General features: G+C 40.7%; 1 protein-coding gene across 1 annotated transcript; it reads right to left on the bottom strand.

The window, feature by feature from the left end:
• Window positions 1–54,230: 54,230 nt before the first annotated feature.
• OTULINL (OTU deubiquitinase with linear linkage specificity like) lies at window positions 54,231–133,664 on the bottom strand. Its single transcript, XM_075212909.1, has 8 exons — window positions 133,363–133,664; window positions 101,903–102,044; window positions 101,786–101,823; window positions 101,608–101,699; window positions 73,185–73,334; window positions 72,142–72,270; window positions 57,515–57,784; window positions 54,231–56,379 (listed from the first exon to the last, which is right to left on the bottom strand). Exons 1-8 carry the CDS (start codon window positions 133,502–133,504, stop codon window positions 56,200–56,202), a joined length of 1,143 nt encoding a protein of 380 aa, XP_075069010.1. The 5' UTR covers window positions 133,505–133,664; the 3' UTR covers window positions 54,231–56,199.
• Between the last annotated feature and the right edge of the window lie 10,515 nt (window positions 133,665–144,179).

The following is a 144,179-nucleotide window of genomic DNA, read 5'->3' as shown; positions in this document are numbered from 1 at the left end:
AATATTACCAAGTTCACACATTCAGCAGTAAAAGTCCAGTGGTACTGCAATATTACAAAGTTCACACATTCTGCAGTATCAGTCCAGTGGTGCTGTGTCCTGTGCTCTGTCCTGCTGAGTTCCGTAGTGCTGCTGGGTCCTGTGCCGTGTCCTGTTCAGTCCAGTGGTGCTGTGTCCTGTGCTCTGTGCTTCTAAGGGCATAGTTATTTCCCCATTATTCCCAAGTTTTTAAAAAATAAAAAAAAAGTAAAAAAAAATAAAAAATTAAAAATTAAAAAAAATATATATAATTATAACCAAATTTGCAAAACCAATCCAGCAGTATAAGTCCATTGGTACTGCAATATTACAAAGTTCACACATGTTCTGCAGTATCAGTCCAGTGGTGCTGTGTGCTGTGCTCTGTCCTGCTGAGTTCCGTAGTGCTGCTGGGTCCTGTGCCGTGTCCTGTTCAGTCCAGTGGTGCTGTGTCCTGTGCTCTGTGCTTCTAAGGGCATAGTTATTTCCCCATTATTCCCAAGTTTTTAAAAAATAAAAAAAAAGTAAAAAAAAATAAAAAATTAAAAATTAAAAAAAATATATATAATTATAACCAAATTTGCAAAACCAATCCAGCAGTATAAGTCCATTGGTACTGCAATATTACAAAGTTCACACATGTTCTGCAGTATCAGTCCAGTGGTGCTGTGTGCTGTGCTCTGTCCTGCTGAGTTCCATAGTGCTGCTGGGTCCTGTGCCGTGTCCTGTTCAGTCCAGTGGTGCTGTGTCCTGTGCTCTGTGCTTCTAAGGGCATAGTTATTTCCCCATTATTCCCAAGTTTTTAAAAAATAAAAAAAAAATTAAAAAAAAAAAAAATTAAAAATTAAAAAAAATATATATAATTATAACCAAATTTGCAAAACCAATCCAGCAATATAAGTCCATTGGTACTGCAATATTACCAAGTTCACACATTCTGCAGTATCTTGTGCTACATATAATGGAGACCAAAAATTTGGAGGATAAAGTAGGGAAAGATCAAGACCCACTTCCTCCTAATGCTGAAGCTGCTGCCACTAGTCATGACATAGACGATGAAATGCCATCAACGTCGTCTGGCAAGCACGATGCCCAATCTCCTAGTACAGGGCATGTAAAATCCAAAAAGCCCAAGTTCTCAAAAAACAGCAAAAAAAGAAACTTAAAATCATCTGAGGAGAAACGTAAAGTTGGCAATATGCCAATTACGACAAGTAGTGGCAAGGAACGGCTTAGGCCCTGTCCCGTGTTCATGACTAGTGGTCCAGCTTCACCCAAGGATCTAAGCCCTCCTCCCCCCCCCTACAAAAAATTTAAGAGAGTTATGCTGTCAGCAACAACAACAAAACAGCAAAGAACTCTGCCTTCTAAACAGATGACATCACAAATCCCCAAGGCGAGTCCAAGGGTGTTGTTGGTTGTGAACCCTGACCTTCCCATCACTGTACGGGAAGAGGTGACTCCATCCAGCATTTGCAGCACGCCCTCTGCATATGCTGGAAGGATCACCCACAGTCCAGTTACAGATTTGGCTAATGAAGGTGTGAATGTTGTACACTGGGAGGAGGATATTGATGTAGCTGGCGCTGAGGAGGATGTTGATGATTATGATGCAGACAGATACCAAATTGCATTTCTCAATTTCTATTTATATTCTAGATTATATAACGGCTGAAAAGTTTTCTGTTTTACTCCTAGTGGAGAGGGGATCTGATGCAGACAGATACCAAACTGCCTTTGTCCATTTCTTTGTATATTTGAATTGCTAGTTCTACAGTCTATGCAGGCAGCTTTATTTATATTCAACTACAAGTGTAGGGCGGGGGGGGGGGGGGGCATAGATAGCCACCAAAGTAACGTGGTCCATTTAATTTCACTTTCTAGCTCCACAGTCTGTGCAGCCTGCTTTTTTTTATCTTCAAAGTATTTATATTTACAAGCCTTGCAATCTAAATTAACTAGAGGTAGTGACGTGGTAGAACTCCAAAAGGCAGTTTGGAAGCCCCTGTACAAACTGGCTCTATTTTTTAACTGAGTTGTCCCCCCTCCAGTGTGTACTCGGAAAGAGTTTTTAGTGCAGCGGGGAACCTGGTCAGTGAGCGGCGAAGGAGGTTGCTTCCTCACAACGTTGAAAAAATGATGTTTATAAAAATGAATAATCAATTCCTCAATGAAGTACAGCACTGCCCTCCAGACAGTACAGAGGGACTGTGGTTGTGGAGTCCAGCGGGGACGAATTGATAATGTGTGAGGAGGAGGAAGTACACACTGTAGGGGGAGAGGAATCAGAGGTTGAGGATAAGGACGACATCTTTCCTCAGTAGAGCCTGTTTAGTTTGTACAGGGAGAGATGAATTGTTTTATTGGTGTGGGGGCCCAAACAAACCAATCATTTCAGCCACAGTTGTTTGGTAGGCCCTGTCGCTGAAATGATTGGTTTGTTAAAGTGTGCATGTCCTATTTCAACAACATAAGGGTGGGTGGGAGGGCCCAAGGACAATTCCATCTTGCAACTTTTTTTTTGGCATTATGTGACCATTCAACAGTCGTTTGCCATGTTCAAAAAGTAAAAGAAAATGCCAACAAATTCAATAAATTAAATCAAAGGTTAAATGCCCTGTCATTATTTAAAACAAGAGGTTTTGACGTGCTAGAATTAGTGTAGTGTTAAGATGTTATAAACACTACACTTGGAAATTGGAGGAGGTAATGTGGCCCCGGTATCAAATTGGGTACCGGGGCCACCCCACTACGCAGTCCAGATACTTGTTTGGTGGAATTCAGACCAGTTGAGGGTGTATTTATTTTTTTGTGGCCCCGGTATCAAATTGGGTACCGGGGCCACCCCACTACGCAGTCCAGATACTTGTTTGGTGGAATTCTGACACGTGGAGGGTGTATTTATTTTATTGTGGCCCCGGTATCAAATTGGGTACCGGGGCCACCCCACTACGCAGTCCAGATACTTGTTTGGTGGAATTCTGACACGTGGAGGGTTTTTTAATTATATTGTGGCCTCGGTACCAAATTGTGTACCGGGGCCACCACACTACGCAGTCAAGATAGATAGATGCGTATCATAGATAAAGTACATTCAGTGGTGTGGGGCAAATTGAAAAATATTCAAAATGCACTGACATTATCAAAAACAAGAGGTTGTCACACGCTAAAACTCCAACATGTATATGATGGAGAGGATGGAGGAGCAGCCGTATGTGTAGTGTAATGCAGACCTGTTGAAGGTTTTTTATATATTTTATTGTGGTGCCCAGTGCCCACTCCTCTACGCAGTCCAGGTACATTTATTGGTGCGAATCATAAAAGTTCAGGGTTTTTAATATATTGTGGTGACCCACTCCTCTACGCAGTCCAGGTACATTTATTGGTGCGATTCATAAAAGTTCAGGGTTTTTAATATATTGTGGTGACCCACTCCTCTACGCAGTCCAGGTACATTTATTGGTGCGATTCATAAAAGTTCAGGGTTTTTAATATATTGTGGTGACCCACTCCTCTACGCAGTCCAGGTACATTTATTGGTGCGATTCATAAAAGTTCAGGGTTTTTAATATATTGTGGTGACCCACTCCTCTACGCAGTCCAGGTACATTTATTGGTGCGATTCATAAAAGTTCAGGGTTTTTAATATATTGTGGTGACCCACTCCTCTACGCAGTCCAGGTACATTTATTGGTGCGAATCATAAAAGTTCAGGGTTTTTAATATATATTGTGGTGACCCACTCCTCTACGCAGTCCAGGTACATTTATTGGTGCGAATCATACAAGTTGATGGTTTTCTTATTATATATATTGTGGTGACCCACTCCTCTAGGCAGTCCAGGTACATTTATTGGTGCGAATCATAAAAGTTCAGGGTTTTTAATATATATTGTGGTGACCCACTCCTCTACGCAGTCCAGGTACATTTATTGGTGCGAATCATACAAGTTGATGGTTTTCTTATTATATATATTGTGGTGACCCACTCCTCTAGGCAGTCCAGGTACATTTATTGGTGCGAATCATAAAAGTTCAGGGGTTTTAATATATATTGTGGTGACCCACTCCTCTACGCAGTCCAGGTACATTTATTGGTGCGAATCATAAAAGTTCAGGGTTTTTAATATATATTGTGGTGACCCACTCCTCTACGCAGTCCAGGTACATTTATTGGTGCGATTCATAAAAGTTCAGGGTTTTTAATATATATTGTGGTGACCCACTCCTCTACGCAGTCCAGGTACATTTATTGGTGCGAATCATAAAAGTTCAGGGTTTTTAATATATATTGTGGTGACCCACTCCTCTACGCAGTCCAGAAAGATACCTTGTTGCAACGTTTTGGACTAATAACTATATTGTGAGGTGTTCAGAATACACTGTAAATTAGTGGAAATGCTTGTTATTGAATGTTATTGAGGTTAATAATAGCGTAGGAGTGAAAATAAGCCCAAAAACTTGATTTTTAAACTTTTTATGTTTTTTTCAAAAAAAATCCGAATCCAAAACCTTAAATCCGAACCGAGACCTTTCGTCAAGTGTTTTGCGAGACAAATCCGAACCCCAAAAATAACGAAAATCCGGATCCAAAACACAAAACACGAGACCTCAAAAGTCGCCGGTGCACATCCCTACATATTATATAATGATATTAATTACATGATGTCAGTGATACTGCAGGGAGCCTCTGCCTTGTTGCTGCTCTCTGTCCAGGAGCTGGGCACCTAGATGGCTGGGAATGGTAGCAGCTGTGGGGCTTTGACATCTTGCCAGTGGAGGCACACATGCTGCCTTCAAGGGGGCCTGCTGCCGCATCCTTAATTACACACAGAGGTCTCTCCCCACACCACTTCTCACATCTCAGGAGCAGATGCTGCCTAGAAATTGCACCCGCTGCCTCTATTAACTCACTGCAGTGACCCCCTCCCCTAATAAATTTGTTTGGGTCAAGGGCTAGTGGGGCCCCACCCTGCTGTTGGGCACCATACTACTGTACTCCCTGTACCCCCGTGACGGCGGCCCTGCCTGTAAGATTACCAATAGTTTTCTGCACTGTGCAAAAAGATTATTTGTCACATAAAAATAGTAATATTGTGATTGGGATATTATTTGTGATGTATTTTAATGGCATCCGGTAACCACAGGCTGAGGATTTAAATGTCAATGTGGCACTTTCAACTTTTCTGTAAGAAACAGATGCACTATACAATGTGCGCTTTGTACTTTTTAAATGTTATATGAACATTACAAATCATTTGACCAAACATTATTTATATAATTTTAAAGTTAACTGTTTAGATGTGTTCACAATAAATAAAGACACTCCAACAAATGTGTATGTAATATGTTCAGTTCAATAGGGTCTGATTTGGGTCCAAGTCAATTTGCACAGTATAAAAATGTATTTTGATGCATTGCACATGTGCAAATAATAACATTCTAATTTAGCGCTGAATGTAATTTACACTTGCGCCAGCTTTTGCCTGGAGAGGCATTGGGGGACTTCCAGTGCAATTTCAATACAGTAAAGGCGTACACAAAGAGGAAAGCATACCCACTAGAGATGCATCCTAGACACTAAAACAGGGAGACGAGTGCGGGGCTTTGCCTGGCCAGGCAAGGCTGGTAACACAATAATAGAGAGATCTGCAGTGTGGGGTCTCAATATACTAATGTTCTCCAGCCTGTTGTGCGTAGGGCTGGAGACCTTGGCGGTGATATGGTACACGCAAAATATGAGTGAACAGGTTCCCACAACTAGTGTTAACCAGCTCCATGCTAACTAGCATTGGGGCTCTTCCTGGCATCCCTGCCATGGGAGCAATGGTAAAAGTAATAACAAAAAATGTAATACAAATTATTCTGTAACTACATGTTCCAGTATACTTATGGAAACCATTGGCATGCTAGTGCTTTTGTAACAGCAAGTACCAGCATGCCTGTGGTAGCTAGTGCCTAATGGAACATGCATTTCCACAATAGCTGTAATAGAAAAATATAAAGACACACACATAGGGTTACATTCTTTAAACAAAGGCACCAGAAATCCCGGTTTATACAGGAAAATCTTCATTTTCAATGAGGTCCAATGGGAAACTTGTTTCTAGATGTAATTCAATTGCAATTGAAATCCCTATTAGACAATCATCCTTACAGAGCTGCAACACTGAATGAGACTGAACTCAATTGACCTTGAAGGTCAATAATCCCTTTGGGATCCACAGGGAGTTTTGTACCATTCAACTGAGTTCAGTTTTGCGGGCAGACAATCTAAGGAGCAGTTGCCATCATTTAACGTAGCTGCAGTGTGCTAATAGTACTTCTGCTTTTCTTTATGCACAGTAGGAGATACCCAGAAAACTGCTGGGCACTAGGTCCCAGTGGAACAGGACTGTCTCACAGCATGGTACAGGAGAGACTCTAGGGTGTAAATGTATCAAGCTGCGATTGTTTAAGCAATTTAAAATCGCTGTAAATCGCAAAAGATAACTGGTGATTTTAAGTGCAAAATCGCCATATGTATTAACATGCGATTTTATCTTTACAAAATCAAATCTCTGACGATTTGTGTTGATTTGAAAATACCAATCTCTCCCATGTTGTAGTCAAACTCGTCCAAGATTAAACACAAACTCACCCGAGTTTCAAAAGAAATTGAAAGTGGCCTGAGATTGAACAGAAATAAAAGCATGTTGTTTGAGCTACCTGGTCAATGTAAATATAACAGGAGGGACAATGAAAGTTTAAAGAAAGCATGTTTTTTGTTGTAGAGGGGCAAAACTGTTTATTACTCTTCCTACGGGGGACAAAATATTTTATGAATAATTTAGTGGGCCATAATTAATTAATAATTATATGTAAGTAAATTTTTTAAAAAAGTTATATTATGTTACAGTGGCTTAATATTTCATCACCAGTGGGGCAATATTTATATTTTTATGATGTGGCAACACTTAATATTTCCTGATAGGGACACCATTAAGAGTACATACTTGTGGCACTACAAATGTCAGCATGCACATGTGCCCTTGTAGTGTCACAAGTATGTAGTTTAAATGGTGTCCCCATCATAAATTATTAACATCATGAGAAAAAAAATATTCTCCTGCAAGATCAGATTAAGGCACAGTGATAATATCCCTGACTACACACTGCATTTTGTTATACCTGTAATGAAGTTACAAGACTGCCATTATAATTGTATGCCCCCTTATAATAAAAGTGCCTCTTGTCCAGTTTTAATTGTGCACAAAACAAGAATTCTCATCAGTCTCTTCTTGGTCTACTTCAATCATTGCCTGTAACTGAAAAAAACACTTAATGGAGAAATCCAATAGTTGTTCCCTTGTCTATATATACCATACATTTTTAGGGGAGGGGTTTATGCCACCCCTGCTTGACGATCAACAGAAATTCTATTTCAAGCTGACTCTTAACTCCCAAATCGCACAAAGAAAACAATTTTTATCTTGTGGATGGGAAGGTCATTGTCCAGAAGAAAGGTCCTGGATCAAATCTGTAATATAAATGTCACTCTTCTCATAAAATAATCCCACCTTATACTTCAAGCCTAACAAAGAATAAGCAGATCTTCCTAAGCATGAACACTGTATCTTTTTTCTTTTATGAACCCACTGGTCTATGTGCCTGTTTTCTTGTGCAATTGAGTGTTGGTCCTGGTAACATTACAAGTTTGCCTTAATTAAACTTTTTGTTCTGATACTCAGTGACTGAGTAACAGAGTGTAGTAATCTTGTACTCAGTTATTGCCTTGCTTTGACTGATTATACTTTATTGACCCAATTTAAGATTTGACCATCATATGGGCATCCTACAGTGAGGTCTATTGTGGGAGTTCCTAGTGAAAATAAGGGTGTTCTTTAGATCCTGTGCGCTAAGTGAGCCTGCACAAAATAGTAATACTACGTTCACACTGCCGCCCCGGCAGCATCCCGGGTTTTTGAACCCGGTATATTGCCGTGTCACAGAGCATCCTGTGTTACCCAGGGATATATGCCAAAATTAAATTCTGTAGTTTGTATTTCTTTAAGTATACCAGCATGGATTTCTACAATGAATTTAATCATAAACCTCAACCTCTACGGAATATATACTTAATCACCAGTACTGTATGCCTGTTGAGATGCCAATAACATTAGCATTTACCTTTGTAGATGCAATTGCTGAGATTGTGCTTCAGACTTTTCATACCTTTAAAGAGCAAGTTAAAGAATTAAACTGCAGTCTCTGCAATAGTGTAGAGATGTGCCCCGCTGCTGTGCCCGTGAAGAGGGTGAAGACAGAAAAGATAAAAGTTTACTCACCGTTCCTGTGTTCCAGCACTGGTGAGTATTCCTCTTCTTCTTCCACAGGTCCGGGCAGCAGTGGGCAAGTGAGCCAATCAGGAATCACTTTCCCCTGCTGGCCAATCGGCGGCCGGATGGGTGAGCCAATCCTGGCTCACCCCTGTCCGTTTGAATTATTGGCACCGCGACGAGCCAATCAGCACTCGCGGTGGCTATTTAAGCCACCGGGCACCGCCATCTTTAGAACAGTTCGTCGGCAGAGCAGTGAGGAGAGGACGTCGTGGGACGTCCACTGTAAAGAAGAAAGAAGATGCCGGCGGAAGTGGCAGGGTGCCCTGGAAGACCCGGAGATGTAGGCGTGGGGGACAAGTTCAGTATCCTGCGTGGACCAGGTAAGTATACTCTGTGCGGTTAGGTTGGGCACAAAGTCCATGGGCACTGTTGGGCACTAGGCCGATGGCTACAGTTAGTGGGCACAAGGCCCTGGCACAGATAAGTATAGGTAGGGAAGTATAAGGACACAAGGCCCTAGTTAGTTGGGCTCAGAGCCCATAGTCAGAAGGGCACAAGGCCCTAGTTAGTTGGGCTTAAAGCCCATAGTTAGAGAGGGCACAAAGCCCTGTAGTTAGAGGGCACAAGGCCCTATAGCTCAAGAGGGCATATGGCCCTGTAGTTAAAGAGGGGCACAAGGCCCCAGTAGAGAGACAGGGCACCAGGCCCTTGGAGTTAGAGTGGGCGTGAGAGCCCTGAGTTAGAATAGGGCGCAAGTCCCAGAGGTATAGCGTGGAATGGGAGAGAGTGAGTCTCAGCAATAGACCTGAGGAAACAGTTGAGCAGAAAGCTCCTGTTGTTGTTGTTGTTCATAACTGGCTGGTTAGGTAGAGGTAAGTGCCTTCCATTGTCAGCCTTTCATAATCAGTAGCGACTTGTTATTGCACATTTGTGGTGAAATACGGTATTGTGTTTAGTTGTGCTGTGTATGTTTCCTTCCAGGTGCAAGGCATCAGGCCCCATTGAAGGTAGGCTCTTGTTTCCTGACTGGAATCCTGTGATTCTCTGTGTCTGTGGGGACAAGGGGTAGTTAGAGCATGCACGCAGTGAGGGTTAGGACACACGGTAGTCTTCCCATACCGTAGGTCCCTGGGGTTACAAGAATTCCTGAGGCAGGGATCGGGCACCTGACTGGCAGTGCAGCACAGCCCTTTTGAGTTACAGGGGTGCATCCTGTATTTCCAATTGGGTGTCCCAATCTGCGTACTGGCAGGTTCCCTGGTGGTTCCAGATTCGGGTGCTGTTCCACTAGGGTGAGAACGACCATCTCGAGTTCCATCAGTGACCACTGACGGTTCCGAGCGAAAGCCGCTACCGTGGTGGCGCGTTGCTTCAGTGAGCCCCGGTCGTGCAGGTGGCAACTGGTCCTTGGGACTTTGTGAGTGACCCCATAGTGAGAAGATAGTCTTCTCAGTATGACCTGCGTGAGGGACAGGGTCAGCCCTGGAGTAGAAGGTGAACACCGGCTGGTGTTCCCCGCAGGTAGAGGGAGGAGGTCTAAGGAGTGCACTACACCCAACACTTAGCGAAGATGCTTTACCCGACCATTAGTTGTTTGCTGTAGGGTCAGGGCGACTGTTGTTAGCTAGTACTAGTTGTGTGGGTGGTACATTTAGCCTCACCTGTAGAGAAGAGGGAGGACGTGTTGTGTTCTGTCTTCCACAGGTGACGGAGAGAAGCAGGGAGCAGAAGTTGGAGTGCCCCGGGTGAGTATCGCTCTCAATTCGTACTTCTGGGTAGGCCCTCACCGAGGGGTGAGTGGAGTATGTGGGGTGGGACTGTTCCTGGTACCAAGTACTCGTAGTCCCGCACCCTTGGCAAGAGCAAAAGGTGTTGGCAGACAGGGTGCTGGCAGACGGTGTTGAGTGAAGGTCTCTTCTCCTTGCCGTAGCCTCGTACAGTCCCTTTCGGGTTGTAATTTCTGTTTCTTCCCCATAGAGAAAGGGAGTTATCTGACGGAGGTTCAGTTGCTGGTCTACCAGAAAGGGAAAGAAGGAGCAGAGGCAAAGAGCGACTGGGGTGAATCCAAAGCGGACGGAAGGGGGTCATCGTTCGGAAGGTAAGATATCTGTGTGCGTCTGTCCTGTTTCCCTGTTTATAATAATAATAACTGCAGTAATAAATAATGACTTCAAAATATTGTTCTTATGTAGCACTGCATCACTCTAGAATTAGATATGCTCAGGCTCGGTTCCCCTGAGAACCGAACACACCCAAACTTAGCAGTTCCGAGTACTGAGCCGATCTCGATTGCCACAGTTATCCAAGGAATGGGTGGAGCGATCAAATGAACCATAACTGATTTCATGATCCAATGACAATTCCATCTTGCACCATTTTTCTTTTTCGCCACTGCTGTGTGGCAATGTTTCCTAGATGTTCTATGAACTGCCCTATGTTTGTGCCATTGCTCTGTTGCATAGCATCCAGCCAGGTCGCTGCAATCTTTGTTTGAAAGTGTATGAAAATAATATTGTGACCTGTGAGGTGGTCAAAATTGACTGCAAATCATTTGAAATTAGTGTTATTTTGGTTAATAATAATGTAGGGGATGAAAAAAGCAAAATTATGTGAATTTAGCAAAAAAAATCTGGATTTTAGAAAAAAATTGGGATCCAAAACCAAAACACGCAGGGGCACTTTTGCCAAAACCCCAACCAAAACCAAAGTACAAAGTTAATCCAGATCCAAAACCAAAACCAGAACATGGAGTTCAGTGAACATCTCTATCTAGAATTGAGGAAGGCAAATGAGTTATTCGAGACCAGAAAAATTAATTGCAATGCTTCTCAAACACTATGTGTGGCATTTGGAATATATATTTATATGTTCTATTGAAAAAGATTATCTCTAGTGAGCGTCAACAGATTAATTTTGCTGAACAGTGTTTATACAGTATTATTTTGTATGCAGCAGTGTAGAATATTATTATGAGAAAATTTCAGTATGACGTAAAGAGTTAACATTTGGTGAGTGGATGCATCCACAGCAAAAGTATTAATAATTTTGCTAAGTAATAGCAATGGGGCAAAATGGTAATGCATGGACAGTGCAATGTGATAAGATCATTTTGCACCAGGTGTCTCTATAACGTTAGTTATATCTGTAGATCACCGAATACAGCTGGCGTCTCACAACGTCTGCCCCTGAAACACACTACCATCAAGTCATAGGGGCTGATGAAGAGTTGGACATTAGTCCAACTTCTAGATGAAAAATGTGTTTTTTATTATTGCTCATGTGCAATAAAAGAGCTTACATGAGCAGACTTCTACGTATCTCTGAGTTTCACCTCTATGCTTAGTGAGGTGGACCGGTTGAGAAAAGTGGCAGGCTAGTATAGGCCAAGTACAGTAAGCACATGCAGTGCACCTTTTGTACTTTGTAGGAGTGGAAGGCAATTCATGGGTAAAAAAAAAAGCTCAAAGAACCTGCTCGCCAGTTATGCTAAAAAAACAGACTAGCAGTTATATTTATACAATTGGGATTACCCACAGCGTATTATAAACTTTTAGTGCATAATATGCTTTAACCCAGGGCCAGACTGGCCATCTGGCCCTTCTGGCAAATACCAGAAGGGCCAATAGCTGCTGCTCGGTGGACGGAGTTTCATGATTTTAATCACATGGGACGGCACCTGTCACGGGTGTGCGTCCCATGTAATTACTGGCATCGGCCGCACATCACTGAAACTCCGTCCACTGAGCAACGAGCAGGGGGTAACCAGGTAAGTGTGTGTCTCTGTCTGTGTGTTAGTCACGCAGTCAGTCTGTGTGTCAGTCAGTCAGTCTGCGTGTCAGTCAGTCTGTGTGTGTGTCAGTCTGTGTGTGTGTGTCAGTCTGTCTGTGTGGGGCCATGTTTTTATAGTGTGCGTGTGGGGCCATGTTTCTATAGTGTGTGTGTGTGGGGCCATGTTTCTATAGTGTGCGTGTGGGGCCATGGTTCTATAGTGTGCATGTGGGGCCAGTTTTCTATAGTGTGCGTGTGGGGCCATGTTTCTATAGTGTGCATGTGGGGCCATGTTTCTACAGTGCGCTTGTGTGCGCACAGTATTTTAATAAAGTGCGCTTGTGTGCACGCAGTATTTTAATATAGTGTGCGTGTGTGCATGCAGTATTTTAATATAGTGTGCGTGTGTGCACACAGTATTTTAATATAGTGTGTGTACGCGCAGTATTTTAATATAATATGTGAGGGAATGGGGGATGTTAATATAGTGTGGGAGGGAGGCTATTTAATGGTGGAGTGGTTTAGGGCTATCAATTGAATATGGGGCTAATTTTGGGGAGGAGGTCTATTTATTAAATGTGAATATGAATTAAAAGTGACCAAGACAGGTAGGAGAGAGCAGGACAGTCTGCCAACTGTCCTGAATTTGGTGGGGCAGTCTTGAATTTGGGTGACTGTCTCACTTAGTCATGATTTGGTCCGACTGCAAGGACAATTGGGAGGTATGTCCCGCTTCACAACCTAGTGAAGGCAGAGCTGTGTGCTTCTAACAGTAGTGCACACAGTATTTATTGCCTGTGTATTTGTCTAAAATGATAACCATGTTACATAATAGGGGCCCTGCTGTCTTAAATACCCTGGGCCCCCTGAGCTTTAATCCACCTCTGGTTAGGGGATGGGAACTGATAGCTGCTCCCAGTTCCCGGAAAGGACACAGACTGCAGAGCAAGCCGAGGAGCTCTAAGTATGACAAGATTTGGTAATCTCGTGAGACAAAGAGATTCCCTGCTCACTCTACAGCAGCACCAGAAGCATAGATAAGTACAGTGGGCTGGGGGTGTCATAATGTGCCTGGGGGTATGGCGTGATGTGGCTGGGAGGGCATGATAAATTTAATGTTTTATTATAATGTATCTATCAATGCCCCATGTTGGCCACACCCACAACACAATGTAGTCATGCCATTTTTGGCACACAGTTTCTTTCCTGCTGAAACTGAGATGGGCCTGTGAACTTTAAATGCCAGGGCTGATTTTTAGTCCCAGTCCGACCTTGCTTTAAGCGTATCATATGCTACCATGCACATTTTGTATAGCAGTGGCGCACACAGGGGGGGGTTTCTGAGTCTCCAGAACCCCCCCTGCGCTAACTTAGTGGCCACCATAGCGGCACTGTCCTATACAGCAGCCGCGGCGCTGTCAAAGAAGCATCCGCGGCGGATGCTTCTTTGACAGCGCCGTGGCTGCTGTATAGGACAGCGCTACCGAAACGGGAACGCATGCGCAGCAGCACTCTCTCGTGTTTTTTTTTTTGTGTTTATTTTTGTGTCAGGGGGGGGACCTGACAATCCTGCGTGCGCCCCTGTGTAGTATGCAGTTTTGCAGGTTTCTTAAGATACCTGTAACTCTACATAATATGTAAATAGCATATATTTTTCAGACCCAATTTACGCCTATGTTTTTGAAGTAAATTGACTCAAACTCTGCATCAGCCCTATAATGTACAAATGGTGCATTTTAGAACAGTTTTAAAAAGGAAAATATATATATTGTTCAGATTTTTGGTAGATTGTACCTCCATATTTAAATTGAACAGCTGAAAGTCATTAGAAAAAGTCACTACTCTGCTTGATGAGGCAGTTTAATAAACAAAATAGTTTCAGCAGTACTAAATGCAAATGCCACTGCTTGATTATCAACAGCAGAAAGTAAACATGGTTTCAGATTTTGTGCCTTATAAAGAGAATTTGTCTATGTCTCAATAATATTACTAATCAAAGCTCATAATCTATTCAAAATGCAAGGGGAAATGTCAATATTCCAGCAGATAGTTGGAATGTTGTTAAAGGTTCATTCAGAGTAGAGATGGGCGGGTCAGGTTCCCTGAAAACCAAACCCACCCGAACTTTGGGTATCCGAGTACTGAGCTCTCCCGTCCGCTCCGAATCCAAATCGAGGCCGAACGTCATTGTGACGTCGTCGGATCTCGGGGCTCGGTTCTCACGATACTTCAAGATTATAAATACCCGCCTCCACAGCAATCTATCGCCATTTGACAGAGGGAGAGAGCAGGGTGTAGTCACAGGCTGATTAGAGCAGGAAAAGAGAAGCCAATATTCTGATTCCAATTGTTGTAACAAAAATCGCTAGAGAAGAGAGGAGGATAGAGGTTTTCTTTTTTCAATATTTGGCACTCCCCAGTGCTTTTGGGGTGTCCCCCCATAATTGTGCATAAATATTTCTGGCTGTCAAAATTACTATCTGTCAGCAGTATCTACCAACTAATTTCTAGCACTCCCCAGTGCTTTTTGGGTGTCCCCCATAATTGTGCATAAATATTTCTGGCTGTCAAAATTACTATCTGTCAGCAGTATTTACCAAATAATTTTTAGCACTCCCCAGTGCTTTTTGGGTGTCCCCCATAATTGTGCATAAATATTTCTGGCTGTCAAAATTACTATCTGTCAGCAGTATCTACCAACTAATTTTTAGCACTCCCCAGTGCTTTTGGGGTGTCCCCCATAATTGTGCATACATATTTCTGGCTGTCAAAATTACTATCTGTCAGCAGTATCTACCAACTAATTTTTAGCACTCCCCAGTGCTTTTGGGGTGTTCCCCATAATTGTGCATAAATATTTCTGGCTGTCAAAATTACTATCTGTCAGCAGTATCCTACCAAATAATTTTTAGCACTACAAGTGCTTTGGGCTCAGAATGGATTCAAAGCAGTCCACATATGATCAGAATGAGCAACTAGGTTCTGTCACCAGTCCTGATGTTAGTGTTCCTAGTACGTCATCTGGGCAAGGCGATGTCAAACTACACAGTGTTTTGATATCAGTCCAAAAAACAAAAACAAAAAAAAAAATTACTGTGTTGAAGCGAAAAAGAAGTGTTACTGAGAAAAAGTTAAGTGCCAATAAAAATTTTTTTGCCAACATGCCATTCTACGCACGCAGTGGCAAAGAGAGAATGAGGCCTTCACCTTTGGCTATTAGTGGCAGATCCCAAAAAGTTACCGAGCCTACAATTGGTGCACAACTACTGTTACGCATCAAAGCCGAGCTGCAAGATAACAGTAAGGCATTAGAGGATAATGTTTGCTCTGATTCAGAAATGACACCAATCCCTGTGGAGAGTCCATCCAACAGTGGGATGTCTAATCATGAGCATTCTGCTGATGTGTGCCTTAATAGCCCGAGTGTAGCCGGTGATAAACAAATTGAGGATGCCACTTTGGAATTAGAAGAGGATGAGGGGAAGATTTGTGTAGGCGACGAGGGCGCTAATGAGGATGTTGATGAGGATGAGGTTGTTTGTGTAAGTCCTGCACCAGTGGCAGCAGTTCTGGCACGTGACAAGAAAAAGGCCATTGTCATGCCTGGGCATAAAACAAAAAAATCCACTTCTTATGTGTGGAATTATTTCTACCCAAATCCAGACAACAATTGTATAGCCATTTATAGTGTATGTCAAGCCACAGTCAGTTGAGGGAGGGACCTTAACCATCTTGCAACCTCGTCTATGTTACGCCATTTAACGAGAGTTCATGGCAAAGTGTTGGGAAAAGCTGAAAGTTCTTCCCAAAAAATTACAAGCACTCCATCATCAGCTAAGACCCTCCGCTCACCGACATCCTGACGGCTACAAAATACACCCACCACACCATCCTCATCACTATCCTGAGTAGCGCTCGGAGTTAGCCCGGCATCCCACTTATTAAGGTTGGATGACTCCTGCACTATTATTGATTCCTCTGAAGAAAGCGTTAGTCCCACTGCTGCTGCTGCTGTTGCTGCTGCTGGGGGTGAATCATCAGCCCAGAGGCAGGTCAAGAAAATGAGCAGTCCTACATTTCACTAATAAACTGTGAAACAATCATTTGCTAGGGGAAGCAAATATGACAGCAGTCACCCAGTCGCTAAGCGAATCACAGACGCCATGGCTGCAATGTTAGTGTTAGATCTGCATCCAATCTCCACAATAAAAGCAGCTGGTTTTTCACAGTTAACTGAGGTTTTGTGTCCGCGTTACAGAATTCCAACGCGACACCATTTCTCCCGTGAAGCAATTCCACAACTATACCAAAAAGTGTGTAAAAATGTAGAGATTGCACTGAAAAATGCCATTCTGCCCACTGTCCACTTAACCACACATATGTAGACAAGTGGAAGTGGGCAAACCAAAGACTATATGATTGTGACAGCCCACTGGGTCGGTCATTCACCTTCACCAGCAGGAACAGCAGCAGCATGTACACCACTACGTAACATTTGTCACAGGCAGGCCACTCTTTCTATCACTGGCTTCACTAACAGGCATACAGCTGACAATTTGTTACGCAAACTGAGAGATGTGATTGATGCATGGCTTATACCACTTGGACTTTCCCCAGGGTATGTCATTTCTGATAACGGCAACAATATAGTGCGAGCATTACAGCTGGGTGATTTCCAACACATTCCCTGTTTTGCTCACAGCATCAACTTGGTGGTGCAGAGCTTCCTACGAAATAACCGTGAGGTGCAGGAGATGCTTTCGAAGGCCCGTAAAATTTCAGGCCATTTCAGGCATTCAGCCACAGCATGTAGGAGATTACAGCAGCTCCAAGAGCAGATTAACTTGCCCTGCCACCAACTTAAGCAAGAGGTGGTAACTAGGTGGAATTCAACCCTGTACATGCTTCAGAGGATGGAGGAACAGCGCAAAGCCATCCAAGCATATTGCACAAGCCATGACATTGGGAAAGGAGGGGGGATGTATTTCACTCTTGCACAGTGGGGATTTCTTTCAGTGCTGTGCAAGGTGCTGAAACCATTTGAAGTTGTGTCATGTGAGGTGAGTGCAGAAATCTACTAGTTTGAGCCAAGTCATTCCTTTAATTAGAATATTGGAAAAGCAGCTTGAGAAAATGAAGGAGGAGCTGAAAGCAAGCAATTCAGCAAAGTATGTTGGCCTTGTCGATCAAGTACTTCATTCGCTTCACAATGATCCTCGAGTTATTAAGATCTTGAACTTGGATCAGTACGTTTTGGCCACTGTGCTTGATCTAAGGTTTAAGACCTACATTGAGTCTTTACTTGTAAATGAGCGAGATGTGAACTTTTGCAAGGAGCTATTGCTCAGCAAGTTGGCCGCTGAACTGGGCCTCGGTTTGACGACGTGTCCTCCTTCAATTTCTCAAGCTGCTGCTGCTCGTAAAAAATTAAATTTCCCAAAAAGAAGCAGGGAAGACGCAGAGGGCACACCAGAACAATTTAACATCTGTGCTGGTTTGAAGGATTTTTCGAAAAAATGTGTCACTTTGCCCATAACTCCATCCAATACGAGTATAAACATGCAAAGGATGGTGGAGGATTACTTTCAAGAGGTAGTTGATATGGAAATGTCAGACAGTCCCTTTCCTTACTGGGAAGAAAAGCAGGCCATTTGGAAACGCATGTACAAACTTGCTTTGCAATACTTAAGCTGCCCACCCTCCAGTGTGTACTCTGAACGAGTGTTCAGCACAGCAGGAAACTTAGTCAGTGATCGCCGTAGGTAACTTCCCAAAAATGTGGAGAAAATGATGTTTATAAAAATGAACTACATCTTCCACGAGGAAGGCCTTCACCATCCAAGACATCCAAGCACTGACTGTTCTCTAATGGCGGATTCAACTGACGATGAATTGATAGTCTGTGATAATGACGTACACACTGATGAGGGTGAGGATGAAGCTGAAGATGATGACGATAACATCTTTTTAAAACTTTCTATGTAAGTGTAGGGTGCAATCTACCCACAAAGAGGAAAGGGACTTGTGGCATTTCCATATCACATACCGTCTTGAAAGGCTGCTGTTTGGGCAATTTATCCTTAGGGGTAGGGTGTCATAGACAGAGTGACCCCAAACTGGCTTTGTCCATTTCTCTTAATATTGTACAGTCTATAACGGCTGAATTTTTTAGTATTTTCGACAAGTGGAGGGGGGCCTAGAGAACCAGAAACCAAACTGGCTTTGTCTATTTCAATTAATATTGTACAGTCTATAACGGCTGAATTTTTTTGTATTTTCGACAAGTGGAGGGGGGCCTAGAGAGCCAGAATCCAAACTGGCTTTGTCCATTTCAATTAATATTGTACAGTCTATAATGGTTGAATTTTTTTGTATTTTCGACAATTGGAGGGGGGCCTAGAGAGCCAGAAACCAAACTGGCTTTGTCCATTTCAATTAATATTGTACAGTCTATAACGGCTGAAGTGTTTTGTATTTTCGACAAGTGGAGGGGGGCCTGGAGAGCCAGAAACCAAACTGGCTTTGTCCATTTCAATTAATATTGTACAATCTATAACGGGTGAATTTTTTGGTTTTTTAAACAAGTGGAGGGAGGTCTATAGAGACAGAAAGCAAACTGCCTTTTTCCATTTCTTTACATATTTAACTATAAGTGTAGGGTGTAATATACATCCAAAGACGATGGCTGCATTGCCAATATGCATAGATGGAGAGGAAGACAATCTGTTTTGTGTGTAGAACAAATGAAGGCCTACCTACCAGGAATTAAACTGTTTTTTGGATGATTTATTACCTCTACAATTAGATTACAGTTGGAGCACTAAATTGAGTTATTTTAGGCCCAAAAATATTGATTTTACAACAAAATAGCAAAACAAAACCAAACAAAACCAAAACCAAAACACACAATGGCAGTTTTGCAAAACCAAAACCAAAACACGACTGTAATCCAGATCCAAAACTGAATCCAAAACCAAAACACGGGGGTCAGTGACCATCTCTAATTCAGAATATGTTATATATTCACTCTGATAGAAATGGTATGCTGATTGTATATGCTTGTGATTGGCTCAGCAATGAAGTCTTGTTTGGATCAATTCAGTTCGTAATCAATCAGTGCTGCGTGCATCTAGCAAGCAGTTTGCATAATTATTTTTTTTGGTCTTTCCCTCTGGATTACCCTATAAGAAGATTCCCATTGGACTATGTTGTGGGAGATTTCTTTTAATAAAATGGTAAAAGAGGGGTTTCAGAGAGTACTTAAATAAAAACAATATTTTAACCCTTGTGTGTGGTTTATTTACCAATTTATTACATATCAGTATAATAAGGGAGGTGTCACTTCCCATCACACTGGGAAAACTGGAATGGAAAAGTTGTCCCTCTAGGGTTCCAAAACTTTTTTTTACATTACCGCGGCACCCACAGCCCAGGGGTGATAGGAAGAGTATCAGAACTTTACAGCATTAGGGTGATAGCCTTTGTTTATTGCAGGTGGAGCACGCACTGCTGGTTTCCCTGCAACTGGCCCAGCTTGTTTAGCCTGGTGCTGGTATCCATTTTGTAAGAGGACCCCATGCTCATTGTCCAGCCCTGTTTTATTGGCGACCAGCCTAGGCTGACTAGTAGTGTTGATTTTTATGGATTTCAGTAAGGGCCATAATGTCCGTTTTATTTACTGAATTAATGCAAAGTTTTCCCATTCATTAAAATGAGTGCAAGATTTATTGCTTCAATATGATTGGTTGCAATCTGGGGGTAGTAAAAATATTGTAGGCGAGAATGCTTTATGAAACATAATATATTTGATGCAAAAGGTTTACTTTAAGTACTACAGAGCTTTATATAAATGACAGTGTGACGCGCTAAGTATCCCTTAACGCTAGCTACACCTGTATGGTTATAACTGCTTACATAGAAGTTAGCTTAGTCCTTTTTAATTATCCAGCATTAAAGAGTACAATATTTAAAGTGACCTAAATTAAAATCAGTGCAATATTTTTAGTTTAAAGTGAACCTATCTTTAGATTATAAATAATGTCTTTGAAATCCTTAAAGTGCAATCAGTAAGCAGGGGTGCCGGAAGGGTGGGTCAGCAAGGGCCTGCGCTGGAGGTTTTGATTTTATTTTTTATCCGTTTTTTTATTATAGGCATTTGGTTTTTTTCACCCAGCGGCCGTAGGGGGCAGGAGGCCTGCCTTTGTGTGACTGGCCAGTCTCTGCATTCTGTGATAGACAGTCTGATAGCAAATCAGATTTGCAGAAAAAATGTGGGATACGGAGCTCTTAGTCTCACAAGATGATGTAACCCATATATCTTGCAAGGCTAAGAATTTTCCTGCTTAATCTGCAAGAAGCTTACACGGTTCCACCATGTTGGTGATGCATGTCAGCAACACTGTACGTCTGCAGAGGTAAGTACAGTGGGCTGCCAGTATGATATGGCTGAGCATGACAATCCTGATTCATTACGGAACATAAGTCAAGTTGCATGCCGTATTTTGCATACAAAATATTGCTCTGCGCATGCTCCGAATTAGATATAGGCCTGTGAATGCAAGTACATGCTATTAATCTTCTGATGCAAATGACACTTTCGACAGGCTACAAATTGAAGGGAGGAATGGGGAGGGTAGGGGATTTTTAGCCATAACAGATGCACCAGGGCAGGTGTAATTGCTAAGTGATGGTGGCAACTTATGCGTATACATGCCAGAACATTGGTTTACAATTAACAGCAATTGTATAAATGCATTTTATGTACAGTAGGCATTCATAACATCCTGATAAATGTATTTCATGTAAAAAAATAAACATTTTTTCCAATTGTATTTTTATTAATCATTATTTTATTAAAATTTTTCTGTGCATTCTGAAATGACTTCATATTACCCATGTGCATTGTGTGTATCCTGTAGTGTGTTTTGTCTGTCTGCACTAATGATATCTCTGTATATGCTAAGCTATAGGTGACATGCTTATGGTGCAGCACTATACATAATCAATTCTTTTTTTTTTTAATTGTTTATACAAATTTTCCCAAATTAGTGACAGCATAAGGAACGTTGTTTGCTTTTTGGACCTGGCTGTTAATAACTGATTCGAAGACATTACAAAATTCTTTTTGTGACTTCTGGCTGGACAGTTGGGTGATGAAAAGTCTAATATTAGTAGAATATTTATTTAGTTATTGGAAGACTAAAATGACAAATGAGGCTGCATAGGACGAATGCACTTAAAGGGCGACAGGGTTTGTAGTAAGCTGAACTCTTACCTGAAGGGGTTAACATAGGTTTTGGCCCGACCAATGTGTGCTCCAGTGGGAGGGACCTTGATTGGTAAAGAAGGCTGTACTTCCTGTTCTACCTCATTCCACAGCACGAGATCCCACCCACCCACTCCTAGTTGCGAGTATTTCTGGGTTAATGTTGCGGTAGGAAGGCACTGCGTTCAGCGGCTGGTTTGTGGGCGCACAGGTAGTTGTCGTAGGTCACTGCCCCCCTTTGAGGCACCAGTAACTCCCTTTTTGGCCCTTCGGTGAGGAGGGTCCCTGTCCTTCTCGGTGAGGGAGGGCAGCGTGAGTTTTAAAGGGGCAGTCACTCTGACGCCAACTCAGCGCAAGTTATGATGGGATTTGTTCCCCGTGGTTGTGGACGTACGGAGGTGTGCGCCAGTCCACTTGTGATTTTGTGTTATCAGCTTGAGAGTTGTTTCGCAGTGCCCTTTCTCCGCCACCATTGGTTTAGTTAAAGTTAAAATTATAATAAAAGCTCAGGCAATTTTTTAATAACTTATACATGTCTCCGTGTGTTTATTTGCATGCAAATGTTTAGAATTCTAAGGTTGATGTAAAGTTTACGGGAACATACACAGTGAGCCCTCTATGCATATTCGGGTTCTCTTACCTCTCTGTCTGTATGTATTACCCAGTATTGTTTTATTAATGTTTGTTCCCAATTGTAAAGCACTACGGAATTTGCTGGCGCTATATAAATAAATGATGATGATGATGAATGATATTCAGATTTATCAAGAATTAGCCCTATGTACCAGACAAGCCAGAATAACAATGTTGGCCACAACTACAATACCATTGCTTCTATCAAAAATACAATTGTCTGGCCAAAATAAAACTTTGCAGCAACAATACACCTACATATTGCATAAGACTGATTATAATTATGTACACATTGTTGTGTAACCCATACATAGGGGTATATTTAGTAAACTGCAGGTTTCTACAAAATGACAGCTAGAATCTGATTGGTTGCTATAGGCAACATCTCCACTTTCATAAACCAGTTTAGTAAATATACCTGATAGTATTTATTTGTACATGCTTTTACAGTAAGTAACATGAACAAGTAGCTGTATATACATGATCAGTTTCGAACATTGTATTTTCCCTATGGCAGCAGGATTTTAGCAGTAAACAAGGGCAGTGCCTATCAGCATCTCCATGGTCTACAAATTTTAGTTTAAAGGGTTTATCCTTTTTTAAGACAAGTCGTTCGTTTTTATAGGTATCCCAACAGCTAATTTGTTTTTTGCAAAATGCCCTCTCTAAAACCTCTGCAGTTACCTAATCACAGTTGACATTGTCAGGTGTAGAAGCAAAGGGCTTTCCTTGCAGCAGACATGTCTGAAAGGGTAATGTCAACTGGGCCTGCACGGATTTACTGGAACTATGTAATAAATGCCACACCTGTTTTAGAAAGTAGCCAATTTAGTAATTGACTACATAACTATAGTCCATAGCATTACCTCTAGAGATGCTCACCCAGTGAAGTGGCTTTGCTTTTGGTTTGGATCTGGATTAGCTTTGTGTTCTTGTTTTGGGTTTGGTTTTGGCAAAACCGTCCTTTTGTGTTTTGGTTTTGGATCTGAATTATTTTTAGAAAAATTGCTAAAATATCCTAAAATCACATAATTTTGCTCTTATTTTTCATCCTACATTATTATTAAACTCAATAACACTAATTTCAAGTCATTTGCAGTCAATTTTAACCACCTCACAGGTCACATTATTATTTTCATACACTTTCGGACAAATACTGCAGCGACCAGGCTGGATGCTAAGCGACAGAGCAATGACTCAAAAACACGGCAGTTCCTAACACATATAGGACACATTGGCACACAGCAGTGGCAGAAAAGAAAAGTTGTGCAAGATGGAATTGTCCTTGGGCCCTCCCACCCTCCCTTATGTTGGATCTTAAAAAGGACATGCACACTTTAACAAGCCAAGCATTTCAGCCACTAAAGTGCCACTCCTCGTGGCTGAAGTGCTTGATTTGTTTGGACCCTCATAAAACAAGGTAACATTGGCCTTAAGGTAACAGTGCTGTTAATTAACTCTACTGTGGCAAGATGTTGTTGTCATCATCCTCAGCCTCATCCTCACCCTCATCCGTGTGTACATTATCCTCCCACATTATTAATTCATCACCGCTGGAATCCACCATTACAGAAGTCTCAGTATTTTGATGTAATTGGCGGGAAAGGCCTTCCTTGTGCAACTTGAAGTTCATTTTTATGAACATCGTCTTTTCCGCATTTTGAGGAAGTAGCGTCCTACGCCAATCGCTGACAAGGTTCCCGGCTGTGCTAAAAACTCTTTCTGAGTACACACTGAAGGGTGGGCAGCTTAGACAGTGCAAAGCGAGTTAGTACATGGGTCTCCAAATTCCCTTTTTTTCCTCCCAGTATGTAAAGGGACTTTCTGATGTGTTTATTTCTATGCTGTCATTAAAATAATCCTCCACCATCCTTTGGATCTTGATAGTAGGATCAGGTGAAGTTATGGCAGAGGTTTCACGTTTTTTGGTTAATTCTTTTAGACCAGACGTCAAAATTTGGTGTTGAATCATCTGCATCATCCCAGGGTCTCTTGGGAAAGCTAAGTTTTTTCCTAGCAACAGTTGAGAGAGATACTGAAGGAGGAGATGCCGTCCTACATGCTGTTGCCGAATTCCGGAAATGTCCAGATATTTTATGGGCAACAGAGATCATCTCCTGTACTTCCCTGTCATTTTTTAAAAAGCTTTGCACTACCAAGTTTATTGTGTGAGGCAAACAGGGAATGTAATGGAATTCACCCAGCTGTAATACTCTCACAATATTGGTGGTGTTATCAGAAATGACATATCCTGAGGAGAATTCAAGCGGGATAAGTCATGTTGCAATTACATTCGTTATTTTTGTAACAGATTATCAGCTGTATGCCTCTTAGTGAAGCCGGTTATACACAAAGTAGCCTGCCTCTGACAAATGTGACGTACTTGGGTACATGGTGCTGCTGTTCCTGCTGGTGAAGGTAAATCACCAACCCAGTGGGCTGTCACAGCCATATAATCTTTAGCCCAGTTCCGCTTGTCCACATATCTATGGTTAAGTGTACAGTGGGCTGAATGGCATTTTGCAGCCCAATAATAAAATATTTAAAAACCTTCTGGTAGAGATGAGGAATAGCTTTTCTACTGAAATGGAGTTGTGATGGAATTTGGTAACAGGGACACAAGCCCTCATGTAACTGTCTAAAAACAGCTGCATTAATAGTGGATATTGGACGCAGATCTAATACTAGCATAGTCGCCATGGTGTCTGTAATCCACTTTGCGACTAGGTGACAGCTTTCATACTTGCTTCCTCTTGCAAAGGATTGTTTAACAGTCAATTGTTGTAAACTAATAGTAGTCTTCTTCTTGGTCTGCTTCTGGGATGAAGATTCACCCCCAGCAGCAGCAGCAGCAGCTGCAGTGGGACTAACGCTCAAGAATTCTTCTGAGGAATCCAGGATAGTGGAGGAGTCATCCAGCCTTAGCAACTTGGATGTAGGACTAACTCCGATCGCTACTGAGAATATTGACCAGGATGGTGCTGTGGGTGTAGATTGCAGGGACCGGATGTAGTTGAGAGAAGGGTCCTTGCTGATGATGGACTGCTTGTTGTTGTTTTTTTTAGAATACGTTTCTGATATTCCCAACAGCTTGCCATGAACTCGCATAACATGGATGAGGTTCCTAAATGGTTAAGGTCCCTCTCTCGACTGACTGTGGCTTTACATATACTACAAATGGCTAGACTACTGTTGCCACGATTTGGGTAAAAATAATTCCACACGTACGAGGTGGATTTTTTGGGCTTCCACCGGTGCAGGATTTACACAAACAACATCATCCTCATTAGCGCCCTTGTCGGCTACACAAATATCCCCAACATCCTGTTGCAATTCCAAAGTGGCATCCTCAATTTGTGCATCACCGGCTACACTCGGGCTGTTCAAGCACACATCTGCAGAAATGCTGAAAGGGCCCTTCTTTATGGGTACACTATCAGACAGGTCAGGATTACACATAGCACTCGTGGATGGACTCTCCTCAAGGATTTGTGCCATTTCTGAATCTGAACATACATTTTCCTCCTTTGCCTTACTGTTTTCTTCCAGCTCGGCTTTTACACGTAAAAGTATTTGGGCATCACTTTTGGAGTCCGAGTGACAAGGTTTTGCTTGGTGTAAAAGGACCTGTGGTTGCGCCTCACATGCGCACGCTATCCTCTTATTCTGTTCTCAGATACAGTCGTTATAAGACTCACACTTTTATGCACTTTTCCTTACACAATGTTGCCTTTCTCAGTCTTTTGACCACACTATATAACACTTAAGCTTTACAGAATTATTTATCCAATAACCACTGTATCTCAGTAGTACTTCTCAGTATATATTCGTTATAAATAACAAATACTCACAACATATGTATGTATTTAAATCAAAGTATTTTACTGTTAACATAGAAAAGCTTGTATTCACAGTTCACACATATATCATACGGTTGTTCACCATAACATAGTATATCAATATAAAATTAACCCTAGGTTCACCACCATTTTCCTTACACTATCCTTGCTTTACATATGTATCCTTGATAAGAATTAGTATTTATAATATTGATTTAACTATCACAGATATCAGACAATAGCGACACAGTCATATGTATAAATATAGTTAAATCCACATTGCAAACACATATATAGCTTTATATGTATATATGATCAATGATACTTATCAACTCCTTGTATCCTGGATCCAATTCTTAATCTGCAGTGTAGGGAACGTTCCTGTAGTATATAATCCTTTCCTGTAGCTTAGTGTAGGTTTTCTGTAGAATAATGTATTTTCTGTAGCACAGTGTATCCCTATATATCTTTCCTGTAGCACAGTATAATATGTGTATTTTCTGTAGTGTAGTGTATCTATATAATATACCTTTTCTGTATTGTAGCATGTCCCATATCTTTTCTGTAGTGTAGTGTATCCCTATATATCTTTCCTGTAGTGCAGTATAATATGTATATATTCTGTAGTGTAGTGTATCTATTTTATATACCTTTTCTGTAGTTGTAGTGTGTCCCTAGTGTAGTGTGTCCCTAGTGTAGTATAATGCTCATTGTCCAGGGGGCAGGCAGGCAGCAAGAGACCGAGGGGGAGTCCTGGGTCTAGCTTTTATAGTCCAGACCAGGAAACTCCCAGCCTGCCCAGCAGTAACGTGCGTGTGGTGATTCACCACACACACTTGGATGTTTGTGTCCAGGTGTGATGATGTCATCACCCCTGGCGGTTCCCCCCACTGTGTACATGCCGACTCGGCACTGTCACTACTATATGTTGCGTATCTGCTTGTGTTGGCACAACTTGGAGGTAGGTGCAGAATCTAATGTGCCCCTGATATTCACCAGGGATCCCTGCAAGGAGATATGAACTCCGCCGCAGGAGGCACACAGGTCGCTGTCTTTCCCCAAGTCGGATAGTGAGGCACAAGCAGGGCCGGATTAACCATAGGGCTAACTGGGCTACAGCCCAGGGGCCTATGGCATCCAGGGGGCCCTGGAAAGTGCTCAGCAGCAGGATTGATCGGTTGGGGGCGGGGGCGCACCCGGCGCAATCGGTGCTGCTGAGCACTTTCACTGCGGTCCTTCCCCGGCGAGCTGTAGTCTCCTTACTGAGGAGATCTCGTGAGTCTCACTCTCACGAGATCTCCTCAGTAAAGAGCGTACATCGCGCCGGAGAAGGAGGTAAGTGCCGGGGGGCGGGCAGCTCGGATCACGGGGGGGGGCCCTCACGGGGGAATGGAGGCCCCCTTAGCCCAGGGGCCTCATTCCCTTAATCCGGCACTGGGCACAAGAGAAGAATGGTCAGACAAGCTGGGTCGGTAACAATGTTGGCAAACAAGGTGCACATGAAATATCCAGAGGGGTGGTCAGACAAGCCAGGTTGGTAATAGTCGAGACGGTCCGGGTAGAAAGGGCACTGGAAGGCAGAGTTGTCAAAGTCAAAGGCAATGCAAAAGGTACAGGAATGCTGGAGCAGGCAATGAGACCTGATACTCTGGCACTGGAGGCCTGACTGGTGTTGCCTTATAAGGTCTGGGCAGCCAATGGGCAGAGAGGGGTGGCGGCGCTGTCATCAGACGCCGCCGGAGGTTCCAAGTAGCATCCCATTGCCTAGCACCAGAACGCGCATGCGCAGAAGGCCGGGCCGGCAACCAGACGCGGAAGACGGGGAGATGATACAGTTGGCCGTTCCGGAGAGACAGCAAGATAGCGCCTGACAGTATACCATCCTCTTCATCCTCCCTGTTGTTGAAGGAATTTCTTAAGTACAAGGGAAACATGTAGAGCCTGTTTGTCCACCCAGGACCTCTCTTCTGGATCAAATCCTTTCCAAGACGGCCATGAAAAACACGAGAGTCCAGGACCCGACTCATCTCAAATTCAATTCCTGTAGAAGACTGGACCGGAGAAAGTCGGGAGGGAGTTTCAAAGAATTCGTTGAGCACTAAGCCGTAGTAAGGATACGTGGAAGGTATTGTGGCATCTGAGCGAAGGAGGTAGTTTTAGTTTGTAGAAATCAGGGTAGATGACTTGCAGAATTGTATAGGGACTGATAAATTGTGGGACCATCTTCATGGAGGGGATTTGAAGTTTTAAGTCTCTGGTGGACAGCCATACTTGGTCCCCTACCGTTAGGAGAGGTGTGGGTCTCCGTCGATGATCTGCAAAGGTTTTATGATGCTGGGTGGCTTTCCGTAGGGCTGCCTTTGTTCTAGACCAAATGAGAGAAAATTCATCAACGGCCAGAACCAAGAAGGTAGAAGAAGGAAAGGGATCTAGAAAGGTGGGGTGTGCGCCAAACACAATAAAGAAAGGGGAGAACCCTGTGGATTCATGGATGTGCTGATTGTGAGAGAACTCCACCCAGGGAAGGAGTTGAGACCATTTACTCTGGTTGTCGGAAGTAAAACAACGTAGGAAGATCTCCAGGTCCTCATTGATTGGTTCGGTCTGGCCGTTGGTGTGGGGGTGATACCCCGAGTAGAATTTTAGATTCGTACCCAGGTACTTACAGAAAGTGTTCCAGAATCTGAAAGTAAACTGAACCCCTCGGTCAGAAATGATCTCCTTGAGACAGCCATGTGTCTTAAAAATATTCTTGATAAAGATGTCGGCTAACCTACTGGCAGTAGGTAAACCAGTGAGAGGGACAAAGTGGGCCATCTTGGAAAACCGGTCGACGACAACCCAGATGGTGTTGAATCTGGCACTGGAGGGAAGATCGGTGATAAAGGTAGTGGACGGAGCAGTCCAGCGGGAGCTCTCATGATAGTCTTGTGTTGGGCACAGATAGTGCAAGACACAATAAACTTACATATGTCAGTACGAACAGTGGGCCAGGAGAACCGACGACAAAGTAATGCTGTGGTTTTCTTCAACCCAGCATGTCCGGCAACGAGGGAGGAATGAGCCCAATGTAAGGTTTTGAGCCGTAAGTGGGGCTCCATGAAGGATCGTCCGGGTGGAGGAGTGCAGATCTCAGTTCTGGTGAGAGCTACAATATTAGAAGGGTCGATGATACATTGAGGCACCAACGGGGTTAGGCGATCTGAGTCATCAAAGGAGCGAGATAGGAAGTTCGCTTACCCGTTCTTGGTGCCAGGACAGAATGTAAGGGTCGTGTTAAACCAAGCAAAAAAGGATGCCCAGCAGTCTTGCCGGGGGTTAAGGTAATGAGCCTCTCGGAAAAACACCAGATTCCGATGATCCATGAATACAGTAACAAGATATCGGGCACCCTCCAGTAGGTGACTACATTCCTCGAGTGCAGCTTTAATGGCAAGGAGCTCCAATTCCATAGTTACTTTCACTTGGATGGAAATGTCTAGAGAAAAACCCACACGCAGTGTGAGTGCCACAGAGGAAGCATTAACTTCTAAGAAGAAGAGTTGTTCTTGATCTGTCTGAGCAAGGACTGAAGCCGAGGAAAATTTCTTTTTTAGGGTAACAAAGGCAGTAATGGCCTCTAGAGACCAGATCTTGGAGACAGCGGATTTCCTGGTTAATGCCGTGACAGAAGCAATGATGGAAAGTCTTGAAAGAATTGTCGGTAGTAGTTTGCAAATCCAATGAACCTCTGAATACCTTTGAGACCCTGATGTTGGGGCCAATCCACGATAGCGGATACTTTAGTGGGATCCATTCCCTGGCCAGACACAATAAATCCAAGAAAAGGTATTTGGGTCACTTCGAAGACACATTTCTCCAATTTGCAGTAGAGATGGTATTTGCGTAATCTGAGTGAAACTTCTTTGACCTGTTCACAATGGAAAACAAGATCTTTCGAAAACACCAATATGTCATCCAAGTAGACTACCACTGAGGTATACAACAAGTGCTGAATGATATCATTGACAAATGATTGGAAGATGGCGGAAGCATTACAGAGGCCGAAGGGCATCACCAGATACTCGAAATGCCCATCCCTGGTATTAAAGGCCATCTTCCATTCATCACCCTTCTTAATACGAATTAGGCTGCAGGCCCCTCGAAGGTCGAGTTTGGTGAAAATTAGGGACCCGCTGATTCTGTTGAAAAGATCGGAGATAAGTGGTAGCAGATAGCGATTCTTGATGGTGATGCGGTTGAGGGGACGGTAATCAATAAATGGGCGTAGTGAACCATCTTTTTTTTTAACAAAGAAGAACCCCGCCCCAGCAGGAGAAGCAGACTTGCGGATGAACACATGTTTCAGGATTTCAGTAATATATTGGGACATAGCCAATGTCTCAGGATAGGACATCGGAAAAGTCTGTCCCTTGGAAATGGGTTGACCAGGAGTTAGTACAAAAGAACAATCCCAGGGACGATGAGGAAGCAAGATCTCAGCTTCAATCTCAGCAAATGCAGCAGGGAGGGTAGAGTCCGTTAATGTGGAATGGGCTACAACCCGAGGTCTGGGGGAAGGAACCCCGGACATGCATCTATGAAGACATTCCAAACTCCATACTGTAACTTGAGCACGGTCCCAATCCATTTGCGGTGAATGCATCTGGAGCCAGGGTAGCCCCAAGATGAGGGGGTTAATGGACTTAGGCAAGACCAGGAATTGAATCATCTCACTATGAACAGCTCCTACCATCAACCGGACGGGAGAAGTGACGGAGGAGATGTAACCGTTGACGCCATCTACTGCCATTAATGACAACGGTTGAGGCAAAGGAATTTGGAGCCGTGAAGCGAGAGTTGCAGAAATTAAGTTCCCGCAGGAGCGTGGTGGAAAAAGGTCCTTTAAAGGTACTCAGAGTGACAGCCATGAGGAGTTCTAAAGTGGTTTTAGAGTAGGGACAGGGCCATCTTTTCCATTGGGCATGATGGGCAGCTGCCCGGGGGCCCCACGGGCAAGTACATCTATCTATCTGGTCACTGAGCAAGTACATCTATCTATCTCTATATATCTATATCTGTATCTGTATACATCTATATATCTACATCTATATCTATATCTATATCTAGGGGCCCTGGTGCATTGCTTTGCCCGGGGGCCCATAATGTTGTTAAGATGGCCATGAGTAGGGAGCACATGTGGATTCTCCTAAAGCTGCCTCCCTGCCACCGTTTAGGACGAGGGGTTTCCCGGTCTCTTGGGGAAGGCCCTGAGGAGGTGCCCGGAATCTCCACAGTAGAGGCAGAGCCATTGCTTGAAACATCTCTTCCGTTCCTCCGGAGACAATCGGGAGCTTCCAACTTGTATAGCTCCATCCTGAGGCAGGATCGGATTTTGAAACTGAGGTGCAAGACGTGGCACGATCCACCTAACAGTACAGTGTTCCTGCCTGTGGTCTTGATAATGCAGGTCCACCTTGATGCAGAGGGAGACGAGGGTATCGAGATCTGAAGGGAGGTCCCTGGAAATCAGCTAGTCTTTGTTTCGGTTGACCAGACCTTGCCAAAACGTTGCCACAAGCGCTTTGTTTTTTCACTTAAATTCAGACGCCAAGATCCAGAACTGAACCGTGTATTGACCCACGGAAAACTTACCTTGGTGAAGATTCAGCAGACTCGCAGCAGCAGAAGCAACTCTCTCCGGAATGTCAAAGACCCTCCTGAAGGCTTCAATGAAGAATACTGTATTACTTAGAAGAGAATCATTTTGTTCCCATAGGGGGGAGGCCCAGGCAAGGGCTTGACCACTAAAGAGGGAAATTATGAAGGCTACTTTGGTCTGTTCAGTGGGGAATGCCCCGGGGTTACAGTCGAATTGAATGGCACATTGGTTCAAGAAGCCCCTACATCGTTTGGGATCTCCATCAAACTTCTCTGGAGCCGAAATGCGCAGACTGGAAGCGGCAGTGGAGAGAGTGACCACGCTGGAAGATGCTGCCGTGGAGGAGGTTATAGCTGGGACAGCAGGCAGGGAACCCCATAAGACATCAAAGCAGGTAGCGTCCTGGACACACTGAAGCAGGTGTGCCTGGGCCGCCTCCTGTTGTTCAACCTGCTGGGCAAGATGGATAAGGAGGTCTCGGCAGACGGTTCACCAGACCCCTCGGTAGTCATGGCCAGAGTATACTGTTAAAACTATATTTTGCATACCTGCTAGTGTTGGCACAACTTGCTCAAGGTGTGGAATCTAATGTACCCCTGGTATTCACCAGGGGCCCCCCAAAAGGAGGAATGCACACAGGTCGCGGTACTTCCCCAAGTCGGATAGCGAGGCACGAGAGAAGAATGGTCAGACAAGCTGGGTTGGTAACAATGCTGGCAAACAAGGTGCACAGGGAATATCCAGAAGGGTGGTCAGACAAGCCGGGTCGGTAACAGTCTAGTAATGCGGTACACAGGGAAATCCAAAAGAGTAGTCAAGACGGTCCGGGTAGAAAGGGCACTGCAAGGCAGGGTAGTCAAAAGCAATGCAAAAGGTACAGGAACGCTGGAGCAGGCAATGAGACCTGGTACTCTGGCACTGGAGGTGCTGTCATCAGCCGCCGCCAGAGGCTCCAAGTAGGAAGTTCCGCGTCTGGTTGCCTGACAAGCAGATGCGCAAGGAGATGATACAGTCGGCCGTCCCTGAAAGACAGCGGGACAGAGCCTGACAGGCACACACAGTGGGATCCTGTTATGTAACTGCATGGCCATGCACTGTACTGCGCATGCGAGAGTCGCGCATGCGTAGTTGCACTATGTTCGCATGCGCGAGCACATCGGCTCCCCCTTCACACTTAGTCAAGACTTACCTTGAAAGAAGATGCCTCAGTAACAGTTGCAGAACTTACACCGATTAAGAAAGACGGAGGCCTCATTCTTTCTTAGCCACTGCGTATGTAGAATGGCATGTTGGCAATTTTATTTTTTTCTGCAGATAACTTTGCCTGGATTACAGGTCTTTTTTTTGACCAAGGTAAAAGGTGTTTTATTTAACATTTTTGTTTCCCTGACCTTTACTACCACCATAACTGGTGACAGCAGCTGTTTGGTGCTCCTGCTCTTCTGTGTACTGCTGTGAATCTATTTTGATAACACCGTAAACTTTGACTGCAAATTCAGAAGAAAAGCCTGCCAAGGCTAGTATTTGTATTTCAGCAGTGACAATTAGCAATGGCGCAATGGAGCTCTCCTCTTTGTGTGTAAGCTATATAACACAGTAGAATGTGACTGGAGAATTACACCAAGCCTGCCAGCACTAGTATTTGTATTTTTCAGCAATGAGAATTAGCAATGGAGCAGTGGAACTCTCCTGAATGTCACTGTAGACTTTGTTGAACACTGCTACCCCCTCCTCTTCCAATTCTATCTATTTTGCTGCCCAACTGCTCTACACACTCTGCTACCCCTTCTGTGTTCCTTTTTCAAATGGCGCTAGATCGCCGTGGAGCGCGGTATTTATAGATCTCAAAACTTGCAAGATCCGAGATCCGATGATGTAACAATGATGTTTTGCCTAGTTTTCGATTCCGAAAAAGCGCGAAAGTACCAAGCCGTCTTGGCTCGGTACGGATATGCTAAGTTCGGGTGTGATCAATTCTCGAGGAACCGAGCCTGAGCATCTCTAATTATCTCTCTCCATGGTGCAAAATGCTATAGACAGCTATGATGTTACAAGGTGAGCAGCTCTTGCTATGCCTCCTGTGATTGCAGATGAAAGCAAGCTAAGGTAGGAGTTTCGGGCAGTCCAGAAGTGGAAACCCCTTTAATAGTTTTTAACTATATACGTAATGCTAACAGACAGTATGGGCCTGGTTCATTAAGGAGGGCAAAGCAGAAAAAAGTGTAACTTTGCTCATGGACAAACCATGTTACAATGAAAGGGGTGAAAATGACTTTTATTATTTTGCATTTAAGGAAAATACTGGCTGCTTTTTCATGTAGCACACAAATACTTGATAGCTTTATTTTTAGACTGAAATTTCAAGTTGTTCTAGGATAGGCCGTACCCCAACTATAATCTGTCCCCACATTTTAAATTTACCTCCCCCTCCTATCCAACATGGTTTTGCCAAGGTGCAAATGTATTCATTTTTTTTCTTTGCTCTCCTTAATGAATCAGGCAATATAGCAGTGGTTCCCAAACTTTTGCAGTTCGCGGCACCCTTAGAGTCTCCATAATTTTTTCAAGGCACCCCTCCAAAATAATTACTGAGCAGTCCTGTTTTAGAAGTAGTTGGGTCCAAAAATTGTAATAAGTATTTAGGTCAGGTCAGGCTCTCCCGCAGCTTGTCACTGAATGTCGACATTCAGTGACAAGCTGCGTGAGAGAGGAGGATGCTGGGTCCCGGCCCGGCCCGTGTGAATTGGTAAGTTTGTGTTCTTTGTTTTTTCTATGGCTGGCCCGCGGCACCCCAGTGACAGCGACGCGGCACCCCTGGGAGCCGCGGCGCACACTTTGGGAACCGCCGCCCTATAGTTTTTGAGTTTTGCAACAACCTTAATAAAAACACAGCACCTATAACAGATTTTAATACTAATGTATTCACAATATGCAGCCTATGTTATGTGCCAGGAATGTTCCAGCAATGAATTATGTAGGACTGCATTCAAAGTGTATCATGCATATTGCTTGTGATTGTATTTATAATGCTAGTGAATGGGCTATTTAAATCTAGCTATCACACTGGTGATCATCTTAGAGACCACCTCCATCTGAGAAAGACTATCCATTTGCCTCAGCTTCCCAGTCATGGACTGGAAGAGAATGTTTTGCTATCCTATAGATATATGTATGTGCAGTTATTATAAAATGTGTGGTCAGTTGTTATATTGACCATAATACTATTGTTGTTGATCAAGGCTTATAAATTTCATGTATTAAAAAAAACTAAATGTAAAATACTGAGCAAGTAGTCTGATATAGAGAGCAGAGCGACTAATGACATTCCTAAATATATGTAAAAGTTTCAAGAGCTTAACAGAAAGGAAGATATTTACAATTACACAATTGTGATTGTGAGGGGAATTTATTTCCTATACACTGCAGTTTATAAGTAATCCATACTTGCCAACCTTATGCTGGCCAGGTCCAGGAGATCCTATAGGGCACGAGGGGTGTATGCATGGAGTGGGCGGGGCTTTGCAAATGGCGTCATTTTGCCCCGCCCTTGGTGACGTAATGACTGTTTTGAGTCTTTTTACAGTGGTAAAAAGAACCCAAACAAGCATTTCATCACTGGGGACGGGGCCAAAATTATGTAAATCGCAAAGCCCCGCCTCCTCCGCTCGTGCATGCCCGCTCTAATTTTATTGAAGTGGGCAGATGGGCCAGATGCGGGAGAATGGCCAGCTCTCCCGGGATTCCGGGAGACCTACCCGAAATTCGGGAGTTTTCCGGACATTCTGGGAGAGTTGGCATGTAAGAAGCAATCCCAAAGAAGGACAATGAAAACAGCCCGTTAGCCTTATTTTGCATAAAACAGTATATACTCAGCTTTCTTACAAATAGCTTGGGTACATTGACGAATGTACACTTTGCATAATTTTGAAACAGAAGCACCCCTTTGACACAAAGTTTACTCAACCTACTGCTCTCACCCCTTGCTTCCCTTTAGATGCCAATGCAGTAAACCAGCTATTAAATAATATTCCCAATGTGAATGTAAATTGGAGGTGATGGAAATATTGAGCATACTGAGTTTCACAGTAGACAAGACCATATGCAGTCCACATCTCGGTGGCGGAGCTACGGTGGGTACAAGAGTTGCGGCCGCTATGGGGTCCAGAGACCACTTCTGAGAAGCACATGCTCAGGGGGTGCATGGGCCGGACCATGCATCCTCAGAAAAGGTTACAGTATAATTGGCAGACCCCTACCCAAGTTTTGCTACAGTGCCGGACGATGAACTGATCTGACCATGCCTCAGCTTCTGTGTTTGCTTCACCATTCTACCCTGTATTTGTAAACTTGCGTTTAGGATGACGGTCAATTCATTTTGTTTTGTGGTGTGGTGTGGTGTGGTTGCAATAGGTCTGGGACCAGTGGCAGGCTGGGCTGTGGGGCAGGGGGGCATCTGCCCTCTGGGTCATTGCTATAGTGGATTACCTTTGGCTGGGTCACTGGGCCAACTGCATTTTTTTTTCCATTAAAATAGGCTGCTGAGTCAGGTCATGTCCCCCAGGCTAAAATTTGCCAGCCCTCCCCTGTCTGGGATTAAGGAAAGCTAAACCCTGCTGGCCAAAATGTGGAAAATCCCATGGCCAAATATGGAATGAGACAAATATTACATGGAAGTTTTAAAAATATTGCTAATCTCTAATTTAAATGTATCAGTTACCTGAACTAAATATGTTCTGTAAGACAATTGAAGAAACATGGAAACTCTAATCTTACTGCAACATGAATACAGTATCACAAATATTTTTCTGTGATAATAAAATAAATAAATAAAGAGGGCCAGCAGGAGCTCATAATAAACATCTATCAGCAGGTGCAGCTTACTCCATGCAAGATAATGGAGGAAATGTAAAAGCAGTAAACACACGTACAATGTTTCAACATTAACCGCTGAATTTTTCTGTGTACTGAGTATTCTACACATGTAATCACTCATATTAGGTAGCATAGATGCATTAGAGTAAATCATGCCACGTCTTACCGAATATGGTCTGATACTACTGTCTGATGTAAAACACTTCTGTACCTATTGAATTCCTACAGCATCACTTCCTTAGCAACACTGGTTGTTTCCATAGCAACACCAAAGAAAAAGGGATTTTAAAAAAATCTGCCTTTTTCACCCTGAAACTGCTGAATTACTTTTCAGAATGCAAAGAAATGCATTGATGTGATGATTACTAAATGGATAAGAGATTTAAAATCATTCATGCATTAAACATTGGGGACCCTGAAAAACAACACTAGTCCAAGCATAGACAAATTAACATTTCTGAATACTGCAGGCAACATCGAGAACAATGCAAAGCGAAGGGAAACAAATGATTGTCAAAAAGTGTGTTTATAGTATCATTCACGTACATTGTTTTTTTGTCTCAGCAGCAAAACATGTTTAATGGGCTTTGAGAACACATTAGATGAGTATGAGGTTTAATTTACTGGAAGGTCCTGCAGGGTTGACAACCTGACATTTTACTTTATTGCACAAATAATCCTCAGTTCATTATTATTCATCATTATTATATTAATAGTTCTAGAGAATTGAGGAGCTGCAAAACGTACTGTATATAATCGATTTACACAACTCATTTGTTCTAAAAAATAAATATGTCCATGAAAATGAAAACAGAAAGTCCCTGCTTTTTTGTCTCAGATAAGGCTGAGGGTACTCCCTGAATTTTGACTGGAATACACAGTGTAGCTTATTACCATTGTAATAAGATGGCTATTTATGAACCTGCTGTGATGGCTGTCATGTTAGTACACACAGATTTGTAGCAAGACGGTGTGTTCTTTGAGAAAAACGATGTGCATAAGGTGAAGAATCTATGTGTTCCTATGGCTAACAATCTAATATCAATTATAGGCTTGGCTGCTCCAAAATGGTTAATAGAAGATTTCATTACATAGGCAGAATATTAAAATGAGTGACAGGGCTGAAAAGAGCAGACATGAGATGGTTCCCTAATTTGAAAGGCATTTCACTGTGCTAAATGACCTGAATGTGACGCCACCTTGGAAGTGGTGCAATCATGAAAATTCTAAATGCAAATGGGCTAGATAATACATGTGCTGTCTGGTTGGAAATGATCCCCAATTATTGCTAAAACTGCTGAAATATTAAGATCATTTAGATAAAATAGTGCCATCTTGTGGCTTTTTCAGTAAGCCATATTCTCAGAGGTTGCAAAATGTTTTGCTGCTATTTAGGGTGACACTAAAGTTAGAGTAAATCCATTTAGAATGTGTACTTTTGGACCTTTGCAAAATCATGTTGTACTGTAGTGGGGTTGCTGCAGCAGATGACTGTCTTAAGATTTCTACAAGACTAGTTCATGTTTTGTGTCTTCCACTGTCTCTCCTCATTCCAAATGTACAACACCACCCTTAGCTGCACACAAAGGCACATTGACAATAGCTGCCTTGAAATTGGTGCAAGAGCCTTACAGTAGTCTTCCCCTATACTGCATTGAGCATAATGCTCAATATGCAAATGTGGTCCATCTGTATATATCATAGTACGTCCTAAAGATCAGAGAAGTAGATATAGTGGTATTTGAATTCAGCAATATACAATTTAGAAAGGAAGTCAATTTGTGTGCGGTATGTAGCGTGAAATAGCTCTGCGCATGCGCCAGAATGGGACAACTAACGAAATTGGATGTAATTCCAGTCCGAACACAAATGACACTTATGACTTCAAAGACGGAACGAGGGTGGGAAGGAGTGGACTAATTTTGTACAGGTACAGTAAGGGCGTTCCAAGTAGATGCGATCGATTCAAGTCCTGCATTAGTCAGAAGTACACTTCTTTTCAGACATAAGGTTTGCACATGCTACAGGTCAGGTGTAACTGACGGATGATAGTGATGACAAAACATTACATTGACAGTCACAATCTAATTTGATTGCTTAAAAATTCACCTGCACACCTGACAATACTCACTAACCAACCATAATTCTTTTTCCTCAGGCAATAAGGCATGTGGCGCAGATTAGTCTAGAGACAAGGAGGTGCAAAGCTATATAGAGACATGTGACTATCAGGTACTTTTTTCATTTACATAATTGTTTATTGTTAGGCTTTTTCCCCCTAAATAGATTCGTATACATTGTACTAATAAATTGCTTGTTTGGCACCATTGCCAAAATGGTACATTTTTTGCATTATGGTATACTTATATAAAAAGTGTGGAATACTGTTAGATTATAATAGCACAACATAATTTAAAATATCTCCCTAATTGGTTATAATCTTTTTTTAAACAATACTCATATGTAATTACTTTTATTATTTCTTTTAGAAGTAGACAATGCTTACCCTTTCTGCCCTTGGCTCCTCACTCCCATTTTATATCCACACACAAAGCAAGAGGTAGCATACAATTCCACGCATACCTCAATCAGATTGGTTATAGAACGGACTTCAGGGTTTTTGAAAGCCTGAGTCTGTTGCCTTGACCAGTATGGTGGAGACCTGTCACATGCCGGTCTCCCGCAGCCGCCCCTCGGGGACCGGCGCCCTGATCCTCCGTTCCCCACTCCGGCTCTCACGCCAGCAACGGTCCTGCACCTGCGCAGACCTTTTCACCTGTTCTACCTGTCCGCTGCTTCCAATGGCTTCTCTCCTCTGGCGCTCTTTTATAAGGCTCCACCCCTCATTTCTTAATGCTGGTTCTTCGCTTCAATCTCCTGGCCTGGAAGCAGCTCCATTCTCCTCGATGTGTTCACCCTCTACCCAGGGCCGGATTAAGGGAATGGAGGCCCCTGGGCTAAGGGGGCCTCCATTCCCCCGTGAGGTCCCCAATGTGAGCTGCCCGCCGCCCCCCGTGAGGCCTCCCTCCAAGCGCGCCCCCAAGGCCCCCCCATGGCACGGTGTAAGCTCCTTACTGAGGAGATCTCGCAAGATCTCCTCAGTAAGCAGATTACTGAGCGGCGCCGGGGACGGATGACTGCACTGACAGTGCTCAGCAGCATTGATCGGGCTGGGGGCGTCCCCGCCCCAGGACCGATCAATAATGCTGCTGAGGACTTTGAAGGCCCCCCTGGATACCCGAGGCCCCTGGGCTATAGCCCAGTTAGACCTCAGGTTAATCCGGCCCTGCCTCTACCTCTCTGTATACTGCCGCTGATCTCCGCTTACCTGCTCCACTTGATAGTGGTAACTGCTGTGGATCATCGCTCTCTACCTCTCCGTGTACTGCCACTGATCTCCGCTTACCTGTTCCACTCGTTAGTGGCAACTGCCGTGGATCATCGCTCTCTACCTCTCTATGTACTGACGCTGATCTCCGCTTGCCTGCTCCACTCGTTAGTGGTAACTGCCGTAGATCATCACTCTCTACCTATCTGTGTACTGCTGCTGATCTCCGCTTACCTGCTCCGCTCAATAGTAGTAACTGCCGCAGACCATCGCTCTCCATATCTCCAAGTTGTGCTGCCGCAGATCATCGCTTACCTACTCCACTCAGTAGTGGTAACTGCCGCAGACCATCGCTCTCCTTATCTCTAAGTGTGCTGCCGCAGATCATTACTTACCTGCTCCACTCAGTAGTGGTAACTGCTGCAGATCAACCCCCCCCCCCCCCCCATATCTCCAAGAGTGCAGCCACAGATCATCGCTTACCTGCTCCACTCAGTAGTGGTAACTACCGCAGTCCATCGCTATCCATGTCTCCAAGTGTGTGATCGTAATTATTTACCTACCCCATCGAATGACGTTAACTGATGTAGTCCTCAAACCCAAATTTCCTTGTGGGATTTCCTGGTGAAAACCTTCCGCTCTGTTAAACTCCACGCCTCTGGGAGGAGTGCTGCCAATCCCAGTCAAAACCAACAGGATTCGTGACAAGACCTTATGCATGCGCTGGATGTTGTGTCACATCATAGCTCTGTGTGTGATATTTCACAACATTGCCATTAGAAGTGGGGTTCCATGGGTGGAAGAGGCCGAGGCTGCTGCCCAAGAGGAAGATGACGTTGATCCTAGACCTTTAGATTTGCAAAATTATTCAGCCTTCAAGGCATATGTGATTACATCTTACTTAACATGTAAGTGCCTTTTGTGTTTACTTAAAATGTAATTATTACCAAAAATGTACAAAATAATTCAGGAAACCATTTTAATTCCAAACAGTTTATTTAGTGGGAAAAAAACAGGCAAATTAGTGGTACACACAAACACAAGTGAAATACGTAAATATAATTTGTACTCGCGCTGTCGCTATTCCCAGAGCTGCTTGACCGAAGCTGACTCCGGATCACACCGAACAGGGGATGGAACAGGCACAGAAGCACATGGTACAGCCTCTGGCTCTGTCTGTTCAGTCTCCCCGGAAGCAGCAGATGCCACAAGGGCTGGTGTTACACCACTTTGTTATCCATACAATTTATAATTGCATCTGTTAATCTCTCCAATGTGCCATGTATAAGTGTGTTGCCTATGCAAGCCAGTTTACCTTGCACATAAGTGCTGTTAACATTCACAGATGCAATATGCAAGGAACATAGTCAGTAACCGTTTCCTCTTCCCAGTTTGTATTGTATGACCCTTTTGTCTTTTGTGCCAGGCTAGAGTTAGCCAAAGAGGAACTGTCGTAAAGTGCTGGCATGAAAGATATTTGTATGTTTAAAGGCTTGTTAAAGAGCATGATGCCAGAAGTATAAATGTGCTGAAAGCTATAGGAACCATCTAGAAATGTATTTTTTTCTTTTAACCTTATGGTGGAATTCTTTGGGATTGAAAAGTATTCATTATCTAGACCACCATCTCATTATGTTATCTGATTGTGGTCGATATTATTGATAGATCACTGCACTGATCATTGGTCCACAGCTGTGTTTTTTATTTGCATATATGTTTTATTTTTCACTCTTTTAAGTACATATACATTTTGTGTTTTAATAAATTGTTTTTTTATACATGTAATTTCACAAATCACAAACAGGTGGTCCGGCTCTCAGCGCTGCTTATTTTGGTTTTGGCTATTTTCTTTGTAACAAATCACTTATATAGATTATGTACAGGCTTCAAATTCTGGTTTGTATCGATAAAAGTCAAATTTTGAGAAAGTTCAAGGGACATATCCACTCTGTCAGTCATAAAGTGGAGGGGTTTGAAAGTTCATGTTGGCTTTCATAACATGTTGCTAGATAGAATATGAGATGCAAATGCTCATTTCAAAAGTGTGAGTAGTTCTTACTGTCCTCCACAGTCTTCTGTCCGGTGGACACAGATTCCTTCCACTACGCCTTTCTTCCACGTGCACGGGATTACTGTAAATATAAATTATTGGGTCACGCAAATTTTAGGTCACACAATAATTACAGACTGCTAAACGGCCATAAACAATTTTTAAAATGTAAAACAAGTCATAGTGTAATTATAAAAATTGTAATATTTTGTAGAGGTTTTGGGTTTGTTATCCCCATGCCTTGCACAACATTTGTGTGTTTGACAATACTCAAAGAAGGTGGTCCTTTTGGTAATTCTGAGTAGAGATGCTCACTGACCCCTGTGAAGTGGTTTTGGTTTTGGATTGCATTTAGCTTCGTGTTTTGGTTTTGGTTTTGGCAAAACCACCCTAGTGGGTTTTGGTTTTGGTTTTGGATCTGTATTTTTTTAGACAAATTGCTAAAATATGCTACAATCACATAATTTTGCTTTTTTTTGATCCTACATTATTATTATTAACCTCACTAACACTATTTTAAAGTCATTTGGAGTGAATTTTGACCACCTCACAGGTCACAATATTTTCATACACTTTCAAACAAAGATTGCAGCAGTTCTTGCCAGTGATAAGAGAAAGGCCATTGTCATGCATGGGCCAAAATTCCACCTCTTATGTGTGCAATTATTTTTACACAAATCCGGACAACAGTTGTCTAGCCATTTGTAGTGTTTGTAAAGCCACACTTAGTAGAGGTAGAGACCTTAACCATCTAGGATCCTCATCCATGTTACGGCATTTGAAACAAGTTCATGGAAAGCTCTTGGGAAAATCAGAAACTTATGTTAAAAAAATAACAACAAGCAGTCCAGCATCATCTACCTCCCTTCTCCCATCTAGATCCCAGCACCTGCAATCTACACCCCCACCACCTTCATCATCAATATCCTCACAAGTGATGGAAGTTAGTCCTGCATCCAAGTTGCTAAGGCTAGATGACTCCTCCACTAGCCATGATTCCTCTGAAGTATTATTGAGCGTTAGTCCCGCTGCTGCTGGGGTTCGATCTTCAATCAAGAAGAATACTACTAGTAGTTTACAATAATTGACTGTTAACAATTCTTTGCTAGACGAAGAAAGTAAGATAGCTGTCACCCAGTCACAAAGCGGATGTAACAACTACTGGAATTACCTTAGTCAGTATTAGCGCCGGCCTTCCCAGGGTGCGGCGTCTAACAGCTCTCCCGATCTTCTCCAAGAACCGCCGCAAGGCAGAATGGTTTTGGCTGCCAGAGAACCGCAGGTCGCAAGATATGGCAGAGCAAGCAGGGTAAATTAGCAGAAAGTAACTCCACTAACCGTAATATCCTGGAGAATATAGCGATATTCCAAGTCCGCAGTGCTGGAGGAGTAAGGAGGAGAGTCCGAAGGTATAGCTGGGTCGGTACACAGGAGTCAGCCTAGTCAGCAGTGCCAGGGATGAGACAGACAGTAGCCAGAGGACAAAAGCCGGGTCAGTACACAGAAGTCAGCCGGGTCAGTAGTGCCAGGGATGAGACAGAGAGTAGCCAGAGGATAATAGCCGCTTCGGTACACAGGAGTCAGCAACAGAACACAAGGGAGTACACAGAGGAAGCAGGAACGAGGAGAGGAAGCCAGGCGCGGAGGAAACATGTTGCTTTGACACAACTCAGAGCAGCCTGAAATAGAGATTTGAATTCCCCGCCCCTAGGTCATGTGACCGCTGTCGAGACTACCCGGGAGTGCCGCGCATCGGAGGATCTGCAAGCTAAGACTCCTAACAGTGGATCACAGACGCCATGGGGACTATGCTAGTATTAGATCTGCATCCAATATCCACTATTAATGCAGCTGGTTTTAGACAGTAACTTGAGATTTTCTGTCCCTATTATCAAATTCCATCGTGACACCATTTTACTAGAAAAGCTAATGCTCACCTCTACCAAAAAGTTTGTAAAAATGTAATTATTGGGCTACAAAATGCCATTCTACCCATTGTACACTTAACCACAGATATGGGGACAAGCGAAACTGGGCAAACTAAAGATTATATGACGATGACAGCCCACTGGGTTGGTGATACGCCTTCACCAGCAGGCACAGCAGCAGAATGTACCCAAGTACGCCACATTTTTCAGAAGTAGGCTACTCTGTGTATCAGAAGCTTCACTAAGAGGCATACAGCTGACAATCTGTTACAAAACGTAAGGGATGTCATTGCAACATGGCTAATCCTGCTTGGACTCTCTTGAGAATATGTGATTTCTGATAACGCCACCAATATTGTGAGAGCATTACACCTGGGTAAACTCCATTACATCTCCTGTTTTGCTCACACAATCAACTTGGTGTTACAGAACTTTTTTAAAAATGACAATGGCATGCAGGAGATGCTGTCTGTGTCCCGAAATATTTAGGGCCATTTTCGGGATTCTGCAACAACATGTAGGAGAATGCAACAGCTTCAAGCAGACTAGAATTTGAGGGGGAATGTACTTTAGTCCAGCGAAGTAGTCACCTGTGAATACAGTGCAGACATGGTTAGCTTGAGTCAAGTGATTGCCTTAATTATACTTTTTGAGAAGCAGCTAGAGAATTTGAAGGATGAAATTAAACTATGCAAATCCGGTAACTATATTGTAATTTAAGATCTAGGACTTAATTCGCTTCGCCAGGATCTAAGAGCTATCAACATCTTGTAATGACGTCTCCTCCTTCAGTTTCTCTGGAAACTGCTTGTCGGAAAAAATGTAGCTTTCCAAGAAACCCAGTGGTGATGCAGATGAGTCAGCACAACATTTTGACATTTGCTCTGCTCTAAAAGAATTGTCCAAAAATCGTGACAGCTCTGCCATAAAATGAACTACAAATTCCATGAGGAAGGCCATTATCGGCAATTACACAGACTTCTGTGATGGTGGATTCCAGCGGGGATGAATTAGTATTGTTTGAGGAAGATGTACACAATGATGAGCTTGAATATGATGACAGTGTAGATTGCAGGTGCTGAAATCTAGCTAAGAGAGGGGAGGTACCTGATGCTGGTATGCCTGGTAATATTTTGGGTAGAATGGCATCTTGACAATTTTATGTTTTTGTACAGTAAACTTTCACCTTCTTAAGAGAGGTTTGTTTTTTTCTTTAAAAAGGTACAAGCTTTTTATTTACATTTTTGTTTCCCTGACTTAAAACCACTATGCACTTGAAGATAGGCTTTAGCACTTGAGGTAGAAGGATTAGTATCGTCATGACTGAGACTGGAGAGTGACAACAACAATGTCACCCCTCTGGTTTCTGTATGAGCTATGGCACAATACAATGTCACTGGAGACTTTGAAGAACACTGACAACCCTATTATTACAATTTCTGTTTCAGCACTTTTCCCCGCCACCTGTTTCTGAGTGAGCTATTATACAGTAAAATGTAATTGCAGATTTAGACGAAGCCAGCCAGCTTTTGGAATCCGACTCGGCTCGGTACTTGGATCCCCTAAGTTCGGGTGCGTTCGGTTTCCAAGGAACCGAGCCTGAGCATCTCTAATTCTGAGCATAACTGAAAAACATTTGCATTCACCTACCTCTTTTTGACCTCAGTGGCAGATCTCTGAAAAGGAGCCACAGCATAGCTCAGTTATATCTCCCCGAATGCTGTGCTTCGCCGGGGTGGATAGTGAGTGATTTGTATGGTGCAGTCTCCCTATAATGAACACCAACATCAAACTCTTTGACTGGGGCTAGGCATCTCTTCCGCCACATGTGACATTTTTCTAAATGAATATATAGTGTAGATTTTAAATATGCAGCCTGAATTAGAAAATGGTAAGGCACAATCCTTGCCTTTCCAGCTTTATATAGTGTCTACAGAGGTGTATTCTACTGCCATTTGTTGTGAGTGTGAATGCCCAAATTGTGTTGGTATTGCCCACTATTGTGATTGAAGGGGTTATGACAGGTGCTCCATTAGGGACAAGAGAAAGAAAAGTATATCTGCCATTTTAGATATAGATCTGTGACTTACATACCTAGGGCTAGCTTTACTAAGCTGTGGGTTTTAAAAAGTGGGGATGTTGCCTATAGCAACCAATCAGATTCTAGCTTTTATTTATTTAGTACCTTCTACAAAATGATAGCTAGAATCTGATTGGTTGCTATAGGCAACATCCCCACTTTTTCAAACCCGCAGCTTAGTAAATCTAGCCCTTAGAGTCAAATATGTCTTACGAGCTACTCAGCGAGCAGAATTTTGAAAAGCCTCATTCACTTGCAAACATGAGAGCGGCTAGTTTTTCACGGGCAGAGCTCTGGGCCCTGATGCGTGTGATGAACCATTTTCTGGGGCCAGCAACCCTGTGTGTCAGCACACACGTGTGGCAGTATGTTGCATAGCTCCAATGCCCTTGGAGTAACCTGCCTATTTACATCCATAGAACGAAGATATGTTTCTAAAATGTAGTAATGTTGTGATGTTTAAATGTTGTCTTTTAATTGTAAAACAAAATCAATCAATAAATATTTATAAATGATTTAAAAAATATTTCTGTTTCAATTGTTACATTTCTTTACTTTGTTATATAATTGTTTTTAGTATGAAAAACCTTTGTGTATGCTTTTTTTTTAAGCAAATGTGTACTGAGATAGCAAAGTATGTTGTAACAGGCTTATTGTTATCATGGAATAGTGCAGGATGATGAGGTAATGCACTGAAAATGGTTAATATGATACAATTGACAGAAAACATGAGTGTTTAGGATAAGGATAAGATAGATTAGGGCAGGAATTCCCAAAGTGTGTGCCGTGGCTCACAGGGGTGCCGTGGCCAGGAGGAGAAAACAAAAAACAACAAAAAAAAACGTACCAATACGCGTGGCGCCTGGGACCCAACATCCTCCTCCTCGCTTCTCACTGAATTTCGGGCGTGACGTCATTACGCCCGACATTCAGTGACAAGCGGCAGGAGGGAAGATGATACTGGGTCCTGGGCGCCGCCGGATTGGTAAGTTGTTTTTTGGGGTTTTTTTTCTCTTCCTGGCGCCCGGGATGCAGAGGGGTCAGAGTGAGGGAATGCAGAGGGGGCAGAGTGAAGGGATGCAGAGGGGGCAGAGTGAGTGGATGCAGGGGCACAGAGTGTGTGGATGCAGGGGCACAGAGTGAGTGGATGCAGGGGCACATAGTGTGTGGATGCAGGGGCACATAATGTGTGGAGGCAGGGGGACACAGTGTGTGGATGCAGGAGCACAGAGTGTGTGGAGATGAAGGAGGACACAGAGTGTGTGGAGATGAAGGAGGGCACAGTGTGAGTTAGCTGTAAATTATTCTTTGACAGAAATATAATTGAAAAAAATCTATAAAAATATTATTTTCCCTTGGATTCATGTGTATTATTTTTGCATACAACTAAATAAGTATTTCTGTTCTGACCTAAATACTCATTATGTTTTTTTGACCAAACTACTTATAAAACGGGACTGCTCGGTAATTATTTTGGAGGGGTGCCTTGAAAAAATGATGGAGACTCTTAGGGTGCAGCGAACTGCAAAAGTTTGGGAACCACTGGATTAGGGTAATTAAAAAAATGCACGCATGTGCGTTCAGATGTGAATCAGGTGTAAATACATATGTAGCGAAAAAAAAGGTGCACTTGCTCCAAAATCACTTAGAAGAGCAAATTACGCTTATGTGTATATTTATATCAGTTACTACCATATTCACATTAGAATGTATTCCTCAGATACGCTTGCATTTGAATACGGACATATGTTCGCACAGGATACATGCTCTTTTTAAAAGTGCAGGTTGCATTTGAAGATAAATCAGGCCCATTATCAGAGAAAACAACTCTACTACATGTTACCGGTTTGTATGTTTTGGAGATTAACTCTGGAATTGCCTGGAAGAAGACCTATCTGTAGGTCAATTTTTATACAGCAGGATTATATTCTAAAATATAACATACATTCAAAGTGAAAGGTATTGTATTTTTGCATTTTAATTATGGAAAACACTGGTATCTGTAAGTAATTGCGACAAAAATGAGGACAACATTTTGGTAATGTTATAAAAAATTTTCATGAGCTATTGGGAGAGAGTTCTATTCTCTGCATCTTGCCATTGACATGAAACCTCCACAAATGCTAAAACTGCAGTCTTATGACTATATAGAAAGCAATCTTAGTACTTACTTTATATGGCACCTAATCAGAACTCTTGTAGTATACTATTTGACAGCAAAATTGTGTTTGTAGACTAGACAGTAAGAAAATCAGATACATCTATATTGAACCCTGGTGTAGCTGAATATATCACTAAATAATAGGAGGTATGTTATAGGAAGGAATATGCACACACTAAACAGAGTATACTTAAAGTACGTAGCAACACTAGGATCCAAAATGCTACCTCAAGCTGCCAGTTTGAAGTCTCAAAAAAATGTGAAACAAAATAGTAGTTCATACGGAGTTAAAAAAGGAAATATGTGGTAAGATTTGAAGACTAACATCCGCTGAAGCACCCCAAAAAACTTGAGAACATTAGTTATACAACTAAGAATTTGGTGAAAAGAGATGAGAATAACATATACCATGCATATGATTATTATCTTCAGGACAGATCTTTGCTTCAGGAATCAAGCACCTGAAAGAGACACTTCGTAACTGCAGATGCATACACCTGTAATTATAACTAGAGATGAGCGGGTCCGGAATTAGCAAATCAGAACCCCCCCGAACAGTGCCGATCTGAGCCCAGATCCGAGCACTGTTCGGGGGTTCCCATCGATCACGAACCTCAGAACGAGGCAAAACCTCATCATCAAGCCGTCGGATCTCGCAGTTCTCAAACTTCCGGTCTAGCGGTCTAACGCCACGGCTTCCAGAATGTAAAAGATCTAAACTACTTACAAGGTATACTATACAATTTGATAATTATTCAGTGACTGGTGTACTTAGAGGAACTACTTGGTGTTCTGTGCTCATCAATCAGTGTATCTTGTATATCATTGAACACAATGAAAATACAGATTTCTGTCTTGAGGGCATTACTACAGAAGACATTGGCAGTTGACAAATTTGTCATTAGTTTCATGCAAGCAGCAAAATATTACACTATATACTCTGGCACCTCAGGATTTGAACTTGGTGAAGTGCCTTACATTGAAAATGGTATTTTTAATAGCGAAAATCTCTGTACTGTGTATGTCTGAGTTGCAATTGCTCTGGGTGATAGAAACTTTTCTCAATATTTTCCAAAATAAGATAGTTCCTCCAGTTTTGTCCCAAAGGCAGTATCAGGGCTTTATATAAATCAGCTGTTTTCATTCTCTATGTCCAAATCCCAACTCCTCCAACACAGAAACATTGGCGACTATTAGAAAAGTTTACATTTTCCTGTCATGTTCTTAAGCAGTGCTCCCAAAAATAGACAATTGGATCCCACAATTTTGTGTTGGGTAATGGATTACTCTGAGCTAGAGAATAAGAAGAACAAAGAGTTTACTTACTGGTTGCAAATTTTACCTTTTTATGGCAAGAGATGGGCTGTGATAACTTAGAGGAGATGGTCTGGTTAATGGAAAATTAGTTTTACTTAATGTTCCCAATTCAATTATAACTGTTCCCACCAAGTAGCCTCACCGGATTATTTGCATTACCTAGGAGACTGCAAGCAAGGCACTGATCCTGCCGTATAAGTCCAGCGGTACTGCTATATAAGTTCACTGATCCTGCCACGTGTTGGGCCACGTGTTTGTGCCGCCCACTTGTGTCGCTTAGCTTAGTCATCCAGTTACCTCGGTGCAACCTTTTGGACTAAAAACAATATTGTGAGGTGTGAGGTGTTCAGAATAGACTGGAAATTAGTGGAAATTAATGTTATTGAGGTTAATAATAGTGTAGGAGTGAAAAAAATAAATAAATAATGGATTTAAGCACTTTTTATGCTTTTTTTAAAAAAAAATCAGAACCCGAAATCAGAACCAAAACCCTTTGTGGGGTGTTTTGGCAAAACAAATCAGAACCCAAAACCTCAAGCTAATCAGAACCCAAAACACCAAAAGTGGCCGGTGCACACCCTTAATTATAACACGCCCTTACTGTACTCGGCCAAAGCCTTGCCTGTCCGATACCTCTCCCATTTTGGATCTTTAAGTGTAAGTAAGTAGTACGTGTGAGATGCAACCAAATCTGCATACGCATCTTTGGTGCACATGTGCAGTACATAAAAGCATATATTTAGCAGAAAAGCAGATGTGCATTTAACTTTATATGAGGCTCAAACAAGCCATCTTATTTCTGTTATAATTAATTATATAGTGCTATATTTGTATTGCTTAGTGTTTCTCTCCTACAATGCAGACGAAACATAGTGGTCCTGAGAAATTAATTAGGATAGCAAATAATCATTGTGACTTGGATATTTTGGTTAAAGCTATATACAGATGCATGCTCCATTGGAAACTCCATAGATACATATTTTTTCAACAATTAATCCTGTATTGCCACCTTGTGGAATAGTTCCATTAGTACAACTATTCCACAAGACATTTCAACAGAACTAATTAGCAATAAAAAGCTGAAAGGAGTAAGCCATGATAATATAAAAAGGATGAAAGCTTCTCTACTATAGTATAATGGGTGAAACAACACCCCTACAATCTCCTGACAGTTCAAAGCACATGGTATTTGGGGAAATTTATGAACAAAAAGATATGTGGGCATTTGATACTTATCTATATGTGTAGATGTGCTTAATTATCTGCCATGCTTATTACAAGAAGCAGGCCCACAGCACATCTTCATTGCAGATTTTGGAATTGTTCCTGTAAAAATGCTCTATACAACTATTATTAACTATAGTTGGCAGGCCCAAGTGGAAATAACTATAGTAGAAATATTAAAAATATTCAACAACCACCCTACTACCAGTTTAACACTGTGTCCTTTATTAATTTTAACCTTCCCTTTTCTCATAAAATCTGCTAGGTTTAAACTCATTTATGTCTTAGAATAATCAGAGTGCGGGGACATCAGGACTGCCTATAAATTGTACACTAATATAATTGTACTATATAACGTGGTGCAATAGGTACCCCATTGACAGCCCAAAGCTTGGTTTCACCCATCTCAGAAGGCATTTGAAATGTTAGTCTATTTGTGGGGAGAGAAATGCTCTGCAGCACAGGACATCCCTGAATATGCCTTCTTCAACCTTTAGAATTTCATTTAAATATTCACATCACAGTAAAATCCTGGTTTTGCATGTGGGTGCACAGATTGTGTAGCAATTACAATAGTACGCAGTGGTTTGTAAACTGTATGACATTATTTGTATCTCTTCTTTTTTTGTGCTTCAAAATATGATTTGAACTTCACCTAAACCCTATTTATAAATAAAGATAATATGACTAAAATAATTAGCACATGGAAATGTCTTCTTAACTAATTCATTGATTCAAGGTTCACTGTCGTTGCTTGAAAAAGTATGTGAACCTGTAGGGTAATTTTCCCCATTGAGTATTCATTTTCAGGGCTAAAGAATTTGCCCCCTTCAATTTACAGTCATGCAGATAAGGTACATATATAATGTACAAATATAAATAAAAAAAAATTCTCTTGCCAGGAGTGGTTGTACAACAAGCGTCACTCCAACAGAAAGGCATGCAATAATGAAGGTGTTCATAAATAAACCAAGTTTAGGTATTCTACAGGATCCATTGGCTAAAACTTAACAGTGTCAGGAATCACACAAAGATTTTCGGATCCAAACAGTCAGACAAATTTGACACTACCTATAGTATAGACGCGAAGTCTAATGAAGAATAGGTATTCACCAAGGACTCCCGCAAGGAAGTATGGGCTGCTATCCCTCCACAGGTCTTTATTCCCACGTAAAGGTATCAGATGTGACTGGCAGAAAGACTTAATCAGGCATTAATGCAGGAAAGCAAATAGTCTGGAACCCTCTGGAGTAGATGGATTTAACCAGGGAGGCACTGATATGGATGAATAACCAGGAACACACAAGCGTGGATGCAGCCTCTTTGAAGCTTAGGAGAGACCAGCATTGTACCTTGATGGGGTTTAATAGTAAACCCCATGGGGTTTTTGATTCTGGCAAAAAAGGTTGTTTTTTGCCAGAATCATTGCAGATGGAACTATACAGCTGCTCTTTCCCCACCATGACTGTATTCAAAAGAGATACAATGTCAGAAGACTGCTTACTGAGATGCGCCAAAGCTTACACAAAAAGTATTTCTTTGGTCATAATAAAAAAAACACACTCATTTTGGTCCAGAATTAGCTTGGAATGAACTTTTAATAAGTATTTCTCTGGTCACAGTAGGCTGTATCAGCTGAAAATGGAGATGAAAAGATTTAGCCTGAGAATGGTTGCTTTTCACAAATACCAAAATACTATAGAGCAAGAGCATCAAAACAAGGCAGTTAGGTGACCAGCTGCCATACAAGCTGCAATCTGATTGTTTGCATGGACAAATTGTGAAAATATGTAAAAAAGTAAAAGTGATTCAACGGATAAATGATCAAATATTTTACTTCTCAACAATGCAAACAACACAAAATACAGGTAAGCGATATACAATGTATATTATATACTTGAAGTGAGGATTACTTGACATGCTGCACTATATCAATCATATGAGTACACATACAAAAATGATTTATCAAAACTGAAAATGACATGTGTATAGTCTCTTTACCTGCATTGAAGTAAACAAAAAAGATATCATAAAATACAATATATACCAAGCTCCATTTATTATTTCTTAATTGCTTATTTAGTATTTCCATTTATCCACATTCAGCAGTTGGACAGAGCGTACCACTTTCTCCTGAGGATGCTCTTTCAGCACATCACCCTTTTAAAACCTCAAGGGTATAGTACCTTTTGTGAGCAGCTTGATGTCAGGAGGAACCACTGTGTGATACATACACCAATCACCTGTGCTTCTTCCTGCACTCACTGTATTAGCAGCATGGAGACTGATAGCACAAGTATAGTAAGTATAGAAGAGGAAGGAAACTTCCTCTCCCTTCCTATACTACTACTTGCACTGTCAGTCATCACACTGTTAATACAGTGACAACTGGAAGACGCACAGGTGTTTGGTATATGTGCCACACTGCACTTCTTCTGGCAATCAGTGTTTGAGGAGTGTGGTCGCTGGTTCCACAATAGGCAGTGGTGTTTCATGGGAGGAAGAACAGCACAGTTGGCAGTGGCTGAAAGGTAAAATGTTGAGGTTAGATTCACCTTTCTGACATCCCTTGAACTGTGCCTGCAGAGACAATGTTCCCTCCTTACTTCATGGTAGATATTGCTCTCATTACTCCATAAAATGAACTTCCCTATTATATTACTACTGACTGAAATATTTACATATAACATTTTACATACAACACACAATGGTAAAATGTCACCCTTTAAAAATTCGTATATCTAACTCTGCTAAATGATCATATTTCACTTACAAAAGCATCTTAATTAACAAAAACACACCAGTGTGTATCAAAAGACATTTCATCATATGAAAATCAATGTTCAATGGACAGTGGTAAAATGAACAGCTAATGCCCCTACTCAGAGTCACTGTGAAGCAGCTATATAACAAGTCATTGAAACACTATTATAACAGACTTTTCAGGGTGACAAGTCACAATTGTTAATTATTTATGTTTGGATGAGTAGGAATGTAATATTGGTACTCTGTTATTGATACAGTTAACAGGTGTATATGCCACACAGCATTTTACAGAACAGGTAATAGTACTCCTCTAGACTACTAGACTAATTTGAATATGCCCATATGCTATTCCCAATGTTCCCCCAATCTCATTTATTTACAATTACTGTCAGCAGAAAAGCCACAACATTACTTTAATATCATCGGTAGAACAGCTGAATTTCTCTGGGCACAAGGAGCAGTAAATCCATGTAGTGAAATGATGTGAAAGAAATGGTATCTATGATGGCGACATTTGTTCAATCATGCAGCACCTTCACTTACATCCCTCATTTTACAAATTTTCATTAGCACTGCATGGGGGAAGTTATCCGTGGTCTCATTGGTGGCAGAAGCTGCTGCCATAACTTTAAATTCCATATCTCCACCTTTTTACTGTCTTTCCTCATTCCAACTGCACTACACCACTGGAAACTGCAGGCAAATGCCAGTCACCAACAGCAGCTTTATTACTGATGGCTGACAACACATCAGTCTACAATGGTCACACTCACTTTCTCCACCAGCAGCTACAGTATGTTGCTTCCTTATGTATCAAGTATTCTTCAAACATCTGAGATTATAAGCTCATTTGGACATAGCTATCTTTACCTTCTGTATCATGGCATTTGTTTGCTTCATGGCCTTCTCATTGTACAGCACTAATATGTCAGTGCACTAAAAATAAATATAACAATAAAAATAATAATAGGTGTAGAAAAATGTTCAAAATGAACTAATAAATTGCCCAAATCACCTAACCAAAGTGGAACAGTCATCAGTTTATTGTTTGGGTTTTATTGCCAGTAATGCAAAGAAAATAAAAATGCAAAGTGAAATAATATACAACATTTTGAGAAAATGTAAAAAGAAAAAGTCAGCAAAGTTTACATTATCTCATGAATTAACTGATCTGTGGAAAACTTAGCTGTAGATGTCACTATCCACAATTTGCAAGTTTTTTTTAGTTCTGTTTCACTGTGCTTTGGAACAAAAGGTATAATTCTGTTCATAATTTCATTTGTTTTATTTAATGTTTGCAATTTGTTATTCTCTGCTTGGGAAAGATCAGTGTGTGCAAAAATCATGTCTGGCAGTTTTACTTAATAATGTCCTGGCAACACTAACTACACACTTAGATAAGATCTCTCAACCTCAAGGTCAATTCTTGAGTAGGACAAGCATGACATTTGCCCAAGGACCTCCAGGAATAGGATTTAGTATAACAATTTAATATGCTTTTAGACACTTAGGGCTAGATTTACTAAGCTGCGGGTTTGAAAAAGTGGGGATGTTGCCTATAGCAACCAATCAGATTCTAGTTTTCATTTATTTAGTGCACTCTACAAAATGACAGCTAGAATCTGATTGGTTGCTATAGGCAACATCCCTACTTTTTCAAACCCGCAGCTTAGTAAATCTAGCCCTTAGAATGCTTAGTTTTTTGTTTTATGTAACTTGTAATAAATTACAGGTTTTTATTTTTAACAAAACTGAATGCTGAGGTACATAATTTTTTTCTGACTGGGTCCCTAACTCCACTCATGCATATCCCCCTTTTTATATAATGCTTTAGTTAATATGGTTCCACCAAACCAATACTCTAGGTTTGCACTATGAGTATTTTCAAAGTTCATTATTTACACGCATTAGTCTTTCACACAAGCCTACTCTACTAAAAACTTAATTACATATTTACATTATTTGCACTATCTACACACACTGGGCCTGATTCAGTAATTAACGTAAAAAACAATACTTTCTCTATTTTTTATCTGCTCATAGCTAGAACCGAACCATACACCAGTGAACGCAGCAACATCCAATTCATCTTCAAGCGCAAAGGATCCTTACGACAGCCTACAATTTCAGGGGCTGACCGGGGGCTTGGCGTATGCGCGTAGTCAATGTGCAGTAAGGGTATGCCAAGGTTGAGCACACGCTGCAGCATCTGATTCAAGCTTTTTGCATCTCAAACGTATGTGTTTTTCTGTTGTATCACTTGCATCAGCTACAGAGCAGGTATAAGTGCCAATTGATAGTGATGAGGGGTCTCGTATGCAGGCTAGAACATGTGTTTGCAAGTATCAGCAACTGTAAAAATAACATCCTAATATATGTATTTTATGGATAAAAAATATGAAAAAAAACCCTAATTTTTAAATGTTTTATCATAAATGACTATATTTTTAACAGGTGACATTAATTGAATATTTTTTTTTCCTGCTGTGACTTTATTTTCCACATATGTATCAGACGTATCCTGCTTGTCTTTCAGAGTAGAGAGTACCTAGATTCGTATTCAACAAGAGATGATTGTTCAGATCTGCTCCTTGTAAAATACGAATGTGCTTATGCCCGATTTGCATGTGTTTTAAAATAAAAAGCAATTTATTTTTGTTTTGCGTGCCTTAATGAATCAGGACCATTAACTTTATGTATTGGCAAGAATGCCTATCCAGACAAACACAGTATGTTGATTTGCAAGTTTTTACAGTATGTCTTTGATTTGCCATTTCAACCAATTACAATGCACATTTTGGGACATTATGAATAACTTTCAGCAAGTTACTATACTATCCGTCCACCTGAGTAAACGCAGCATTATGGATATTGTACAGGACAATTAACTAATACAATAAGTTTACCTTTGCTCAATGGTCTATAAAACATCCATAATGGCTATATTTGTGGTAGAAATAAATATCTTCTTTGGAAGCTGACAAATCAATTATTTGGCAATAACTGGTATGTTATAATGTCGGTCATCTTCCGTCATTAAGGTAATCTCATGCCACTCTCGTTTGTAATCCTCAGGATAAATAATTTCAAAGTCCTTAGAGTCCATTTTAGACAACCGGAACACTTTTATTTTAACTTCAAGTGCATAACCCAGCAAAGACAATTCAGCCTAAAAAAAGAGAAGATGTTAAAATCATAGTTTATGTTTACATATACCTTTACTATATAAACTTTACATGTAATGTTTATATAAATACAACATACCTACATACATTATTCTGTATAAACTAGCTTAATTATATACATATTTGCATAAACAGTGGGAATGAGCGCTTGCTTGGATGATGTAAAATTAAAAATCTGTCATAAGTTTCAATAGAATACTGCATCATGTGGGCAAATTATTGTACAGATAACAATAGCCTCTGATTGTTTGAAAGTACGGTTCAGACATAGGAAGACCCTGGTTTTATTCAGCAAGAAGAAATATGTATACCCCATGTCTTCAGAATTTGTTTCCGTTAGTTTAGGTTTATGTTCTTTATCTCCTGCTCAGCCATTGACATTTATGAACAGAGGTTGAGATGAAAAGGGTACTGTAATCCATATCCACCTAATCAGGTATTTGTTTTGGTTTTTTTTAAACTGCACTAGAAGACTGTTAGAACCTTATTGGTTGTTATGGATTAGAATACCTTTTTCCTGTGTACCAGGTGATTTTTGCGTGGGACATACAGTAGAATACATATATTCTGCAATATGAATGACTATTCTGGATGCTTGCAATCTGGTGCACTATTCAATCATGACTCATTCCAGTACCATAGTCCTCATAAGACTGTCTGCTATGCAGCTCAATAGCGCAATGTGACATCATGTAATAGGCAGAGAAACTCTGCTTTTCTCTCACCTGATAAAACGAACATGCTGGCCAGCAAGGTCAGTGAAAACTGTGGATGCCTATGTAGGTTCATAGCGTTAACTGAGAGGCAGGGATCAGTAGGCTAGAATTTTTTTTTCTAGTAAACTAGATACATACATTATGCATTGCTAAAATAAATAGATGATATTGGAGGATATGTCTGAATATCTTTGAGAAAGTCAAATAAAAGATTAAATAAAATTGAGGAATAGAAAATATATATATATATATATATATATATATATATATATATATATATATAAATTATTAAAACCCAAAGGGATGGGGGAACACAATTTTGGTCTTCCAATGGAGAGCATACTTTCTTGCTACTTCTCTGAATCTACCTAAAGATACTGAAAATACTGTCTTGCAAGTATACCTGCTCCAGACCCATGGTATCACCCACTGAGTTCAAGTGGTTCATCATGTAGCTCAGAGGGTCAGCTGATGTGTCCCGTGAAAACAGAAAGTGAAAGAAGCGTGGTAGATGTTGCTTAGTCTTCATCGTCTCATGAGCTTCTAACACCAAGTACAACATGATGAATTTTAAAGCTTCATATAGTTTATTCTCCTTAGTTTCATCAGTAAAAACCAGCTTGCACATTCTGTTTCTTTCAACCTGGTCTTTAGAATTGTAAAAATCTGTCCACTAGAACACAGACAAGAAATATAAAAACGTATAATCAAAATAGAGCAAAAAAAGTATTGTGAATTGAAACATTAAAATATAAATTAAACTGAATGAAAACATTTTTTTAAAATACATTATACACAACATTTAAAGGACAAAAGAAAAGTTCCTTAAAAATGAAAAATCATTTCCATCAATTAACTTTTAATACATGTGATCTATGTATCAGCATACCCAGAATCGCTAGGACAGTGTTTAGGGCTCCCAAATGTAATGAGGTCTCACCCAATTTACCTGAAGGGTGCTCTTGCCAAAAACTCACCCATGCTTCTTAATCATTTTAATTTTACACAACAAAAAATAAAATTTATATAGGTGTTAAGACTCACTAATTAGCACAACAAAACCCTTAATGAGGTATTGCGGCTAGTTATTTGCCTAACTTCAAAAAATAATAAAATACACAAAATATAAAATACCACAATCAGAATATAACCACGTCGACCTTAAAACAATATATCTAAATGGATATACACACTATGGGCCTGAGTCATTAAGGAGAGCAGAGCATTTTAAAAGGAGTACCTTTGCACTTGGGCAAAACCATGTTGCATTGGAGGGGGAAGTAAATTTAAAATATGATGGCAGATTTTTAGTTAGGATAGGCATGTCCTAGATCAACTTTAAATTTCAGTATAAAAATAAAGCTATCAAGTATTTGTGTGTTACATGAAAAAAATGCAAGTATTTTTTTATGTGCAAAATAATAACCTAATTTGCATCCCTTGGATTGTAACATGGTTTGTCCCGGAAAACATTTACTCCTTTTTTTGCCTTACTTTCCTTAATGACTCAGGCCCTATATGTCAGAGAGCAAACACAACATGTAAAATCTGAGCATTGTGCATCCACTGTGTTGAAACCAGTGGTAAACTCATATTTGGGAGCAATATGGCTTCCAAATAAACCAACTTATTGCTTTAGATGTAATATAAATGTTTATTTAACATGTGGAGACATAAAAAGTGGAGTTCAGAATATGGAATCAAGAGCAAACAGTTCAGTTTATCCGATAATCCAATTCTTGAATTGCAAAATTACGTATGTTGTTTATGTTTTAGAGCGCCCATGTAAGCTTCAGTGCGTGGGCCGTACTACCCATTCCCTGAAAACCAGGTTCAGGGAACATAGACTAAATATACAGAAACGAGTACAGACACATAGTGTCTCAAGACATTTTTAATGATAAACACAACTGGAACCGACAAGTTCTCTCAGTTGTGGGGGTGGAGAAATTGGCCACCACCATTAGAGGAGGCGATAAGGTTAAGAATTTATGTCGGGGGGAAATGTCTAGTATTCTAATAAATGACCCAATTCAAATTTAGTTAGCATTCACAATGGCACAAGACAAGGTTAATTGAACTACTAGTGGCTGCAATTAGAGCATTGAAAGATGTTCAAGGAGTACAGGTGGGAGCCTCCAATTATAAAATATTCCTCTTTTCAGATGACATAGTCCATACCCTTATCCAACCACCTACGACATTTTATAACATTATTGAAGCTAACGGCAGAGTTTCAACTTTTCTAAGTCAGAAGATTTGATGCTCCATATTCCATTGCGGACAAATCCCACTTAGCTTCATCCTTTAAACTGAAAAGGTAGCCTAAAAGTATAAAACATCTAGCAATTTTCATAACCTCATCTAACAAATCGGCTCTCCACACCCAGGGCCGGTGCTAGGGTCCGTGGCGCCCTAGGAACATTTTCAAAATTGGCGCCCCCACCCTGAACACATACAAAATAGTGTGTAAGTGTGCAGGGTGGGGGTGCCGATTTTGAAAATGTGCGTCTTTTCTTACCTGCTTCTAACTTGCCTCCTCTGTGCTCCGTCTGCTCCCCTCCACTTACTGACACTGTTGGGCCGTGATGATGATGATGTCACGCCCGACAGTCAGTCAGTGAGTGGAGGGGAGGAGACGGAGCAGAGAGGCGGCAGTGGTTGTGAGCAATAGTCCCTCCCCCCCTCCCTGTGCATGTATGTGAAGCTGTGCGGTGGCCGTGAAAGGTATGGTCAGCCGCACAGTTTTAAAGAAATTTTTAATCTGAGGAGCCCTCCAGAGCCCGGCGCCCTAGGCAAGTGCCTAACCTTGCCTAATGGGAGCGCCGGGCCTGTCCCCACTACTTCTACACAGAATTGCAAAAGATATCTACTTCTGGAAACCATTAATAATATCATGGCTGGGTAGAATTAGACCACAGAATGAACATCATTCCTAAATTATTAGGTAATTTCTAAACTCTCCTAATAGCAATTCTACACGGAAGTACAAAAATCATTGTCTAAATTTGTTTTGAATGGGAAACCCTCAAGAGTCAAAATTGATCCATATCCAAATCGAGATAGAGGGTTCCCTGATACTAAACTTTACCACAGGGCTACCCATTTAGCGTAAATTGCTATGCTAGTTCTATAAAAATAAATGTTGATGATGTTGATGATGATGAGTGGATATAAATTCCGTAATCTTAACCCTAGACTCTTGAGTATTTCCAGGTCACACATTCGCCTACTCACTACACCCCCAAAAAGCCACACAAAGCTCCTCTCACTCCTTCTTAACCAATTTGCTTATGTACCTTTTCAGATGGAGCATAAGATCTTCAAATTACAATATGTTACTAAATTCAACATCAGAGCTTCACCACAGACATGAGTACGAATGGAAGACTGACCTTGTCCACCCCTCCAGAAGAGGACTACTGGGAGAAAATCAGAGAAATATTTCGACACTGATGAAAGAAATAGCTTACAAAGTATACTATTAAGCTTAACAATATGTTTTCCTGCTTTTACTCCCTCCTACTGGAGGAAATCAAACTTGAATGTTCAATTCATAAAGACCAGTGTATTTTTCTACTATCTTATCCTCCAAACAGCCTATAAACTTGACTTTGCATATACTAGCAGCAACCAAACCAACTATTGCGTCCCATTGGAAACAAGTAGACCCTCCTTCCCTCTAAGCGGTTAAAAACCGCATCTGGCACATCCCATGCATCTAAAAAATCACATACCATCTCCAGGACAAACCAGGGGCTAGATTTACTAAACTGCAGGTTTGAAAAAGTGTAGATGTTGCCTATAGCAACTAATCAGATTCTAGTTATCATTTATTTAGTATTCTACAAAATGACAACTAGAATCTGATTGGCTGCTATTGGTAACATCTCCACTTTTTCAAACCCGCAGTTTAGTAAATATACCCACAATCTCTTTACTCAAGAGAGGAAAGGAACTGTCTTTCCCATGACTAGCAATAGTCCCCATTACACTGAGTCTTCCTCACTCTTTATCACTCAAACTCACTGGCCCCTACCTTATTGTACAAGATAGAAGAAGGTGTTGGCACTGTTTTAACAGTGCGTAGCGTGCAATAAACAAATTACCCTGCAGTGACTCTGTGTTACAGACTTACATGCTCCAGCGCCGGTCTCTGTGCTGTTGGAGCTGTGCTTCCGGGTATCGGTGGTCACATGATCGCCACTCTAGACGAGGAATTCAAACTTGCTAAGCTATTTAAACTTCACTCTGATACTAGTGTCAGAGTAACGTGTATGCTTCCTGGCTCCATCGTCTTCGTGGATTCCTTTGTGCTACTTGGTTCTTTGACTGACTCCTGTGTACCAGTGCTGCATGTCTGACTATACTTGTTTTCCTGTGTTCATGTACTGATCCGGCTTGTTGACTATCCGCTGCTGACTCCTTGTGTACCAGACCCAGCTGTCCTGACCTCGTTCGCTGCTTTCTGTTTTTGCCTCTGCTGTCCGATCGTGTACCAAACCCGGATTACACCCACTCTAAGACCACCTGCTGACACTGTACCGTGCCTACCGATTATGTACCAGATCCAGCTTGTCTGACTATGAGTCTTCTATTCCACTACCTACTACTACTTTTGCATTCTCTATGCTAGTGCTACATCTTGGGCAAGGCAAGTGGACATCGACCTGTGAGCTCTCGGCAGCTAAGTACATCCTGCTTTGCGGTGAATCTTGGTAAATACCGATGAGCTCATTAGACTCTGCACCTCTGGTTGGCCAGCGCCAACCTAGATTAGCACCAGATCCTATTATCAGCGTTACAATCTGTAGAACAAAGATAGACAGACAGCAAGTGTAGTGGAGTACACACACACAGATGAAATTAAGTAGCAGGTGGGATTGGCACAACCAAATACACTGGTGCAGAGAATAACACCCCCACTGGACTTCACCAGGGATCCATTAAAGAGGATATGGTCTTCGCTCAGTGAGGACCCAGTTTACGGCCCAGTGAGGTTGGATCCCTCTGCGAAAATAGCAGTAGGTATGAGGACTCCATTGAAAACACAGCAGAAGTAAATTCAGGTATTGGTGTGCTGCTGTCAGGAGACTGTACACAGGAGTTGAAGAAACACGAACAGTTGCCATACAAGTATAGTCCTGGACATCTAGTGTTGGACATAATTGATACTCAGGCACTGAGGACTGCACTTAGCAGGTTCTTATAGTGGCTGGTTGATTGGTGATTTCCCACATGTGTCATCAGTATGGTAGGTTAGTGGTAACACCTGAGAAAGGTGTTATGTCATCTCTAGCCTGAGGCCGCACCCAGCTGGGTTATATTAAGAATTCTAATTAGAAAGGCCAGCAATCAGTGGACTGTTGGAGGCAGGCCAGTGATGTCTAAGACTGCTGGTACTGACACCTGTGTCTCTCCACCTCTCTCTCATGTCTCCTTTGAGTGTTTGCATTTTACCTCATATATATGATCATATAATTCCCTTCAACTTTCCATAATGTCTTCCCTATGTTTCTTCACCTCTCCATTACATATTCCATTTGTTTATCTCCTTTCCCTTATCCATTTCCTTTATCATTTCACTCTCCTTATTTGTCACTATCTTCTTCCTAGCTGTCCTTCTCCACTTGCTTTTCCCTCTGTAGCACCCCCGGTATCTCACAACAGTTTTTCCTTCAACACCTTCTCCTTTCTCTCCTCCACTTACCCCTGCTCCTATTGAAGATGAAGATTGTCACTGTCTCACTGAACCTTTTCAAAATATCTGAATATCTCTCCTCCTTGGACCGCTAGGAACGTGATCATGTACTAATGCTGATCTGAACAGAAAAAGAAACCTTAAGACACTAATGATTAAATAAAGGTCATTAGATCCAGATGTTAAGAAATTAAGATCTAACAGCTACAATGAGAGATTCCTTGCAAATTTCTCCCAAAGAATTACCATAGTATTAAATCCACAGTATAGCAGCACTTGATTCTATATTCAGAACCCACTGGCTAAATATCACTGTTAAATTACATAAAAATCCCATTAGCCTCATAAATAAGTTAGCATATATTACTATAGCACAAGGTGTGTATATTCAAAATGTATTAGATTTGCTTTATTAATCAATCTAGAATCAGTATAATCTCCAAATACATTTAAATCAATTGATCACAATATGTCACTATTTAAAATAAAATATAATGTACTTGGCCAAATTTCTCAAAATTTAATACCAGACATTAATTGTACTAACATTAAGTCAAATTATACAAATATAAAGATCTAATAGTTAAAATCCATTAAGCAGAATAGTAAAATAGAAGACATTAAAAAATAGTATAATTATTATCATTATTATAACTAAACATATACATTTTGGCTTTTTTGGGGGGACATGGATTTATTTTTTTAGGAACTTATGTTGATAAAATCTCCACAATATATAAATGTTCCGGTTCAAAAAGGAACTTTGTAACGTGCCCACTGGCATGGATAATCCAATAAATTATATATTTTTTTCTATATAAAACACTATTTCAACCTCTTAAAACCTTTGCTGAAATGAAATAATAAAAACATTTATAATATATGGGCAAAATTCTAATTTAGTTGTGTTTCTATTATTCATACACTTTCGATTCTTCTAATTCTCAGAGATATATTTAAGTTTTAGCATACTACAAAAACTCTCTTTTGATACATATAGCAGTATTTGTTTGTTTACTTCGTTTAAAATATGGATACTAGTTGCAAGTTCTTTCTCTTTCTTTATATTCTTCCCTTCTTTAATGTCACTGAGTACATCATTAATAACAAGTTTTTTAATACATAGGAAAAGCTGCCTGGGATCTTCAGAATCTTAATTATCTCAAATTAAATTGAAGTAGCACAGATTCACCATTTCTCTCAATCCAACCCCACTTACAGAGAGGCACAACCTCTCCATTCCATCTGGAACTCGCCCACGAAATCCAAGAAGCTCCAGCACCCTGTCCACCGATGTCCAGGCTGTACCACGCAGCCTGGACTTTGCCTCTCCCTGCAACATCATTCTCCACAGTAACTTCTGTGTTCCCTGGGGTGTTCAGTGGATTGACTGTGGTGCTATCCTCTCTCAATCAGCTCTAGCAATCCCATCAATGGCTGTGCCTAGTTTCTCTCTGTCCAAACTCCCGTGCTTCCCCTTCTATAGCCTGAATCTCTTTGCAACTGGCGGACTCTGAAATCTGACATATCCACCTTGAGATGCTGGGACATATAGTATTCAGTGCCCGAGGAGATCCACCAGCCCTGTTTCTAAACCCCTAAGACCCAGCCTCACTGTATCGGTGAGTGCTGTGTCCAGGAGGTATAGATGCATTTATCTTTAATGGTGCTTAGGACTGCCATGATGGGGGTACAGGGAGTACAGTAGTACAACCTAGAGCATGGGCCCAACACTCTATTGCTCCAGAGCAGCGTCCACCAGCTGCATGGAAAACCTACATTTAGCAGTGCCCGGATTCCTAACTGTCTGAGGAGGGGTGAGCGAGACCTCCCAAGTATGCCACTGGGCCAGTGCCTTTATACATTACTAAGCAGACTCAGCAGCATGTTGGATTTCCATGCTATTTTGACACAACCAGGCCTCCGTAAGCAGGAGCAACAAGTACACTCCACAGTGGAACGCATTTCTTTAACACTCCGTACAGCGAACAGTGTGACTTGCCATGAAAAGGAAAATAACTGCACCACTAATTTTCATTATTTAATCAATTATATTGCTATTAATAATATTCTGGGGGTGCTACCATTCCTAGCCAATTAATAAACATATTAACGATAAAGAGAGAGAAAACGTTGTGGTCATTATATTATGTAGAAGGGGATAATGTTACAATTTAGTTTTTATTGGTATATCATTAAAATAATATTTTGTGAGAACAACCCAATTTAAAATACTCTATAGAAAATGAAAGAAAAAGAAGTGTTTAAGATAGAGAGTGTGAATAAAAATTAGTATTAAATTACAGTGCAACCACTGTAGTCTTCAACTGCTGTCATTTTTAGCTATAACATCTCAGTATATAAAATTAAATTATCAACCCTATTTTTAAGTATTCTATTACAATCATAAAAATAATGTGAATAAGTTTGAGTATCTCTGTTAGAAGTACTTATCATAGTTCAGCCTATATATGATTAAATTAATTACTGGTGGCAGCCTTGATAGTGCTGGTTGATCAGTAAATGGGGATAAAATGTTTTAGTCATTTATTTTTTGCCACTTCTACTTCAAAGCAACCATCGTCATGTTGACCAAAGTTAGTGGTTGGTGTAATAAGGCCTACACAGGGACTGACTAATAATATTAAGCATGCTATGTAATGTCAGTGTTTAGTGACGTAACAATGTTTCTATATGATGTCATCAGTGACATTATTAATTATGTGATTTACTGATTTTATGAATGTCATCAAAACATTTTGAACACAGCCTCATGTGCTCATTCAAACTTTTCATACATTAATAAATGCATGAAAAGTCTGTTAAAAATTCTGCATAATAACTTAATGGTGGGGTTGTACTGAGAGTGCCTGTTTTGACTGTAACTAAGACACTTTGAAATTCATGATCATCTAAAAGCCGCACCTGGGACATAGACTAAATACTAAGCTTTATCCATGGTACAAAATGTATCCCCGTGTTTACTACTCATGTTTACTCAGATATTTGTTTGTATTATGTGTGTGTGTGTTTTTATCATCTACACTGTTTGTACTTTTTATTTGCTGTAATAAAAAAATGTTTATAAAAAAAAGTAGGTGCATTCTAAAATGTCACCACACAGCAAGCACTATTTTGTGATGTGTTATTGAACACTAACAGTACAATAGGTCATTTTAGTAAAAGCACAATAAAAGAAAACCAATTTAAAATCATGTTTAAAATACAGCACTTATGCATTCTTCTGTTTGCATCTGTTTTTGCCTGTTTCCAAGCACATATATGTGAACAAGCCCCAATGGGAAATTTTTTCTAAAAATGTTTAGGTTCTCACAGAAAATTAATTGTGCTTTTAAGTAAGTTTTTAAAATAAATATATATGTAAATGTGGAGCTTTTCACATTACCAACCATTTTCTATTCCATGAACAAAATGCAAAAGCAAGGAAAACCAAAATCACAATAACAATAGACAGTATATAAGTACTAACAGTAACCACATAAATAATGATATATGTCTACTGTGTTTTATGAATTTTAACAAGCATACAGTGTATATTGTAAGTGTAACATCACTCATATGGAAAGTGCCACAACAGATGAATCCTATAAATGACAACAAGCCATTATGTAAACCACACATTAACAGTGGTGGCTGTTTGTATAGTGCGAGGAGTTTACCTTCCTGCTACTGTTTCTGAGGTTTACCTTATTTCCCCCCATTGCTACAAGTTGTGGTATAACTTGTAGTAAGTATAAAGCTAGTAAGACTGGGTACAAACAGTGTTACAAATTGTAGAAATTCCAAAAAGTCTATAAAAACTGAAACATTTAAAAAAATAGTAAAAAGGCAGATTTCAGGGTTCAAACAGTATTTTAATGTACACACAAAATATGTAAAAGAAACAATAATAATTCTTATGCAGCCCTTTTTCCTATTGGGTTTTACAGTTAACAAGCAACTATATAAAATTCATGAAACAGATATGTTTTGAGACCAATTTAGAATAATTCACACACTGTAAAGCGGTGGACCCACTGGACCTGCAATTAAACTGAGCACTATCTATAAAAAAAATCTTGACTCTCGAAAAATGTTACCTAGGTTGGAAAAAGCAAAAAACCTCTTTCATAATCAAATGCAAAGCCCTACCTAATGATGATGACCTCGTGACACTGGGAAAATTTCAGAGCTGCATAATTTGCAGAAGCTGCAGCACTAGGGTTTAAAACCCTCTCCTTGCATGCATGATTTGAAAGTGAAGCTAATGTATTAGTCGATTTACATTTGTGTAAGCTTCAACAAGCATCTAGTTAACAAGAGTAAATATAAAGGCAGGTTGCCCCCAGATACTGAGGGTGTATAGAGACATCCCACATGGAAAACTTATGACTCGTAAATGCTTTCTCCACTATATTGCTTGCATGTCTCTGTATAGCTCTAGTATAAGTACACCGGTTTATTCACTCTCAATGTAGCTTTCACATACTGATATATTTTCCATGTAGAAATATAAAAACTAAGTGAGGGATAGTTTTGAGGATTGTCTAAATGTTTTATGTTAGCAATCAAAATTGAAATCTTTCCATATATAACAAAATAATCAATGGATCAAAAAGAAAATAAAATCAGATGGGGTAGTGATAGTGAAATGTGAACCCCATCTTTGCAAACCAATGTTTGCAGTGAGCACCGTAGCCTCTCTTTTCTTTGTCACTACCATCTAGTATCAAATGATTCCCTTGGCGTCTAGTAAATGCTGACAATACTTGGGGAGTACTTGCCTCGAAAAGATGGGTTTACTTAACACTCAACTTATTTGTAAAGCATAGCAATTTTTATAATGAAATTCAGACCGGTTTGGCTGTAACTGGCCATAGAAACTATTCAGATGAGTAAGATTAGGTAATAACAAAAAGGTTTGTGAAGCATTACATATACCTTTTCACCCCAATGTAAAGTAGAAATAGCATATTGTACATTAAAGAACAAAATTGGTTGCTAAGATATTGCTGAAACTAATTTCAAATGACTCTAATGGCTATGAGATACACATCCTCCAGACATTTAGGACTATATATGAAGAGATCACTGATATAGAAAGCACAGACCTTATGCTTTGTGGAATAGTGATAGCTGCTCCCACTGCAAATAGGTATATACAGCTTCCATTTTATGTATTCTGCTTAATAACAATAAATTATTGTAAAAGATATATTAGTTGGGGTTAACTGCGCTTCCTTAAGGGGTGTAAAAGCAGCTACTGAATGGAACTATAATAAAGTTGAACTGTTCAATTGGGATATTTGTCTCATTAATGATGATGTCCTAATAAATTAACTAAAAAACTGTTTAATTCCTGGTAGGCTCACATCCTGCTTTATGGTCGATTATGGTGTATAATGAGGTGACATCACATGTTATGAGTGTATCCTGCCAATCTACGTTGTCCAATATCTGCAATACATGCCAAGTATCACTGACATAACTCTTTCGCTTTGTGACCATGGGTTGGAGGACAGTATCTATATAACTGGAAAGGTTATATCATGCATTTCACCGGTTTAGATCAATTTTGAGCCTTGCATACATGGGTTTTCCGTGGTTACTCCTATCTGTTGTACAGTCTGGCGTTCCTCTGACCTCGGAAGCCATCTTGCCAAGCATTCTGCACATGTGCAACCCAGGGAACCTGTTAAAACCTCTGCTCCATGGTGATAGGAGGATCACCTGCCAGCTCCCTTTATATGGGTCCTCCTCCTTTCTATGGGTCTCAGTTCATCAGGTCTATCTTATAGGAAGACTCTTCTCTGACTCTGTCCATGCTCATACTTACCTTTGTTCCTGTCTTCGCAAGTTAGGCCGTTTGTTCATCAGCGGCAGCTTTGGTCCTGTTCCAGAGTTATAACACCTGTGTGGATCTCAGTGCTTTTGCTCACCGCAGTTCATCGCTTCACAGCATTACCTGTTCAGCTTATTCCACAGTCAAGACCTGTGGTCTCATTGCAGAGCATTGCTCATCATCGGTCCTGTTCCAGAGTTATAACACCTGTGTGGATCTCATTGCTTTTGCTCTCCGTAGTTCATCGCTTCACAGCATTACCTGTTCAATTTATTCCATAGTCAAGTCCTGTGACCTCACTGCAGGGTATCGCTCATCATCCGTCCTGTTCCAGGGTTATATCACCTGTGTGGAACTCAGTACTTCTGCTCACCGCAGTGCATCGCTTCACAGCTATATCTGTTCAGCTTATTCTACTGTTTAGACTTGTGACTGTACTTCCTGTTCAGCCTATTCTATTACCGTGATTCGGGGCTATACTGCTGATCATCGCACAGCACCCATCCTGTTCCGGATTTCCATACACCTATATTCCATTCTGCCTTACAGTTACTTCATGGTTCTCTGTATTATCTGCTCTGCACCTCCTAGAGGACAGTTAAGACCATATTTCCTTGCGGGAATCCCTGGTGAATACCTCTCCTCTGTTAGACTCCGCACCTCTATCGGGGTAGCTGTCACTCATGCAGAGACCAAGACCATTCCCATTATCTGGCATTTGTGACAGGATACAAGTTAAGGAACTAATGCCTGATATTATCGGTCGGCTGGGTGGATTAATGAGTGTTTTGTGTATTTTTGGTAAGCAATATATATTGTTCTATGGTTGTATATAACTTTTAATATATACAAGATAAATTGTTTTCCAATGAAACTGGCTACTTTAAAAAGACTGAAAGGCCACTTCATTACCAACACTGAATAAAGGAATGCAGGACACATCCCCTCATTATACTAATCATCACTGAATCATTACATGCATAAGAAATCCATTTACATCCTCACTTACAGCCTCCCAGGGTTGCAATACCCACTCCTTAGGGCTGACAAACCACGATAGATCAATTGTACGTTATAGATTCTACTGGGTTCCTGTTAAAACCTTATCAAGGTAGGACCTAAATAGAAGCTGCTACCCACTATTATCCAGCTTTCTCTCACTAGCCTTTTTTCACAGAGCCCGTTTAGATCCATACCTTTTCCACGTCTTTCAGTCAACCCACTTTACTTCAGACCGAAACACGAAACCACTCCCCCACCTTGAAAGCCAATAATCTCCTAGAAATTGCATCCAATCAGGGACCCGCCCTCCCTTCAAAACACTACCGCCACATTCAAACTTTCACTCTTTGAGAAAGTCCATGAGGACAAAACGCGTCGGAGCCTATCACTCCAACCAACTCCTACACCTATTATTTACGTGCTTGTTATCAAGTTTTCTTCATGTAAATGCATCCTTTATTTTTCGCATTAAATTGTTAAGCTGTACTTCACTATGTAGCTTCGTTTTCCTTATCCCGAGTACCACGCACCGGGCATGCGCGGTTCACAGCTGCACACAGACACCTGGCAACAGAGGAAGCCGCAGAACACACAGCGCTCACTCTCCACAGGTATCGAGCGTACACCGCTAACCACACACAGCGCTTCCATCTACTCGCAGCCGCTTCGGGACTTTCCACCTCCCACACCAACGACCCGCCTCAAGCAACCATAGGCACCAATCGGGACACAACGAGACCAGGCACCAGCAGACTTCAACACAGAGCCAGCTGCCAAGCGCACTCACAACTACAACAAGGTAATTGCAACTACCTTGACACATAGAGGATAGCAGAGGCATCAGCCACTACACAGCCATTCCCGGGTAACATCAGCTGTTACAGTTACCAGTGACATCCCATTACAGTTGTCAAGAACATTTGCCACCATTTCCAACTCAGCAGTTAACATATTGTTATTGATACCACCATTGTTATATTGTTTTTTTCTGCATTTATTTCTTTCGTTTCAACATTCTTTCAGAATTTACTTGATACCCACTACAACAGCTATCTCATAACACATTTGATTGTATTCCTTTGTACTTGAGCACCTGTGGACTATTCCTTCTGTACTTTAGCTAGGGAATTGGTTACCCCCGTCCACGGTGCAGCCCGTACAATCCTATCACTGTCTAGTGCATCCTCCACCCCTTTTCTATAAGAAATCCATTAATTCATGTTCTGGTCAGAACCATTGTTTATTTGTGCTTCAGAATTATACTTTTATGTGAGTGTCAATAAATGAAACAAGCTTATACCATTTACATATACATATTGCATATCATTACATAACTTCATTGCGCCCAGGGACTTTGTCTTTTGTTTTCAAAAAATTATTGTAAACTGCTTATAGTCTCCCCAGAGATAAGGTTATTCCAGGGACAGTACTGGTTCTAGGCTTTTCAATTAATATTTAATGAGGACTTTAAATACTACCCAGACCACACCACACGACATGCTGAAACACACTTAATCAAAAACAATCCCTGGAAATTATTTTAAAATATTGGCAACTATGATATAGTATGCTATGTCTTAAGTATTAGCAATATAATTAATAATAACACTAATAATAACATTGCAGATGTGCAGATATTTATAGCAGCTGAGAAATGTTGTGCCTCCTTATGCTTGGAGATGCGGAAGAGGGGGGGTGTGGCACGGTCATATGTTGTCGGAGTACAATTAGGGTGTGTTTGTGTGATTGCAACTGAGGCACACCCGCACAGAGACGCAGATATGCCTGTCAGGAGTTGCATACTTGCAGGTGCCTGAGAGTTGGTGCAAATACACAAATGATGATGATGATGACAGCCGCACTAGCTAGTAGCTTCTAATTGCCTAACAGCACATTCCCCTCTGAAGTTGATAAGTGCTTTCTTCCTTGATCATGCCTATATTATATGACTTTGTTGGTGTATTTTATAATAAAAAAAAATCTGCTTTCATTCATACACGCGAATGAAGAAACTGCAGTATAGATTGTTTTTTTTTATTTAAATCATACCTAATAGTTAATACATTTTTCGCTATTAAAGCTAAAGATAAAAAAAAAAATTCTTGCGCTTATGACCTGGTTGGGTATAAGCGTATCTGATGTACACCCGATATAAACCTGCAGCATGTGCTACTGGTGCAGAGCTGAATTCATTTTGAGATGTGTCCAACTCAGTATATGTGTGTGAATACGCTATTTTTCTGTGCATCTTTTTGAGCTTCTGTCTAACACATATGCATCCAACTCAGCATCAGCCACAAAATGCGTAAGCAGCAAACATCAGCATCATTAATCCCTAAGATAATAAACATGGAGCACTGTCAGGAACATGACATTCCAAAATGATGTGTGAAGACTGTGCTGTTTAAATAGTTATTACATTCTGTCCTGTTATGCATTCAACTGTTGCTAAATAGCAAAACAAGTGTTACAAAGGTTTACTTACCTGATTCTTGAAGATTTCTACACATTGGCGTAATTTCCCATAAACTTTTGGGCCAGTATATTTCTCAGGCCCAAAACTGAATTGCTGTATCCAATTACATCCTTGAGAATACAAAAGCTTTTCAGGAAGCTACAAGTAGGAGAAAAATAAGCAATTTTGTCAAATATCATGGTTGGTTTGTATCTTATTTTCTTAAGAACATTTATTTCAACAAAAATAACCTTAATCCTAACCTAAATGTATTAGTCCTAACCTCAACAAGATCCATAAAGTCCCCTTCCAACATTTTAATCCTGGATTTATACCAAAGCAGTAATCCAAGTCTTCACTGTAAACATAGCTCAAACCCTAACTCAAACCCTAGCCCTAGCAAAACTCTCTGATATTACCTCTTTAAATGTAAGAAACCCTGACACAAGGAAATTTTCAAATAAAAACATAAATTTACTTTCTTGTATTGGTCTCTTAAGAAAACTAACATTTTCTCTCGCCATTAGAGCAGTTGGACTTTTGTGACATAGGTACAGAATATAAGGGATAATGCACTGGACTATAAATGATATGGATATTAGAAGGCCCAAGGTGTTCTGTGGCCATAGACAGGCAAAAGGCTGTAGGCAGACTGCTTTTACACATGTCACAGAAATCCAAGGTGACTTATAAATATAATAAATATATTATTATAATATAAATACTACTTATAAATATTATAATATTTATAATCCAGTATGGCTGCATTATTCCTTATTATATACAAGTTATCTTTATGAATACTGAAGTGGTGGTATTAAAACTCACTAATTGTAAACATTAACAACAGAAAACACTATTTATAGAGATATTGTTTACAGGGGTTTATATATAATTTAACATCACCTATATACAGTGTTATTGTTGTAGAGACAAAAATTGAAAAATTGACTCTACAGATTTAACTAACTATAGATATGTCACTTTTACATGCTGCCACATTAAATTAAATGCATATACATTTTAAGATACTTAATAAATATTTAAATTACTCTCAGTACAGTATAAAAGACCTTTAAGATATCTTTCTCTTTCATCCATCCAGGGAAAGGGAATCCTTGGCTGAAAACCTTGAACAGTACAGCCCTGAAAACACAGTAATTGTCTTCTTTTACATGTTGAAGAGCTTTCACATTATGTTTCCAGTAAACATCTTCATATGCCTAACATAAAACAAAAATACATTACATTTGAATAACGATTTACTTTAATAGGACAGTATGGCACTACATTCATGCACTTTTAAGGGAAAGGAATATAGCCCATGGAGGTATACAGGGATGTATGCAGTCTTGGCCATATATATCTAGCTGGATTTATTCTATCTGTAAATATGATATATATATATATATATATATATATATATATATATATATATATATATATAGATATATAATAGATATATATATATATATATATATATATATATATATATATATATAGATAGATAGATAGATATATATTAGAGATGCTCACTGACCCCCGTGAACTGGTTTTGGTTTTGGATCTGGATTAGCTTCGTGTTTTGGTTTTGGCAAAATCGCCCTCGTGTGTTTTGGTTTTGGTTTTGGATCTGTATTTTTTAGAAAAATTGCTAAAATATGCTAAAATCACATAATTTTGCTCTTTTTTTGTCCTACATTATTATTAACCTCAATAACACTATATTTCAGGACATTTGCAGTCAATTTTGACCACCTCACAGGTCACAATATCATTTTCATACACTTTCGGACAAATACTGCAGCGACCTGGCTGGATGCTAAGCGATAGAGCAATGACTCAAACACACGGCTGTTCCTAGCACATCTAGGACACATTGGCACACAGCAGTGGCAGAAAAGAAAAGCGGTGCAAGATGGAATTGTCCTTGGATCATGAAACCAGTTCTTGGATAAGTGAGGTAATTCTACAGCTAATACATAGCAACAAGCGCTGACCCCGTCGGGATGCGTGCTTTTATCAGACCCACACCAACCCATGGTGCCAGACGATGCACTAAAAAGAGTCATTGTAATTCCCAGCAAAAAGCGAGTTCATCTGTGAGCTTCAAATCAGCCCCAATTCCCACAAAATTATAATCTAGTTAGGCACCTTTGATGTAAAGTGCAGATTACAAACACTTAATGAAACAGTAGCAAAGTTTAGGGTAATACATATACACGTCTATTTAGACATCCTATGCTTACATTACTTCTGCAAGCAATGTTGTTCTTTGTTAATAAAACTGTTGTCTTTATATCGTTCAAAAAAAATAAATAATAATCCTCCACCATTCTTTGGATGTTGATAGTTGATAGTAGGATCAGGTGGAGTTACAGCAGAGGTGTCACTAATTCTGGTCAACTCTTTTACAGTAGACAAGACCAGATGTCAAAATGTTGTGCTGAGTCATCTGCATCATCAATGGGTGTCTAAGATTTTTGTTAAGCACACATAAGTATATAGCACATGTAGGTAACATTGGCAGACAGCGGTAGCTGAAAGCTAAAATGGTGCAAGATGGAATTGTCCTTGAGCCCTCCCACCCACCCTTATGTTGGATCTTAAAAATGACATGCACACTTTAACAAACCAAGCACTTCAGCCACAAAAGTGTCACTCCTTATGGTTTGTTTGGGCCCCTACAAAACTAGGTAACAATGGGCTTAAGGCACCTAATGTAACAGTGTTGTTAATGAACTCTACTGTGGAAAGATGTTGTTGTCATCATCCTCAGCCTCATCCTCACCCTCCTCAGTGTGTACATCATACTCACACATTATTAATTCATCACCGCTGGAATCCACCATTACAGAAGTATCAGTATTTTGATGTAATTGGCGGGAAAGGCCTTCCTCATGGAAATTGAAGCTCATTTTGAGGAAGTAGCCTCCTACGCCGATCGCTGACAAGGTTCCGGGCTGTGCCGAAAACTCTTTCAGAGTACACACTGGAGGGTGGGCAGCATAGGCAGTGCAAAGCGAGTTGGTACATGGGTTTCCAAATTCCCTTTTTTCCTCCCAGTATGTAAAAGGACTGTCTGATGTGTCTATTTCTATGCTGTCGTGAAAATAATCCTCCATCATCCTTTGGATGCTGATAGTAGGATCAGGTGGAGTTACGGCAGAGGTGTCACGTTTTTGGTCTATTCTTTTAGACCAGACCAGATGTCAAAATTTGGTGCTGAGTCATCTGCATCATCCCTGGGTCTCTTGGGAAAGCAAAGTTTTTTCCTAGCAGCAGTTGAGTGAAAAACTAAAGGAGGAGAGGCTGTCCTGTCACGTAACACTTGAGCTGTAATCTTGCTCACCAGGAGCTCCTTGCATCTCTTCAGATCTGGGTCAGTTGGAAACCACGAGAAGACATAACTCTTAAACCGAGGACCAAGCACAGTCGCCAAAATGTAGTGATCCGAGTTCAAGATTTTCATAACTCTTCGATACTGGCGAAGCGAATAAAGTACTTGTTCTACAAGTCCAAAATACGAAGGGTAATTACTTTGTTTCATCTCCTCCTTCAGTTTCTCAAGCTGCTTTTCCAAAAGTCTAATTAAGGGAATCACTTGACTCACAGGTGACAACTACGAATTGTTTCAGCATTTTGCACAACAAGGAAAGTATTCTTCAGTGCACTTGACTAAAATACATCCCCCTCCTTTCCCAATGTCATGGCTTGTGGAGTAAGCGTGGATGTTCCTCCATCCGCAGAAGCATATACAGAGTGGAATTCCACCTTGTCACTACCTCTTGCTTCAGTTAAATTGCTCTTGTAGCTGCTGCAATCTTCTACACGCTGTTGCCGAATGCCGGAAGTGTCCAGATATTTTACGAGCTACAGACAGCATCACCTGCACGTCTTTGTCATGTTTTAAAAAGCTCTGCAGCATCAAGTTTATTGTGTGAGCAAAACAGGGAATGTGATGGAATTCACCCAGCTGTAATGCTGTCACAATATGGGTGGCATTATCAGAAATGACATATCCTGAGGGGAGTCCAAGCGGGATAAGCCATGTTGCAATGACATCCCTTAGTTTTTGTACAAGATTGTCAGCAGTATGCCTCTTAGTGAAGCCGGTGATACACAGAGTAGCCTGCCCTTGACAAATGTGACGTACTTGGGTACATGCTGCTGCTGTTCCTGCTGGTAAAGGCGAATCACCAACCCAGTGGGCTGTCGAAGTCATATAATCTTTAGTTTGCCCAGTTCTGCTTGTCCACATATCTGTGGTTAAGTGTACAGTGGGTAGAATGACATTTTGTAGCCCATTAATTACATTTTTGCGAACCTTCTGGTAGAGGTGAGGAATAGCTTTTCTACTGAAATGGTGTTGTGATGGAATTTGGCAACGGGGACACAAGACCTCAAGTAACTGTCTAAAACCAGCTGCATTAATAGTGGATATTGGACGCAGATCTAATACTTGCATAGTCTCCATGGCGTCTGTGATCCGCTTTGCGACTGGGTGACAGTTTTCATACTTGCTTCCTCTTGCAAAGGATTGTTTAATAGTCAAATGTTGTTAACTACTAGTAGTCTTCTTCTTGGTCTGCTTCTAGTAGGAAGATTAACCCCCAGCAGCAGCAGCAGTGGGACTAACGCTCAAGAATTCTTTAGAGGAATCCAGGTTAGTGGAGGAGTCATCTAGCCTTAGCAACTTGAATGCAGGACTAACTCCGATCGCTACTGAGGATATTGATGAGGACGGTGCTGTGGGTGTAGATTGCAGGCATCGGGACGTAGCTGAGAGAAGGGACCTAGCTGATGATGGACTGCTTGTTGTTATTTTTTTAGCATAAGTTTCTGATTTTCCCAACAGCTTGCCATGAACTCGCTTTAAATAGCGTAACATGGATGAGGTTCCTCGATGGCTAAGGTCCCTACCTCGACTGACTATGGCTTTACATATGCTACAAATGTCTAAACTGTTGTCAAGATTTGGGTAAAAATAATTCCACACATAATAAGTGGATTTTTTGTCTTATGTCCAGGCATGACAATGGCTTTCTTCTTATCACATGCCAGAAGTGCTTCCACCGATGCAGGAATTACACAAACAACATCATTCTCATCAACATCCTCATTAGCGCCCTTATCAGCTGCACAAGTATCCCCCTCATCCTGTTGCAATTCCAAAGTGGCATCCTCAATTGGTGTATCACCAGTTACACTAGGGCTGTATAGGTACACATCTGCAGAAATGCTGAAAGGGGCCTTCTTTATGGGTACACTATCAGAAAGGTCAGGATTACACATAGCACTCGTGGATAGATAGATTCTCCTCAGGGATTTGTGTCATTTCTGAATCTGAACATACATTTTCCTCTATGACTTACTGTTTTCTTCCAGCTCGGCTTTTACACGTAAAAGTATTTGGACACCACTTTTGGAGTCCGAATGACAAGGTCTTGCTTGGTCATGACTGACCTTACAAGAACTTGCCTCAGTGACAGTTGCAGAACTCGCATAAGAAAGGCGAAGGCCTCCTTCTTTTTTTGCCACTGCGTGTGTAGAATGGCATGTTGGCAATTTTATTTTTTTCTGCAGATAACTTTGGCTGGATTACAGGTCTTTTTTTTCTTTACCAAGGTAAAAGGTGTTTTTTTACATTTTTGTTTCCCTGACTTAAAAACACTATGCACTCTTACATAGGCTTTACCAGATGACGTAGAGGGATTACTATCATCATGACTGGTGGCCGCAGCTGCTTGGTGCTCCTGCTCTTCTGTGTACTTCTGTCAATCCATTTTTATAACACTGTACACTTTGACTGCAAATTCAGAAGAAAAGCCTGCCAGCCCTAGTATTTGTATTTTGGCAATAACAATTAGCAATGGAGCAATGGAGCTCCTCTTTGTGTGTAACCTATATAACACCGTACAATTTGACTGCAAAGTCAGAAGAAAAGCCTGCCAGCCCTAGTATTTGTATTTCAGCAATGACAATTAGCAATGGAGCTCTCCTCTTTATGTGTTACCTATATCACACTGTACATTATTGGACTGCAGATTTAGAAGACCAAGCCTGCCCTATTAATTATATTTCAGCAATGACAATTTTCAATGGAGCTCTCCTCTTTGTGTGTTACCTATATAACACTGTACATTATGGGACTGCAGATTTAGAACACCAAGCCTGCTGTATTAATTCTATTTCAGCAATGACAATTAGCAATGGAGCAATGGAGATCTCCTGAATGTCACTGTAGACTTTGAAGAACACTGCTACCCTCTCCTCTTTCTATTCTACCTATGTTGCTGCCCAACTGCTCTACAGACTGTGCTTCCCCTTCTGTGTCCCTCTGTGAAATGGTGCTGGATCGCTGTGGAGGGCGGTACTTATAGAATCCAAAACTCGCGAGATCTGATATCCGACGACGTAACAATGACGTTTTCCCTCGTTTTCAATCCCGTGGAAAAATAAATAAATGCTGTCAGCGCTTAATGTGCAAAATTGCTGACAAATTTCTTGAAAAGTAGGGTACAGAAGCCTAACAAGAGTAAAACATGGGAAAAAACGAAAATCCAAGAAATTCGGCGCTAAAATGTACCCACAGATCTAAAGAACAATGAATGAGACCAATAGGGTCAGATGGAAAAGTTAGAAAGAAATATAGAGGTAATAATATATGGTGAAAATAAACAATTATATAAGCATAAAAAACAGATATACAAATATTGAAAGCATGTAACATCAAGACATGTAACATCAAACATATTGAAAGCATGTGATGTCAAACAATAAAAAAGTTCATCAGTCCACAGTCCTTTACAATACAATAGGACCATACCAAGCTCCCACAGGTGATTATATGACAAATGGAGTCTCTATATGTGGCATACACCTCACCATCACCTCCGTGCAAAAGTAAAGTTGGATTCCTACCAGATGGTGAAAAGTTGTGGGCATTCAAAGGAGTATTGGTTTCTTTTCTCACTTAATCAATAGGAGCTTGGGGTGACCATAGAGACAAAAAAAAATGGACAAATCTAGCTTCCAAGTTTAATTTATCCCAATAAAATCAGGTAAAACATAAAAAAATGTATTCCAGCATAATAGATAAAAACAAAGGTACATAAGAATACTCCTACCAGAACACAAAGCTAACAGCACATATCATGGATCTAAAGGGGTGGAACAGGCTCCTGGGATACCAATCTCACCTAATGTCCATAAGCTCAAGTTCAAAGATGTAACAAACGTAGAGTAGTAATCAAAATCCTTTGCTGATCAATCTAAATCCTCTGATGCGTGTCAACTGCTAAACAGTCTTTGTCAAGGAGATTAGATTGATACATTAGAAAGTGTTATTTATACAGGATATCTCCAATCAGAGTTCCGATTTTAGCATAAACAAACAAATCATAAATAAACATACAATCGAATATAAAAACATGACAATGTTCTTTTAAAAATAAATACAGTCACAATTTGCATCATATAAAACAACTCCCCACATAATATAACAATCCATCATATCTGGAAAGAGAAAACCAAAACTACACAATTGGAAATGAAGTATCGCTAGGATACGCTAACACTAAATACTATTTGGAATGAAAAGATCCACATCGTACCAAGCCTCATTCAGAAAACCAGAAATGAGTTATAGTTAGAATGTATTTGTTCTCTTCCCAGATAAGATAGTAGAGATGAGCGCACTCGGATTTCCTGAATCCGAGCCCACCCGAACGTTGCCGATCCGAGACAGATCCGGGTATTGGCGCCAAATGAAAACCTGAAACCGAGGCTCTGAGTCATAATCCCGCTGTCGGATCTCGCGATACTCGGATCCTATAAATTCCCCGCTAGTCGCCGCCATCTTCACTCGGGCATTGATCAGGGTAGAGGGAGGGTGTGTTAGGTGGTCCTCTGTCCTGGTAGATCTCGTGCTGTGCTGTTTAGTTCTGTGCTGTGCTGTGCTGTGTTCTGCAGTATCAGTCCAGTGGTGCTGTGTGCTGTGCTCTGTCAATTTTGAGTTCAGTGGTGAGGCTGGGTCCTGTGCTGTGTCCTGTTCAGTCCAGTGGTCCTGTGCTCTGTGCTTCTAAGGGCATAGTTATTTCCCCAATATTCCCAAGTGTTTAAAAAACTTAAAAAAAAGTTAATAAAAAAAACATACAAAAAACTAATTAAATTTTTTTTTAATTACAACAAAATTTGCCAATCCTGCAGTATAAGCCCATTGGTACTGCAATATTACCAAGTTCACACATTCAGCAGTAAAAGTCCAGTGGTACTGCTGCAATATTACAAAGTTCACACATTCTGCAGTATCAGTCCAGTGGTGCTGTGTGCTGTGCTCTGTCAATTTTGAGTTCAGTGGTGCTGCTGGGTCCTGTGTGCTGTGTCCTGTTCAGTCCAGTGGTCCTGTGTCCTGTGCTCTGTGCTTCTAAGGGCATAGTTCTTTCCCCAATATTCCCAAGTGTTTAAAAAATTAAAAAAAAGTTATAAAAAAAAATACAAAAAAATAATTATAAATTTTTTTAATTACAACAAAATTTGCAAAACCAATCCTGCAGTATAAGCCCATTGGTACTGCAATATTACCAAGTTCACACATTCTGCAGTATCTTGTGCTACATATAATGGAGAGCAAAAATTTGGAGGATAAAGTAGGGAAAGATCAAGACCCACTTCCTCCTAATGCTGAAGCTGCTGCCACTAGTCATGACATAGACGATGAAATGCCATCAACGTCGTCTTCCAAGCCAGTGCCCAATCTCCTAGTACAGGGCATGTAAAATCCAAAAAGCCCAAGTTCTCAAAAAAATAGCAAAAAGAGAAACTTAAAATCATCTGAGGAGAAACGTAAAGTTGGCAATATGCCATTTACGACACGTAGTGGCAAGGAACGGCTTAGGCCCTGGCCCGTGTTCATGACTAGTGGTCCATCTTCACCCAAGGATCTTAGCCCTCCTCCTCCTCCCCCCCTACAAAAAATTGAAGAGAGTTATGCCGTCAGCAACAAAACAGCAAACAACTCTGCCTTCTAAAGAGAAATTATCACAAATCCCCAAGGCGAGTCCAAGGGTGTTGGTGGTTGTCAAGCCTGACCTTCCCATCACTGTACGGGAAGAGGTGGCTCGTGAGGAGGCTATTGATGATGTAGCTGGCGCTGTGGAGGAACTTGATGATGAGGATGGTGATGTGGTTATTGAAAATGAGGCACCAGGGGGGGAAACAGCTGATGTCCATGGGATGAAAAAGCCCATCGTCATGCCTGGTCAGAAGACCAAAAAATGCACCTCTTCGGTCTGGAGTTATTTTTATCCAAATCCGGACAACCAATGTATGGCCATATGTAGCTTATGTAAAGCTCAAATAAGCAGGGGTAAGGATCTTGCCCACCTAGGGACATCCTCCCTTATACGTCACCTGAATAACCTTCATAGTTCAGTGGTTAGTTCAGGAACTGGGGCTAGGACCGTCATCGGTACAGGGACACCTAAATCCCGTGGTCCAGTTGGATTCACATCAGCAACACCCTCCTCGTCAACTTCCTCCATGATCTCCATCAGATTCAGTCCTGCAGCCCAAGTCAGCAGCCAGACTGAGTCCTCTCCAATACGGGATTCATCCGAGGAATCCTGCAGCGGTACGCTTACTACTGCCACTGCTGCTGTTGCTGCTGTTAGTCGGTCATCTTCCCAGAGGGGAAGTCGTAAGACCGCTAAGTCTTTTACAAAACAATTGACCGTCCAACAGTCGTTTGCCATGACCACAAAATACGACACTAGTCATCCTATGGCAAAGCGGATAACTGCGTCAATAACAGCAATGTTGGTGTTAGACGTGCGTCCGGTGTCCGCCATCAGTGGAGTGGGATTTAGACGGTTGATGGAGGTATTGTGTCCCCGATACCAAATCCCGTCGAGATTCCACTTCACTAGGCAGGCGATACCAAAAATGTACAGAAGAGTACGATCAAGTGTCCTCGGTGCTCTAAAAAATGCGGTTGTACACACTGTCCACTTAACCATGGACATGTAGACAAGTGGTTCTGGGCAAACAAAGGACTATATGACTGTGACAGCCCACTGGGTAGATGCATCCCCTTCCGCAGCAACAGCAACAGCTGCATCAGTAGCAGCATCTACAAAATGGCTGCTCGTGCAAAGGCAGGCAACATTGTGTATTACAGGCTTTAATAAGAGGCACAACGCTGACAACATATTAGAGAAACTGAGGGAAATTATCTCCCAGTGGCTTACCCCATTTAGACTCTCATGGGGATTTGTGGTGTCAGACAATGCCAGTAACATTGTGCGGGCATTAAATATGGGCAATTTCCAGCACGTCCCATGTTTTGCCCACACCATTAATTTGGTGGTGCAGCATTACCTCAAGAGTGACAGGGGTGTGCAGGAGATGCTTGCGGTGGCGCGCAAAATTGCTGGACACTTTCGGCATTCAGCCAGTGCCTACCGCAGACTAGAGGGACATCAAAAAAGCATGAACCTGCCCTGCCATCACCTCAAACAAGAGGTTGTGATGCGCTGGAACTCCACCCTCTATATGCTGCAGAGGATGGAGGAGCAGCAAAAGGCCATTCAGGCCTACACAGCCACCTACGACATAGGCAAAGGAGTGGGGATGCGCCTGAGTCAAGCGCAGTGGAGACTGATTTCCGTGTTGTGCAAGGTTCTCCAGCCGTTTGAACTTGCCACACGAGAAGTCAGTTCCGACACTGCCAGCTTGAGTCAGGTCATTCCCCTGATCAGGCTGTTGCAGAAGCAGCTGGAGAAAGTGAGGGAGGAGCTGGTAAACCATTGCGATTACACCAAGCATGTAGCTCTTGTGGTGTAGCCCTTCGTACGCTTTGCCAGGATCCGAGGGTGGTCACTCTTTTAAAGTCAGAGGAATACATTCTGGCCACCGTGCTCGATCCTCGGTTTAAAGCGTTTGTTGTGTCTCTGTTTCCGGCGGACACAAGTCTACAGCGGTGCAAAGACCTTCTGGTCAGGAGATTGTCCTCTGAAGAGGACCGTGACATGCCAATAGCTCCACCCTCATTTTCTTCCACATCTATGGCTGCGACGAAAAAGCTCAGTTTTCCTAAAAGAGCCGCTGGCGGGGATGCTGATAACATCTGGTCCGGACTGAAGGACCTGCCAACCATTGCAGACATGTCTACTGTCGCTGCATTGGATGCTGTCACAATTGAAAAAATGGTGAAGGATTATTTTGCTGACACCATCCAAATAGACATGTCAGACAGTCCATATTGTTACTGGCAGGAAAAAAAGGCAGTTTGGAACCACCTGTACAAACTGGCTCTATTTTACCTGAGTTGTCCCCCCTCCAGTGTGTACTCGGAAAGAGTTTTTAGTGCAGCGGGGAACCTGGTCAGTGAGTGGCGAAGGAGGTTGCTTCCTCACAACGTTGAAAAAATGATGTTTATTAAAATGAATAATCAATTCCTCAATGAAGTACAGCACTACCCTCCAGATAGTACAGAGGGACCTGTGGCTGTGGAGTCCAGCGGGGACGAATTGATAATGTGTGAGAAGGAGGAAGTATACACTGTAGGGGGAGAGGAATCAGAGGTTGAGGATGAGGACGACATCTTTCCTCAGTAGAGCCTGTTTAGTTTGTACAGGGAGAGATGAATTTTTTTTTTGGTGTGGGGGCCCAAACAAACCAATCATTTCAGCCACTGTTGTTTGGTAGGCCCTGTCGCTGAAATGATTGGTTTGTTAAAGTGTGCATGTCCTATTTCAACAACATAAGGGTGGGTGGGAGGGCCCAAGGACAATTCCATCTTGCAACTCTTTTTTTGGCATTATGTGACCATTCAACAGTCGTTTGCCATGTTCAAAAAGTAAAAGAAAATGTCAACAAATTCAAAAAATTAAATCAAAAGTTAAATGCCCTGTCATTATTTAAAACAAAAGGTATTGACGTGCTAGAATTAGTGTAGTGTTAATATGTTATAAACACTACACTTGGAACTTGGAGGAGGTATTGTGGCCCCGGTACCAAATTTAGTACCGGGGCCACCCCACTACGCAGTCCAGATACTTGTTTGGTGGAATTCTGACCAGTTGAGGGTGTATTTATTATATTGTGGCCCCGGTATCAAATTTAGTACTGGGGCCACCCCACTACGCAGTCCAGAATTTTTTTTGGGGGAATTCAGAGCCGTGGAGGGTTTTTTATTAATTATATTGTGGTGACCACTCCTCTACGCAGTCCAGATACATTTATTGGTGCGATTCATACAAGTTCAGGGTTTTTAAATTATATTGTGGTGACCACTCCTCTACGCAATCCAGGTACATTTTTTGGTGCGATTCATACCAGTTGATGGTTTTCTTATTATATTGTGGTGACCACTCCTCTACGCAGTCCAGATACATTTATTGGTGCGAATCATAAAAGTTCAGGGTTTTTAAATTATATTGTGGTGACCACTCCTCTACGCAGTCCAGGTACATTTTTTGGTGCGATTCATACCAGTTGATGGTTTTCTTATTATATTGTGGGGACCACTCCACTATGCAGTCCAGAAAGATACCTCGTTGCAACGTTTTGGACTAATAACAATATTGTGAGGTGTTCAGAATATACTGTAAATTAATGGAAATGATTGTTATTGTATGTTATTGAGGTTAATAATAGCGTAGGAGTGAAAATAAGCCCAAAAACTTGATTTTTGAACTTTTTATGCTTTTTTAAAAAAAAAAACGAATCCAAAACCTTAAATCCGAACCAAAACCTTTCGGCAGGTGTTTTGCGAAACAAATCCGAACCCAAAACATCACGAAAATCCGAATCCAAAACACAAAACACGAGACACCAAAAGTCGCCGGTGCACATCCCTATAAGATAGTATGTGTTCCAAAGCATGAATGATTGTTCGATCACTTTCTAATAAACATAAGAGCCATAACAAATAGCAAAAAGAGTGTAACCTCCTAGATTTAAGATAAAATAAAATAAATACCAATTCCGAAAAAGCGCGAAAGCACTAAACCGACTCGGCTCGGTACTCGGATCTGCTAAGTTCAGGCATATTCGGTTCCCGGGGAACCGAGTCTGAGCATCTCTCTCTCTCTCTCTCTATATATATATATATATATATATATATATATATATATATAAATATAAATATATATATATATATATATATATATATATATATATATTATATATATAGAGAGAGAGAGAGAGAGAGAGAGAGAGACACACACACATACAGAGGCAACAACGATTATGTGAACACATTGACCATAATATTTGATCTGATCGCAAAAATGGATAAACTTAGTCTGGTTAAACTAAAAACACAGAAACAATTATATGTTTTGATGTCTTTATTGAGCGCACTGTGTAAACATTCACAGTGCAGGGTGGAAAAGTATGTGAACCCTTGAATTTAATAACTTGCTGACACTCCTTTAGTAGCAGTAACCTCAACTAAACATTTCATGTAGCTGCGGATGAGACATGCCCAATAGTCAAGAAGAATTTGGAAGCATTCTTCCTTACAGTCAACAAAATTCTTGGGATGTCTGGTGTGAACTGTTTTCTTAAAATATGCATGTCTGCAAGTTTCAGAGATTTCTGTAGGTCTTTAGCTGACAATCTATGATTTTTCTTAAACTCTATGAGCATTCTGCGATGTGCTCTTGCAGTCATCTTTGCAGAACGGCCACTCCTAGAGAGATTGGCAACAGTACTGATCATTCTCCATTTATAGACAATTTGTCTTACTGACGAAGGCTTTTAAAGATTATTTTGTAACCCTTTTAGCTTTATGCAAGACAACAATTCTTACTCTTATTTCTTATGATTTATGAGATTTCATTTGTTCGAGGCATGATTCACATTAAGCAATGCTTTTGGTGAATAGCAAATGCCAAATTTGTGAGTGGGTTTTATAGGGCATGGCAACTCTAACCAACACCTCCGATCTTGTCTCATTGATCAGACTCCATGTTAGCTAATGCCTAACGCTAATTAGCTTTTTTAGAAGTAATTAGCGTAGGGGTTCATATTCTTTTTCCAACCTATACTTTGAATGATAGAAAAGATGGACAAGAAAAGTACTTTAATTTGTGTTTTACTAGTTTAAGACTATTTTTCTATTTTGGTGACTTAGATGAAGATCAGGGGGTATATTTATCAATCCGTCTAAAAAGGAAAAGTAGAGGTGTTGCCTGTAGCAACCAATCAGATTCTAGTTATCATATTCTGGGATGTGCTAGATAAATTATAGCTAGAACCTGATTGGCTGCTACGGGCAACACCTCCACTTTTCCTTTATAGAAGGTTTGATAAATCTAGCCCCAGATCACATCTTATGTAGAGATCCAGGTAATTCAAAGGGTTCAAATATTTTGTCTTGCCACTGTGTGTGTGTGTCTGTGTGTATGTACGTATATATATATATATATATATATATATATATATATATATATATACATATATATACACACATCCCTGCTATCCCTGATGAAAGCTAATCTTTAACTGAAACGTTGGAATTCGTTGAGATAAAATGTACATTTGAAACTACAATCGAGTATCAAACCCTTGAGTGCTGTCTGCTTTGAATATACATTTGCAGCAATACGAGTGCCCAGCATTTGAGATGGATACGTGTATATATATAAATATATATATAACAAATGTGAGATGAATGCATAACATTTATTCTGATCTACAGGATTTATTTACTACTGCAATAATAATAATAATAATAATAATAATAATAATCTTATCCAATCATACGCCCAAAATGATAAAACAGGAATATATTGTAGATTTTGCTTAGAAGTGATATATTTATTTTCTTTTTTTTACTAAAATCTTAATAAAACTGAGCGTTTTCACCAGTTTTATATTCCATGCTGCCATATTTCAAATTATGGGCACAACCTTCTATATCATTTTCTAATAATGACAAAATAGAAAAAGTATAGCATAACAAAATATAACTAATAATAACAACTAGCCATGCAACAATTTAAGAATTTTATAATACTGTATCTTACAGAGCTGGTAGTAACCTTAAGGACTTGCAAATCTTAAGTCAGCAAATATTTTATATTTTTTATATTTATTTTTTGAAAACACACCAACATATTGCTTAGATATAACCAGCAGTCAAGTGGGCCAGTATATAGTGGTATGCCAAACTGCTACTTCTTCTACTGCTTTTATTGTAAAACCATCAAATTCCATTAGCATACATTTTCCATACTTCAACTTCTAAATTCCATACCACCACTTACAAATGTCCACTTCAATCATTGGGTGTAACTATATAGGAGAATGAATATTATTTACTGCATACTGAATATTAATCTTTGTTGATGACATATTATATATACACAGCAATAATGTATACAACCTTATATGCCACATGGCCATAGTTGCAGATTTAATTGTTTTCCACATTTAAAATTAAAATGTACAGTAAGGATAATTTACAAAGCTGAAAATATGGGTCTACAAAAACATTTGCTCACCAAGATAGCTACACCTGCAGGGGTTCAATATTATGTTTGTTTTTTTCAATAAGGAACTCAGTGAGTCAGGTCGACCCGTGCTACTTTTAGGCTGAGTGCAGGAATGTGCGTCGTTTTGTACCCACATGCAAAAATTTCACGCTGCCGAACAAGTGAGCTTAAATGACCTTTAAGTGGTGGAGATTGCACATTAAGAAAGCATTACCAGATTAGTAGGGAGCCTTTTAGCACACACAAAATAATTGCCATTTAGATGTTCTCTAAGATGCCAGTAACCAAGAATCAAGCTAACTGCTGCTAATCCAGTTAACACCAGATCTAATAGCTTTATAGGCAGGGGGATCCAATCTGGAGCACCCCAACACTGCTATTGGGGCCCTCATCAACAGGGAATGCTGGGTGATATCATCATGATGTCTCCAGGATACACAGCACTTCTTACAGCTAAATATAGAAATACAAAAGTGGAAGCTGCTCAAATCAATTTATAGGCCATAACAGGTGCTGAAAGGGTGGGGTTATCCTGCAAGGAACATACACACAACATTTTTTCCCCAGCACACTGCTATAGCCAGCAACAGATCTGCCATTTCTACTGTAGATAAAAATGCAAAAGTCTTTGTTGCACACATTTGCAAATGTCTGCATCCACACATTTCATGCCATTTTAAAATAACTAGTTTCATTATTCCTCTAAGTCCTATAAATATAACTCTATATAACCTCCAAATACTGATGAATGTTTCAGCTGTTTTATTGTATATCTGAAAATAACTGAATATCATCATCAACATCAATATTTATTTATATCGCACCAGCAAATTCTGTAGCGCTTTACAACCACCTACTATTGTAGAACCACCATTTTCATTAAATTAAAATAAACATGTCATTTTTGTCCCTACTAAAAATTGTACCTAGTTTAGCATGACAAATTAAATTTAACTTAAATTGATAATGAGAGTGGCGGACAAATCCGGACTATTTTTCTTTCATGTATGTGAAGCTTTTTATTACTTTGCTTTCAGTCCCTAGAAATACACTTCTTTGTTGAAGTGCTACATGAAGGTGGAAAATGGATTCCATTAAAAGGATAGGACAAGACCTGAACATCCCCAGCATTGGGATGGCACAAAATTTATGTAGAGTGTAAATGTACCCATGTGTGCTGCAAGGAACGCCCCTAAAATGTTCCCACTCCTCCCTTTGTTTCATTTCAATATTCTTGCAAAATCTTGATTTTTACTGCTCCATCTCTGCACCTACTTCATTGTTTGTAAAGAATGTTATCATTCTACCTAACTCATCCTCTTGACTAGTGCAAACTCTATTTCTAAGTAAATGCATTTTGGAGAAAATCTAGGAGCACTTACACAAACTGAGATGTGAAGACACATTCTGCTCTGTTCTGCTGGCATGTACTTAGGGATGGTTTACAGTTGTCATAAAGATCCCCCATGGCCCTAAAGCTTCGTCATGGCCTGCTCGCTGGCACACTAATTTTCACTAACTACATTTGAGCTCCAAGACCTATCGGATAGAACAACATCATGCACTGGAGACGTTTTTCTTGACTTATATCCAATAATAGTCAAATGTTTTGTGGACATTTGTGAACCATCATGTGAAAATCCTATATTATGGAACAGATGTTGTGGTTGATATCATAGCTCTTTACCCTTTCCTTGACTATTTTCTATTTATCATTTATCTAGTACATTCTATAAATTGACAGCTGCAATCTGGTTGCTATAGGCAACATCTCCACTTTTTCAAACATGCAGTTTAGTAAATATACTAATTTCAATCATGTTATTATATAATGTTGATCTATGCGAATAAGCATCATTTTGTTAATGAAATATACCTGCTATTTACAGTAAACAAGTTTATCTACCCAGAAAAGTGTATGTTGAAAGCTTAATGTGGCAAAGTTGTTTTTCTTTTCTTGCTTTGTTAAAAAACAAAGCATTGGGAAACACTCTTTTTGAAAATACTGCATTTGACTCTGTATTGTATTCAGCAGATTATACTCCTTTCCACATTCTTACCATTGGTATAAGAATACTGTATTTTTAAAAACACAGGACACCAGCAGATTCCCACTGAACATTATGGGGAATTTTACAAAATGTGGTTTTGTGAAATCCCATTTCTTGGGCGTTTTTGTTTTGAAAATGTCAGTTTTGCACTGGAAAACCAGCAGGAAAGCACCAATTTACAAAGCGCAACATCACAATCCTGATTTGTAGCTGCAGTTTAATAACCTTAAAGATAAAATGCCAGAAAAAAAAAGGGTGGTTGTGAGAAGCTCAAATTATATGCTGTTTGCGCTATCTTGTCATTCAGAACACAAGAGGAGGCTAATCATTATTAGCCTCTTAATTATTAATTGTTTAAGGCGCGAAAAAATAATTTATAATTGACTTATGGTGGCTAAATTCATTTTTCATTGTATAAAGGGGCAAAGTTCATGTTCATTACATTAAGGTTATAATATTATTTTATGTTATTTTTATGTTGATTGGCTGCTGAAAAAAGTAACACTAGTCTGTGTATGTTTTAAGGAATTTAGACTGTAAGCTCAAGTGAGGCAGGTACTGATGTGAATGATAAATATTCTCTGCACAGCGCTGCGGAATTAGTGGCGCAACATAAATAAATGATGATGATGATTATTATATTAAAGGGGCAATATGAATATATAAATATATTAAGGGAGCAATACTATTTGATTGCTAACGGGGCAATGATTTTTTATGATGGGGGAAACATTATTTTCCGATTGGGGCACCCTTTATACTGCACAGTTGTAGCACTACAAGTGCCAGCATGCACTTTGCCACACAACATAGGTGGTTTGATGCAAATTCTGTGGTTTGGAGGGCAAAATGGCTGGTGATGTGCACCCAAAAAAATGCACTCAAACTTTACTCTTTAGTTATTGAAGAATGCACACTTAAAAAGATTCTCACACCTCATCCACAAGAAAGGATTTTCACACCTCTCCCCAGACCTGCTTAGTTTTCAATTCATTTATGTGACTTCCTGTTAATAACAGCATAGAAAATTCTGATTTGTGTAATAATTTCTGCATCAATTAACCCAGTGGTTCCCAAACTTTTGCTGTTCGTGGCACCCTTAGAGTCTCCATAATTTCTTTCTAGGCACCCCTCCAAAATAATTACCGAGCAGTCCCGTTTTATAAGTAGTTGGGTCAAAAAACCGTAATAAGTATTTAGGTCAGGACAGAAATACTCTATGCCCTTCTTCATCTCAACACACTCTATGCCCCCTGCATTCACTCACTCTGTGCCCCTGCATCCACTCACTCTGTGCCCCTGCATCCACTCACTCTGTGCCCCTGCAACCACTCACTCTGTGCCTCTGCATCCACTCACTCTGTGCCACTGCATACGCACTCTGTGCCCCTGCATCCACTCACTCTGTGCCCCTGCATCCACTCACTCTGTGCCCCTGCAACCACTCACTATGTGCCTCTGCATCCACTCACTCTGTGCCACTGCATACGCACTCTGTGCCCCTGCATCCACACACTCTGTGCCCCTGCATCCGCACTCTCTGTGCCCCTGCATCCGCACTCTCTGTGCCCCTGCATCCGCACTCTCTGTGCCCTTGCATCCACTCACTCTGTGCCACTGCATACGCACTCTCTGTGCCCCTGCATCCACACACTCTGTGCCCCTGCATCCACACACTCTGTACCCCTGCATCCACACACTCTGTGCCTCTGCACCCACACACTCTGTGCCTCTGCATCCACACACTCTGTGCCCCTGCATCCACACACTCTGTGCCCCTGTACCCACACACTCTGTGCCTCTGCACCCACACACTCTGTGCCTCTGCATCCACACACTCTGTGCCCCTGCATCCACACACTCTGTGCCCCTGTACCCACACATTCTGTGCCCCTGCAATCACACACTCTGTGCCCCTGCATCCACACACTCTGTACCCCTGCATCCACACACTCTGTGCCTCTGCATTCCCTCACTCTGTGCCTCTGCATCCACACACTCTGTGCCCCTGCATCCACACACTCTGTGCCCCTGCATCCACACACTCTGTCCCCCTGCATCCACACACTCTGTCCCCCTGCATCCACACACTCTGTGCCCCTGCATCCACACATTCTGTGCCCCTGCATCCACTCACTCTGTGCCCCTTCATCCACACACTCTGTGCCTCTGCATCCACTCACTCTGTGCCCCTGCATCAGCACACTCTGTGCCCCTGCATCCACATACTGTGTACCCCTGCATCCACACACTCTGTGCCTCTGCATCCACTCACTCTGTGCCTCTGCATCCACACACTCTGTGCTCCTGCATCCACACACTCTGTGCCCCTGCATCCACACACTCTGTGCCCCTGCATCCACTCACTCTGTGCCTCTGCATCAGCACACTCTGTGCCCCTGCATCCACTTACTCTGTACCTCTGCATCCTCACACTCTGTGCCTCTGCATCCACACACTCTGTGCCTCTGCATCCACACACTCTGTGCCTCTGCATCCACACACTCTGTGCCTCTGCATCCACACACTCTGTGCCCCTGCATCCACACACTCTGTGCCCCTTCATCCACACACTCTGTGCCCCTTCATCCACATACTCTGTGCCCCTTCATCCACACACTCTGCCCCCCTCTGCATTCTCTCACTCTGCCCCCTCTGCATTCTCTCACTCTGCATTCCCTCACTCTGTCCCCTCTGCATTCCCTCACTCTGCCCCCTCTGCATCCCCTCACTCTGCCCCCTCTGCATCTCGGGGGCCAGGAAGAGAAAAAAAAACAACAAAAAAAACTTACCAATCTCGCGGCGCCCAGGACCCAGCATCCTCCTCTCTCATGCCACTTGTCACTGAATGTCGGGTGTGATGACGTCACGCCCGACATTCAGTGAGAAGCGAGGAGGGAGGATGTTGGGTCCCCGGCGCCGCTGGATTGGTAAGTTATTTTTTGTTGTTTTATCTTCCTGGCCTCGGCACCCCTGTGACAGTGCCGCGGCACCCCTAGGAGCCACGGCGCACACTTTGGGACCCGCTGAATTAACCTAAGAAGAAAAAAACACAAAAAACTGTACACAGCAAAATCCTATATACATCAGCATCTCACCACATTATCATTTTTGGTTCATCCGCAGACTTGATTGAACAATTTTACCATTTAGAATGTAAGCTTCAAATGGCAAGGAATATACATGACAACATTTCCTTTCTCCCCTCTGGGAGATCCTGAAGAGGAGATCAGTTGGCATGTAGACCCACCCGTCATTATTTGTGCCATTGTGCTTTGGGGGCGGGACTTAATTATGCCAATCGGCAGAGTGTCTGCTTGGACTGGAGTCTGGGTGGACTCTCTGCTGTAATAGAGGCTCCCTAGAGGTGCGATGTTGGGGTACGTTGTATCCGGAAAAATGTTCAGTCAGACATTCGGTGATGTCCAGCAGCACATTGCCTTGAATTGGCCCTGTGGAGTGTTACCCCTCTGAAAAGCATTTTGGACACCGACTGTCTTGATTTTGCTGTGTTTATACTAGTAATGTTGGTTAGAGCAGCATTCACAAAACAGATTATTGTTATGGATTTCACTGTCAGTTATCTTGAATATGGTTTAGAATAACTGAGTTTACATTATGTCAATGTACCCATTACTAAAGTCTCAATTGTAGCTCTTGTACTTATTTGCTGCTTATACAATACTAGTATAGTAAGCAGTGTTTACACAGAATCAAAATATTCATTTCAACACATGTATATTAACACAAGATTACTGGAAAGTAACAGATTGTGTAATCTCTACAGTTAGCCAATGTTTTCATATAAATCTATGTAGCAACTGTGTTCCTCACTGTGCTTTGCACCGATACTTTCAAACCCAAACAGCTGCATATATGTTATTAGAAGAATAATATAATAGCTGCTTGAATTAGAATCAAGATCATGTTCTCCTGAAGTCAAATGTATTGCTGTAAAATCACACGAGTCTCTGGTTCTTAATGTATTTCTTTCACATGCACTCTTCATTAAGAACTTAACAAAACACAATCTGTACTTGACTTTATAAATCCATTTTCCAGCATGTTGTGGTTTCTGCCTGGGCTTTACTGTTGATATAGAAATCACTGTGCTAATCCTGAATCTAGTCCTTTATTGTAGGACTGTCCATTCTTTCTGTGTCTTATTCTGCCAGCTGAAGAACAGGACAATTGAAGCTATTGCCTTAGGCATAGGGGTCTAAAAAGTCTAACTAGCATATAAATTAACTAATAGATTATCTACAAACTTTCTAATTTTTTGCTCATGAGACAACATATTTTTTGCAGGATGGAAGCACCATACTTGTGTATTTCTGCACCTTCATTTAAAATTACTGACAACATCAGTTCAGTATGTTTTGGTCATATGCATTTTTTAAATTAAGACTCTTTAAATATTACAATTTGGAGGTAGGCTGGTGGGTGGAAACACTAATCATACTTGCCCCCTCTCCTAGTATGTCCCTGGGAAACCTGACCCCGCAAAACAAACCCTTATGTTTGCATTCATGTGCAGAATCAGGCACAGTTCTCTTAAGGAGCAGAATTGTGCCATCTATGCCATCTTACAGAACTATTAATGTGCTTGTAAAAATAGGCACAACCTGCCAAATATATAAGCATGATATCACAAAGCAAGAAGTGGCTGTTGTCTATGCCTCTGTATATCTTACTGGTTTGTAAGTGACCCCATGAAACTTTTAGCTTGAATGAGTCAAACAGAAGGAGCCAAATTGAATTCAATATCATACCTCCCAATATTTTAGTTGACTGAATCCAGACACAACCACACACCCAGGGCTGTTCATAGTGCTTCTGAAGCATTAGGCCATCCCCAACACCACTCCCTTCCACTGGAGACAGACAGCCCTCCATTGTACTGTCCTGCCTACATTCGGAGAGTTGGGAGGTATGCAATATGAATAAATTATGTTTTCTTTTCTCTTTGAGGAGACACCAAAAATACTCCCTTTTGTAAGCATTATAAAAAAAAAATCAGAATTCATGAACTTTTCACTATTTTAGGGGGGTATTCAATTGTTCATCCGGACCGCCGAAAAACTCGCGCTCTAAAACTATTACCGTTAATACGGTAATTTTGCGTGTAAAAACCGTTCATATGGTAATTTACTTGCTGAATTTCAGCTTGCAGCTCAGAGCTGCGAGCTGAAATTCAGCGAGTAATTACCGTATTAACGGTAATAGTTTTAGAGCGCGAGTTTTTCGGCGGTCCGGACGAACAATTGAATACCCCCCTTTGTATATTATATACTTAAACACATAACGCTTAATTTTAGAGTTATGTGAAAATCCAGCTAAAGACCATTGCACATTGCAACCTAATTAAGCCATGTTGCAATGTGATTAGTACAAAGTGCTTTTACGTGTAGCACATAAATACTGTGCAGTTTTATTTTTACACTGCAATTCAGAGTTGAGCTAGAGCTCACCACCCCTCCCAATTCTAGGTCTGTCTGCACTTTTTAAATTTACCCCCTCTCCACCACAACATGGTTTTCCCAAGGTGTGTAAAATTGTACCTTCTAAATGGATTTACAAATAACTCTGAATCAGGCCTATAAGGTTCAGCACTTTGTGGGGGGAATTCAATTGACCGAGTTACTCATGAGAGTAATGTAACCCCTGGATTTCTGCTTGCGGCTCTCAGAGCTGCGAGCAAAAATCAGCATTGAAATTGCCGCACTAACGGTAATAATGCGCACTATTTCCAAAGTAATGGTAATAGTGCGCGGGCCGCATTACTCGTGAATTCCCTCCTTAGAGTCAGTGATGTATAACATTCTTTGCCTTTTACTCAAGGTGGCACATCCCATGGAGTTACATATGAATTTTCCCTTATATCAGTTGATAATAGCCCTATGCCATCTACCTGTGTACATCTGGCGCACTCTCAGTTATGAGCAGAACTATACATTTTTGTCTTGTTTTGCTTAAAATTTTATGTATAGAAATATAGAAATATCCATAAAAATATAACTACTTTGAATTGGGAGAAAGAGTATGTCCTAAATTGTACATGGAAATATTAAGGCTAATGGTGGAAACTAAGGTCATTGTGTTCCATATTTATAAAATAACTTATATTTTATCCCAGTAGGGATAATTTTCATGTGGTTTCAATCACAGCTATTACTATTTAAAGTACTTTTTTAAACGTATATAAGAGTTAAATAATATAAAACAATTTTACAATATTACCTCAAATTACTGATTGCTGCTATAAGCATACATGATGCCCTAATCTAATAACACCAAGGCCAACCCCTGGTATAATGGCATTTAAACCTTCTCACACAAATATCAACTAACAAACAACATTAATGTCACTATAGTTTAATAGTATCAACCCAGCCCTAGCTACAAGAGATCACTGTATATTACCTGTATATTTAAATAGCCAAGAATGCTACAACATCAATTTTCCATAAAGTTTGTATTATTATTATTATCAACTAATACACAGACCAGAAACAATGCTGTGTGCATCCTATCATGTTCACACATTCACATTTTTTCTCATTGCCCTTCAAAAAGCTTGTCACCTTCCTTTTATCTATCAAAGCAGTAGTCACAATACTGTCCTGCCTACATTCGGAGAGTTGGGAGGTATGCAATATGAATAAATTATGTTTTGTTTTCTCTTTGAGGAGACACCAAAAATACTCCCTTTTGTAAGCATTCTAACTTGTGCATGTCAAAACAAAGCAGCAGGCCCTTAAAGGAGGAATCCAATGCAAAAAATATGTTGGTATTTATATATTTTCTTGGTTTGTTTCTTCGGCCTGTTATTATATAATATAATTCAGTGCAGTGTCATGGACTACTATGATAGCCACAGTCACATGGTACATGATGTAATGCACAGAGAGGCTTTAGAATGCCTCTCTGACCTATGTCTGCTCTTTGTACTGAAAAATCCTCTCCCATCTGCCTTCACATGACATGCTGAGAGCTCTGAGCCTGTGTCTGTGTAATTGGCAGACATATTTTGTAACCCCCAGGGAGATTTTGAAAAGGAGATAATAAACATTATAGATGCATGTTAAAAGGTACTTAACAAAAATATAACCTGGGATTGCTGCTTTAACTCAATGAAACAAGACTTGCCAATAATTACAATAGAAGCCTACTGACAAATAGTTTTGCTACCCCTTAGCCATTGCTAGCTGTTCAACAACCAAGTCTTGTTTGTGATGTTTAAATTTAAAAACACAAGAGATTAATCACATTTTAAAAAGTTAAAGAGAATGCATTAGATTTTCGTTTGTTACGGATCCAACTGACTTCCTTTAGCATGCATGACAGTAATATAAAAACAAATCACTATTGTTTCTGAACAAGGTCATGCTGCAGAAAAAACACTAATTTCACTTCTTCCCGTCAACTTAACCTAAGATCTGCTTCCTGCTGCTTTCAATCTTTATATACCTGGATGTGGCTCCTACCTCCTCTGCATAAAAAATGTGCCTCTCACAAAGAAGAAATGATAAATAAGATATATGGTATAAACGAAATCCATGTAATATAAATTTATATATATATATATATATATATATATATATATATATATATATATATATATATATATATATATATATAGTTTAATATGACTCTAATAGACATAACAAACCTCAAAGAAAGAACACCAATGTGGTATCTCTATAAACATTAGAAAATACCTAATACACTTAGGTGCATATCTGTGGGTTAGCCCCATCTGTATTAAAATAAAATAAATGCATTTTTTCTGCACACTTTCCATATTTTATCCAAATTTATCTAAAATGCAAAATTATGTAATTTGGACAACCTCTATTGAAAACCATGACCTCTCTGTACAGAGAACTGGGAGGCATGGCAGAAATTCACCGTTACCTGAAACTGAGAACCTACAGTGGACTCAGTACATCCATAGCTTACAATGGAACTCTACTGTAGAGAGAGGCATGTCATGTACATTTGAGGCTACAGATAACAGCAGTGGTCACCTTTTTTTTTTTTTTTTTAAAGTAATTTTTATTGGGGTTTTTTCAAAACAAAACAATGAGATTGAAACATACCAAGAGAATGTATAAACATACTGTATACATATGAAATTCAATAGAGTTTACACATAATAATAGTAAGACTTAGGGCTAGATTTACTAAACTGCGGGTTTGAAAAAGTGGAGATGTTGCCTATAGCAACCAATCAGATTCTAGCTGTTATTTATTTGGTGCAGTCTACAAAATGACAGCTAGAATCTGATTGGTTGCTATAGGCAACATCTCCACTTTTTCAAACCCGCAGTTTAGTAAATATACCCCTTAGATTAATTCTCTAAAATCCGGTATGTTATTTATGGAAAAGAAAAAGAAAAATGTTGTTTGTTTTTATTTTTCAGAGGGAGGGGGGAGACGAACAATAGGGGAAGGAAAGGGAGGTTATGGGAATGGGGAGGGGAACAGGAGAATATTCTACTCATTGTATTATGCCTCAGATTGTAGGGTAGAGAGGCATTGACCCGTGTGGCTATATGAAGAACGAATTAAATCAGAATTTTCCAGAACTTATATGCGCAATGATCCTTCTTAAACCTGACAGGGGTACCTATCCAAACCAACAGAGATTTGTCAACCGGTTGTCAAGGGAGGTTCAACATCATAGTGATTCGTCCAGGAAGACCATGGGCTAGATTTACTAAGCTGCGGGTTTGAAAAAGTGGGGATGTTGCCTATAGCAACCAATCAGAGTCTAGCTGTCATTTTGTAGAAGGTATTAAGTAAATGAAAGCTAGAATCTGATTGGTTGCTATAGGCAACATCCCCACTTTTTCAAACCCGCAGGTTAGTAAATCTAGCCCAATGTGTTTTTGAAGTTCACTGGTTTGTCTTTGAGGAGAGCTGTGATGCTTTCCATCCTATAAACTGACCAAACTTTGTTGATAGTGGCTGAGAGTGAGGGGGGAGAGGTGTTTTTCCATAGAGCGGCAATTAAACATTTAGAGGCATTTAATATATGATTAATACGTTTTTGCGTGGAGCGACTAATGCCTGGGAGCCGTCTAGGAAGAAGCGAGTATAGGGGGGACTCGGGCATTTTAACCAGTGTAATATCCTTGATGAGATTATGAATTTGTTGCCAATAAGGACGCAATTTAGGGCAACACCACCAAACGTGCAGCAGGGTACCCCGCAAACCACACCCTCTCAAACATCTGTCACTAGCAGTCGGAAAGATAGAGTGGAGACGAGAGGGGACCAAATACCATCTATAGAAAATTTTGTAAGAGTTTTCCTTTATCCTAACTGATATAGATGACTTAGCTATATTAGCTCTTACCTTTGACCATTCTTTAGGAGTCAGGGTCTCCCCGGTGTCCCTCTCCCAGGCAAGCTCATGAGGGTCTTTATCGGGTTGGCCAAAGTTGTTAATCAATTGATACAAAGTGGAAATTAAGCCTCTAGTAGTCGGGGAACAGCGACACAAAGATTCTAATGGAGAACAATGAACCGAGGGAGGGGGGGGGGGGGGGGGCGCGTTTAAGGAACGATAAAGGTGCCTAAGTTGAAGATATTGATAGAAGATTTTTTGGGGCAAATGAAATCTTCTCTGTAAGTCTGCGAAAGTAGGAAAAACCCCAGCTGGGACCAGATCCCAAATGGAGAGCAAATTATGTGCGGACCAGTAATGAAATATTTTATGATCTAACCCTGGCTCAAAGTTTTTATTATTCCAAAGTGGGACAAGGAGTGGATAATTAGATCGCAACTTGTAGAATCTGGTTACTTGATCCCATAATGAGACAGAAAAACGAGCAGTGGGGAGCTGAGCTAAACACCTAGTCCTATGCTGGGATGGTATCCAGAGTAAGGAATATGGATAATATAGTTGCAATATGTCTGCCTCAATCTGCGTCCACACTCTATAATGAGGGGGTGAGTGCCATAGGATACATTGTGACATATGTGTAGCTCTATAATACTTTATTATATTTGGGAGGCCCAGTCCTCCAGAGGTTTGATGTTTAGAGAGTATTCGCATACGCACTCTAGGCTTACGCCCTGCCCATACAAATTTAGATACCATTTGCTGAAGGTGCTGGAGAACATGTAAGGGAACCTGAATTGAGAGCGTTTGCCACAGATAAAGTAATCTAGGTAAAACATTCATTTTGATTGAAGCCATCCTACCAATCCAGGAAATATGAAATTTATTCCATTGAGTTAGGTCACCTCGAATTGCATTAATTAGTCTAGGGAAATTAGCTGCGTATAGAGAGGAGTAATTCTTGGTTATATATATTCCCAAATATTTGATCTTATTGTGCTGCCACCGAAAATTATAAGTGGTTTTAAGAGGTTGAGTGATATGCTGAGGGATATTAAGATCTAAAATTTCGGACTTGTCCGCATTAATTTTGTAGTTCGATAGGGAACTATAGAGCGATATTTCCTCAAAAAGTTTAGGCAGTGATGCATGCGGGCTAGTTAGTGTAAGTATAACATCATCCGCGTATAGAGCTATCTTATTATCTTTAGAACTTGTGGGAATACCCGTGATTCCCGTATTGTTTCTGATTCTAGCTGCTAAGGGTTCCATAATGAGGGCAAAGAGTAAGGGTGAAAGGGGGCAGCCCTGGCGGGTGCCATTACTTATTCTAAAGGGTGTGGATGTGAGACCGTTCACTAAAACTGAAGCTGTGGTGTTATGATAAAGCGCCGACATCCCCTTACAAAAGCAACCTTGGATCCCCATGCTTCCTAAAGTCTGCTGAATAAATGGCCAAGCCACTCTATCAAAAGCTTTCTCAGCATCCAGAGCGACCACCAAGGCAGGGAGAGACGTACTATTAGCTATGTGGATTAAGTCTATTATCCTTCTTGTGTTATCTGAGGCTTGCCTTCCTGGAACAAATCCGACTTGGTCCAGGTGGACCAATGAATGGAGGACGGCCCCTAATCTATTTGCTAGGATCTTAGCAAAAAGTTTTAGATCCACGTTAAGCAGGGAGATGGGTCTATAGTTACTCACTTCCGTCGGGTCTCTGTCTGGTTTAGGTATTACGACGATCCCCGAACCGGTGGTGGCTCCATCAAATTTGCCCCCTTCGAGTACTAAGCTAAATAACCCTGAAAGCATGGGGACCAGCTGGCGTACAAATTTTTTGTAATATATAGAAGAAAATCCATCCGGACCTGGGGCTGACTGACGTTTCAGCGCTTTAATGGCCTCAGTAATTTCTTCAGGGGTAAGCTCTGCTTTAAGAGTTGCCAATTGACTTCTACTGAGTTTAGGTAACTGGCAGGAGCGGAGGTAGCTCTTAATATTTGCCTCAAGCTGGAATGGATCTTCTATTGTTGGACTCAAATTGTGTAGAGAAGCGTAATAATCCCTAAACCGTTGCGCAATCTTTTGAGGGTCAAAAGGAGAGCCAGTGTTCACCTTTTATGCTGTTCGGAGGGGTCATGTTTTTCCTTTTTTTTAGAAGCAATTGTCCAAAAGTGGACAACGCCATTACAGGATTATATCACAGAAAAAAAAACATAGACAATGATTTCCTTTGAAGTGAATGATATAGAAGAGAATGAGAAAAGAGTAGTCAAGGTCTGATCTCCTATTAGACACAGCAGGATTGAACATAGAAGCAACAGAGGGTGAGAGGTAGAGGCTATGGATGCATTGTGTATGGCAGTTGCATTATAATCTGCTTTGTATTAGCAGAATGATTCGTGTAAAACATGTGGCTAGTGGATGGGCTGCATACCAATTACTTTTTGAACCTTGATTTGTTATGTAAAGACATGTACTCAGATTGAAGGTAGTCTTTAAGGTTCGTCCTCTCATAAAAGAAGAAAAGTAAAAGTGATTATTTATACTTCCAGCAATATAAAGTTTGAAAGAGTATAATGTTTACCTTCCTCATCTGCATAGCACAAAGAGCTTCCCCTTTCCATTTCTTTGAACAATAAGACAGCACATTGACTTCCGCATTCACACTCAGGTTTCCTGAATAGAGATGTAAAAAAGGACAATAAGGTTTCCTGCATTACTCATTTTACACATATTCCTGTAAATGAAAAATGAATACTTACTTTTATTTTTAGATTGTCCTTGACATGAGATACTACACCTGCAAATAAGCAGATACATTGCTGGAATGCAGTGAGGAACATATGGAATGTGACCAAATGCAGGAGGAAATAACATACCACAATGAAATCAGGGCTTTGAAGTGCTGCCACATCATAAACAGGACTGCCACGGATAGAACAAGACACTGGTGTAATTGATTCCACAGTTTCTTTATAAACTCATGAAGAAGAAGCAGCTTAGACTGCTCATCAGGGGTCTCTAAAACAAACAAATCCAATGTCATCTCTGGTCTAGTTTACACCCTAACTAAAAATAATACCTATAACTATTTATACCATAACAGCTTGAAGTTTTCATCATACCTAATCACACTGAAATATGGACTAATGTGATGGTGGATCATTATGGATTTGCTATTTCTTAATTCACTATGTACACAGTCATTCATGACTGATGGCTGGTGAAAAAAGATATACACAGACCTGCCTAGTCAATGGGGTTTGGACCAAGAACCTGTGAGGTTCAGTACCTGCTTCCTAGCCTGTAAGTCACTTCTCTCCCCATGTTCTGTCAGTGCACATATAGCATACTTGCCAACTCTCCCGGAATGTCCGGGAGACTTCCAAAATTCAGGTCAGTCTTACGGACTCCCGGGAGAGCTGGCAAGTCTCCCGCATCCCGCAATTGCGGGGCTAATATGACGCAATTCGCTGTGAATCGCGTCATTTTGGCCCCGCTCCCCGTGACAAAGCAGCATATTTGTTGCAGGGGGGGGGGGAAGTGGGAGCGGGACCAAAATGACGCGTTTGGCCACGCCCCACCCCCTCCCCCCCTCTAGACATGCCCCTCTCCCAGATGCAACTTGCCAAAAGTAGGCAAGTATGAAATATTGTCTCTAGACATATGTCTGTCTAACGAGTACAACTATAATGAGTTTCCAGCAATCTCCAGTCATATATAAGACAGGCTAAAGTCTGTACATGGCATAACCATTTTATGACCTATATATACTTGCTGTATTTAAGTCTATGTGGAATATACTGTATATGTTATGTGTGTGTATATATATATATATTTTATATATATTTTATATATATATATATATATATATATATATATATATATATATTTATATATATATATATATATATATATATATATACACAAGTTAACCCGTGCATGATACTCATGCATTCTAGTCAAATCAAGCTACTTAAGGTGTTTAAAAGGCTCTTGTCATGCATTTGGGCCATAGCCCAGGCCTCCTCAGGGGAAGAGCGTTACCTCCCGACGTAAGCGCCCTTTTTTAACGTGGTTTTGTCCACGTGTCACCACCTCATCATTTTTCTCCATCACCTCATCCTTCATCTTTATCGCCACATCTATCCAGATGTCTATCCAGACACAGGGATCTCTCTCAGCGGTCCTGAGTATCACACTCCTCTCGCTCTGTCACCCCCGGCAACCACCAACCACTCCCCACTCTCACCCCTGGCAACCACCAACCACTCCCAACTGTTACCCCCGGCAACCACCAACCACTCCCAACTGTCACTTCTCCTTCAAGAAATATATATATATATTTTTAAAATCTTTATAAACACTTTTAACAATTAACAAATTAAATTAACAAATTAAAAACATCTTAGTATACCAAATTTCAGCCCTTTCTGATTTTTTTTTTCCCACACACACTAAGAATTTAGTAGGTCAGTGTATAACTCCGCCCAGCAGGTGGCGCTGCAGCTTGGTTTTATTTTTTTCCACACAGACAGACAGACTAACACACGCCACTAGGCATATATATATATATATATATATATATATATATATATAATGTGTGTGTGTGTGTGTGTGTGTGTGTAAGCATGTGAGTATATATAGAGGTATTTTGGCTATCTGACTGCATATACAACTATATGAAGTTGCAGTACATTGGCTATGTGGTGACATGTTCTATATGGAAGTTTATTGGCTGTACAGTATGTTAACATTTTGGCATATAAAAGGACAAATGGGCCTGATTTACAATGAATTTTATTGCTATAAAGTGTGCACTAAATATTTACCCTTTCGTCATAATAAAAAAATCATATATAGTTTTTACAATAGCAGGCTTTCTAACTATTCATCTAATAATGTAAAATTTCTACTGCACACTTTTATTTTGCATTGTGTGGTGTATATGGAGCTAATTTAATCATTTCATTTTGCAGACTACACAAAATCACCCCTTAGCTTTCTTCTTGAGAAAAAGAATTTTCAAGTTGGCAGGTCTGTATACACTATATGTCGAAAACAAAATTCCAACCCACTGCATACCAGGCAGTCCTAAAGTGGAGCTATAGTCGATTAAGGGGAAAAGAAGTTAAGTAGTCTAAGCTGTATTATTTAGAAAGACTATGTAATTAGACTATCTCTTGAAAAATATGATATCCTGTATGCAAATTCATCATGTTAAACATTCCACTTATCATTTAACTTTCTTCTTTTACATGTTCTAATTTCTTCACTGTTCTACACAGGATCTTGCAAGTGTTCAAACGTAAAGAGAGTTTATAACTAGACCAAAACATACAACATTGTATGACTCATACATCAAGATGGAAAATGCTGAATCAGGTCCTGTTAGTTGTTTTTCCACTAAACAATTTTAAACAGTGTGTCACCACAAAATAATATCTCACTGCTGTTCACTTCCGTAACAATAACTATTTCACAGTATGCAAAAATCCTCTGTACTTCTGATTAGAACTATGGTAGAGGGTGTGGGAGGGGGGGGGGGTTAATTATAAAAACTCTCTCTATTCCTCCAGTCTTTCTTCAATATATTAGCTGCTGGACTCTAAGAAAGACTCTGATTAGCTATTCTGGAGGTACATGGGAGTTTGGATAGTCTGGAAGTACATGCCCAAAAAAGGTCTGGATTCAAAGGATCTTCATAAAAATCTTATACCATAAATCATAGTTGCCTACTCTCCCAGAATGTCCAGGAGACTCCCGAATTTTTGGGAGCTCTCCTGGACTACCAGGTGACCAGGGTAACCTCCCGAATCCTGTCCGCTTCATTGGTGAAGTGGATGGGGGCGGAGCTGATCGCATCACCTGGCCCAGCCCCTGCTATAATAGCCCAAAATTGATATTGTATAGCAGGGGTGGGCCCTAAAGATGCGATTATCATGACCACACACCCAAAACACGACCACCAGTGGAGACCTTCCAAAGGGGTGAGCTCCAAAGTTGCAAGTATGACAATCATACTTTTTCTTTTCCTTCTCTGGGAGATCCCGGAGGGGAGGTTAAGTGTGACTGCTGAGGGGAATGGTGTGATGTACTGTGAATCACATGAAATAAAAATTTAGTAAGGTTTTAATCTTGATGTATTCAAAATGGTAAAGGTAAAGGTTGAAGCCAATGAGCCATTCTTGTGCCGGCATTTGAGGAAAAGCGAGTGGGAGAGACAAGAACGGCAAAAGGCGCAGGTGCGACAGCCCCCCATTCACTTCAATCCTTCTCCCTCAGTAGCAGTTGTTCAAACCTCTGCTATACGGTTTTGATTTTAATGAAAACAAAATGAGTGACAAAAATTGCTGTGACACATTAAAAAGCCAAGTGGAGCTGAGTTTTGAAAAAACACAAACGTAAGCATTAGTGGGTGAAAGCATGGCCGGATTAAGGGTGGGGCACAGGGGGCACGTTCCCCGGGCACCCCTTTTCTCCAAGGGCCCCCCGCCGCCGGCAGCCTGCTGATCGGATCACCTGTCATTAGGTGATCCGATTCTTCTGCTTATGCAATGTGCAGCTGTAATCTGTTTCAAGGGAGCCGAAGAAACTTATTGTGGAAAAGAACTCTGGGAGATGTAGTTTTTCACACTGCCAGTGTCCATCACAAAATGCCAGCAATGTAACTACAATTACCAGAAGCCACTGCCCTCGAATGTCACATGTTCCATCTGTCCAATCGCTGATTCTACAGTCCAGAGAGAGGCAGAGCTATCAACTCACCTGTAACTTGCTACACACGGTATTGAGTAGTTTATATGTTGTCTGTGTGTGTAATGTTGTATAGGTGTGTAGTATAAGGTGTGCACACTGCTTGTTACATGCCATGAGAAGGAGGAGGATGGGATAGTCTCTCATGATCTTACACTGACTGTAGCAGCTGCTGCTCCATGCTAGAGACACTAGTAACAAAATCATTGCTTAAAGATCATGTTCACTATTAAGTGTTGCATAGATCATTTAGAATGTGTTGCCCACGTTTATATGACAATGAAAGCACATAAGAAATAAGACAAATGAAGAGTAAGCTTCTGGATCCATGTTCCTGTTGTATTGGTATGTTTTTACAAAGTACCATGTCGAATTTTACTTCATGTTTTTTGTTATTCACCTGCATTGGAGTGTGAATGAAAGTATGAAAAACTTTTAGAAGAAAGTTAAAGTAAAATATATTTTTCAGTTCTACTTTGACTTTCCACTGTAGCTGTCTTAAAAAGTATAGCTTATAAGAAGTATTTCCCTCTTCATACACAGACTGATATAAGATAAATCTTAAATGACAAACTATAGAATGTCCGTTATGCTTCGCGAGGTCTCACTGGTTATGATACTCTGCATCATGGTACTGCGCCTCATGGTATTGTGTAGGAGACTACAACGCTTTTATACAGGTATCTGTACTGCCCCAGTAATGCAATTTATAAGCAACATTCTCCTAAGTTGGTTACCTGTAGCAAAGGAATTGGACATACAGCATGCTAGACATGTTTAGTGAAGTATACATATTTTATGTATATTATCGCTCAGTAATACACATGAATATGTTTTATGTGTCATTTGTTGATATACTTGCTCCTTAGGTTAAATCTTTCAGTAGCTTTAGACTTGGATAATGCAAGATAAATAACTTGAAGTGGAAAAAACCTGGGTGCCCTGAGTAGGCTGCAGGCCTCATCATCTGGATCAGGGGTCGGTAACCTACGGCACGCTTGCCATATATGGCACGCAGCGCTGAGTTGTCTGACACACCAGCACAGTTTTCACTAAAGCTGAAAATCGCCGATATTGAACTGCTGCGCGTGTGCATTGTCCCGCTGCACAACTGATGACTTGTGAGCTGAGTTGCAACACAGCTGGCTAATGTAGCATAATATTAATTGAGAGCACTTATGTGTGGTATAATATTAATTGGGTGCACTTATGTGTGGCATAATATATATGGGGGCCCACTTAGAAAATATAAATTAACAGTTAAATCATATTAACTTTCCAGTAGTAGTAATTTAAGCACAAGTGCTATTTCTATGTGCACTTCTTTTCATAATCTGTGCGGTAAATATAATGTTGGCAGATATTTCAGGAATATAAAATAATAGCATTGCATTGCAAAAAGTGCCTTGCAGCAGCTGTACATTTTTTTCTCTTGCCATATCAATTAGGTGTGTAGTCACCGACCAGTCTGGGATCCGTATGGAAATGCTTTGAGAGGTGCCTATGTCTTTTTCAGAGTCCCTATTGCCAGAGCCGGATTAAGGGAGGGCCCCGGACAAGGTTCTCTATGGTTCTTGGTGCTGCCCCCAAATATCGGTATACAGAGAGCAGCACAGGGTCCTCGGTTTAAATGCTTAATTGGCACTAGGTGCCTAGGGTCCCATCACGCTGGTATTATAGTAACAGCATGGATGGATGCAATTATTATTTTAAGCCTTCTGGGCGTTGTGTGTGTGTGATTGAATGTAAACCAGAGGAACAACCCAGGAAGATAAACCACGCTGATGAGGAGGTGGAGATAGAGAAGGAGATTGAGGAGGCCATGAGGATGTTAAGGAGGTGCGGAATGAGGAGTAAGAGGGAAGATAGAAAATGTACTTGAGGGGAATAGAGGAGTAAGATGAAGGGTATTGAAGAGGAGAACGTGGGGATACAGAGTTAGTATGTGGTGCTAAGACCTGGATTTTCTATTTGCCCCTATGGCAGCTTTTATCCTGGACCCTCTCTGCCTGCCCCTAGAAAGTAGCATTTAAAAAAGTGGCCATTTTAAGCGAGTGAAGAAAATCACACAGTAAAATTATAAAGTTACAATTGCACCATGGATGTTATCTAATGTCTCACTTTTTGGAACCATATGGACAATTGCACTGCCTGTCAGGACACTGTCAATCACAATTTACCACCTGTTTTTACCACCACTTACTCCATTAGCTCCCCTCCTCCGGACATACACTTTATATAGAAATGCATGACAAGCCATGAATAAATGTTAATATTAAACAAACAAAACAAAAATTAAATAAGACACCTTCATTCTAACTGTTGTCACAGACATTAGCATATGTTGCCTTGCACACTCCAGGCCTGCTAATGATAAGTTGGACTAGGCTCGTAAGGATGACCAATATATACACACACATACTAAGGTAACTTGATAATTATAGGGGTCACTTGACATGAAAGAGGACGAGCTGTCTGGGTGCAGGCTGCAAAAGCGGCCGACAGAGGTATCTGCCTCTCCAAACACAGCATGGATGTGTGAGGGAAGGGTTCTTAATGTTATGTGGGTGGGCTATTAATTTAATGGTGGAGTTTGGCTGAGGGCTAATTATTTAATGGTGGATTGTATGAATTTATTTGAGGGGTGATGGTGGAGTATTTAATTTAATAGTGGGCCTATTAATTTAAAGTGAGTTAATGGAACCTTTAATTTACTGCTGGTTTTGGGGCTATTCATTTAATTTGGGGCTAAGGTTGGAAAAAAGGAGGGCTATTTATTAAACATGAATATAAATTATTAAATGTTGCCAATGGTTGTGTGAAATGGGTTTATTTATTACATGTAAATGCTACAAATTTATTGCCGGGCTGTTTTGTGGGGAGGTTTATTTATTAAATGTGTACGCTATTAATTCAATGTCGGGGCTGGTTGTTAGAAATAGTTCTATTATTAAATTTGTATACTATTAATTTTATTTAATTAAATGTGGGTGCTATTGATTTAATGCTGGGGATATTTCAGAATTTCACGAACGTTCCAGGATCTACACCAGCAACAACTTTAAGATACCAGCTGCGGCAGCTAGTGAAAGCGGCAAGAACAGGTAGAAAGCAGAACAGTCCTGAATCTGGTGGGGCAGTCCCAATTTTGGGTGACTATCCCACTTATTCAGGATTTAGTCCGACTGCAAGGACAGTTGGGAGGAATGTTCTGCTTCACACTTCTCTGCTCGTGAAGGGGGAGCTGCACCTAACACTAGTGCACATAGAATTTCCTGTGTATTTGTCTAAAATTATAGCCTTATTACACCATAGGGGCCCCCCCTGTCTTAAGTGCCGCAGGCCCCCTAGAGCCTTAATCCAGCTCTGGGTGAAAGCCGAATTTGAAATTAAAAAACAAATTTGTTTTTACCTTTAGCCAGGGCCAGATTAACAATGGGTCTGATGGGGCTGCAGCTCCAGACCCCTCCATAGAAATAGGCCCAGTCCAGCCAGGAGTAGAAAAAAAAAAAAGGGGTGGGCAGTCCTGTTATTGGAAAGCAAGAGGCAGCCAATCGCGAGGCTGCCTGTTGCTGAGTGGGGTGGGGGCTGCGTCTACAGAGGCTGTGTGTGACTCATGCTGTACCAATTTACACCTAGTCCCAGACGGAGGGGATATGTGACAACAGGGGATATGTGACAAGAGGCCCAACACTGTATATGTTAAAATATAATATGCATGTGTCAATGGGCAGTGTGTATTAACATAGGGATCAGCTCCTTTTCTTAAAACAAAATTACCAGAGATGCCCTTCTGCATACCACCCATGGTTAATTGAGTTACTGTCGCCTTCCTATCACCTGGAACCAGGCTGGCCATTCTCTTCTGACATCTCTCATTAACAAGGTGTTTCCTCCCACAGAACTGCCGTTCACTGGATGGTAATGGTTTTGGTTTTGGGCATCGTTATCAGTAAACTCTAGAGACTGTGGTGTGTAAAAATCCAAAGAGATCAGCAGTTTCTGAGGTACTGCAACAGCACATAAGGCACCAACAATCATTCCACAGTAAAAGCCACTTAGATCACATTTCTTCTCTATTCTGGTGAGTGGTCTGCAATTTTTGAACACTTTTGCAATTTTTTACCATGTCTCCACTCTTTTATACATTGAGTTTCTTCCACATGAATGGCTGATTAGATATCTGCATCAACTAGCATGTTTACTGTAAACCCTAGTTGACAGTAAAATATATATATATATATATATATATATATATATATATATATATATAACTATCATCATTAACATTACATAGCATCAGCAGATTCCGTGGCGCTTTAAAAGTGGGAACAAACGGTAATATAACAATACTGGTTAATACATACAGACAGAGAGGTAGGAGGGCCCTGCTCGCAAGCTTACAATCTATGAGACGATGGGAGTTTGATACACAAGGGTAAGTGCTCCATCATATTGCATTTTGGACCGCTTAGAATGCAGAGGTATAAATTATTTAGTGGGCTGTATGATCAGTCACACAACAATGTTGGTCAGACGTTTTTTCTTGTGTTAGCTGTGTAAAGGGTAATATGTATATGGTAACCTAGGGAGATTAAGAGGGTAGTTGAGGAATATTTTAGGCTTGACTGAAGAGGTGGGTTTTTAGAAAACGCTTGAAGGTTTGAAGACCAAAGGAAAGTCTTATTGTGCGAGGGAGGGAATTCCACAAAGTCGGTGCAGCACGAAAAAAGTCCTGTAAACAGGAATGGTAGGATGCGATCAGAGTGGAAGAGAGACACAGATCTTGTGCAGAACAGAGTAGTCGAGTTGGGAGATATTTTGAGACAAGTGAGGAGATGTATGTTAGTGCAATTTTGTTGATGGCCTTGTATGTTAATAGAAGAATTTTAAATTGGATTTGATGAAATACAGGCAACCAATGTAGAGACTGATAGAGTGGTTCAGCAGAGGAAGGACAATTTGCAAGGAAAATCAATCAAGCCGCTGCATCCAAAATAGATTGTAGGGGTTTGAGTCTGATCTTGGGAAGACCAGTAAGGAGAGAATTGCAGTAGTCAATGCGGGAGATGATGAATGCATGAATTAAAGTTTTTGCAGTATCCTGTTTAAGATATGTATGTTTTTTGGAAATGTATTTTAGGTGTATGCTGCATGATGTAAATATTAGAGATGTTCACTGACCCCCGTGTTTTGGTTTTGGATCTGGAATAACTTTGTGTTTTGGTTTTGGATCCTTATTTTGTTTTCTAAAATCACATAATTTGGCTCTTTTTTAGTTCCAACATTATTATTAACCTCAATAATATTAATTTCCAGTCATTTCCAGTCAATTTTTGTCAAGTGACAAGAACACTGCTAACCCTCCTGCTTCTGTATGAGCAATGGCACTGAGCAATGGCACTGGAGAATGGAGAGTGACAAGAACACTGCTACCCCTGTATCTGTGTGAGCAATGGAGCTGGATCTCTTGGGGAGGGGAGGGAGGTACTTATGGAATCCAAAACCCGCGAGATCCGACAACTCAACAATGATGTTTTGCCTTAAATTCAGATCCGAGGACGCGCAAAAGTACTGAGCCGGCTCGTAAGCCTACTTGGATTCCCTAAGTTCGGGTGGGTTCGGTTTTCAGAAAACCGAGCCCGAGCATCTCTAGTAAATATAGAGTTGATGTGGGGAACAAAGGATAGTTGCAAGTCAAAGGATTACACCTAGGCAGCGAGCTTGCGGAGTGGGATTTATGGTCGTGTTATCAACAGAAATAGGAATGTCAGGCAAGATGCTTTTGTTGGTGGGTGGAAATATTATTAATTCTGTTTTTAAAAGATTGAGTTTGAGTTGGCGAGAGGACATCCAAGATGAAATGGCAGAAAGACAGTCAATAAGGCGAGACACAGATTGTGAGAGATCAGGAGAGTATAGATAAATTTGTACATCATCTGCATAGAGATGATACTGAAATCCAAATTAGTGTATTAGTTTTCCAAGACAAGTGGTGTAGAGAATAGAAGAGGACCTAGGACTGAGCCCTGTGGTACTCCAACTGATAAAAGAAGTGGAGCAGTGGAGGAGCCAGAGAAATTAACACTGAAAGAGCAATTAGCTACGTAGGATGAGAAGCAGGGGCCTGATTCATTACGGATCTTAAATGAAGAGGTATCCTATTTCAGTCTCCTGGACAAAACCATGTTACACTGCAAGGGGTGCAAACTAGTTTTCTGTTTTGTACATATGTTAAATACTGACTGTTTTTTCATGTAGCACACAAATATCAACTTTAAATTTCAGTGTACAAATAAGCTATCAAGTATTTGTGTGCTACATGAAAAAAACGACAGTATTTAACTTATGTACAAAAGAGAAAACTAGTTTGCACCCCTTGCATTGTAACATGATTTTGTCCAGGAGACTGAAATAAGAAGTTTCTTAAGTTAAGATCCTTAGTGAATCAGGCCCTATATCTCTTTCCCTCCAACCAACCCTGACATTAGATAGCAAACACATTTAATATATAAACCTATTTCCCTCCCTCCAAATAGCCCCTGAAATAAGATACCTCTTCATTTAAGATCCGTAATGAATCATGCCCCAGGATAAGACAGTGTCTTGAAGACCTAGGGATTGTAGCGTTTGTATGAGGAGAGAGTTGTCAACAGCGTCAAATACAGCAGAGAGATCCAGAAGAATTAGGAGAGAGTAATGGTTTTTAGATTTAGCTGTGATCAGATCAAATCAGGCCAGTTTCTGTGGAGTGTTGAGAGTGAAAGCCTGACTGAAGAGGATCCAATAGGTTGTTTGCAGAAAGAAAGTGTGGGACCAATATAGATACATATAATACACAGTGTTTTATATATATTTATACTTAGATTGAAGTGTCATTTTTTTATAAATTTTCTTAAGTTTTCAGCACCCTGTACTTTGTTCAATGTTAAAAACCTGAAAATTAGCATTTTTCATGTATGTTTCTGTTACAGCACTTTATAAATCCGTTACGCTGGCTCGAATTATTTCTAAAACACAGCACAGCTTTGAAATGGAAACGATAGACATGACATACATGAAGTTACTCAAGTGGCATGTATACGTTACAGAGGGAGCGGGTGCAAATAGAGAGTCATCTTCCTCCTCTCTCACCCACTCGCTCCTGGCTTTACCTTATTCTCCCCAGGAGGATTAGTGGTTTGCTCCACGGCATCTTTTGGACATTCTATGTTTCTGTAATGTGCATTGCAATGTTTTTTTTGTTTTGTTAACTCTTTTCTATTTTCATAATGTGTGGATTTATATTTTTTGTAATACTTATTGAGCACCCCTCCCCCGCCTCTGCGAGGGGGTTCCTCCTTGTATCCCCCCTTGTTGATTCCCCTCTTTTTTTTTCTGTACCCCAAATATTTTGCAAAAACTTCAATAAAAATTATTCATGAAAAAAAGCACTTTATAAATAAAAATAATCAACCATTGTATTTTTGTCTTCAATGGTCAATAACATAACATACCTTTACCTCTCAACTGTCCTGATTCCATCTGGATAGTCCTGATTTTAGGGGACTATCTTGATTAGCCAGGAGCTTGTCCCAGCATGAGGAGCAGCTGGGATGTATTTCCCCTCTTTACTTTACATACATGTTGTGTGAACCAATTAGTGTTGTACTCTTTATATAAGGGAAGATGGGGGGGAGATGTAGGTGGCTGGAGGGAAGTGCCAGCTATGTCCTCCATGGTGCTGGCCACACCCACAAATCACTGGCCACACCTCCAGTGGGACGGCACTTCTCACAACAGGCCCTTTATCATTTTCAGCCACAGGCCCATGTGGCCATTAATCTGGCCCTGCCTTTAGCCTGTCCTGGAAGCTGAGGGGGTGCTATGAGAGTATTAGCCTAGAGCAGCCTGAACTCTTAATCAGGCCATGAGCATAGACATACAAACATAAATAAGTCCTAGCCTGTTCAATCCTAACTTTATTCCTATACTTGGGAAAACAAACTAATTTAAATCTGGAGGTTAATTAATAGGACTGCACTATTATTATGAAAATGACATTTAGCAAAACTTTCAGAGTTTTCCCCCTTGTTGTTGCTTATGTTCCCAAGTATGCTACCAAAAGAAACCATCTGTCTCTTAAAAAAAAAATAATATAAAATGGTTATGTGTAAATGGACTCGCTCCTTGAGGCACAAACTACCGTTGGCCATTACTGGTTTAAATTAAGTCTCAGATTTGTAAGAAGATCCAGGGCAATTTGTTTCTGATGTAATTTGTTTAAACTTTACCCAAAAGTAAAAATATAGCTTTCTCTCTTTATAAAGATATCAATATTTGGGTAATAATCATTTACATTCTTAATTAATACTAGGTTAACAACAAATTCTAACAAAGAAATGTGACATTAAAAACAAAAAGGGAAAGCATTACACAGTTGAGATGTGTAAACAGACAATCTATCATTATGTTTTAGCAAACCTCTTTTACAATGCAAATGTAAAGTCCTGATACTGATGTAATGGAACGGGAAGGGAAGCATGCAAACCAGAAAAACTAACCATGCAAATATCAAAATATTAATAACTACTGTACAAATATACATTGTATACAATACACATAATCAGAATATTGAAAACTTAAAATTATATCCAAAAATGGATTCATCTGGGCTCATCAATGTTTGACAAAACATTAGGTTAAGTTCCAAGTGACTATTTTCAGATAGTATACCGTATTTGACATAGGTGCAAAGAATACATATGCAGAAGTTAGAAGCAGACGAAACCGGTTTTTGCATAAGTGGCAAAAAAGTTTGTATTAGTGTTTTGGCACCACCCAAAATCTTTGTGCCATCCATGCACTTTTCTAGTAGTGCATTTAAGCTATGCAAATTGTGTCAACGTGGCGAAGAATTGTTATGAGATATGGTGGTGTAGGAAGCAGGTTTAAGTGGTTAATAAAACAAAACTTGATTTAAAAACACAGCATTTTAATACCTAAGCACCCATTTGCAACCAAACTTTCTAATGACTAATCTAAGAAATACCACCTCAGGTGGGTGAAAAAAGGCATATTTAACTGCACACACATCCTGTACTAAGATCTAAATAGTTTATTAGATATGAAAAGGCATAGTTGTCGGAGGTGAACAGATAATAAATCATGTTAGAATCTGCATACATACCAAAGACAAAGTTGCAGCACTGCAAAAAATTTAGAAAAAAACACATGTAACAAAACACAATAAATAAATTAAGCCAGTCTCCAAGAAATGAATGAATAAAATCAATTCATGCATACTGCCAGTCCTTCATACAAAAGTATTGCTAAATGAAAAAAACTCTGAATAACTGGAAAATTCTGAATAAAAGGGTTGAACACCTATGACAAATAACTATGCATGTTAGCATTTTTCTACCCTGTATGTCCTGTTTTATGTATGTCGTACTGTCCAGTTACAAATGAATGGCATTAATGATAATAATTGAGCGAAAAAGCCACCCACTCTCTGAAATACGTAGTGACTGATGTGGAAACCAATTTCCTCACATGGTAAATCCACATTGTGCTGCACCAAAATGCCTGGTCACAGTGTCAACAAGCTCTCAGTAGAAAATAGTCTCCTCACATGATGAGTCTGGTGCTGAACCCAGAACCAGCAGTGTGTGGAGTGAGCATAAAAGCTAGACTGTGGGCATGATGACCGTGATAAATCCCATGATTGTTGGGGATAACATGTATGTCTATTAAGCCAGTGGGTTCACTTACAACAAAGTTCTTTATTATACATGGCCACAGTTCAGACTCCTTTTCTCCCACCTCACAGACTCCTGACACTGTGACCAGTCTTTTTGGTGCAAATGTCTGTATGCATGTATTATACCTCCCAACAAATTTAGAGCTCTGTCCCACTGTCCCACACTAGGACATGTTTGTCCTGCAGGGGAGGAGAGATATCTAATGGGCAGCCTAGTGACTTATATTGTTTTTTAATTACATTGTAAACAACAATGTTTAGATACATTCTTTCTATATGATTTATAATACAAATGCCTCTATATAAGTGCTGAGTAAAAGATGGACTTTTACATCTTCACCTTTGACCCAGCTGACTATAAGTAACTAGACATAAGTAATTCACCATCCTAGGACTCTTCCTGACTGAAACAATGAGAAGTGATAATGAGAACAAAATAGTTTTTCATCCTGTGACTTATCCGTATTTTCTAGTTTAAAAACCTGAAAAACAAAGCCAGGATAAAAGATTATTTGTAAGAAAAAATAGACGCAAGTAATAAATAGCAAAATATATCATTACTGCATCCTATAAAAAGACACATTTTATACGCGTACGTTGAGCCAGATGCATCTAAGCTAATTGTCATCACTATAATTTCGTAACGTACACCAGTATTCGAGCACCCACAAGTTTCCCATCTCCTAATAGGGGCATATGTATCTGAGTCTCAGTTTACGTAAGTCACATTTGCTACAACAAGCCCTCACACAGCTCCTCCTTCCCCTGTACAACCTCTTCAATCATAAGGAGGAGCAAGCGGCCATGAGAACAAAATGCAACTAGAGTCTTAAAATGGCTGCAAATGTAACTAGTGCTTTGTGGGCATGTGCAGAAGAAGTCTATTATATGCTGAAAACACATTTTGCGTCCAACTTTACATGAGTCCCTTATCTGCATAATGGCTGTTCAGTACAATTTTACAATCAATGGTTTAGAAAATTATTTTCAGACAACCAAAGTGCAATACTGATTTACAATAAGAATAAATATATTTTCAATATTTAAAAAAACTAATCATTATAAGATATTGTACATGTCATAAATCAGATAATTATATATAATAGTTATGTCAATTAAATAACGAGACTGATTAAATAACTCAACTTTATTTATTGGTATAACAAATTTAATGTTTGTCCCCTTCAATATACTCCCCATTTGCACTAATACATCGCTGTAGTCTTGTTTTCCACTGGTCGAAGGCATGGAGCAAATCAATTTCTGTCACTTGTTTCAACAAATCTGCTGTTTTCTGCTTTACAGCATCAACTGAGTCAAAATATGTCCCTTTAAGCACTAACTTAAATTTTGGGAAAAGATAAAATCCAAAGGTGCTAAATCGGGCGATTATGGAGGATGTTTAAGTGTAGTAATGTGTTTGTCGGTCAAAAACTGCTTCACAGAAAGTGCTGTGTGAGCTGGTGCATTGTCCTGGTGAAGAAAGAAACAATTTTTCCACAGTTGCGGACGTTTCTTTCTGACTCTTTCTCTCAGCTTTTGCAAAACTTCCTTACATTAATGCTGATTAACTGTTGTGCCTTCTGGAAATCTTTTGTGCCACTCAAACACACGCGCACGAGACAGGCAGTCACTCCCATAGGCCGTAATAAGCATTTGAAAACATTCTGTTGGTGTTTTGTGCAATTTTACTAAAGATTTCACATTGACACGTTGTTCAACTTTTAAACTTAGCATTTTTCATCACTCTACAGAGAACACAACCAAACTAAATGGCGACTCACAATCAACTGAACGTCATAGAGTGTTGCAGCTTGTCATGCAGGTTCAGACAGGTTCAAGGTTACTACGTATGCAGTTATAACCGGTTCTGACTGCTTTCTTTACTAGGTGGAATCCCAGTCTCGTTATTTAATAGACATACCTCGTACAATATATATAATTTTAATATCAAACACCATGACTGTGCATTGTATGTAAAAAGAGCTTGTGCATCGTATGTCATGTCTTGTATTTCCTTATCTGAATCACGCAAATTAACTGAAACTGTACCTTGGGTATTTCCTTACAGACTTAATGTTTTCATGGAAAACAACATTTAAAAATATTTAAATGTTAGGTGATAGCTTGCACACCTGTAGTAAAACAAGTTTGCAAGTTAAGCAGGATATATGTAATACTAGTAGGCACTTCTAAGAATATGTTTTTAGGTCTAGTTTTCATGAGAATATTTTTTTTCCATACGTAACTAATTATATAAAATACTGTACTTCGAAGTAAGTTTTACTTTCACGTAGAAAAGGTACAAAACTAATTACAAAAACACTGCACTACTTGTGGGCAATAAGTAGTGAACAAAATCAAATCGTTCTTCTAAAGCTTAGAGATTTATCCCTAAGTGTACTTAGTGCCCTATGTACTGAGTTGCAAACTATTGTATTTAGAGCAGCATGAATACAGCCACTATACTGTATATCTGTTTTTGACTTGTATATGTTTGTGATTGTCTTACATCTGCTAAGAACATTGTAACATGTCATTTGAGAATTTTTTATGGTGGAATCCTTTCCACGAGCATTATGTACCTCTGAAAATTTTGGTGAAATACATACGGTTTTCATCTCATATTGGAATTAATTAACATAAATAAGAGCTTCCATACTAATTTCTACATACAAATTAAACATTACCTACAGACTCCAGAAGATCAATAACCTTAATTACAAAATTCTCCAATAAAATGATCATTCTGTTATAATAATTTTGGAATAAAAAATTGTATTCTGTAAAAAAAAAGCTAAGGAAACCGTACATATCGGTGATAAATATATAAAATAAAGTATGTAATGTTATAGTGTAAAATACACTTAAACAGATCATCATCATCATAATTTATTTATATAGCGACTAGGGATGTGCACCGGCGACTTTTGGTGTCTCGTGTTTTGTGTTTTGTATCCGGATTTTCGTGATGTTTTGGGTTCGAATTTGTTTCGCAAAACACCTGCCGAAAGCTTTTGATTCGGATTTAAGGTTTTGGATTCAGATTTTTTTTGAAAAAAGCATAAAAAGTTCAAAAATCAAGTTTTTGGGCTTATTTTCACTCCTACGCTATTATTAACCTCAATAACATTCAATAACAAGCATTTCCACTAATTTACAGTGTATTCTGAACACCTCACAATATAGTTATTAGTCCAAAACGTTGCAACGAGGTATCTTTCTGGACTGCGTAGTGGAGTGGTCCCCACAATATAATAAGAAAACCATCAACTGGTCTGAATCGCACCAAAAAATGTACCTGGACTGCGTAGAGGAGTGGGTCACCACAATATAATAAGAAAACCATCAACTGGTCTGAATCGCACCAAAAAATGTACCTGGACTGCGTAGAGGAGTGGGTCACCACAATATAATTTAAAAACCCTGAACTTGTATGATTCGCACCAATAAATGTATCTTGACTGGGTAGAGGAGTGGGTCACCACAATATAATAAGAAAACCATCAACTGGTCTTAATCGCACCAAAAAATGTACCTGGACTGCGTAGAGGAGTGGGTCACCACAATATAATTAATAAAAAACCCTCCACGGCTCTGAATTCCCCAAAAAAAAAATCTGGACTGCGTAGTGGGGTGGCCCCGGTACTAAATTTGATACCGGGGCCAAAATATAATAAATAGTTACACCCTCAACTGGTCAGAATTCCACCAAACAAGTATCTTGACTGCGTAGTGGGGTGGCCCCGATACTAAATTTGATACCGGGGCCACAATATAATAAATAGTTACTCCCTCAACTGGTCAGAATTCCACCAAACAAATATCTGGACTGCATAGTGGGGTGGCCCCGGTACTAAATTTGATACCGGGGCCACAATACCTCCTCCAAGTTCCAAGTGCACCGCTGTAGACTTGTGTCCGCCGGAAACAGAGACACAACATACGCTTTAAACCGAGGATCGAGCACGGTGGCCAGAATGTATTCCTCTGACTTTAAAAGAGTGACCACCCGCGGATCCTGGCAAAGCGTACGAAGGGCTACATCCACAAGAGCTACATGCTTGGTGTAATCGCAATGGTTTACCAGCTCCTCCCTCACTTTCTCCAGCTGCTTCTGCAACAGCCTGATCAGGGGAATGACCTGACTCAAGCTGGCAGTGTCGGAACTGACTTCTCGTATGGCAAGTTCAAACGGCTGGAGAATCTTACACAACACGGAAATCAGTCTCCACTGCGCTTGACATAGGCGCATCCCCACTCCTTTGCCTATGTCGTAGGTGGCTGTGTAGGCCTGAATGGCCTTTTGCTGCTCCTCCATCCTCTGCAGCATATAGAGGGTGGAGTTCCAGCGCGTCACAACCTCTTGTTTGAGGTGATGGCAGGGCAGGTTCATGCTTTTTTGATGTGCCTCTAGTCTGCGTTAGGCACTGGCTGAATGCCGAAAGTGTCCAGCAATTTTGCGCGCCACCGCAAGCATCTCCTGCACACCCCTGTCACTCTTGAGGTAATGCTGCACCACCAAATTAATGGTGTGTGCAAAACATGGGACGTGCTGGAAATTGCCCATATTTAATGCCCGCACAATGTTACTGGCATTGTCTGACACCACAAATCCCCATGAGAGTCTAAGTGGGGTAAGCCACTGGGAGATAATTTCCCTCAGTTTCTCTAATATGTTGTCAGCGTTGTGCCTCTTATTAAAGCCTGTAATACACAATGTTGCCTGCCTTGGCACGAGCAGCCGTTTTGTAGATGCTGCTACTGATGCAGCTGTTACTGTTGCTGCGGAAGGCGATGCATCTACCCAGTGGGCTGTCACAGTCATATAGTCCTTCGTTTGCCCAGAACCACTTGTCCACATGTCCGTGGTTAAGTGGACAGTGGGTACAACCGCATTTTTCAGAGCACTGAGGACACTTAATCGTACTTCTCTGTACATTTTTGGTATCGCCTGCCTAGTGAAGTGGAATCTCGACGGGATTTGGTACCGGGGACACAATACCTCCATCAACCCTCTAAATCCCACTCCACTGATGGCGGACACCGGGCGCACATCTAACACCAACATTGCAGTTACAGCCGCAGTTATACGCTTTGCAATAGGGTGACTACTATCGTATTTTGTGGTCATGGCAAACGACTGTTGGACGGTCAATTGTTTTGTGAAAGACTTAGCGGTCTTACGACTTCCCCTCTGGGAAGATGACCGACTAACAGCAGCAGTGGCAGTAGTAGGCGTACCGCTGCAGGATTCCTCGGATGAATCCCGTATTGGAGAGGACTCAGTCTGGCTGCTGACTTGGGCTGCAGGACTGAATCTGATGGAGATCGTGGAGGAAGTTGACGGAGGGTGTTGCTGGTGTGTATCCAACTGGACCATGGGATTTAGGTGTCCCTGTACCGATGACGGTCCTAGCCCCAGTTCCTGAACTAACCACTGAACTATGAAGGTTATTCAGGTGACGTATAAGGGAGGATGTCCCTAGGTGGGCAAGATCCTTACCCCTGCTTATTTGAGCTTTACATAAGCTACATATGGCCATACATTGGTTGTCCGGATTTGGATAAAAATAACTCCAGACCGAAGAGGTGTATTTTTTGGTCTTCTGACCAGGCATGACGATGGGCTTTTTCATCCCATGGACATCAGCTGTTTCCCCCCCTGGTGCCTCATTTACAATAACCACATCACCATCCTCATCATCAAGTTCCTCCACAGCGCCAGCTACATCATCAATAGCCTCCTCCCGAGCCACCTCTTCCCGTACAGTGATGGGAAGGTCAGGCTTGACAACCACCAACACCCTTGGACTCGCCTTAGGGATTTGAGATAATTTCTCTTTAGAAGGCAGTTGTTTGCTGTTTTGTTGCTGACAGCATAACTCTCTTCAATTTTTTGTAGGGGGAGGGGAGGAGGAGGGCTAAGATCCTTGGGTGTAGATGGACCACTAGTCATGAACACGGGCCAGGGCCTAAGCCGTTCCTTGCCACTACGTGTCGTAAGAGGCATATTGCCAACTTTACGTTTCTCCTCAGATGATTTTAAGTTTCTCTTTTTGCTTTTTTTTGAGAACTTGGGCTTTTTGGATTTTGCATGCCCTGTACTAGGAGATTGGGCATTGGGCTTGGAAGACGACGTTGATGGCATTTCATCGTCTATGTCATGACTAGTGGCAGCAGCTTCAGCATTAGGAGGAAGTGGGTCTTGATCTTTCCCTACTTTATCCTCCAAATTTTTGCTCTCCATTATATGTAGCACAAGATACTGCAGAATGTGTGAACTTGGTAATATTGCAGTACCAATGGGCTTATACTGCAGGATTGGTTTGGCCAATTTTGCTGTAATTAAATTTTTTTTTAATTAGTTTTTTGTATATTTTTTTTATTAACTTTTTTTTTATTTTTTTAAACACTTGGGAATATTGGGGAAATAACTATGCCCTTAGAAGCACAGAGCACGGGACACAGGACCACTGGACTGAACAGGACACAGCACACAGGACCCAGCAGCACCACTGAACTCAAAATTGACAGAGCACAGCACACAGCACCACTGGACTGATACTGCAGAACACAGCACAGCACAGCACAGCACAGAACTAAACAGCACAGCACGAGATCTACCAGAACAGAGGACCACCTAACACACCCTGCCTCTACCCTGATCAATGCCCGAGTGAAGATGGCGGCGACTAGCGGGGAATTTATAGGTTCCGAGTATCGCGAGATCCGACCATGGGATTATGACTCCGAGCCTCGGTTTCAATTTTTCATTTGGCGCCAATACCCGGATCTGTCTCGGATCCGACTTGGATCGGCAACGTTCGGGTGGGCTCGGATTCACAAAATCCGAGTGTGCTCATCTCTAATAGCGACACTAATTCCGCAGCCACTATTCAACACAATCTACCGAGAAGTTCGACAGCAGTGAGGCATTTGTGGCTTGAAGAGGGCATCACATGAGTGTATGTGTGTACCAGTCACATGATAAGCATATTATCTGACATTTCTCTTATCTCTATTTGTGAGGCATGGAACTTCTAAGGTACAAATATAGAGCAAAGTTAGGGTGAGGTACAATAAAAAATGTCAGAAATAATAAACAACCATTTGAAGGTGTTTGGCTAGGGTCTAAGCACTTTTTTATTTTACCAAACTTCATCTCCATGCAGCGACAGAGCTATAATTAGCTAACTCTAGAAAGTTGCATAGGACGGGGCAGCACGGTGGCTAAGTGGTTAGCACTTCTGCCTCACAGCCCTGGGGTGATGAGTTCAATTCCCGACCATGGCCTTATCTGTGTGGAGTTTGTATGTTCTCCCCGTGCATGTTTGCGTGGGTTTCCTCTGGGGGCTCTGGTTTCCTCCCACACTCCAAAAACCTACTGGTAGGTTAATTGGCTGCTATCAAAAATTGACCCTAGTCTATCTCTCTCTCTGTCGTCTGTGTGTGTATGTTAGGGAATTTAGACTGTAAGCTCCAATGGGGAAGGGATTGATGTGAATGAGTTCTGTGTACAGCGCTGCGGAATCAGTGGCGCTATATAAATAAATGGTGATAATGATGATAGGGCACCACCGGTTAGGGAATGCATAAAACACTCAAAGAGTGACACAATGTAACACATCCTCTCCGACAGAGCAAAAGCAGCCAGCAGATTGTTACCTGTGAAGCCATCAGCTACTGCTCCTCAATGTCAGTGATGGGCTGGGAAAATGTCATTGATGTCACTGCCCGGCGCCACTCTTCCCAAGTGAAGGGGGCAAGAGGTATTGCCCACACTCCTTACCATCTGCTAAGGTAAGAAGAAGTGGAGGCACTGTCTCGCAAGGGGGGCACTGCATTCCAAATGCTGAGGAGCCACCTAAGCCACACATATTGCTTCCACCGGCCATGCTTGTACAGATGTTTCTAGTTTTAAATGGACAGCACAGCACAAACTATAGTCAGTTGCATCATTAGAATATTCACAACAGGATGAGAAGAAAGTGACTATTGTCTCATTATATGCCCCTAACTCGCTCTAGATCCCCTTTCTAAAATTGCTATGTGAAGAGGTGTCTAGGGTTCAACCGGGCCATTTGATTATATTGGGAGACTTTATTTTAACTCTTGGTCCTAACTAGATAAGCCACAATCACCAAGTTCCCCAGGTACACAGACTATCATGGGGCCCACCTTAGCATTCCATAAACTACTAGCGGAGTATGATCTCTATGACCTTTGGTGGGTGAATTCTTCAGGTGCTAGAGAATACACTTATCATTCAGCGGTACACAATTCCTATTCCAGGACTTACTTGATTCTAACTGACAAGTGGGCATTATAACATAACGGTTCTGTGAAAATCTTACATGGTCTGATCGCGCCCCTGTTAAATGATCCTGGAACCTTCACCAGACCAATGTTCCCCCTAGGCCCTGGAGAATGCCTTCCTACCTCCTCTCTTCCTTAGTACCAAAAACTGCACTTTCGGAGGCTTTATTGCTTTATACTGAAAATAACAATCCAGAGGATGTGTCTTTATCCGTGCACTGGTGCGTACTAAAAGCTGTTCTCTGGGGTAAAGTCATACAAATAGGCGCCTGTATGAAGAAACAATACCTTCATCATCAAAAAAAACCTTGAATTCCAGTTAGCTGCATAAGAGGCCCAAAATCAGACACATCCCTCTAAAACATTACAGAAGGAATTGAATGGAGTGAGGAAGCAACTTAATACCCTGTTTCTGTCTTGCATGAAAACTGCCTTAATCAAGCTACGCCAAAAATATTATGCTGTAGGAAACAGGGCTAGTAGATTGTTGGCTCGTAAGTAGAGATGTAAACAAGCTAGCAGCAGAATTAAAGCACTCTATAACTCCCGTGGTAATGAATCTCATAATTCCGCCGAGATTGAAAACCTCTTTGACAAATATTACGCCGAATAATACAGCCTGTGTGAGGGAAGTAGTATTCCCCAGCCAACCCAAGATTCAGTTTTTGCTTTTCTGACTCATCTAAACTTGCCCACCCTGGATGGAGACAACTTGACATCCCTTAATCTCCCCTTCTCCCAACAGGAAGTAGAAGCAGTCATAAAGAGTCTACCAAAAGATAAAGCCCCTGGTCTGGATGGATATCTTTTATAGCACCTTCCAGGAAACCCTTGCTCCCTTCCTTACTTATTTATATAAGAGCGTGATGGATGACGGTAGCTCACCTACTGAAATGCTTGAAGCACAGATCACCACTATCCCAAAGTCGGGTAAAGACCCCTCAGAGTGCAAAATTATAGACCTATAACTTTACTTAATACTGACCTGAAGATGTTTGCCAAACTCCTTGCTACCCGATTAAACCCATTTCTCCATTACCTAATTCATTCAGACCAGGTAGGTTTCATAACTGGTCGCCAGGCGTCCGACAATACTAAACGCATCCTGAATGTGTTACCAGCCTGGGGACCTCGTTGGTGGCCCTGCAGCTCATCCTGGACCGATATAGTGCTGCTTCTTTCTATAAATTAAATATCACCAAATCAGAAACATTGCCTGTTAATATCCCTTCCTCCTCCCTTACATCATTGCAGCAGACGTTCCTCTTTTGTGTGGGTACAGAAATCCCTACCCTACCTGAGTATTCAAGTTACCCCTACTATTGCTGACATATTTGAAGCCAATTTTGTCCCGCTACTTCAGCATCTTATGTCATTGACCAAGAGCTGGATCAACTACAGAGGTCTCCTTGCTGGGCCGTATTGCTATCTTTAAATGATGCTTCTTCTGAAAATAATGTATCTATTTTGTACTATTCCCTTATGTTGTACCCAAATGTTTTCTGGACCTCCTCTATAAGCTGATGATATTGTATGTGTGGAAACAAAAACACTCCCTCCTGGCTTACCACCGTATAACCTTCTCTAAGCAGCAGGGGGACTTGGCACTCCCCAATCTAGCCCTCTACCAAGAGGCCTGCATCCTGTCCTTCTTCAGAGATTGGTCCTTCCCCTCTAATGCTAAGCCGTGGGTAAACATGGAACAGGGCTCCTAATTTATCTTTCCCTTAGTAGACTTACTGTGGACCCCTAGGAATGCTTGTCTACCTCCCTCCTGTTGTCTCCTCTCCATCTCGAATTCTCTGCTTATTTGGGATAGATGAATGAACCAACATACTGAACTATCATTACCGGCTCGTAACATCTCTCTTCAGGTTCTTTTTAAACTTAACCTGAAGCTCAACCTCACCACCTGACATTCCAAGGGACCGATCTCCCTTAAAGAGTTCTATGCTCAAGACCTTTTCTTCCCTTTTCCCCTTATCCAGGAGCATTTTGATATCCCTACCAAAGATATGTTTAAGTATGCCCAAATTCGCCACTGGGTAAGCTCGGCCTCCAAGACTCCTCACTCGTCTCTACCTCCTGTCTCTGTTGTTGATAGACTGATGAAAGGCAATAACAGGGGGGGGATAATTTTCTGGTACCAGTATCTCCAATCTCTCATTATACCCACAAAGACCCCATCACAAACTAGATGGGAGTCCGACCTCCACCTTATCTCTGCCCCCAGCAGTGGGAAACTATTTACACTACTACACACCATATGTTTAAGTGTATTACTCACACTGAGATGCATGTTAAACTTGTTAAAAGACTATACCTCACCCTGGCCAGGCTCCGTTAGTTGGCCTTCCCAAACGAAATCTTGCTGGCATCAATGCGACCATACAGCTGATATATTTCGTGTCTTTTGGACATGCCCAATCATACAGCCACTTTGACAAGAGGTTTTTGACTTCATGTCCAGCATTTTTGGGGTTCTGTTGATGTGGACCCAGTTATGGCGTTGCTCCACCTCTATCCCACTTCTGTCCATAAGCATGACCGATATCTCTTGGGTCATATCCTACAAGCGACCAGAGCAGCAATAGCTCAAAATTGGAAGGCTGCTCTTCCCCTTCCCTGTCAAGAGTTATTTAAAAAATCCAGCATAGTTTCGAGATGGAGACGATTGACATGCCTTACTCTTCTTCCGCTTCGGCCCCTATCATGAAGTGGTTTAAGTGGCTTGTGTATACCACAGAGGGAGCTGGAGCATCTAGAGAACCCCCTCTCTCACTCATGTGACCCTAGCCTTGTCTGACTCTCCCCGGGACGACTAGTAGCTTTTTCATACTGTTCGTATGAAGGTTTATATTTCCGCATTGTGCAATGTCATGTTTACTCATTAAAGAATGGTTTGCCATTGTTCTCTCTTCTTTGAACATTAGTAACTGTGGATTTTGATGTGCTGTAATACTCATTGAGCAACTACCCCACCCCTGTGTCTCCACTCCCCACCCACACATTTTTAATTGTCGCCTCCCTTCTTATTTTCTGTACCCCATACCTTTGCAAGAATTTCTCAATACAAATTTGCAGATGATAAAAAAATTAAATATTCACAATCTTTTAAGATTAAAGTGTAGATCTTGTCGTAGGAAGTGACCTGTTCATTCTTTGAGAATAAATGAGGACAGGGTTGCATGTGACAGAACAAGTATCATTGTGCGGTGAGTGGTATTAAAGTAAGCACAGAAGTCACAGACTGAGAGTGAGTAGAGTTTTAGGGACAAAATTTGTGGTGTCAGTCACATACCTCTATATGAACAAAGTTTGTACCTCCAACTAGTTTGTTTTTGTAAAGCAATACTATATTTATAACAGGGAGCATAGGCATATCTTCCATATGTGAGTTAGGTTTACAGAGGCATTTTCTTAACAAGTGAAAAGCATTGCCCAACCTCCTACTACTACAGGAAACATGACCACCTGGTATACTTGAGTTACAGATTTAATCACCAGTGCCCACACAGATAGTAACCTGGTATCTGAAGCCAGGGGCGCACAGAGGATTGTCGGGGGGGTTTCTTCCCGCCGACCCAAAAAAAAAAAAATCGAGAGAGAGCATGCGCAGCAGCTCCGTTTCGCCAGCGCTGTCCTATACAGCAGCCGCGGCGCTGACTAAGAAGCATCTGCGGCGGTGCTTCTTTGACAGCAACGCGGCTGCTGTATAGGTCAGTGGCCACTTAGTTAGCGCAGGGGGGGGGTTTCTAGAGACTCAGAAACCCCCCCTGCGTGCGCCACTGGAAGCATCCTGCAAACCATCATAACCTGAATATGCTAGCAAAGGAACAGCATTCCTTACATTTCTCCTGCAAGATCAGATTAAAGCACAATGATAACAGCCCTGGCAACACACTGCATTGTGCTATATCTGAGACAGGAAATGTTGCTTTTCATCGCTGTACTGAAGTTGAAATACTGCCATTATAATTGTGTGCCTCCATTATAATAAAAGTGCCTCCTGCTGGTTCTATCAGGTACACTTACAAAAGTCTCACCAGTGAAGACATTTATGCTAATTAGCTCTGCTGAAGATGGACTTCTTTAAAGGGAATTCATTGACTGTGATATCATTTGCTTGTGATGTATTATTTGAAATGAATGTTCTTTATGACATTCTGGACTAGAATTCTATTACTGTATTCATAGACAGTTTATGAGACCTCACATATTCCAGGGTTAGAGTATTACGGCCACAGCACAGAACGCTGTTGAGTCTCTGGTTATCTGACGGCTATCAAAAGGTACTCAGAGTACTGTGAAGCATAGTGGTAACAAAACTGTTTAGATTATAGAAGTATTGACATATAGGAATTTTGTTATTGCCTTTGTTATTCTGAAAGTAAGGCCCGATAGTGTTGCCCATATCAACAGCCAGGATAAACGCACTATAAGGTACAGTAACTGACACCTCAATTAGCTTAGGCTTGTCAGCACTGTATTCAGATTGCATTTGCTAATCATGCTTTGTTCAGAAATATTTTAAGAACATATTGTTTGTGCAAAATAAATCTGACGTCACTTAATTCATTTGGTCTCCTACTTGTTTTGGGGACTCAGGGGTTCTCTGTCCCACTGCTGTGCCGTGACCGAAAGAAGAGCATCTGGAGACCAGGTATGATCCTCTCAATTCCCGCCTCTAGTGGTGTCACAAATTCAATATGACATATTTGGAAAGCCTTTACCACTCATGCAGACTTGTGTGAGTCCTTTTCTGAGGAAGATGCTGTCCCTGGTACCTCAGCTGACCCTCTAATACTAGTTTGGGAGTCTAAGACATTATATCTGTCTATCACCTCTTGTGAATGTGGTTACTTAAGTGGCATACAAATGGCCAGGTTAGGATTAAAAGACTGACAGTCACCATCTTTTTCAGGAGGCATAATTGGGAACTTTATAACATCTATACTTCGATTATTCAAGTGGATCACTTTTCCTCATAAGGACCAATATATTTAAAGGATTGGACATTTACAGTGTTTATACGTATTATATAAACATTGATGAGCTGAATGGACAGAGACTGTAATTTGGCTATTTAATATTCATCTGCATATCTGCCAAGTTTATCGCGTTGGAGGAATCTTTTATACATGCGATTATGTTATTGTTATTATATAAAATACATAGTTTTTTTTAATAAATATTGATTACATTTGTGACTAAAACCAGTGTTCTTCTGCTTTTCAGTTTGATCAGACACACGCTCCATGGGTACTCGGACCTGATCACATGACCATGCCCCGGATGGGATGGGACAAAACTGATGCAATTCAATTCTCTGGGGGGCTTGCAATCCCACCAGCTGTTGTGGGATCTCTTCCTCGAACAAACAAGGCTTGAAGATCACAGATTCCTGCAAACCTTGTTACAGTGCAAAGGGCGCAGGGTGGAGCTCTTAAACTATGTCTCATGAGTGAGACATGATCAAAGTCCCATCTTGCAAGACTAAAAATCTCTGAAACAGTGTGACTAAGAAGTGTCACTGCCACAACCTGGACCATCTTTCTGCTGCCTGGGGGCCACTTGACCAAACAAAATAAAAGTACAGATATTCAGATGGTAGGCCATGATCTTGGGGCTACAGTTACTTTGTGGGTAGGGGTGATCAGGGTGCGAATCAAACAGGTTTAATTAGGGGAGGTCAGCTCAGTCATGATTTTTAGGAAAATGTATTCAGTGTTGTGATCAAGAGCCAAAATATCAGATAATGAATAATTAGTCCACTGTCTCCCATTTTAAATGATGTCATGCAGTGCTGCATCACTGGTAACCACATAGCTATCCAATCAATATTTTATGGCATGCATTACCAAGGAAATTTTCTAAAACATTTTTACAGAACTAAAATGGTGTCAAAATAAAAATCACTCTTCAAAGCCATTATTAACATGTACCTGAAATTACAGTGGTTCTATATAAACATATGGCTGTGATGATGCAAATTGAGACAGTAGTCTTAGGCAGCAGATTTAGAGGGGGGAAACATTATGTAGGGTATGAATTATAAAAGGTACTTTTTCTTACAGCAAAAAATATTTATACTTTTTTGATTAATCTAATATTGCTTATAATTCTGTTTTTTTTATAAAATGTACAATACACACTGAACCTGATTCATGTGCGAACATACATCCATTTGTGTAGCGTATCTTGCATGGAATAGCTCTGTGTAGGAATACAAACGGACCTTACGGCAATGAACGTCACTACATGCAATTCATGTTAATCAAATGACACTTACTATTGCTACAACTTGAGAGGTGGAATGCTAAAGGGAAGGGGCAGGCTAACGTAGGCCATGAACAGTGAGGGGGCTCCGAGGGAGTTCCAACACAGATGCAACCAATTCAAGTCCTGGGTTTCCCGCAAGTATGCTTGGTTTCAGCCATATCATTCGCACCAGCTATAAGGCAGGTGTAAGTGCGGACTGCTATAGCCTCTGTTTTAAAAAATACACGTATGTGTGTCACTAGCTAGCACATAACATGTGTATAGACTATAAAATCGCATTGTATGTACAGTACACATTAAAAGCATCTTTATTATTAACTCACATACTGCTGGCACTGTGAGGTGCACAGTACAAGTCCAATCCAATTTACGAAAGCCAGAGGATGCAGGAGGAGAATAGAGGGCAAGCAGAGGATGAGGCAGATAGACAGAGGCATACAGCAATAGGCAGCGCTGCCTTTGTAAATGACTGCGTGCTGCCTCTCCAAGGCAACTGGCAGCATGTGGCCAAGGCTACAGAGACTGGCCCAAATGGAAATATCAATTAAGTAATGACATAGACTGCTGCAATTTCACATTCTATAGCAGCCACACTAATAAATAAAATACTATCAGAGGGAGGGAACATGGTACACTCAGCCACTCATGGGCCAGTAGGTAATACTGCTGATCGTCATTATCATCACTGCATATATTTTCCCCAGCCCTCCAAAACCCGCAAGAGACAGGCCTAATGATAGATGTATATGTATCTATGTCCAGGTTTACCTCAGTAACACTTACGAGTGCAAACCTTTAATGTACTCTGTCTACGCTTACACCCCACTCCTCTGTTCCGCCTCGCTAAGCGCAAGGAATCGTAATTGTAAGAGGCGACCGAATCTACATACAGATATGTGTGTACGCATTTCTGGTGCACATGCTCAGTAGTCTGTACGGAAATGCATTTTACTCAAAAATACAGACATACATCCAACTCTACATGAGGCCCAGTGTCTCTAAATAAAGTCGTTAGGCAGGTCTTTTCATTAAGTAAATTAAAGTCTAATCATATAATAGATTTGTAGCATTAGAGAAGTCATTAACAGATTTCTATGTTTTGAATTCAACTATTTTCTAAGCAGAACTTCATAATAAGGCATTCCAACATCTGGTGAGTAGTACCTCTTTGGTGTAAAAACAACTGTATATGTGTATTTTAAAATGCAGAATAAGAAGTTAGGAATGAAGGAAAAAACAAAGGGAATGCAAAATTAAAGAACAAAAGTGCAAAGTGAGGGCTTGTTTATTTTTTGGTAGCATAAATGGAATACAATTTCAAATTAGCATAGGCTACATATGAAAAATAAAATAGGTAAAACAATTTTTTTCTGGCCTTATTAGTTTCACTTCGTGCAACCCTAGAATTCATTTTGCAATTTTTTGTATAGTTATGAGGGCAATACATATAGTATGTTTGTATATGTGTATGTGTGTGTCGGGGGAGTCAATTTCACACACAGCCTACTATGAACCAAAAACTTGCTTCTGTCAAATCCCTGAAATATCTGCTGTTATGAATTCTACCTTCTGAATTCCAAACAAGATTGCTGCTTTAGTTTTTATCTAATGTAAATTATGTTGCTATAACTGTATACATATTTTGAAGACTGAATCAGCAGCTGGATTCCATACACATATTATAAACACCAACTAAAGAAAAACTGCAGTTGTACATTACAAAATAAAAAAGTAGGACATAATGACACGATCCTATTACTTGTGCCATAAAAATATCAGGTAATAACATACATTGTAAGTTAGCAATTATGTATTTATATTTTATAGTTCATAAAGAACCATGTCATGCCTTTGCTGATCACTAACACTAGCTTCTGAGCACAGGTATATCTCATATAGCAAAAAAATGCTAGAACAGTGTGGGCCAAGATAAGGCTGGACTTTGAAATAAGCGTCTGAAGCTTTGCCAGGCTACAGATGGCCATCCATGTGTGTACATTTTATGGATACGCCATGCAACTAGGCAACATTTTATAATTATAAGCAACATCACAATTATTTCCTGCCTGTAGTCATGCATGTGTGTATATATCAATGAATGTTAAAAATAGCTGATTTAAAGAAGCCAATTTTGTGCTTTCATTCTTGCCAATTATGGCATGTAAGCTGTGTGAATTATGGGAAAAAACAAAACATTTTCTTTTATATATATTTATGTAATTTTTTTTTACATTAATGATTTTATTTATTTATTTTAAAAAGTGGAATTGGAATCTCGAGTCAAGACTTCCAGTTCCACTGTGAATGCATGAACCAGCAAATTGGATCATGCAAGCACATATTTAACCAGACTGGCTGGCAAAGCGCTAAGACTTCTCTTAATGCTGCCAGCAAGTATCGCTGTGTATCTGAGAATCACTCAGCTGCTCTGGCGATATCTACTTCGTAAATCATGGTGGTAGGAGGTTTTCTATCGCTGCGATAAGCATCAATATAAAACTAGCCCTAGCACCACTTATTAGTAAATAGATTCATTACAGTTGCAAAATCTGGTACTAAATAATCTTCTTTGGGATTATTCAAGTCTATACAGTTTTTAACAGCTTTCCCCAAGAGCAAAAGATTCACTGTAACATAAACTTGTCATTCATCCCTGTCTGGCGACATAGCCCCATGATCAAATAGGGTAGCAACTCTCCTCAGTAAATTATGTTTATATGTAGGTTATAAAATGAAAAAAACAAATTATGAAAATATATAATAATGGGGTTTATTCTAGCACAGTTAATGAATTCTTCAAACTCCATCTGATCAACCTCATTAAGAAGCCAGTATTTGCTCCTACCTGGTTTCTGTATTCTACTATTATTTATTTAAATATGAGATGTACTTACCTGATTCCCATATAAAATATTCGTTTTAACATATATCATTTATATATATATATATATATATATATATATATATATATATACTAGATTAAAACAAAATATTTGTGGGTCAGGGATGAAATTCAAGACAAAACAGTTCAAACAACACACATAACATAGGACAAATATAATAAAAAAAAAACAAATTTTCTTAACACATGCTAAAAAAAAGTTGAAAAAACCCATAAAGCAGTAATTAGGGTGTTACCCATAACAAGGTTGAAAACTGACATAACGAGTTACAAACAAGCGCTGTATCAGCTCTAATTATGGTTTAGCAGTACAAGAGTAATGATTCCAGGTGATTTACCTGCAGATGTGCTGGATAGATGGGTGTGGAGGTTGTGCTGTGCTTGTACACGCTGGTGCTGGGTTGGAGAGCCTGGCACTGCGTGATGGCGACGATGGGGCATTTCCTTGTGATTATTATAAACTTGGCCAGACATTGCCATGTTCTGCTGAAACTGCTGAATATTCAGAAATCTTCTCCCCAGCAGACAGGTCGATTTACTGTGTCTATGTATACAAAGACGAAATGATGTGCACCAGCTCTCTCATACAGTACAGGCAACATAAACGGGCAGGGACTGAACTTCCTTCTTTCAAAGTATATTTACTTCACTCATTAACTTCTTTTGTTTTGTTTTGAAAGCCAATCACAGGACTATGGGTTGGTTTTGTTTATGCAACGCCCCTCAGTTAAGTCCAATTTTTATTAATGTGTAAGTGCAAGTTCTCTGCCAGGAAACTGCAGCTCTGCTGATTAGGAAATGCACATTCATTTCCCTGGCAAGAACTGTAAGGCTTGTTCAGTCGTGACAATTATACAAGGCTGAAGTTAGCTTCTTATTCGGCCAGCTTCTTATTCACTTCATATTCATGCTCCAGCTTCTTATTCAGAAAAGCTTATATTTAAAGGAGTAAATCAATTTGGATCACTGATTTCACATCAAAATAAGACTAAAGGGGGTCCCTTATACAAAATGCATTAGTATTTTGCCTGACCCTACAAGGTTATGGGCATGAAATCAGGGGGCAAAGTGGGCCAAGTCACCATATTTTATCATTTTGAATAAGTAGCTGCAGATTTGCAAGGGTTAAATGCCGTTGGGTCACCAATTTGACAGTGGGGAATCAACACGGGGATAAGTTACATATAAAACACATGTCTTTTTTCTGGCCCAATGCTGTTTTGGGCATGCAATCAGGTTGCAAAGTGGGCACAGATAGCATTTTGAGCATTTTGAATAAGTATCTGCAGTTTTTCAAGGGTTAAATGCAGTTGGGTCACCAATTTGACAGTGGGAATCAACACATGGTTGTCAGTTACATATAAAATATCTGTTTTTTGCCTGGCCCAACGCTGTTTTGGGCATGCAATCAGGTGGCAAAGTGGGCACAGATAGCATTTTGAGCATTTTGAATAAGTAGCTGTAGCTGTGCAAGGATTGATTTTTTTAATTAAACATTTCAACAAAAATAAATCCTAAATCACTTTGTCCAAAATAAAATAGACTATATACAATATCAAGGGGAAAAATGGACCAATAGGAACAGTGTCGGACTGGGGCATGAAGGGCCCACCGGGGGAATTCAGTGATAGGGGCCCACTATATTGGGGTGTGGCCAACTTTAGGAGTGGGTGTGGCCAGTAAAGGGGGTGTGGTCAGGCTATGGAGGACAACTTATAGCACTATTTTAAATGTGCACCTTTTGCATTAGACCCTGCCCATTCTACTGGTAGGGAACTACATGGGACCCATTAATAAAACACTTGTGGTTTGGAAGAAACTCCAGTACCAGCTCCTGTCGTCTCCTAATGCACCAAGACAGTTACTTATGATAAGTGCATCATTTGGTTACCTCCAACCCTCGCCTCATATGTTGTTATTGCCCATCATGTATTGAGCTTATTAAAAGCCATTACAAGGGCTACACAAACCAAATAATAACATCATCAATTAGAAGACATAAACTGCACAATTAATTTTTTAGTACAATGGTTACCAACCTGTTGTTGCTGTGACATGTCCTGGAATAAAAGTCAATTCATAAAAAAACAAGTGATTGTAATTCTCAACTAATCTCAGTGAAATCCATCTAATTTCATTTTAAATACGGTTGATATATGCCTATAATACTTTCACTATATCACCCCTAAATTCTAAACAGGACAACCATCAAAAAGAATGCACAATAGGCAAAAGGAAAAATATATAAATATAATTATGTTCTCCTATGCATGTGCCTTTCTACACTAACATACAATATAGACCAACATATTATACAACCCTGAATGATTATATTTTCAACTGGATGCAATTGGAATACTAGACTACATGAAAAGCACCCTTCATTTGCCAGATCTTGTATACACAGTCTGATTATTAAAATGACTCTTTGTTATAATTATTTTTTAAGGACTCTTACAGAATATGCCACTCGTCAAAGACCATACACACAGCATCAGTGCTACTACGGTTGCGTACTTCACCAATGAATGCTTGTTGAGAAGGGAAATTTTAAAAAACAAAAAAATGAACAGAATACAGCCCATCCAAAGCCTGTCACATTTATTCCATATATGCTGGTATGCTGCCAGTGTTGTATGAAAGAGAATATAAATATCAAAGGACGGGCGCAAATGGGGGAAGGGTAAAGAAACACAAGGATTGGGTCAATGAATAAGTCAAGGGGAAAACGGTCCCAAAGTCATTAAAGGATGTTGGTCTTCTAGTTCCACCTATACCGATGTCCCAGATGGTAAACTTACATCAATGTGACCTTTTCTATTCCATACAGTATTTGAATAATGTGTCCTCTTGCTTCAAAAAGCACCACCACGATGTACTTTTACTCCCCTCTAAACCTGTTTCTTCTCCTCACCAGAGTGCACATATGGGAGATCAGGGAGAGAACAGAGAAAGATCTCATGGTGTTTTACGTTCTCTATTTATTAAGTTAAAACATGGGGTTAAAAACACTCACATTTTGTATGTTAAAAAGGTATCTTTCAGTCCATATGTTTCCTCGATCAAACGGCAGTATCCAGCTTCTGTATCCCAGCCACGATCAAACTGGCTGGGCTTCAGATAACCCGGGGAAACTCTGCAGCGTCAGAGGGGGCGTGGTCTATTGCGTCCAGTGTTGCATGAACCTATGATGACCAAACTGACCTTGGATCAGTATGTTGATATCAGGACGTCCTCCTCCCCTGCTCAAACTGCTGAAAAACACACTACCGCGCCTGGGCTCTCTGCATCTGCGCGGTAGTGTGGTTACAGGAGATGTGACCGCCGCCGCCATCTAAACAAAGTTCAACATCAAGCTCCGCCCTAACAATGGAGGGGGCGGAGCTTCAACCCCGCTGGGCCTACCGGTGGATTGACCGGCTGTCCGGCGGGCCAGTCCGAGGCTGAATAGGAACGAAACTTCACATTATCATAACACTCAATTCTTCTCCTACAATCCTTCCACAAAAACTACTGAATCACTTCACAAATGAGAATTATATACATCAAAAGAAACATGACATTTTGTAACACGATTCTCTGCATTACACCCCGTCACCAATCTATATTGCCACCCACGCTCCCTTTTTAGTCAGGAAATGAAAACAAACTTTAAATGTATGTAAAACCTTACTAAAAAAACGATTTCCACAAAATCTAATAGTGAAGGAACAAGATAGATAGTGAAGAATCAAGAGACTGACAGATGTTAGCTACCACTTAGGGATGTCAAATTCTCCACCAGAGTCTACCCCAGCTCGCAGCATACATCCGGCCCCTCTCCATTTCACTTATTTTCCAAACCTCAAGCAGAATACTATCCCCGACCTGACTACAGGGAAGGGTTTTGCCCCTAATGGACACTAAACACAGTGCTTTCCACGTGTAAAATCTAACAAACGCTCTAACTAAAAAACGAGTGCTTAACTCAAAATCCCCACACCTTTTGAGCACTCCATGCACCCAGTCATGGTAACTAAGCCCCGAAAGACAGGGAAGGACTAAGGTGTGGGACACTCCCTTGTAAACCTCTACTGTATATTAAAAGGACACTGAAGCAAGAAGTTGTCCATTTTCCACCTCCCTATAACCTTTCTCCCGTGGGCAACGTAGAGCTCTAGTGAAACGCAAGCAAAGTGAGATCTCTAAACTTTGGAGGAATCCGCTTGGAATTCACTAAAGACACACCCTACGAGCACATATCACCTGGCAATCCTTTGCTAATAGGGGCGCATCAAAGTGAGTGTGCAAAATCCTCATTTCCAACACCCTCCTAGAGGAGTTGTTTGACTCACCCACTTTGATCTGCCATTTCCTTGTCACCTTCAACCCTGAACCACATAGGCCATGAGGTATCCATGCTTTACTCGAAGATATTTTACGGGACCCTCATCCAGCCATGCGTTGAGAAAGGAGTGTACCCACTCGAAGGCTAGCCCCTCCTATGTGCCGTTCAGCAGAGACAAGCAAACAGAGTCCTGCCCGGCTGCTCTAATTGTGTTCTAAACACAATCAGAGCAACCGGGTAGCACACTCTCCCGGCCTGTCTCTGCCGAACGGACCTGCACATAGTGTGCAGCCGCAGGTAGCCTTAGCTGTCAAATTGGGGGCGGGGACTAAATCGCTTCCCCCTTAATCGCCCCAGAGAATCCGCCCCTGAGAAGAACAAAGCAGGGCCGATAGAAAGCGGTAAGCTGGGTAAGCAAGTGCCATGCCGGAGAGGTGCTTCCCCCACCTGCCATCCCACCGGCTGTCCTCCGGCCCTGCTACAGAATAGAAAAAAAATCACTTGTTGCGTTGCCCAACGCCCTCCTCTGTGTTCCCTGCTAACTGATAGTGTTGGGGCGTAACGTCAACACGCCCAACACTTTCAGTGAAGAGCCGCACAGACGAGAGTGCCGAAGATAAGAAGACAGAAGAGTATGACAAGAAGAGGAAATGACCATAGAAAGGTAAGTAAAAACACAGGGGAAACTGTGAAAATGCAGGGAGGGAGGACACTGTGAAAATCAACAGAGGAGAGAAACTGAAAATACAGGGGGGAACCTGTGAAAATGCAGAGGGGTGGGGAGAGTGAAAATGCAGAAGGGATGGAACAGTGTGAAAATGCAGGGGGGGAGGAGAGTGTGAAAATGTAGGTGGGGGGAGTGTGAAAATGCATGAGGGGGTGTGAAAATGCAGGGTTAGACAGAGTGTGAAAATGCAGGGGGAGGAGAAACTGTGAAAATGCAGGAGTGGAACAATATGAAAATGCTGGGGGGAAGTGTCAAAATGCAGGGGGGAAGAGTGAAAATGCAGGGAGGCACAGTTGGATAGTGAAGGAAGGGGCGCAGTGTGATGAACGAGGTCACAGTATGATGAAAACGTTAATTTTTGTCTTCTATACTTTTCACCGAATTAATTTGCTAAACATGTAAAATTTTATTGCAAAGAATACATATTCTTCATTTAGATTATTCATTTAATAATAAATGTACGCTGTTTAATGTACTTATTTATATTATTCTCTTTATGAAAGTTTATAATATGATTTGTATTAAAAGGAGAAATGCATTAGTGAATGAACAAGTAATTTATAAAAGAGGAGGACCCATATTTATTTTTTGCAGTTCAGTGCCAGACATGCTAACACCGGCCCTGGAACAAGGAGTCCTGGAAGTGATTATATGGTCCCACAAAGCCCTGATCTCAAAATGAAAGAGTCTGTCTGGGATAACATGAAGAGACAGAAGGATTTGAGCAAGCCTACAACTGGAAGCAGAGGCGGAACTAGCAAGCTGTAGGCCCCAGTGCAGGGAAGCAGGGATGAGAGTACCAGGGCCCTTGACCCTCTGCATCTGCCATACAGCGAGCCCTATGATCTCCATGGTCCCCCGGTGCACTGCACTTGCCGCACCAGTGGTAGGCCAGCCACTGGTGGAGAAAAAGGTAGGTTAAAGGAGGGGACAGGTGTGTGTAAAGCATGTGGGCACTGCCCCCTCCTTTACCCTACCCACTGGACAGAGGGGGCGTATATGTGAGTAAAGCATGTGGGCAGAGGCTCAGAGTGTACATGTGTGAGTAAAGCTACTGAACACAGGGGGCATGTGTGAGTAAAGCATTTGGGCTTTTCTGTAATGACAGTGCTACAGGGCTCCTTTCCTAGACTACAGGAACCTTGTAGCACCAAATTACTGTATCCTCTAATGAGGATATCTTAAATTATTCCTTGCCTTGCGCTTTTCCCCTGCTAGACACGCCCCCAATGATGCACAACTATGCTCCAGTGATATGGCAACACCCCATTTGATAGTCGACTATAGGGAAGCCCCATGAAGTTGCTCTACTGGGGCCCAAAATTCCTCTTGGCGGCCCTGTGTACATATAGTGGTCGAAATGGAAATTTAGAAGTGGTAGTATGGAAAATTGAAAAAGTAAATGGAATACCAGCCAACTTCAATATATATAAATATATGTATAGGAAGTGGAGCATAAATCTATAAATCAGAAATTGCTGAAATACAGAAATACAAATAGGCTGATAACTTTGAAAGGTCTATCATTTTAAAAACATTACCCCTATCTATAATCATTAATGTTAACTTCCCTCACAGCACCATTTTGCTTAATATATCTAAACAATAGTAACTCATTTGGGGATATAAAATCTTCTGTTTTCAAGTATATCAGATATTTAAAACAGTTTACCAGGTGTAACCCATGATTGCCTGTCGTTGGCTTCCTTATCAAGTGCAACCAAATTCATCTTATTTAATAGGCAACCTGGTATTTACAAAACTTGTTCTATCATCTGCATATATTTCTTAACTTTTCCCAATTTATAATCCATGGGAGTTTGTGTTCCTCTATTTAACAAAAGGGAGCAGATATTACAGTCTATCATAGAACACCTGTATCCACTTTACATATTTTTGTCCAATGCCCATCTTTTTCAGGACCACCTACAGGTACTGCTATTCAATGGCATCAAAGGCTTTGGTTGTGTCAAAGGAACCTATCACCCTGGAGTCCTTATCTATGTGATTAACTTGCAGGTAATCGAGAACTAACCTTAAAGTAGCTTTAAAGGTAGTAGCTCTCCTTTTGGGTAGCCTCAGTATACATACTGTATTAATCAAGGCACCATTTAATTTAACTGTGCTTAATACCATTCTGCTAGGAAATCATCAAAAATTGTTATTTTATACTTTGGATGACATTTAATGACTATAGTTACCTACTGCTGAATGATCTCCAACATATAGTGCAGATTAAAAAGCTAGGTAGCTAGGTAGTGGAATATCTCTGAGGTATGCCTCAATATCAATTTGTGGAGCACTTAATAAGGATGAATATAATCTGTCATACAAATCATTGACACATTAATTTATCTAAGTGGACTGGGTTACTAGCTGTTCTTCGCTATTTTTTGCTCTGCAATTGTGACTGTTCCCTAGAGAGAAAAGACAGACTCTTACTCACACAATCCCCACTCTCAAACCTGTGTGCCTCATATAGAAATTAAATGTTTTTTTGCATCCTTTGTAGTCATTAATTTATGTATGCATTTTGCTTTCACTATGGCGTTACATATGTCACACAATGGTTAATCTGTATACTGTGTCTACAATCTCCTGATATCAAGCTCTGCCTGAATTCTGTCCTTCTCATTATTCTTATTATAAATGGATTTGATGTGAAATGTCGACAGTCAAAATGTCTAAGTTCAGTTAAAATGTTGACATGTAAAATGTGTACAATGTTGTAATATGGACATTCAAAAATGTTGACTAGATGTAAACAAATTAAAACAACAATACAATGGCATACTCCCCTCTCAAACACCTAACGAACTCTAATACTGCCAGCCTTGGCTGGCACTAGAGAAATTGGGGACACAAAAAATGAGGGATCACCCAGATTTTACTATTACCTGAACTAGGCTTTGCCAGCCTGGACTGGTGGCACTAGAGCAGGTAAAACCCGCAGTGTGAAGTCCTCTAGCCATAATGCCAAAACAGCCCAGGCAAAGGGCTGGATTCCCTAGGGAGATCGGCTCTGCAACAAAAATGAAAAATATGTCCGCCCCCCTAGGTTAAACCAGCCCTGTATTAGGACTCTTTCCACACCCCTGGGAGGTGGGTGTGGGGTAATAATAATTGTTTCAATTTTAATAACCATTTTGTCCCTGGTGCACTTCAGGTCCCAGCAAGCCCAGACTCCCATTAAGTGTTTGGGCATGCTGGTGCTTGTAGTACTACAAGCACCAGCATACTATGGCTGCCACGGCATGCGGGCACTTGGGACCTGTAGTGCTCAAGGAAAAATGTAAATAAAACACACACAAGTGGAACAATAATTTTATTTTAAATAAAAACACCCGTACACTGCCCTCATTCACCTAGATCAAGACTCTTCGTCTGTAATAAATCCAGGCATCATTAACTTTTCGAAAATAGAAAATTCTCATATGGATGCAAGATTAGCTTCTAAGAGCTCTCGGTGGATCAGTCATATATATAACATGGGAATTTCCCACAGCTTGAATTTAGGGCTTACAAACTTGAAAAAGACTAAATGGAATGTGCCTCAGGTCTTACCTTTCACTGAAAATGTGAAAAAGATGCACTTGTATCTCGATGAGAAACAGCAGGCGTACCACAGACAGTTATCTACTGAGCCTTTGTTTAAAAACTGGGCATTGTTTGCAAAGGTCATCCCTGGTACAGGTGATGTTATTCATTTAGAATGGAAGGAGAAGTTTCCAAGGTGTTGTTAACTAGCTTTTCTTCCAAAGATGCTTCGGATCTCCACAAAGATGTTGCCCTGGCGTTTTCCAAGCTTGAGAAGAAGCTCTGCTGGTACTTCACAAGAATTGAAATCCAAGGAAAACAAGGTAAGAAACTTCAAGCAATGCAAAGTGCAGTGAAACTTCTTGCACAGAAGCATGAACAATATGGAGCAGCTGCATGTTTGTAAGATCAGTTGCTTTGTCACATTTCAGAGGTTCTGATTGTAGATGCATTTTTGCTCAGAAATGTGCAGCTACAAATCGCAATTTGAGTGGACTGTATTGCCTGACAGACAGGACTTTTGTACTAACTGCAGGAAATGCTAGGAGGTATGTCAAGCTCACCTGTCCTGACTTCTTAATGTTTTTTGTTTTTTTTCAAACCTTCTGTCCCCTTTAATAAAATATTCTGCCTTAATATTCTAGTCTGTTTATGCTAAATGGCTATGTCCCTCCCATTTTCCATAAGAACTATGTAAATAAGTCATTTTACTTACAAAAAAATTGCAAGATAGTTTATTGATAATATTGTATAAATAGGAAAACATTTTAAATGTCCTCAACCATCGAAAATACATTAAGTATTTTCTTATATTCTGTATGAAGTAAATCCATGTTGTATGATTTAAAATATTTTTTCATTAAATGATTAAATAAAGTTCTGTTTCTGTGAATTAAAAGTATACTAGCATATCAGGTTATCTAATTTTATGACTGCCTACTCCTTTTTTGCGCTCGATACAACCAAAATCACTCTGCACATGCCCAGAACCGGGACATACGCGAGTAAATGCAGCCTTGTATGCTCGGTCTTCAAACGCAAAGGACACATACTTCAGCCTTTTAGTGAACAGGGCAGGTAAGGGGCGTTTTACTGTAGTCAATGTACAATAAGGGCGTGCAAAAGTCACGAGAACACAGCCACGTCCGAATCAAGCTCTGGGCATCTCAAAGTTACTTGTTTTTTTGCCATAGGTCTTGCTCCAGCTAGAAGGCTAGTCTAAGTTCTGATCACTAGTGATAATAGTCTCGTATGCATGCTATAGCATGTGCTTGCAACCAGGAGCAACTGTAAAAATGTATTTTATGTTCAGTAAACACTAATAGCATTCTGTGTATTTCATGAGAAAAAATAAGAAAACCTGAAAAAAAATTTTTTTTGCAATTTTATCATTAATGACTTTATTATTAATTGGTAGCTTTCATTTATATATTTTTAACTGTGGTTTTGGAAATTTATAATCCACATAGGCTTTGGTCATATCCTGCAGTGTCTTGTGTAGTAGAACACAGCAGACCTACACCTGAATTCAACAGCGCAGTTATGTTGAGATATGTGCCTTGATGAATTTGGATGTGCGGGAACCTGAATTCATGTGTTTTAAACCAGGTTGCGCTCAGTATTTGTGCCTTGATGAATCAGGGCCCTCATGTTTAATTTAAAAAAAATACATTCAAATGTGGGTACCCTTAAGCTACATTGCAGACATTGCATATAGCAATTTGAATAGGCAGTATTTTTAGGAGGAGATTGTTTATTTCTAGGAAAAAAACTGACACGCAATCCTGAGTTAATATATTTTTAGCATCCTATCAAATGTTAGCTATCATTTTCTAGAATGCACTAGATAAATGATAGCTGTAATCTGACTAGTTGCTATGGGCAACACCTCCACTTTTTAGTTTTAGGCTGTTTAGTAAATCTATACCTTGGAGTCTATCAGAAGGAAGCTGCTTGAAAATCCAGTTGGTCCACATGCACGTGCGGTCATCAGCCAACTACTGGGTATTACATATGAGAGATATTAGTGATTTAGGACATACTGTATCACATATAGTGTATGCTAAATGAGTTACATCTATGTCCTCCCTAGTGTTAAGAACCATCAGGTATTAGATGAAGCATTGTTCTCTTCTCTTACCATGACTGAATTTCTAACACTCTCTTGCTGCAGCTTCCTCTCTGCTTAACAGATATAGTTGCTTGCTTGTATGTTTTTATATTTGTATTGCTTATTCACCACAGAATGCATTTGACAGACAGGTGTAAGTCCAGAGGTAATTCTGCTTGTTTTACACTCAGCTTTAAGGGAGAAGGGAAAATCATAAGGGTAGTAGAAAAGAAGAACCTAAGAGAAGAAAAAAAAGGGGTGAAAAAGACAATTTGGGAATCCGAAATGGGACTAAGCAAACAATACTAAACATCCTTGGTAGCCAGAAGGTCTACAAGGGGGTGAAAAGAGAAATGTAAGGGATCCCTATATCTGTACAATTATCTGGAATGTCATTTAATATATGATGAAGCTTTAGGTGGGATTGAATAGAACCTTGTATTCTGTTGTAGAT

The sequence above is a fragment of the Mixophyes fleayi genome, chromosome 5 (assembly GCF_038048845.1).
Source record: "Mixophyes fleayi isolate aMixFle1 chromosome 5, aMixFle1.hap1, whole genome shotgun sequence".
Lineage (NCBI taxonomy): Eukaryota > Metazoa > Chordata > Amphibia > Anura > Limnodynastidae > Mixophyes > Mixophyes fleayi.
This window is presented reverse-complemented; position numbering and strand designations above follow the sequence as displayed.

What these genes read in the sequence shown, in the direction of transcription:
- OTULINL (XM_075212909.1), bottom strand. Translation starts at nt 133,504, where the DNA reads ATGGCAATGTCTGGCCAAGTTTATAATAATCACAAGGAAATGCCCCAT. An exon ending in AAAGCCCTGATTTCATTGTG is followed by an intron (nt 101,824 to 101,902) that starts GTATGTTATTTC and finishes GCTTATTTGCAG; the next exon opens with GTGTAGTATCTCATGTCAAG. An exon ending in AGGACAATCTAAAAATAAAA is followed by an intron (nt 101,700 to 101,785) that starts GTAAGTATTCAT and finishes ATCTCTATTCAG; the next exon opens with GAAACCTGAGTGTGAATGCG.